This window comes from Gopherus flavomarginatus, chromosome 4 (genome assembly GCF_025201925.1).
Source record: "Gopherus flavomarginatus isolate rGopFla2 chromosome 4, rGopFla2.mat.asm, whole genome shotgun sequence".
NCBI classification, from domain to species: domain Eukaryota; kingdom Metazoa; phylum Chordata; order Testudines; family Testudinidae; genus Gopherus; species Gopherus flavomarginatus.
This window is the reverse complement of record NC_066620.1, coordinates 85241482-85385660: the sequence shown is the minus strand read 5'-3', so window position 1 is coordinate 85385660 and position 144179 is coordinate 85241482. Positions and strand designations below refer to the sequence as shown.

The 144179-nt window shown below is 45.4% G+C and overlaps 2 protein-coding genes across 7 annotated transcripts; one reads left to right on the top strand and one right to left on the bottom strand.

Moving 5' to 3' along the window:
- Positions 1 to 62388: 62388 nt before the first annotated feature.
- Positions 62389 to 97384, bottom strand: URB2 (URB2 ribosome biogenesis homolog). Of its 5 annotated transcripts, none has more exons than XM_050949025.1 (10): positions 97310 to 97384; positions 96218 to 96360; positions 94151 to 94327; positions 89752 to 93163; positions 81411 to 81571; positions 74133 to 74243; positions 72956 to 73198; positions 72121 to 72211; positions 70602 to 70741; positions 62389 to 63077 (listed from the first exon to the last, which is right to left on the bottom strand). In XM_050949025.1, exons 2-10 carry the CDS (start codon positions 96341 to 96343, stop codon positions 62883 to 62885), a joined length of 4656 nt encoding a protein of 1551 aa, XP_050804982.1. In that variant the 5' UTR covers positions 96344 to 96360; positions 97310 to 97384; the 3' UTR covers positions 62389 to 62882. The 5 variants fall into 5 exon arrangements, with proteins under 5 accessions (XP_050804982.1, XP_050804979.1, XP_050804980.1 ...); XM_050949022.1 differs by having other exon boundaries at positions 96218 to 96367; positions 97281 to 97356; XM_050949023.1 differs by having other exon boundaries at positions 97281 to 97356.
- Positions 97385 to 97490: 106 nt separating this feature from the next.
- TAF5L (TATA-box binding protein associated factor 5 like) lies at positions 97491 to 123544 on the top strand. Of its 2 annotated transcripts, XM_050949097.1 has the most exons (6): positions 97491 to 97708; positions 98838 to 98879; positions 104337 to 104481; positions 110334 to 110438; positions 113141 to 113865; positions 121589 to 123544. In XM_050949097.1, the coding sequence occupies exons 3-6, from the start codon at positions 104340 to 104342 to the stop codon at positions 122384 to 122386; spliced, it is 1770 nt and encodes a 589-aa protein (XP_050805054.1). In that variant the 5' UTR covers positions 97491 to 97708; positions 98838 to 98879; positions 104337 to 104339; the 3' UTR covers positions 122387 to 123544. The 2 variants fall into 2 exon arrangements, with proteins under 2 accessions (XP_050805054.1, XP_050805053.1); XM_050949096.1 differs by lacking the exon at positions 98838 to 98879 and having other exon boundaries at positions 97492 to 97708.
- The last annotated feature ends 20635 nt before the right edge of the window (positions 123545 to 144179 follow it).

Below are 144179 nucleotides of genomic sequence, written 5' to 3'. Positions count from 1 at the left end.
TACATTGCATCATACACTTCATGACTGGCTTGGTTACTCTTCAGGAACCAATCTCTGTGCAGCCTACTTGGTCCATGCATAATCTCACTTCTACCTTATCTACCTTTAGGCTTGCTTACTAATATCAGAATGTTCCTGCTTATTTTAACTAGCTACCCTGACTCTAGCATACTGCTTGTTATGACAACTTAACCTTTCACTCACCTTCCCAATCATGCCCACTGAGCAACTAGCCAAGTTACTTATGTCAAAGTTATTTAAATTAAGCCAGGGCTACAAGGGCTTGTGGAACCTATCCTACCTAGCTGGTATACCAGAGAGTCTGTTGTCTCCTTGAGGGAACTGGAGTAGGTATTGGGAAGGGGGAGGGGAGAAATTGGTGAATGGCCTTCCTGAAGGCTTCCAGGAGTTTCTCTTGGGCCACCGTCTGCTCTCTTGCAGACCTGTTCAGCAACTATATGGAACTTCCTGCTTTTAAGCCCTTATTCCACCCCTGACATAACTGACTTGGTGAGCGGGAAACAGCCAGCCTTGCCAATAGCTGCTCTTTAACCCCTTCATCACCATTTCTGGGTTTATACAGCCAATTACCCACTACTTCATTTCTTAGAATCCAGAACAATAACCTAGAAGAATGCAAAAACAGAGAGAGAAAAACCAGGCTGCTCCCTAAGGCAGCAAGGCACAACTTACCCCACCTTACTTTAAACTGGCTCTTTCCAGAATGACTCTGTTCTCATGCTTTGCTACAGCTCCAGCCTGCAAGGAGGACCAGGAAACGTCTCCCTCCCCCTGCTCTTAAAGTTATAGCTTGCAATTTCAACGCAGTTCTTAGTACACTACACTTACCATGACATTATTTCTCCGTCCCTACCCACAGTCTGGTTGTGACACCCACTCCCTCCCCACACATGATTGCAGCTTTGACCTCTTTCCGTCCCAGCTGCTGAGCCCCCCTGCAGAGAAATACTCCCATACAGGTGGGCATTCACTCTATGCTGGCACGCACTTTACCCTATCCTAATAAATAAATAATAATAATCCTGATCTACCACTGTTGCCATATTGTGGTGTTCACAGTTTGGTTCTCACCCCAGCAGTGACTGCATTGCACTGTAACTATACGATTGCATGGCTTTTTATAGATATAACAATGTCATTTCATGGACCTTGGCACTATTTTTCTGCTGAGTCAGCCCAAGATCAGCATTCCTAGCATGATTCCGCTTTGCCATGGCCTTGTCAAGAGGGAACCCGATCAGTGTTTATGCATGGAAAGAAGCCCCACTGCTTACATCTCACTTGAAATTATTTTGCAACAATGGACTCCCCGCATTCTTTCTTGCCTGATGTAGAAGGGTCTTTGTCTATCATGCTGCCACAGAATCTGTGATTTCGCCTGTTCAGAACAGCTGTTGATCAAACACCCTCGGCTGAGCAAATTAAGTGCCAAAGAGAGAGAAACAGAAACAGCTTACAGCAGGTACACGAGTAAGCTTTTCTCAATCATACGTTACAACGGAAATAGCACCTAGTAAGTGCATGTGCAATTGATTGCTGGGAGTGGCCTTTTAAAGTTCAACCCATGGGCAGAGCTGAGGAGGGGCCAAGGAATAAGAGAGACGGGTATGGCAAATTATCTCCATGCCAGTCTGTTGGGAGCCAAGCAGGGGCTCTCCCCTCATTGCTCCTTTAAGGAACCTCCTCTTTGCCATTTTCATTTGCTGTTTGCTCCCTCCCTTAACAGCCTGTTTTGATTTAACTCCTGGCAGCCAGGCAGCTTAATATCAAACAGTTGACCTGAGAAGCGTATGATACTTATTAAAAAATACTCCATATAACACCCTCATTCTCCACAGCATCCCTTCCAGATCCAGAAGCATAGCAAAGCACTATCTCTCTCAGGAGGAGAGAGAGTTCTGAATTGTACTCTACTACACTAGCTATAAAACTTTGGTTCTAATTTTATAGTTTTTTGGGTTTTGTTTTTTTTTAGGGATTGTAATTTTGTTTACTAGAAGATGTCAAGTACAACGATAGAATATAGGAATTGCCATACTCGATCAGACCAGTGATTCATTAGTCTGGTACCTTGTCTCTGACAGTGTCTGTCCAATACAAGCTGCTTTAGAGATTGGTGCAAGATACCTTGTGGAACAACATGTCCATGGAGGAGGTTTCTGCCTAAACTCCTCAGTTGTTGGGGACTTCAAGTTTTCATGCAGAAACATCAGCTACAAGCAATGAGCAATGAGAGGTAACATCTCAAATTATAAATATCTCATGCAAAGGAATATCTAATCAATAATCATCCTGAATGGTCCCAGAGTGCTGTACAACTCTGAAAAAACCTATAGCACCACTGAAACGTAGCCAAGTGCAGGCTAGAAGGCAGCAGCAGTAGTCACACAGTAAGTATGTCATGCAACACTTTGGAGGCGGGATTTGAGTCAAAAACAGGGGTGGCTAGCCTCTACTGTTATTGTCCTACACTACTCCTCACTGGTGAGACCTCAGTTGGAGTACTGCATCCAGTTCTGGGCACCACACTTTAGGAAAGATATGGACAAATGTGTCCAGAGGAGAGCAACAAAAAGAATCAAAGATTTAGAAAATCTGTCCTATGAGGAAAGGTTGAAAAACCTGGACATATTTCATCTTGAAAAAAGAAGACTGAAGGGGGACCTGATAAGAGTCTTCAAATATGTTCAGGGCTGTTATAAAGGGGGCAGTGATCACTTGTTCTCCACGTCCACTCACGGTAGGCCAAGCAGTAATGGACTTAATCTGCCACAAGGGAGATTTTGGTTTGATATTAGGAAAAACTTTCTAACTATAAAGGTAGTTAAGCCCTGGAACAGGCTTCCAAGGAAGATTTTGGAGATCCAGACTAACACGGCTACCCCTCTGATACATCACTGGAGATATTTAAGAACAGGTTGGACAAGCAGCCATCAGGGATGGCCTAGGTTTATTTGGCCCTGCCTCAATGTAGGGGGCTGGACTTGATGACCTCTTGAGGTCTCTTACAGGCATACACTATATTATTCTATTAGTATGCATGTCATTTGTAAAGCCTCATCACAGAGACATGCTGAAGTTCACAAAACTGAATCATGCTACATCAATGAGACAAAGAGATGAGTCAATTCTCCAGGATACGAGTGTAATGAATGCTCACACACAGACACTATTGTCAACTGTGGGGACTGAACCTGGGATCTTCAGATCCAAGAGCACAGACCTCTATCACTTAAACTAAAGAAGAGCTCCTTTAGGTGTCAGAAAGTTGTAGTTTATCAGCCTCCTGGACCAGATACAAGAGGAAGACATGATCATAAACATGAAGGCCCAGATCCTTCAACCAGCTCCACATAGGTAGGACCTTGATCCATGCCAGGCGCCATAATTTCAGTGCAATTCCATTTGGGAGTAAGTGTCTGTCCAGGCAGATCCAATTACAGGATCCGGGCCTAAGTCAGTGTTACTTATGATCTAAGAAGTGTAGATATTTCAAAACTTACTTATTATACTAAGCTATCATTCCAAATCCTATTATTAAAATAAAGACCACAATGAGTACAGATATCATGTTAAGCTATTTCAATGCGCTCTTACATTTTCAAAGCACTTTACAACCCCATAAATGAGGAAAGACGTCTTCACTGTGAAGCCCTTATCATTCCGTTGGTACCAGCATAGTAAGATTTCAGGCTAGTACTAATCCAGGGGATAGTAAATTTGATCCTATTTGCTGGAGAGGCAGAAACATACACATGATGAGAAATCCAAGTGTGGGCTCCCAGAACACTGAATCTACAGAATTCAGATTCCTTGACGTACAAGGAACAAAATAGAACCATCTTATTTAAAAGAGAGCCATCCCATTTATCATTCAAAATCCGACTGAAAAACCATCATTTATTGGATTAAAGAAATCTATTTTGTCTTTTTTAATTTTTTTCTTTTTTTTTTTTTTTACTATGGAGTGCTTAATAGTCAGCATTTTACTCATCAAGGGTGACATTCATCTCTATGCAAGGAGCCACCTCAAGGCCTAGGCACTGGGATGAAATTCACCCCAAGAGAATAGCAAGTTGAGGGAAACCCATGAGGCTACACCACAATCAACTGAAATATCTTTGGAACAATACAATGTTGTGGTGTTGTTTTACATTTACATTTACCAGCCCAGGTAGGTTGTGACTGTTCAGTGGTTTCCATAAAATGTGTCTGGTGGACTCAGTCAAGATCCTAATGAAAAGTCCACATCCAAATCCCCATCAGCACCGCCAGTCCCCAGTCATTAATTTGTTCCATCAACTCTCATTTCAGCAAAGGATTAAATGGGCCTGGAGATTGACCTTTTCTCCCCTCCTAAACTTTGTCCCACCAGGTTTGAGCTACATTGGCAGGGCAGTGTGAGAAAGCCATGCTTGTTCTGAAGAGATAGGACTTCAGTCTCCAAGGCTGTGAATCCAGCAGTCTTCATAAGCACTAAAAAGAAAAAAAATCTATCAATCAAAAAAAGGAGGGGGAGGAAAGATATGAGGTCTCTAAGGGCATAATAGACAGTTAAGATTTAATATATTCTTTTAAAGATGGGCATGAGTAGGAGCAAGGTAGGATGGATTAATGACTAATTTGGCCACACGCTAGAATAAGCACAAAATAACCAGATACCTCCAAAATCAATTATAAAAGGACAGGCAGCTGGAATGAACCTACTGAGATAAAAAATCAACCATAAATTTCAATGCTAAATTGAAAAAGTCTAAGCTAACAAACATTAAACTCATAATTGAAATCCACAAAAGCAAATTAGGAAATTCAGTGGCAAAGCTCCCTCAGAAAACCTTAACTCTTCATGTGAGCACACAGCATGCATTGCAATAGGGCCTTTCATTACATGATCACATAACACTGGGCAATGTGACAGTGAAGGAAAATATTTATTTTACAAATACGGGTTAACTACTGTAATTGGAGGCTCAGAAATATTTCAAACACTAATTGCAGTAAATTATCAGATTACACAGGAAAGCGGACATATGTGACTTTCTCAGAGCACTGGGAAGTGAGCCATATCACTAAAATACTTTTTTTCAAACACATATATCAAAGAAAGAGACTGAATGCATTTATCACACAAGCATTAACTCCTCATAGATCTCATAAATAATAGCACTGGGCTGATTCGGAGAGATACTGCATACCCACACCCTCTTTAGCATCAACAGGAGTTGCAGGTGACCAGCAGCAATCAGGTCTGATTCTGGTGGGTTAAGGGCCAGATTCTAAAGGTATTCAACTGCCTAAAAATGATTTCAATAGGAGTTGGCTCCTACATCTTTTTGGAAATCTCAATAGATGCCTATCTGCATCTCTACGCCCGCGGTGCTGGAACAATTTTTATAGTGGGGGTGCTGAGCTGGGGCGGCTCTATGATTTTTGCCACCCCAAGCACGGCAGTCAGGCAGCTTTTGGCGGCACGCCTGCGGGCAGTCTGCTGGTCATGCAGAATCAGCGGCATGCCTGCGGTAGGTCTGCTGGTGCCGCATCTTCAGTCTCCCCACTGTCAGACTGGCGGACCTCCTGCAGGCATGCCACCGAATGCAGCCTGACTGTCACCCTCATGGCGACCGACAGGCTGCCCCCTGCAGCACGCCCCAGGCACACGCTTGCTGCACCAATGCCTGGAGCCGCCCTTGGTGTTGAGAGCCATTAAATCAAACTGTATATCCTATATATAATGGAAACCGCTTCAAGCCCAGGAGAAAGCTGGGCCTTCTTGGCATCAACAGTTCATGTACCGCTTGTTATCCTTTTTTGCATTTGAGATGGTTCTTAAGCTTCTCCTACATGTGGTGAAGCTGTTGGATTCAATCAGCAACTGCTGGGTTTGAGGAGGCCACCAATAAGGCCAAATGGAATCAAGGGTGGACCCCATAATTTGTGAAAAAAGGGACTCTGCCCCATGGAGGTGTGGTCAGAATTGTTGTACGAGAACTCAGTGTGAGGCAGGAGGGAGGACCATTTATCTTGGTGATAGCTGACAAAACACCTTAACTATTGCTCTAGTATTTGGTTCTCCCTCTTCATCTGCCCATGTGTGTGGAGGTGGTACATGGAAAAGATAAAAGCAAGAATATGCAGTAACTGAATCATTTTGTGCCCAAAGTACGAGACAAACTGTGGGCCTCAGCCTGAGATGATATGATCTGGAAGCCCTCTGGAGATAGATAACATGCACCACCAGGATCTAGGCCATTGTTTCAAGAGAGGGCAGGCCAGCACAGGAGAGGCAGTGCACCATTTTGGTCAGTTTGTCTACAATGGCCAAGACCATCATGTGGTCATCAGAGTCAAGGAGTTCCACTATGAAGTCCGGAGGATTGAGGCCCAGGATCTATCTGAGATCTCCAGGGGTATTAAAGAGCTCTGGGGTTTAGTGTGGGGCATCCTGGTGTTCACACCCATTACAGGTATCAGTGTCATCCTGGACTTTGGCTCGCATATGGGGTTGCAAGAATGATAGGACTGGAAGAGACCTCAAGAGGTCATCTAGTCCAGTCCCCTTCATTCAAGGCAGGACTAAGTATTATCTAGACCATCCCTGACAGGTGTTTGTCCAACTTGCTCTTAAAATCGCCAGTGATGGAGATACCACCTCCTCCCTAGGCAATTTATTCCAGTGCTTAATCACTCTGACAGTTAGGAAGTTTTTCCTAATGTCCAACCTAAACCGCCCCTGCTGCAAGAAGAAATGGGAAGCCATGCAGCAGGCATACCAACAGTGTATCATGGCAGAGGTGAATCACCTCCTTCTAGGGGCACCCTTGCAGAACATATATGTGACTGTCAACATATGTGACCCAGTCCTGTGTGAAGCACTGCATTTTGGTTCTGGTTCTTGTTTGCTCAGGGTGTTCCATCAGTTCCTGCGTAATGGGTTGTCCTGCAAGGTGAATCAGATTAGACCCATCAGGTCTTGGTGTACATTGGTGCTAAGGAAATTGCAAGGTTTTAGGAAATAGGATCATTCTTGGTCAGGCTCCTCACTCTCTAGGTAGTATTCCCCCTTTCAGGATAAAGTGTTGACATTCCCATTCCTGGGCAATAGATGATGATGAAGTCAAACTGAGAGAAAAATAATTCCCACCTGAGACGTCTTGGATTCAACACTTGAGCCTCCTGCAGATATTCTAGGTTCTTCTGGTCCGAACAGGCTTGCATCAGGTGTCAGGCTCCCTTGAGATGATGGCACCATTGTTTGAAAGCTTATTTAGTCAAGAGCAGTTGTTTATCTAGTATTTCATAATCTCATTCTGCAGGGGTGAGTTTTCAGGAGTCATATGAGAAGGGGAGAAGCAATTTCTGTGGCCCATACCTCAGAGAGTATTGCCCCAATGGCTACAGGGGATGCACTGACTTCCACTATGAATGTCTGGGCTGGGTCTGAGTGTGCCAGAATGGCAGCAGTGGTGAAAGTGGCCTTGGGCTGTTCAAAGGCATGGTGAGCTTCAAGTGTCCAAACAAATCTGACAGCCTTGCAGAGGGGGTTTGTCATGGGGCCCATTTGCCCTGAAAGCCCAGAATGAACTGTCAGTAAAAGTCTGCAAAGCCCAGGAAGTGTTGCAACTCCCAGGAGAACCTGGGCACAGCCCAACCGTGGATGGCCTCTAGCTTCTGGAGGTGTCTATCTTAATGCCCACTGGGGAGAGTATATAACCCGAAATTCTGTGGAGCATTGGTCAAAAGATACATTTCAGTAGTTTCAAATACAGGCTGTGCTCCCATAGTCTTTCCAGGACAGAATGGATGTGGTAACAATGCTGCTCGGTGTTCTCTGACAACATAAGTATGTCATCAAGATAGATAACTATATACTGGTCCAGGATGTCTTTAAAATATATCCTTCACAAAGTGTTGAAATGTCACAGGAGTTTTGGTCAGGCCAAATGGCATTACTAAGTATTTAAAGTACCCATAGTGGGTCTGGAAGGCAATCTTCCATTTGTGTCCTGACCTAATCTGCACTAGGATGTAAGCCTCCCAGAGGTCCAGTTTTGTGAAAATTCTGAAAGATGGCACACAATCTAGCAACCTCAAGATTAGGGGCAGGAATACTTGTTTCACACTGTCACTTGCTTTAGAGCCCAGTAGTCTAAACATAGGAACAGTAATACATTCTTCTTGATGAAAGGAATTGGAACTCCTGCTGGGGAGATGGAACAGATGGCCAGGTTTTCCTGGATATACACCTGAAGGGAGCCAGTTCGGGCTCTGACATTCCATAGATCCATCATAAGGGCCTTCGTTCTGAGTTGAAGGCCTATGGGGCTGTCATGGTCTCAGTTCAGAGGTAGCATGTCCACATTTTTCTATTCAAAATCTTCTGTACAATCCTGGTACTTTATCAAGAAGATGTGGATTTAGTTTTAGGAGCAGTTCATTCTGGCTAGCTGCTGCCATCTAGGATTCCCTATCTTTTGAAGGAGCCCAGCAGGGCCAGCCTTACATAGGGGCAAACTGGGAGAAATCCCAGGGTGCCGTTACAAATGGGGCACGTCCGGAGCAAGGATGCCCCTCCTCCTGCTGCTCCGCTGGCGTCTGCAGCCCCACGGCTCTGCCCCCTGCCTTGTAGCTGCCCCTAGCCAACTGATCCTGGGAGCTTCCTGTTAGTTGTACAGGCAGGGGTGGGGAGATGCTGATGTCAGGGTGTCCCCAGCTCCCCCCACCCAGAGCTGGGTTGAGGAGTGAGGACAGGGCTCACCAAGACAGGGACAGAGTTCTTGGTGGCTGCTGGAGCTATCCTTCAGGCTGGTGAGTGCCACTTTTTTAAAGGGCAGCATACTGTCTCTCACACACTCCCCCAGCTCACATAGTCCTTTCACGCTCGCTCCCCAACACATACTTATATTGTTGTTGTTGTTGTTACTTGTTTTTACTTCCTGCAAAGAATATATGTTCTCTCTCATTTTATTCTTTCAAAGTGCTGTTATTTTAGTTTTTTGACTGGTCTGTGCATTTCATAATTTTATTTCTCTCTCATGCTTACATTTAATTCTTTGAGTAGTTAGTTCTAAAATGCCTAACCTGTCCTGGCTGGAGTAATTATCATTATTACTTTTATTATCATATTGTGCTTTGTCATTCACTATTTAAACTGGTATAATCAAATAATAGTATCCTTCTAGAATGTAACTTTAGCTTGTACTAACCTTAGCAGTGCCCGTTTAAAAAACATTAGCTAAACACATAACTTTAGACACTGGGCAGATGAAGGTTGCTTATTTTCAAATTGTCTTTTTAGTTATATCGTAAAATAACTTAAAATTTGCATGATGTGACAAAGTTCCTCCTCTACCCTGGTGGGTCCTGCACTTATTGGCAGATTTGCTCACCTCAGTGATCTTCCTCACAGTCTTGGTCAACTTCTCCTGTGTCTGATCAGGAGTGGGGAGGTTTGGGGGGAACCCAGGCCCATGCTCTACCCTGGGTTCCAGCCCAGGGCCCTGTGGATTGCAGCTGTTTATAGTGCCTCCTGTAATAGCTGCATGACAGCTACAACTCCCTGGGATACTTCCCCATGGCCTCATCCAAACACTTTCTTTATCCTCACCACAGGACTTTCCTCCTGGTGTCTGATAACGCTTGTACTCCTCAATCCTCCAGCAGCACACCCTCTCAGTCTCACTCTCAGCTCCTTGCATCTTTTGCTCCCAGCTCCTCACACGCACTTCCTCTCCTCTGGCTCCCCCTCGCCTGATTGGACTGAGCTCCTTTTTAAACCCAGGTGCCCTGATTAGCCTGCCTTGATTGACTGCAGGTGTTCTAATCAGCCTGTCTGCCTTAATTGGTTCTAGCAGGTTCCTGATTACTCTAGTGCAGCCCCTGCTCAGGTCACTCAGGGAACAGAAAACTACTCATCTAGTGACCAGTATATTTGCCCTCTTCCAGACTCCTGTACCCTACTGAGTCTGTCACAATGAAAATAAATGCAGTTCCAACTATGATACCAATGGCAATGATGCAGTTAAATGACAGTGAGTCACATACACAATTGTGATCAGTAAACATAAATGCCAAAATAATTAGAAAAATAAATTTCCTTTCTGAATAAAAGGGAAAAAGAACCTTAATTGCATATGTTAAAATTATGTTTTTAGTGAAAAACAATTGACTAAAATAGAGTTTATTCTTTCTTTACACAAAAGTTAGATTCAGTGCTCCTGTCGGGTAATTCCTAAGTTATTATCTGCAAAAACCTTAGAGTTTTCAGGTGCCTAAGTAGTCCCTGGAATCATGAGTGAAGTTTCCTCTCACCCCCCAAAATCGGAAATGGTGCCCTGGGTGAGCCAGGAGGGCCATGGGCTCTGGCAAGATGCAGCCCCCATGTGACAGTTTGAAGCCTGCCTTGAGCCACATGCTGAGCATCAAGCACCACAAGCCACAGCAGCAGCACTGAAAGGTGGCAATACACCATATGTCAGGCCACCCTTACTTCCGTGCTGCTGATGGTGGTGGAGTTGCCTTCAGAGCTGGGTGCCTGGCCTACAGCCACCAGTATCAGGCCACACTGCCAGTGCTTAACTTGTGCCAGGGCTGAGCTCTAGCCTCTGGCATCTCTTTCCACACAAATTAAACACTGGGGGAGGCAGCGGGGCCCAGAGGTGATGGAGGGGCAGGAGTGATGGGGGGGCACCCAATTACAAGTTTGCCCAGGGTGCCATTTTCCCTAAGACCAGCCCTGGACCCCATGTCCAGCAGATTGTGGCTAGGAGAATGCAGGGAGACCCTTTAGTAATGTTGAGATGGGAAGCTGATCCTCTTCTCTCACTAGGGGATGCAAGGATTGTGCTGGTCCAGTCAGGTGATGCCAAGAACCAGGGAGAAGCATAGAGAATAAATCACATTGAATTGCAGTATGTCCTGATGTCACTGGAGTACAGCCTCTAGGGATACAGTTTCCTGGGTCATTCCTGTCTGCAGGGCCAGTAATGCGTCTATCCTCTCTACAAGAACTGTAGGACTTTGTAGGACTTTGTAGGACTTGAATAGCTTTGGTGTCTATGAAATTATTGGTGGTCCCAGAATTGATCAGGGCTTACTGAGGGGGAATCAACTATGTCCTGTCCACAGTAAGTAACTGCATCTGTAGTGTACTTGGAGGTGTAGGGAGGACCCAGGTTTTCATCAAGGACTGGGAGATAGTTCCAGAGTATAGTGCCTGACAGTGCCCAGGCCTCCCCTATAAGGCCTGGGCTTGCTTGTTTCCTGATTCTTTACTGGTCAAGGTCCATGATGGGCAAGAGGCAGAGCAAGTCCTGGCACTCTGAAATAAAAGTATAAGTTATTGTGCAATCACCATTCCTTCTCTTCCAGTGTCAAGCATCAGCAGACCAGATCACCCTGCACTGGTTCGTGATTGGGTCTGGGTTTTTTGGCATGGTGTGTGAGTGAGGTGGTGGCATGGTTCCCTTCTTTCGTTCACGCAGCCAACTGCTGACATGGAGACAGACATCAATAAAGGCATCCAAGCTGTTTGGTGTCTCCAGACACGCTAGTTCAGTCTTTATCTTCTCACTAAGTATGCATTGAAATCAGTGAAATTGGGCTGCCTTGTTCCATTTGACGTCAGCCACAAGTCGCTGGAACTGGGCAGCGTATGAAGGAGCTTCCACTGAACAAACACAATAAGGGTTATCAATAACTGCAGAAAATGCTTTCAGGGAGGTGTTCCAATTGGTTAACACTGCACTGTCCTGCTTCCCTATGGGGGAGGCCCAATCCAGTGCTTCTCCAGCTAGTAAGCTGGCATCAGTCCCACCCTGGGACTGGCTGGTGGGTTATATTTGACCGCAGAGTGGGAAAAGGTGATGGGTATCAGTTCAGAAAACCCCTGAACTTCAGGCAGTTCCCATCAAAACATTCAGGTGATGATACCATGGGATCCTGTTTGGAAGGCAGTGGCCCAACCTGAACCTGGCGCACAGCCCTTTCTTCCTGGGAGCATGCCAGCTGCTTGTGGAGTGTCTGATTTTCTGTTAGGAGCTGTGTCACTGGGGCCCACACCACATGGTTCTTGGTTCAGAGCTGGGCAATCTGCTCCTGCTCATCCGGTACCCCCTGGTGTCCCTTGGGTGGAGATAGACCGGCCCCTTATATAACCCTGCTAAGAGACTTCTGTGGAGGGGGTCGAAAGGGGTCTTGACAAACCTTAAGAGATCAAGGCATAGGCAATCTGGCCTAGGGGTCACTGCTGGGCTGGTGTTACAGTATCAAAGATAGCCATAAGGTGGTAGTCACAGAGCAAGGATCAGAGTAACTGCTAGGGCTGGGATCAGTAGGCAAGAGTCAAGGTCGCAGTCAAGCCAAGGTTGGAGACCGAAGAGCAGGAGTAGTTACTGGGCTAAAGTCAGAAGGTAAGAGGCAAGAGTCAGGGTCAGAGTCAGACCAAGGCTGGAGACTTAAAAGTGAGGCAAGGTCCGGAGCTGCAGCAAGCCAGAAGTCTGTGTGGTTGACCAGACAACTTTCTGGGACACCCTCAAGGGTTAAATAGTAAGTGTGAGCCAATCAGAGCGCTGCAGATGCTGTTATGCTGGCCCTTTTGGGTGGTACTTCCTGTGACACCTAATCTCCCTAGGGCAGTGGTCCCCAAAATGCCAGACAAAGGACCGTGGCAGCGGTCGAGCATCCACCGAAATGCCACTGAATTTCAGCGGCGATGCCTCTCGACGATGTCGCTTGTCAGCGGCAAGCAGTGTCATCGAGAGGCGTCACCGCCAAAATGCCACCAAATTTCGGCGGCTTTTCAGCAGATGCTCGACCGCTGGCCAGGATGCGGGCGCATTTAGATTCCCCCGCGGGCACCATGGTGCCTGCAGGCACTGCGTTGGGGACCCCTGCCCAAGGGCTCTTTGGCAGGGGCTCTGCATGGCCTCCCAGTGGCAATGAGCCAATGTCAGCTGCTCCCAGACATGGGTTTTAGTCCCGGCAATCCTTTAAATTTCTCTCTCTCTCTTTTTTTTTAGCCAGGTTGCTCCTTCTACTAAACCTTTGTTCCATCCCAGTGTGGAAGCATAAGGGCCGAGGCAAGGGGAAAGATTCCCAGAATAGATAAGTGTGACAATGTTACATATCATAAGGCTAGGAGCATGCTTACTAGTTAAAAAGGGAATTAAAGACATGGTATTTACCTGTGCCACAGGAAGACTCCATTTCAGTCAAGTATCCTGCTTCAAGGAAGTGTCTGTACACAAACAAAAGTATAACCCAAAGCAGGGCTTTGCAGGACAGTGCCAACTCCACCACATCAGGTGTATGGTCCAGCGGTTCTGGAACAATTTTCATAGTGAGAGTGCTGATGACAGAAATCATGGAAAACCATGGACATCATGTATTAGGTGTTTGTTGTGACTACTTCATGTCAGGGGGTGCAGCCACATCCCCAACAGCCTTCATTCAGGCACCACTGTGTATAGTTTATTTTTTCTCTAACTGAAGCAAAGTCTGATGGAAAAGGGGTGTGGTTAAGGGCTATAAAAGGTTGAACCAGAACTAAGATACTCAGTCCAGCTATGGCTAAGTAATGGAAAGATCTTTCTAGAGCCAAGCTCTGTTTGGTTTTCTCTCAAGTCTGTTGCATCTGCAAGTGTATACAAGGCCTAACTGCCTTCAACACTCTTTAGTTTGCCCTTGTTAGCTGTCCCAGTTCAGTTAAACTGATTGACAGCCATGCTCAGTAACTGTTTAATTCTGTAAGGTAGATAAAGCCACAGAGCTGAACTGAGAACAAGGAATTTCATCATATTTTGAAGACCTTAAGAGCTGAGTATTCTCTGAGTCCTTAGGTCCGATTCTCCATCATTGCCACTTTGTGTAGCAGCATGTACCGATGCAAAATGGGTGTGTTATGTTACAAGATCAGAATGCCAGCCTTTGACACCCACTGTGCACAAGTGCAAGTGAGTCTACAAGGTGTAAGGCTGTGAAGAATTAGATCCCTTGTCTCCTGAAAGAACATCAGCAAACCAGAAGGAATGCTGGGCTTGCATCAAAGAATAGTTCCTCTTTTGATTCTAAAATATCATGATCCTTACATTAAAACATAATTGCTATGCCATCTGTAGAAGTGAAAAGCTCTAGCTAAGGTTGTATCATTAAATATTCAAAATCACCTTCCATAGGAAATCATACCACATCATTAAATTGCCCTGGCACAAGTTAATGTATTTATTATAGTGATAAAAAAGTTCCATTTCAATGTGTTTTTGAGGCTGGGCAGCTCTAAACAGGACTTTGAGGAGGAAAAAGGCAGCAGTTAGCATTTAGAAGATAGCACTTTTTGAAAGTTCTTTACACACATTGTACAACACTGTGGTATAGGTAAGTAAATATTGTGATTCCCATTTTACAGATGGGAAAATCAAGGCACTTGTGTTAAGTAACTTGTCCAAAGTCACAGAAGATGTCAAAGTTACATGTCTCTCCTGGACCCCCATGCCCAGTCCACAGAGAGCCCTGAGACTGTTACAGCCTTCAGTTACAGATCCTGATTCTTTAACTCAAGCTGTAGACACTAATTATGTTGATAGCTCTAAAGTTTCCCAGATCAAGCCTCAGTGTGTTGCACAAGGTAGCAGACAGCACATAAGTAAGGGCTCATCCAGGTTTCAAACTCATATGAACCTCAGTTGCTCAGGAAGTTCCTGTCCAGAAGAAGTATGGAAGGAGTGTTAAGATGGCAGCCATCACACCTAACAGGCCATCAGGTTTGGGCTATTTCTGACCAAGATGGGGAGCAGCACTGTCCAGAGAACCTCCAGCCAGCAGCTGCTCTCTTTGAGTGAGGAGGATCCAACTCAGGTGCGGTTGTGGTCTTTAACTGTGCCTGTATGTCACAGGGAGAGGGACTGTCTTTCAGGTAGGCAGGATTTTAATAACATTTGAGAACGGTTTTAACCAGGGGATTAAGTAGAGCTGGACACAATCTCATTCTTGATGGCTCTGAAGCACTCCAAGGTGAAGCAATGAGAGGCCAGTGATGGCTACCGCTCCAGTAAGCAGGGAGAAGGAGAAAGTCTGTTATCTCAAGGCCATATGGTTCGAGCCACGGGGCTTGTCCATATACACTTGTATTAAATCTTTCTGGCAGATTTATGAAGAAAGTGTGATTTTAAAAAAGTGCTTGTGTTTTAAAAAAACTCATCAGAATAATGTTTCGTAACAGGCAGACAATAAATTAATGAAAGTAAATTATTGTCTTCAAATTGTCCCAGAGGGAAAAAAAAATTGCTGGGAGAATGGGGGAAAACACAAAAAAGCATCTTCACTTTCTGTAATCTCATGGCATTGTGCTATTTTCGCCTCTTGAAATCTAATTTCCATGAGACATTTCTGCAGAGTGCACATTTCCTGAATATGAATTTCTTAGTAGACTTGCTAATATGAACGCCATAATTCCCCAGTAAAGAGACAGTGCCCTGGCGGCCTTTGACTGAGATAGATTATATTTCAGAGGGACCTCCAGCTCATTCCAAGGTTTTGTGAATAACCACTGCACGAGATGGAGGCACATTGACAGAGGCAGTCGTAGACCCCATAAAGGTGCGTATATAATTTTCAGTGATATAGGTTTCATTCATGCCCAGAAATATAAACACATCTTCACTTTGATTTCGGTGTCCTCTGCAGACTAATGCAGGGACAGAATTCCAGTGTAAGGTTATTCACAGCAGCTGTTCATAGCCAGTTCCAGCTTGGTTACATTTACAGAGCTAATGGGGTTACTTGCACAATGTTACTGAAGAATGCATTTGCTTTGGGTTATGCATCCTAAATAATTTCACAGTCCTTGTCACATTTGCATTCCCATCTCCATCTCACTCTGCCTCCCGCCCCTCCTGATTGCTATTAAAACAACAGTTGCGCTGCTTCCCACCAGCCTCAGTTTTACAGAAGTATAAATAACTGTCCTTGGTTGTATATTTCAGATCGACAGACTGGGCCAAATGCATCCCTGGCTGAATCGGCCACCTGGCTAGAATGTAAACATTTCCGTTTATGTTACACCCAGACATGGACTCAGCAGGAAATTCTGCCATATGTAAAGGAGGCTCAAAATCCTCACAGCACCAGTTTGTAGTACCCAGTGCTGTTTGGCGGCTACAGCAGGGTATGGACAAGAGAAGTGATTGTGGCTCCCATTCCCTCACGTGCAGCTGTGGGCCAGTGAATCAGCACAGCTCATACGCAGCAGCCATGGCCCCAAATCATCCCTACCAACCTCCTGCTTTCACAAACAAAATAAACCTAAACTGTTACTAAAGTTACCTTTTCCAACAGAATAAAGAAAACTGTAGTGCCATCTAGTGATGTGGAAAGGCGCACATTAGAACCATGCTCCTGGTGTTTGCAAAGTTAACTCATGTTTATGTAGGGCCCTATTATGCCTTCTGCTTCCATGGACAGAAGGGACAAGAACCTAGCAAATCCAGGTGGGGGACACACACGGTGGGCAGAACTAGCCTCTGTGGGGGTTGGTGACTATACTTGGGAAGGGAAGAAATGTCTGCTCAATCTGGCATCATCCCTCACCCTTCAGAACTCTCAAGGCTTTTGTGTGTAAATGAGTAATGTCCCTGTCAGCCATAGCTTCTTCACTTGCCCCCCTCCCTGCAGAGGGAACAGCCCTTCCTGGAAAGCATGTTCCAGCAGGGGATGTGGCTGGTGGAGATTTCCTAGCAGCACAGCTCCCTGCTGGCAGGAGTTACACTTTCTGAGAGTTGGAGGAGGCAGGAGGCTAGCACATAGACACAGGGTTTCCACAAGGATGTTCCTGACCTCTGCAGATACATTAGTCATAAGGAGATGGGCCCCTTTGCCGTTTCCACAGCTGTGAACACTGTAGGAGCTTCCCGTCCCGTGTTATTACGATCTATTATTTGTACTGTGGTAGTCACTAGCAGCCCTCCTAGTCACAGACCAGGACCACACTGTGCTAGACTCTGCATGCACACAGAACAGGCAGCCCCTGTCCTAAAGAGCTTACCGTCTACTCCTGTGGGTAACCATATAAGGGACAATAGGACTCCTAATGCTCTCATAATGGTTCCTAAGCATTAGACTTTGCAGACCCAGGGATCACTCTGCCTTTTCTGGGGTAGAACACTTCAGCCTTCCTACACGTAACAGATTTTAGGAGGGGAAGTGGAGAATTTACCCATAATGTTTTTGGCACAGAACTGCCGCACAACAGGGCAGTTGCTTGTCATGAAGGCAGTTACATGTTCAGATTTGTGTCAACGAATGTGTCACATTAGAACAAACATCCTGCCACGCTGTGCCAGTTGCGTCCCACCCCACTTAAAATCAAACACTTTCAGAATGAGTAATCAGAACGCATGAATTGTCAGCTCTTTTTGCCATTAGAGAGAAAAGGTGGGTGAGGCCATATCAAGTTCTGTGGGGGAGAGACAGGAGCTTTTGAGCCACTCAGAGCTCTTCTTTAGGTCAGGGAAAGAAACTCCCAGCCCCACAGCAAAATGCAAAGTGGAAGAGATTATTTAGCATAAGTAGTTAGTGCATATTGTAAGGGACCATTCAAGGCAGAGTGGCTGCACGGCCAGCTCTAGGCACCAGCAAACCAAGCACGTGCTTGGGGCGGCACATTTCCAGGGGCAGCATTCCGGCCATCCTTTTTTTTTTTTCCTTTTGGCAGCAAAAGCCTAGAGCCAACCCTGGCAGCAGCAGCGCATCATGGGTGGGGGCACCCTGAGGTCCCTGCGGTTTGCGCCATGGGGGAGCAGCGCCCACACCTTGTGGCTGGGCTGGGCAGGCTCCAAGAGGGGGACTCTCAGGCTGGGGGCCACCCTGCGGGGCACACGGACCCACTTACAGGAGCCGCAGGGCGGCTGCCCCTCAGCGCCACAGCTGGGGCTGGGTGAAGCGGCCCGAGCCGTCCAGGGACTGTGGCAGGGCAGCCAGAAGCAGCAGCAGCGGGGCCATATAGGGCGGGGCGCTGCTGTGCAGGGCCCGCTGTCCCACTCTCCGGGGCTCCACTCCCTCTGGGGCTACCCTGCCCTGGCTCCTCAACCCCCTGCCGGGGCGGTCCCCTGGCTCTGCCCTCCCAGGTCCTGGCCGGTCCTGGAGGCGGGAGCCCTGGCTGGAGGGACCCTGAGCTGAGGCGTGGCCCAGGAGACCCGCTGCTTACCCCGACCCTGCCAGTGCCAGACTGGCTGGAGGTGAAGGAGGAGCTCAGGGCTGGGGCAGCAGGGGGTGCAGGTGGGATGGGGTGGGGGAGAGAGCCCAGCATTGGGGTGGTAGGGAGTGCGGGTGGGGTGGGCTGGGGCAGCAGCCCAGGGCTGGGGCAGCAGGGGGTGCGGGTGGGGGAGGGCACTGGTGGGGGTGAGAGACCAGGGCTAGAGTAGGGGGCAGCCAGAATGTTTTTTGCTTGGGGCGGCAAAAAACCTAGAGCCAGCCCTGGTGGCCTGTAAACACCTCTGCAGTCAGAAGGAAAAAAGAGGGGGTTAGTGGGTTACAGATTATTTTAATAAGCCCGTCTCTGTTCAGTCCATGATGTTTGATGTCTAGCAGAATGATGAATTTAAGCTCTCAACTACTGAAGGTGTCATGCAGGTTTTCTTTGAGGATGAGGACTGAGAGGTCCGACATAGAGTGATCGCTTTGTGACAAGTGTTCCCCTACAGGTGATAGGCTGTTTTTGTCTTCTATTGTTTTCCTGTGAGAGTTCATTTGAGAGCGTAGTGATTGTCTGGTTTCACCCACATAGTTGGTTTTGGGACATTTAGTGCACTGGATGAGGAACACATGTTGTGATAGGCACGTATAGCACCCACGGATCTTGAAAGGCATGTGGTGGGGGGTGTTGATCACTGTAGCAGTGGAGACATGTCTGCAGGTTTTGCATCTGTTGTTCTGGCAGGCTCTGGTGCCGCTGTGAGTTGGTGTGTTACTACATGAACATGCCATTTCCTCTGTGTGCGTAAATACTTTGTGTGCAGGGATTCAAAGACTCACCCTGGAAAGTGTTGGCAAATCTTCAACTCCTATTGTCTTCAGTGAGAACTGATGGGGTTCAGCACCTTGCAGGACTGGGTCCTTAGGGAGGGCAAAGGAAGCCAAACTGACAGCTAGAGCCATGTGAAGTATTCAAGGCAACATTTTTTACATCTCAAAATCTGATGTTTTCAGATTTAATTTCGGTTTCCTTCCAATTTGAGATAAAGGTTGCAAAATGTCAGGTTTTTGTTGGAAAACAGGATCATCTGAATTTCAGTGGACTTGTTTTAACTTTAAGCAGGCTTATTTTTGAAGCAAAAACTTGACATTTTTTAAATTGGAAATTTTGTTGGGATAAAGATGTGTTCACATCGCACCATGCAAAAAAGCAAGTTTTGGTGCAAGAAACCCCCAAACCAACCAAACAAACCTGATATTAAATTTTGTAGGTATCAAATCACCTGAAAGGAAATAACAACTCTCAAAAGTTCTAATTTTGTGCAGTCTTATTGACAGTACTGGACACCATACGTCTTTTCAGGGGTGAGAGGGCAGGTCAATATCCATATCCCTCCAATCCTGCTCCTGCTAAAACAGCCAGTTAGAGCCAGCTGTGCAGGTTGGATTTGAGATAGAGAGATCTGTCCATTGGAGAGGGCATAGAGCCCACCAACCTTATTTCACATAGGCCACTCACAAGCTTTCCGCTGAGTAAGACATTCACTACCAGCCCGGACTGGAGTTGAACTGGCAGCACAAAGGCTCTGTAGTCAGTCTCCTGAGCCACCCAGATTGCCCACTAAAGCATTCTGTATTTTCATTTTCCCCTTCACTCTCCTTTACTGTGGCTCTTTAATATTCTGATTGCACCTTCATTAGCATGTGAACTGGCCATGTTCCTTCTTGTAAATCTTTCTGCAGAAACAAAAGAAATACACCCACTGCAGGTAAATACAGAAGTGCAGGTGCTCCTTGCAAATTAGGTAACAAGGAAACTACAGACATTAATATCAAGTTCTGAATGTCACAGATGAATTTTTACTAGCTAAGCATCTCTCAAGCCCAGGGGCGGCTCTAGGGATTTTGCCACCCCAAGCATGGCAGGCAGGCTGCCTCCAGCGGTTTGCCTGTGGAGGGTCCGCTGGTCCTGCAGTGCCTGCAGGAGGTCCGCCGAAGCCGCGGGACAAGCGGACCCTCCGCAGGCAAGCTGCCGGAGGCAGCCTGCCTGCCGCCCTCGCGGAGCTGGCAGAGCGCCCCTTGCGGCTTGCCGCCCCAAGCACACGCTTGGCGTGCTGGTGCCTGGAGCTGCCCTGCTCAAGCCACCAGTACCACTACAGCAGGTAGTTCAAATCTGTCTTATTTCCAGTATACCAAGGTCCAGATACCAAGAGTTCTGTCAGTGTTGCAGCTATGCTGCTAAGTCCTGTCAGAGCTGAGCCCCTAGTATCTCTCTTGGCAGGAGGTGAAATTAAATTAAAGTTGGTACCCAATTTTGTTTTAGCAGCTGAATTCCAACATAGGCAAACGGACACTAGAGTAAACAGAATAATTTCGGGGGGGGGGGGAGGATCTAAAAATTATTGCTCTGAATCACTCAATACCTAAAACGAGTTAGTGATCCATGGCAACTAAACAGTCACCACAGTCATCAGCTAAATTATATGTGTCCAACATGGGGAATAGCACTTTTTCTTTGTACTTTTCTTTTTTTAAAGATGTGACAGAAGATCTATAAAACCACAATTTAGGGATCCATAAAACCACATTACTTAGCAATGTATACCATGCTTTAATAAAATAAGACATATGTATACCATGCATCGTAATATAAGACATGCCAGTCAGTACGTGTGATTATATATATGTAAACAAAACCAGCCTGAATCATGTAACAAACTTGAAATGTTATATTAGAGTTTGTTATAGCAAAATAAGCTAAGGAATTTTTTCATATATTTTCTGTTATAGAACTTGACTCCCCTTTCAATTTAGTATATTTAGCAACCCACCTCACAGTTATAAATAACTTTTAGTAACTTAATCTGACCCTGTCCAGAAAAGGGAAAGCTACGAAGTAACCTTGATCCTGTCCATACAAGGAGGTCCCTATGTATAAAGGACAGTGCCACTTGCTAGATAAAGAACTCAAGATAGGCTGTTTTACAGTGATTCCGTGTTAAGAATCAACCAGCCACATGAATATGTCATTTGATAGCTGGTTAGGAGAGACCAGACAGCACATCAAAAAGCCAGTAGAAAGCTTTCCTTTTGTAACACTGAGTGGCAAGTTGCTTAATCAATGTGGCAGGCAGTAGTCAGTGTGTTCCAGCGATGGGAAAGTCAGTGTCTCCTAGAAGAAATTATAATAAAAGCAAAAGCAAGGGCATCCTAAGGACTCAGGAGGATCTTTAGATCAACCAGGAAGTTTTTCAAGAGACCTCTTCAGTGCAGCTCCATGTGAAAAAATATTTAAATATTAATAAAATAACATTCATTTTATATTTATATTGCACCTTTCATCTGTTAGAATTTCAAAGCATTTTAGAACTATACACAGACACAAGGAAACCACCCAATCCACCACTGAATTGCAGCCATCTCTCTGTTGGAATATCGTAGCTATTTAATGGTTCACAACTCTATACAGTAAATTAGAACAGGATATGAAAAATGCTGTATCCAAGGGAATTTAAGCAAGCTCAATGGGCCTGCAAAGGTTCTATGACTATGGAAATTATACTAGCAGAAGGGTTTTTTTCTGTCAATGCATGAACACTTCCTCCCTGGAACAGAGTTAGCTACATTGACAGAAGCCCTCTTCTGTTGACACAGTATGTCCACACTAGATGTTTTTTCACGTAGTGAGTGGGTAGATGTACTCACGCTAAGTCTGATCGAGGTAGTGGGCTAAAAACAGAAGGGTAGCTGTGGTGGTGCGAAGGGTGGGAGGGGATAGCTGCCCCAAGTAAGTACCTTGTACTAGGGCTGCCAATTTGGGTTGGACGTATTCCTGGAGGTTTCATCACATGACATAGTCTTTAATTAAAGATTCGTCTTTAAGTCCTGGAGAATCCAGGACAATCCTTGAGCGTTGGCAACATTACTTCATATGTCTGTTTTTATCACACTAGCTTAATTAGAGCTAGCACAAGTATGTCTCCTTGAGCTGAAAATTACACCTCTGGCTCCAAGGGTAGACATACCCTGAGGTGAAGAAACTTTGTGTTGATTGGGGTTGGAGGGAGAGGGAAGCTGGAGGGCTGCTGAAGCAAACACCATTCAGCACAGGGCAGAGAAAGTCCAGTCAAAACAGTGGGAAGTTCTCTAAATCAGCGGCTCTCAACCTTTCCAGACTACTGTCCCCTTTTCAAGAGTGTGATTTATCTTGCCCACCCCCTGTGAAAGTAGAATGAATTATATTGTAAAAATAAGAATGGATTAAAGAAATGTGCATGTACCTTTAAGCAGAAATAAGAAATGTTGAAATACAGGTGCCAGGAAAAGAAACATTAGGCATAAACAAGGGTGCTAATGGCAAAATGTTAACAGAAGATCGGTAATAGTTAGTAAGGAAATAAGATATGCATGCCTAGCCCAGGTAAACTTATCAGATTCTGCTTCCTTTGTTATCTTGTTAAGTGCTCACCCTTTTATTTGTATAAATAAGATAGTTTGTGTCTTGCATGGTGCTCACATTATCTGGGTGTTATTAGCAGAGCACTGTGCTAATAAAACAGAGTGGTCTGACAAACTGTGAGTCCTGAGTCTAACTTTGACACCCCCAAGTTTCACTTCACTTAAAAACTACTTGCTTACAAAATCAGACATTAAAATACAAATGTGTCACAGCACACTGTTACTGAAAAATTGCTTACTTTCTCATTTTACCATATAATTATAAAATAAATCAATTGGAATATAAATATTTGTACTTACATTTCAGTGTATAGTATACAGAGCAGTATAAACAAGTTATTGTATGAAATTTTAGTTTATACTCACTTCACTAGTGCTTTTTATGTAGCCTGTTGTAAAACTAGGCAAATATCTAGATGAGTTGATGTACCCGCCCTGGAAGACCTCTGTGTACCTCTGTTTGAGAACCACTGCTCTAAATGTCTAAAGGCTCAGAAGCTTTGGCTGCTTCTACCCCAACCAGCTGGAGTCTCTCGCTGTCTCCCTTCTGCAGTTTTCCCCTTGTTTTATTCAGGCAAAGTCTCTTTGAAATGCTGTTTGCCTTACTCGCACAAGTAAACCAACAGGTCTACTTCACATCAAGTGAGCTTTGCTCTCGGTTGTCTACAAATCAGATCTTTGAGGAAGCTGTGTAGATGGGGGATGGTGGTGACTCACCAGAAACAAGACACATCAGAAACTAGGCCGGTCTGTTGCGAGCAGCAAGTCTTTATTACCATGAAAGAATTCAAATGATTAACCATAAGCCACAACAAACAGCCACAAAATGCATGGGGCTCATCCATTCCTCAAAACTTTGGTGTGGAGGCTTGCATCCCAAAGGCATTTCCCCACTCCCTAAGTCCCCAGCTGCCCCATTCCTGAGAAAGGGAGGAGGGAGAGGAAACCAGAGTTAACCTTTTGTTTACCATGCTCCTGCACCCTGGCACTGGACCATACATATTTTCAGTGTTTAATATTAAACTTATGACATGACTCAGTCAATTAAAGAATGAAAAAATGCATAAAGCAAAATCCTTGGCACCAAATTAAGTAATCACTAATAAAAGAATACCGTTGAAATATAGACTTTACATCAGATGTAGCACAGACTGTGATTAGCAGCATGCTCTATCCAAGTCTGGTCACTAAAACTTACTCAGATTAAAAATGTCTAAACTAGCACTTATGTCAGCAAAACGTTGTCGCTCGGGGGTGTGACAACACACGCCCCTGAGTGACACAAATTTTGCTGGCATAAGCGGTCGTGTGGGGAGATGCTTTCCCACCAACATAGCTACTGCCGCTCACTGAGGTGGTTTTATTATATCGACAGAAGAGCTCTCTTCCATCACCATAGCAGGGCTACACAAGCCATCTTACAGCAGCACAGCTGTATCAGTACCAGGCTGCATGCTGTAGACATGGCCTTAATAACGCATTCTTGGAACCAGACACAGCCTTAAATTTGATTTCTCTCTCACAATCCAAATTCAATAATTAAAAAGCATCTGCCCAGACTGCCTACATAAATCCCCAGCAAGCCTCTATGTTTTTGTTATATAAACTAAAACCAGATATAAACTCTTTTTACCCAGCTTGTAGGTTATAAAGGCAAAGGATGGGTTTTTGAAGTGTTTTGCAGAAGCAAGTAATTCCAAATGATTGGTATGACAAAATTAGAAATAAAGGGGAACTGGAAGAGGAGAAACAGTCCCATTTTAAGTTACAGAACTATTTGCTCTCTCTGTCAGTGTGATTTTTTAAAAAAAAGCTTTTGCCTACTAATAATGCCCAACCTGGTACAAAGGATGTTTGAAAATGTACATAGTGCAAACGCAGACATAAACTGGAGGAAACGTGTATGTTAAATGAGCATGAGGGATGTTGACTGGGGTGTGGTTATGAGTACAGAAATTTCTTGGATTTTTTGAAACATTCATGATAAGCTATATATGCAACTGGAGGGCCCTCATTTACATGTGTAGAATTTCACACAAATAAATAAGAATTCTTTCCAGATGAACTAGGTACTCCAGGTAACACAGTACCCTTCTACAGCACTTTTCATCAGGGGATCTCAAAGTCCTATAAAAAGGAGGGGAAGGTATTATAATCACTATTTTTACAGGTAAGGAGATGGAGACAGTGAGGCTAAGTGGCTTGATTAAGAACACACAGAAAGTCTTTGGCAGAGTTGGGTAGACTACCCTGGTTCTCCCAACTTCCAGCCCCCTGTTCGAACCACTAGAATACGCTGCATCTCATACTCCTGAAAATAGTTCCATTCTTATGCATGCGCCTATTTAGGTGCATATTTAACAATGGAAATCTATTCCTTATTATCTTCATGTACATTGTAGTGTAAATACTGTGTGAATGCTTGGAGATGACGGGGTTATGTCTAAGGTGAACAATTTTTAGAAGTCCAGAGTTTAGTTAGAAATATGTCAAATGAGCTTTCAAGGGTAAGAGGTTAACGCAATGCTTAAGTGGAACTATCCCATCAGTAGAGAGGGGATTCCAGCTCCAAAGAAATCAAAGCTCCCATCAAGATTAGGCAATACATCATGAGAACATGCTCTCACTGGTTGATCATACCCTGAAGACCTCAGACTGTTGCTAGCTGCTTCTAACGACAGGTGCCTTTATACAGATTACCATAAATGTGCACTCTAAGTCTTTTTCAAATAAGCTGGAAATTTTCAAGCTGTGTATTGTGTATTTTGGTCCTGGTCCTGTAAGCGCTTGTGAATAATGTTACTCACATGCAGGCTCAGCACTTTCATACTGTATTATCTAGGTGTTTACAACTGTCCCCATCTTCCTGGAATCTGAGTTACAGCTTTCATTTCAGACACTTGAAATATTTTAAAATCAGTCTAGTGCGATAATTTTCTCTGAACTTGTTGGCAGGGTATATGGTGCCACCTATCATGCTCACAATTATGATAGTAGACTCTAGCGTTACGAACAGAGGAACTCTTGGGATTTAAATTCTGCTCTGACACCGAACAGCTCTGTGACCTTGGGCAAACCATTCAACCTTTGCCTCTTTGTATCTAAACATTGACAATCTCCATGGCCTCAATTTCCTCATCTGTAAAATGAGGCTAGTAATATTTAGCCTAACTTGTGTATAGAGTAGTTAGGAGGTCTAATTAATATTCGTACAGAACTTTGCAGATGTTTAGGGTTAATGAGGGAGACATTTCTATATCCTGCAGTTTCACGGTCTGTATGAAATATAAAATGTAAAGCCCAAGATGAATAGTTATATAGTATATGAAATTTGATAGACAGATCTAACCATTCTCCTAAAGTCTCCACTGAGTATAGGTGTTCTCCTAAAACAGCTTCAGGCCAACATAGCGTCAGATGGAGATTTTGTGTTGTAACATGATGAAGCACCAAGAAGTCTTGATGCAAACATCATAACATGGTGATATGTTACTATGCCATTTCTTTAGAGACCTCTTAGCCACAGCACCATCACCTCCTCCCATTAAACTTGGCTGTTTCTGGGTCTGTCTGCTTAGTGCTCAAAGAGGGTGCAGGAGGCCCAGGTCATAAGAACATAAGAACTGCCATACTGGGTCAGACCAATGGTCCATGTAGCTCAGTATCCTGAATTCCGACTGTGGCTAGCACCAGATGCTTCAGAGGGAATGAACAGAACAGGGCAATTTATTGAGTGATACATCTCATCATCCAGCCCCAGCTTCTGGCAGTCAGAGGTCAGAATGGAGAAAGGGAAAGTTGACTAGAGGTTTGTGTCTGAGGACAGATCTCCCTCTCTGGCTGAGTGCAAATGGGCTTAGCCCAAATTGACACTACCTTGGAAAAAGTCACTGGGCTAGATTCTCTAGCTGAGTCACAAGTCCTTTGATGGACTGAGGTGGTTGTGCAAAGGGGCTGTAATCCAGGCACAGATAATTCTTCTCTCAGAGGGGCGCTGACTGCTAGCACTTTGCCCTGCTGTGGAGACCCCCATCTCTCAGAGTAGGGGGTGAGAGAGAGCAGGAAAGGGGCAGGGTAGAGTTCTGTTCCACTCCACCAACCCTCTACTGGCATATGAACCATTAAGGACCTTATATCAGGGGAACCACTAGAGCTGACTGACAGCAACATCTGACCATGAAGATCATGGAGCCATAACTGGCTCTAATCAACTTCTCGCTGTGTTTGTTTCCTTGTTGTTTAACCAGAATTAAACTCAAAAATAAAAACCATTAAGGGCAGCTCCAATGATTCCCCAGAGCTACCTGCTCTGGCTTCTGGTCAGCACAATAGCCCCTTGATCCCCTTATGTCTGAGAACACCACCCCTCCTTTGAGGCATTGAGCCTAAATATGCTCAACATCCACCTAATGTCTCTCAGCTGATAACAGTTCCTGGAGCTGCCCCTGAACCTTGCTAGAAAGTGGCCCATGGGACTCCAAATCATTATCTGGCCATTGGGATTTCCTCCAAGAGACACCACTGGAGCAGGGAGTGGCTGGGCTTCTGGATATCCTTTTGGGGGCACAAAAATATCTGTACACCCCACCACAAGGAGACATTCACAACATGTAAGCAGCATAATTCAAATGTATGGAGCAGTCCAGGAGAACATACTGTAAAACAGTAGCCAGCAATGAGAATTAGTCCAGTAAAGCCTTGAAAGGTATGTCTACATTACAATTAAAAACCCATGGAAGGCTCATGTCAGCTGGCTTAAGCTCACAGGTATTGAGCTAAGAGACTGTTTAATTGTGGTGTAGACACTGAGGCTTCGGATGGATCCCAGACCTTGGACTCCAGCCTGAGCCCGAATGTCTACACTGCAATTAGACAGCCCCTTAGCCCCAGCCCCACGAGCCTGAGTCAGCTGGTATGGGCCAGCTGCAGGTATACCCTAAGAGTATGTCTACATAGCACACTAAGCCTGGGCTCTGACTCAGGTTTGAGCCCAACCCCCCCTTCCATTCACACACAAATCAGTCTGACTCAGGTCAGCTGGCACTCAGGACCCAAGTCCTAAGACCTTGCCAGGGGCAGGTCAGAGCCTGAGTCCCACTACGATTTAGGTCCAAGTCCTGCCATTTTGCAGTGTGGAGGTAGCTCAAGCCACAGACCCAAGTCAGAAGGTCTGCGCAGTGCAGTATGGATGTATTAGCACAGCTGTGAGACCCGGGTCCAGCAGTTGTAAGCCCAGGTTTACAATGCAGTGTGGACATACCCAAAGTTAACTCTCTTTCTTCTGCATCCTTTCTGTGTAGTGTTCCTCTTGTTTTGTTTCCGTTTTTAAAATCATTGCATCATTTTTCTGTTTCCAAATATTTGTTTTCAATTCCATATCGGTGCAGGTACTGCCAGGGGAAGAACGTGCTAGAGCTTAGATCCTGCATACTTCAAGAGAGTTGTCCATGAAGACATGTTTCAGATGACCCAGGAACTCACATAAAGCAGCAGAACCCTTGAGCGTAATGCTTTTGTTAATAAGTGTGACCATCAAGACTCAAATTTCATTATGAATAATCAGGATTTTATTTATAGTGACAAGAAGAGCAGGTCCTTTATGCAATATTCACTAAGGTTACCCGGGTCAATGGCAACTTCATTGTACCATCTTACTCTGTGGGATTAAATATTTTATACACAGCACTGTTGTATTCTGTGTCAGCCTCACCTGCCAGTAACAGCTGCCATCTAATTTTTTCTTTCCCCTCCCCAAACAGACTAGAAAAGAATTCAACATATGCCATTTCCATTTATCTTATGGAAGACAAGAGTCAGCATGAGTCATGTCAAAGACATAACAGTGGAAGCATTTGCTAAAGCTTTCCTTTGAAATGGTTATTCCTACTTCATTTATACAAAAACTTATATATGTGGTAGGGCAGCACCAAGGATCTCCAAGGGGTCTACCAATATTCAGCTCCTGCAAGGTAGGTGTTGTTATTCCCCATTTTACAGAAAGATAAATGGAGGAACAGAGAGGTTAGGTGACGTCGAAGGTCATAAAGCAAGTGAACGGAAGAGCTGGGAACAGAATTTAGGAATCTTGACACTAAACCCCTGCCATAACAAGTAGACCACATTCTCTCCTGGTTTGTAACATATTAATACAGTTCAAATAGTTGGCGAGCAAGCAGACTCTTGTTAAACTCTTCTCTCTTCTTCTGGAATCAGAGAAGACCAGAACCAATGGGGTAGCTCTGCTCTTCAGAGAGAGGGACAGCTCCAGGAGGACTTACTTGTCACTGGTGCAAACCAAGGATTTGTGAGTGGGATCAGTGGATCCACCACTGTGTGGATTCACCAGTTATTTGCCCCACCCCAGCTGAGGAAAAAAGATGTAAATGGTAGAGGCTACTCCAAACCTCAGGCTGGAATAGCAGACACAGTACAGCTCCAGTTGTGTTGGAAGACTTTCTCTGCCTTATACCTGGAAGAACTCCCCAGAACACAGCACAGCTGTTATGTGCATTTGAGGAAGGATTTTGTCCTGTATGATCACAAAAAACCCATGATATGATATATGATATCATGTATGATAAAAGTATCTACAGTGAAAGCAATGCAATGCATGTGTGCATGTAAGCAGAGTCAGGATGAGCCTTACCCTGACATCTGGTGGTGAATTATGGGGAGTGTGGAAAGGAATTTGCACTGGCACACCCACCCCATCTAGCATAGCGCACGGCAGCCTGGGATGGTTATTTTGATAGCTCTGGGATCCCCAATTTCTTTGTTACTGAGGCAAGAGGAATAAAGTGTTGTCACCCGATTATGTGAATGAGGAACTACGAGACTGCTTTATGACAGAGATGTCTCAATATAAATTAAGTGATACTTGCTAGACAAGGGACATGGGTTCCAAAACCCAGTGAATGGAGAGAGGCTGGGGACTGGTGTGTGTACCTGATCGTATGGGCCCCTTTTGAGGGCCTGGAACGCCAATTACACATCCTCTTCTCTCCACTGTTAAAGAGTAGAGCTAGTTTTGATTCCATTAGGAGTCCATCTAAAGGCTGCTGAGCTGAATTCATGTTGGGCCAATGGTGCACCAGCACGGGGGCTCCTCTGCTATGAGCTGAAATTGCTAAGAGTTGAAATCACTAAAGAGCTGGAATTACTGAGCTGAGAGCACTGAGTGCTGTGCTAACTAGTGGGGGAGCCTGAAGACCTATCGCTAAGCGGCTGGCAGAACGGAGCAGTTTGCAGCATGTTGGAGCAGCCCACGGAACAGTGAGCGGAGTGGAGCGGTTTGCGGAGATGGCTGGAGTGGCTCGCGGGTTGGTTGGAGGAGTGGCACAGCTAGTGAAGTGGAGCTGGTCATGGTGAAGGCCGCAGCAGAACTCCACGGAGAGGCGGAGCAGTTGGCCTTGGCCCACGTAAGGTGCCCCTTACCACTCTGTGTGGGCCTCACCACCCTGTGTGCCCCCCCCCATTTCCACCCAGGCTGAAGGGGGGTAAAACTCTGCAGATAAACTTTTGAACTCTGGGGTGGCACTGACCAGAGACTTTTGGATTGCTGGACTTTGGGGTGATTGGACTTAAGACCCTAAGGGGGAAAGGACATTGCCAAACATACTTGGAGGTGGGTTTTTTGCTTATGGTTTGTGTTATAATCCTGTTTGTGGTGTTTCTCCAATGTGATGCCGCATTGTTTCCCTCCTTTATTAAAAGGATTTTGCTACACTCAGACTCCGTGCTTGTGAGAGGGAAAGTATTGCCTCCTAGAGGCGCCCGGGGGGGTGGTATGTAAGTGTCCCAGATCACTGGGTGGGGGCTCGAGCTGGTTATGCATTGTGTTATTGAAACAGAACCCATGGATACTGAACCCGGCCCTTGTTGCTGCCAACTCAGAGGGGCAGAAGGGTTACATTTATAACACAACCATAGTGGAAGCTACATCTTCTCAGACACATACTCGCAAAGGATAGAAGCACTGATGTGATCCCGTGAGATGAAAAAGGAGAAGGAAACAGAATAGAGACATATGAATCTTTGTCGAGAAAAACTGCCTTGTAGCAGAGAGCTCTGGGAGCATCCAAGCAGTGATTAACTTCCTAATTATGTATTTCATCACATACATTTTGGTTCTTATATAATACAGATACATAAATATACTGCAGATATTGTGGGCCTAATTATCCTCTCATTATTCTGTAAACTGGCAGTAATCCTGCGAAAGGCAATGGGAGTACACCGGCATAGGTGAGTGGAGAGTGAGTGTCAGACTTTGTTCAAATATTGATCAAACCATATGTTGCGTGCATACAGATGACATATTAGCACTGCAGGCACTGAGTCAGACATTTTGTTGGTTTATGTGTGAGTTGGGGAGAGATGTGTGCTCTACATTAGTTTTCTTAAAATTTCATTCTGAGTGCTTTCTGACCCCAAATTACATGCAAAGCTGTAACCATTTTACGACGGATATGCCAATGCAATTTTTAGTATATTTTTATCACCCTTTTTAAACTGACTGCAAAGAAAATGCATTGAGTAGGATGTTAAATTCTAATTATTAAGATTTTTCCAGAGTTACCTTTAAAACAATGGACATAATAAAATGATACTGTGTACCAGTCTTTTTAAGTAACAGCTGAGCATTTGTGGGAGTTGCTGATTTTTGGGACATTCACTTTTTGCTTTTTAATGAAAGATCAGCGTTTATCAGGTTGGTTTTCTGTAGCATCTTTCTTACTTGAGGTATCACAGAGCACTTTACATAGTCCCAAGTAAGGGCCTGATCCTACAGCCGCTTAATACCTATCATAATGCTTACTATCAGAAGTGGTCTCCATGGAAGAAATTCTGCTCATCTTCCCCAGGTATAAATCTGTGATCTTCAAGGGATCTACTCCAGACATACACTGGTATAAATGAGGGCAGAATTTGGCTCACTGAGACTATACATGGAAGTGAGCACTTCATCCAGTAGTAAGAGCTTACAGGATCAGGCCCTTAGCAGAGTATTGACTGTGTAGGTAAAGGAGAGGCCATTATGCATCGAGCAATAGCTCCCACAACAGCTTGGTCAATGGGGCTATTTATTTGGAAATTTGGGTAATCCCCTTCACTCTTCAGGGAAGGGCCATAGGCCACCTTAGCAGCCAACAGGGATGGGCAAGAGGGACTTCCATTTAATCAGGTATCCAAAGGCTGGCACCTCTGAAAGAGCAGCCACCCGTCCACCTGTCCTGGAGCGTCAGGCTTGGGTAGAGACCCAAATGCTAATGTTGGATCCTAATCTCAACCTTCTGGCCACCATGACAGCATGTACTCTTATGCAGAGCTTCATCCTGATTGCTACTGAGATGTAGAAAGCTGCTAGCTATCTTATAGTGATAGCATAAAACTTCTATCTGCTATATCGTGCTTGCTATTCAGCATATTGGGCCTGATTCTCATTTGCCATAAGGCTCTTTTACACTGCCCTGACATTGAAAAGAAGCCCTAAAGTGGGAGTAAATTACAGTTACACCCACTTTAAGACCCCCTTCACTCTGCCAGAGCAGTGAAAAGGAGTCATATTGCAAGTGGGAATTCAGGCCAGAAACTAGGATGCTCTCGATAATGAATTAAACATCTGTAGGTGCTGATGGTTCTCGGTGCTACTGAGATGCAAAGTTCATTAAAAGTCTGTGATAGATCCTTCATGCAACTGGTTTTTGTATAATTAGGTCTCCAGAGGGAAAAAAGCTTAATCACAGAAAAATATCAACAGCAATTAAAGGGGTGCTGCAATATGATATGGATTCAGCACTTCTGAACTGGCCCCCTGAGCTTTGATACTAGAGAGTCTAGATTTTAAATATAGAGTGGGGTGAGATTTGTATCTTGTCTAACTCACTGACTTCAAAAGGACTTATAAAAGGCAAGAATCTGTCTCCTGGAGTTTATCCCTTGTCTATATCATAAGCCCTACTGGGGATATATTGACATGACGTAGCACAGCTCAAGGCTTGTCCTGCTCTACACAGGCTAGAGAATATGTTCGAGTTTAGTGCTAATACATGTTTCTGATCCCACTATTCAAAACATCTCTGCCTCTTCCAGTTCTCCCATTACTGCAGATAGTCTCTAATAAGAACCAGCCTACACCATGTCACTGTCTCGTTTTAAACAACACTGGAACCCTGGCTCCTGCAGTTCCAGAAACACAGGCTGCTACCACTTAGGCAGTCTAGGAGCTGCAGATCCCTGACTGCAGTGGTCCCCAATCTTTTTACCTCATGCGCCTCCTTACCCCTGTCCATGCATCTTCCACCCCCCAGAACTAGGAGCAGGGCCGTGGCTCCCGGAGGGGGCAGATAGACAGGGGTAAGGGGACTGAGGCTGGGACCACAGCTGTGGACTGGGGTGGGGCCGGGTGCATGGCCGTGGGCATGGGGCTGGAAGTGGAGTTGGGTGATGCTCCCTCCCCACCCTCCATAGGGGATGGCCTAGGTCCCAGCTGTGCCCCTCGCCCCGAAATGTTCCTCCATGCCCCCTTAGGTGGGTGCACCCCACAGTTTGGGGACCTCTGTCTTACTGTCTGTGTGAGCCATTGTGACAGGGCACTGCACTATTAGCAGCACCCTGGTCACTGCAGTTGCTGCAGCCCTGGGAAGAGTGCAGGCTTAACTGAAGCCAATTAACCAGTCTGTGTTGGGAAATACTGACACTTGGTGGCAATTGCTGGGCTAACAAGACAATTGGCTGAGTAACTGGGAGGAAGAGGAAGCAGGTGAGAGTTCAGAGGATGAACCTAGGCTGAGGGAGAGAAGGCTGTGTGGCAATTTCCTGCTGTCAACCAGCAAATGTTCTGTTATACTAGCAAGTGAAGAATAAATACACACGTGGTGGTGTGTGTATGGTGGATGCGTGTTGGTGGTTAAGAGCTCAAGAAACAGGCCAGGCAATGTGGCACACTGGATACTGACAGAGCCACCCTGTGACAGCCCCCTTCAAGAGGCAACATCATCTATGCACATGAAGCCAGCCCAACAGGTTAAAATAGAGAAGGAATTCCATGTATATGGGACACCACGGCAGGAAGGCATGAAAAAGAGAAGATGAGTGAGAGAGGGGGATTATGAGTGATTTGATGACACCAAAGTGACCAATGGAGTTTTGCACAATATTGAAGGAAGTATACTTATATCATTCTGACATCAGAAAAAGAGAAACAGTAGAGGAATAAATCTTCCTAATCCCCATGAGATGTGCCAGCAGTATGTGTATGGGGAGGTTGATTTGTATTGATGGATGGCTAAACCTTGTGACTGTTCACTTAATCTGACAGGACTGAGATTCATCTATGGTAGAAATTCCTGCAGAAAACGAAGACTGTCATATGCTATTATAGTGTCACTGTTGATCTTAATAACAAGAGACTACAAACAGATTTTAGGGCATGGCTGCTTCAAGGGAAAAATGAAGGGAAGCCCAGAATCACTGTGCAAAGGAAGAAGTTTGAAACTCTCCGAAACTCATTCCACAGCATGGAAGGTGTTTCAGTATCAGAAGAAACAAGCGAAGGGCCACCCACCTATAATAGTCCAGCTTGGTTTTTCTTTCAACATCAATGGGTGATGTGCAAAGGGGGTACAGATTCAGATTTTTTCCCATTTATCATATCTTTCTGATGCATAAAGAAACATGGAAAGATGAATTGCTTCTTTTTTACATTAGCAATTAGATATTTAACCATGCTGGTGGCACCTATGCTAAGCAGGCCTGTGACATCTTGAGATTTTCTACCCCACCCCAGCACCATCCCTAGTTGTTTTGTTACCTGACGCTACAGAATGGCTGAATTGCTCATTAAACAATCATCCACTGAAGGGAAAGCCTACATCAGCAGGGGCTCCACTGAAGTGTTAACTCAGAAGGGCATCCTAATAATATAAAGCCCCTGCCCTAGACCCCAAGACGGGGTTCCAAGCCAGAAACAGAGAAAAGGCAGGCACACTACAGAGTTGGTCACCCTCCATTCTCCTGCACGCTGCACTACAGAAATAAAGACCCAAGGAAATGATCACTAGTGCTCTGGGGGTCCTCTGAATCTAGTGATACAAAAGAAGCCTGCAATGCCAGCTTGCAACTGGGAGATTCCCTCTTGGAATCATCTAGAGAGGCAGTGTTGCCTAGCAGATAGAGCATGGAACTGGAATTCAGGAAATCTGAATTCTATTCCTGGATCTGTGACTGACCTGCTGGATAACTTAGGACAAGTCACTTCCTGGCTCGGTGTCTCAGTTTCCCCAAGGTAGTTCAGGCCAGGACTCTTAAACTGAGAACTCTCTGAGAGCTGGAGTGTCTAAGCAAAGGCTGGGTTCTTGACAAGGCATAATTATTACCATTACACATCCATGTTTGAAAACTCAATCCTGGTAGTTTGGAAAAGCTCCCTTAATAAGATTGGAAAGTCATCTTTGCGATCACAAGGGCTACTGACGTCTCCATTTTGTTTTTTTTTTATTTAAAGTTTAGATTTGAGAGCAGAAGGTGGCAACAACTCCACAATAAATAAAATAAAAATCACCAGCTGAGTGATCCTGAAGTGATTCCATTTGCCCACAGTGCCTAGATTCTTGTTTGTTGTCTAGTTATTTGGAGAGCAGAGGAAGTGACCCAGATAGGAAATTCCCCACAATTCCACACTATCTTTTCGGTTAAAACAGTCCCATTCCTTATTTCTCAAGTACAAGTTAAAATTGGTCTGATCAACAGCAAGACGCTCTGATTCCAGTCCACCCCTACGACACCACCTCCTGTACCATATGTGTGCACGCACACACATACACATGCTTAGCTGGCCTGATTTCCCTAGCTAAGATACACCATTACAGGATTTTGACAGCCACACAGGCAGAGGCTGCGAGTTGAGAATGATTACGAGGTAAACATTTAGCTATAGTGGAGTAAGATAGAAGGCAAGGGAATTGGAACAACATAATGAAGAGAGAGGTAGCAAATGAAAAGATGAAGTGGATAAGTAAAGAAGAAAGATCCTTTAAGGAAAATGTACTACAAACAGAGAGAGGTGAGAGATTGTTTCTATGGCAATACAAGTCTGAGACTAAGACTGCAAAGCTGCTGGCAGCAAGCAAATGTATTTCAAATGAAACACGAGGTAACTGAGGTAACTGAACAGACCCCTCTGCCAATAATGGGGAAGTCACTAGGCAGTTTTGAGCCTCCAGTAACCCCCCACCCCTTATTCATCAGCTGCAGCACTACGATATCACACACACACACCCCAGAAACTATTATTGTCTTTGTTTTGGTCCTTAGGTAGTAATTGTGTTTCCCGCATACAGACATATAGGATCACAGCTGTTATAAATTGAAGAGACCTTGCAGAGCATTATGTCCTTTCCATACCAGCAAGAGATATAATGCACCATTGGTGCTTCACACTCACACAGCATAACAATTTCCTAACTTAGGAACATATTACATGCTATTTTGCTTCTGTAGGACCATAGGTGCTGGATAGAAGAGTGCTTGGGGTGCTGCCGCATCCCCATGTTTAAAGTGGTTTCCATCCTATCCAGAGTTTACAGTTTGGTTCAATGGCTCTAAGCACCCTACTACACAAATTGTTCCAGCACCCCTGTAAAGGGCCCAAGCCTGCAAAATTCACCTTTGGCAAGTGTAGCAGGGTGGTCTGGTCCTTTAAGGGAGCTGGGCTTAGCATCTCTGGGTGTAGAAAATGAGCTGGAGAAAAGTGAGGCCCTACAGTGGCTCAGAGAGGCTATTAAATGGGGTACACATTAGGGCAGCCTTTCTGGTTGCTCTGGTCTGTGCCAGGAGCTGACCCAGTCCTTGAACAGGGGAGATACAAGCCACCTTTCTCTGCCCTTGCACCAGTGCAAAGGTCAGTCTGTCCTTTAGTCTGTCTTGTCAGCTTTGCGCTAAAGATGCTAAGGCCTTACAGCGATGTGGAAAGATCTGGAGGTTGTCACTTTGTATGTGATAAACAGAGATTTATTTTTTAGATTGAGTGGGCAGAAATAAGGCAAAGAAGAGGGAAATAAAATTAATTTAAACACAGGTACATAGAGATGAACATGTTCTCAGTCTGCTGTAGGCCTATGATCTTAACAGAAACAGAGGTTACCAAAAAAAAAAGGAAAAGAAATCAAATCAAACTTGGGTTTTCCTCTACATGACTCCTATAGCGCCAGTCTGACTGGGCCTGACAGCTTTCTCTAACTCAGAAGGTCTCTCTCTTTCATTCAAACTATGCCGTGGAAGTGTGTGCCCAGCTCCCAACAATTTCAAACAATTTTGGTCCCTGTAGTAGAAGGTCTCTAGATGCCATGATGTGGAATCTTAGAAGCAATGGGTCGAAGTCACAGGTAGCAGGTAAGGTGAGGTGAGTTACATGTTGGCAAGTTGTTTTACATGAATGTAAGTGAGTGTATAGTGGTCTAACTTACAGAGCAGAGGGGTTGTAGGAAAGCGCAAAATGATGTAAGTTACAGTAGGGTGGAGAGTACTTCAATTTACACCCTTCAGTTATCTGCTCTTCCTGTTACACCCCTCTCCTCCAGCCCTTTGGCATTTGAATTACACCCACTTAGGCTCCCTTATTCCTATGTATACCACTTACAGAGGGGTAAGAAGGATGGTTTACCAGGTCAGGCACTGGAAGGGGACTCTGGAGATTTGGGTTTGGTTTTCAGCTCACAATTTCCCTCTGTGACCTTGGACAAGTCACTTCATCTACCCTGTGCCTCAGCTCCCCATCTGCAAAATGGGGTCATTCTTCCATACCATAGAGAAAAATCTATTAATGGTGCTCAGATACTAAGGTGATGGGGATCATGTCAGTACGTAGGTGTATCACTTACACATCACCTCCAAATGTAACCCAATGTCCTTTCATCAAAAAATAGCCAACAAATTGGTTTGTTAGACAATGCCTATGACCATTCAATTCCTAATCTTTTTCAACCAGAATGAGTTAAGTTGTTTTCACTAAATAAAAATGTTCAACCAAAGAGCCTAATTCCCCACTATGTTACTCCAGTTTTACCCCAGTGTAACTGAATTAGCATGCCTGGAATTCCACTGATGTAAAACTGAAGTAAAGTAGTGGTGAATCAGGCTCCATGTCTTTAATCAAGCCACCTCTGTTCCCAGAATATACTCTACTTGGATAGGGATTTTACTGGATTAACCGAGTCATGTATCAGCCTCCTCCAATGGCCGTCCTCTCTCTTTGAAATTTTGTCTGGGCATCTGTCATAAACAGATAAGTAAGAGTTAATAGAACAGAAGTACTTCATCTCTCTTTTGCCTGTAAAGGGTTAACAAGTTCAGTGAGCCCGGCTGTCATCTGACCAGAGGACCAATCAGGGGACAGGATACTTTCAAATCTTGAGGGAGGGAAGTTTGTGTGTGTGCTGTTAGTTTTGGTTGTTGTTCACTCTGGGGGCTCAGAGGGACCGGACGTGCAACCAGGTTTCTCTCCAATCTCTCCAATACAGGCTCTTATACGTTTAGAACAGTGAGTACTAAATAGATAAGGCGAGTTAAGCTTATGTTTGTTTTTTTTAATTTGCAAATTTGTATTTGGCTGGGAGGAGTTCAAATTTATATTTTGCTGAAAGGATTTTAATTTGTACTTGTATACTTAGGCTGGGAGGGTATTCCCAGTGTCTATAGCTGAAAGACCCTGTAACATATTCCATCTTAAATTTACAAAGATAATTTTTACCTTTGTTCTTTCTTTAATTAAAAGTTTTTCTTGTTTAAGAACCTGATTGTTTTTTTATTCTGGTATGAGACCCCAGGGGACGGGGTGTGGATTCACCAGGGAATTGGTGGGGAGAAAGGAGGGAAGGGGGAGAGAGAGGCTAATTTCTGTTTGTGTTAGGATTACTGTCTCTCTCAGGGAGAGTCTGGGAAGGGGAGAGAGAAGGAGGGGAGAAGGTGCATTTTCCTTTCTGTTTTAAGATTCAAGGAGTTTGAATCACAGTGATCTTCCAGGGTAACCCAGGGAAGGGAAGCCTGGGAGAGGCAACAGGGGGAAAGGGTTTACTTTCCTTGTGTTAAGATCCAGAGGGTCTGGGTCTTGGGGGTCCCTGGGCAAGGTTTTGGGGGGACCAGAGTGTACCAGGCACTGGAATTCCTGGTTGGTGGCAGCGCTACAGGTTCTAAGCTGGTAATTGAGCTTAGAGGAATTCATGCTGGTACCCCATCTTTTGGACGCTAAGGTTCAGAGTGGGGAATTATACCATGACAGCATCAGTCATCATTTCACACCTGATGCCCACATCCATTACAGAGGCCTACCTGTTTCCAGAAAGCAACTAATTATAGTAAAGGAAGGAATCCAAGTGTGTTGATATTTGTGCCTGAGCACTCTGAAGTTGGATTACCCTGCTGCTTTATACTATATTTCATTTTTCACCATTTTATTCCTTTGTAGCCAGCACTGCCCTCCGTGCTTGGCCTGTGGTGGGGAAGGCGGACAGATTCGGAGCTTGTAGAGAAATAATCTGCCAGAAGGTGCTGAATGTTACACCCTTCTCACCTCCCCACAAAACAAAAACTGAATAATACAACATGCCATGTGTACAACCAACCTTAAGGTCTCTCCTTTTCTAACCCTTAACATTTTCTTTGTGTTAGTTTAGCACTCATGTATGCAGCCACCTTGACAGCCTTGTTGGGTAAAAATCCGTTGTTCAGCCACAAAACAGATATAGCATATGCAGCATAAGCCTCCTCATGCCTCATCACCTATGTGCTGTTGGCTGTTTTGAAGGTGCATCTCTGGGATGAAAGCATAGTTCTGCCTCTAAACTCTATTCACTCCTTGGTGTCTTTGCTGAAACTAACAGCAAGTGAGCCATTTGTCATGCTGGGAGCTGAGTGAATAATTCATGGCAGATAATTTATTTTCATGATTTTTAGCCTCTTTTTCTGTTTGCAAGTAGCTTATGAATGTCTCAAATTTATCTGAGACTTACAATTAATCCCTGAGTACTTACTGCAAATAATTCCCAGCCTGCAGATTGTTCATGAGCAGTTCAGTGCAAGTTTTTGAAACTGCAGATTCTGACTACTGATCACTTGTGCCAGACTCTGATCTCAGTTACACAGGTGTAAATCAAAAGTAACTTCAGCGGCATGACTCTCATATTACACTGGTGTTACTAAGATCAGAGTCTGCCCGTAATACATTTCTGTTCTCAAACTAGAGGAGGAACATTTGGGATCAGGCTTCCAGGGCAGGTATTCACAACATTTTCAAGTTCAAAATTTGCTTCCTTGAACATAAAGTGTGTTGTTTCTGTGAGCATTCCTATCTGTCAACTCCTTTGGTTTGTTTTAAACCTGCTGCCTATTAATTTCATTTGGTGATCCCTAGTTCTTGTGTCATGAGAAGGAGTAAATAACACTTCCTTATCTACTTTCTCTGTACTAGTCATGATTTTATAGACCTCAGTCATATCTCCCCTTAATTGTCTCTTTTCCAAGCTGAAAAGACAGTCTTATTAATCCCTCCTCAGACAAAAGCTGTTCCATACCTCTAATCATTTTTGTTGCCCTTTTCTGAATCTTTTCCAATTCCAATATATCTTTTTTGAGATGGGGCGACCACCTCTCCATACAGTATTCAAGATATGGGTGTACCATGGGTTTATATAGAGGTAATATGATATTTTCTGTCTTATCTGTTCCTTTCTTAATGATGCCCAACATTCTGTTTGCTTTTTTGACTGCCACTGCACATTGAGTGGATGTTTTCAGAGAACTATCCACAATGACTCCAAGATCTTTCTTGAGTGGTAACAGCCAATATAGACCCCATCATTTTATATGTATAGTTGGGATTATGTTTGGGCTGACGGTTGGATCAGGTGATCAGGCATCGTATGATGGTAGGCTATTGGGCTATAAGTAAGGCTAAGATTTAGTCATGGATATTTTTAGTAAAAGTCATGGACAGGTCACGGGCAATAAAGAAAAATTCAGGGAAGCCATGACCTGTCTGAGACTTTTACTAAAAATACTTGTGATCAAATGGGGATCTACGGGCCCCCACACTGCCTACAGCGGGACAGCTGTGCAGCGACTAGGAGCTCCGGGGGGGGGCCCACCGCGGGTTGGGTGTCAGATCTCCAGGGTCCCCTGCTGCCTGCAGCAGCTGGGGGCTGCAGGTATCTCTCCTGCCTGCAGCTCCAAGAGTACCCACACCACCTGTGGGGGACAGGAGCTGTGGGGTGCCCCTGCTACCTACAGAGCCGGGAGCTGCAGGGTACGCCCTCCATCTGCAGTCTGGCGGCCCACAGTGGCCAGGAATTGTGGGGTGCCCCCAACATCTGCAGGGGCCCACAGTGGCCGGGAGCTGGAGCTGCAGGTTTCCCCTGCTGCCCACAGCCCAAGCAGCCCTGCCACCTGCAGCAGCCAGGAGTTCCAGGGGCACCTGAGACAGCGGGGGTACCCTGCAGCTCCCAGCCATCACAAGCTGAAGTCACGGAGGTCACTGGAAGTCATGGATTCTTCCACAATCTCTGTGCCTAAATCATAGCCTTGGCTATAAGCCAGTGCCTGCTCCACGAGAGAGAGAAAGACCAGGGGAGGTATCTTCAGAGAAGTCAAGAGTGAGCCTGGCAGAGCTCATCTTCTCAGGGTGACTTGGGAGAATAAACAATGGCTGGAGCCTGAGGTTCCTGATACATAGATAACTGGGGAGAAAAACCTGCAGGGATTCCATAGGGGATCCAAGGCCAGTAAGGACCAGGAAAGGAGCTCTCCACACCAGCCAGATGAAAAGGCCTGGCAGGAGCAAGCTCTCTCCATGCCAGCCACATGGCAAGGTCTGGCTTAAGAGTAAGGAACTGCGGAAACTCCAGGCAGCAGGATGTGACTTTTGGAAAGAAATGTTACGCCCAGCTAGGGACTGAAGAGACTGATGTGGAGGACAGACTTGTTTTGATTTAAATTGGCATTTGAATTATGAGGATGTTTTAATAAACCAGACCCCAAGAAAGGGTTTCTCAGGTTTCAGCAAGGCAGGAACTACTGTAAAGTTAAACAAACAGGTACAAACAGTCAAACAAAGTTAAGTTTGGGTGTGGCGTAAGGACTTGTTTTGGTTCTTGTTTTATCCAAATCGCCCAGAATGCAAACAGCCTGACCAGTGCTGCAGCACAAATCAGGAAACACCAGGATGTTTGCTGACAATGAAGAGTCCCCGATACAAGCTTCACCCTTGTGCACCACTGTCCCAGCAATGGCCTCATTTTTATTTGCTGTCGATGCATTTTGTCAAGTTTGTAGAATCACTTTTGTCCAGATCTTTTACTTTCCAGCCCTGAGAAGGAGGTGGTATTTATATTGCAAGTGGTGAACGTGTATGCTATGCACTGGAACGATACTATGGAGGCATGGGGGGAGAGGAGATGTATTTGCTTGTGTCTGTATATAAATTGTACAGATCTGCTTGCCAATCCCAGGTTTGTTTGAATCTTACTTGGATATAGTTTTTAAGCCTGTCAGTGCTGAAGTCTTTTTGGCAGCCAAGTCTTAAATACAAACTCTAATCACAACTGCACATGTTCTACAATCAGCCTAAAAACTGATTAACTTTTATATAAGCTTATGTTCAAGGGGCAAGTCAAGATGTTGAGTTGGCACCAGTTCAGTGTCTGAGTTTGCGTCTCTTTCCCATGCATGCAATAAAAATGTATACCATATGCTTAAAAGAGAGAAGCAAATTATATATAATGGGAGATTAAGAGGAATGACCCATGGAATTGCCATCATAAATTAGATGGGCCATTTGGATATAATATGATGGAATGAGCTGCTGGGAAAATACTTATTTTACTGAACATACTTAGTCTTCATATATTTGTTTTGGTTGGTGGGTTTCATTGAGGCTGGGGTTTTCATTTCATTTTTAGAAAAATGGAGGAGGGAAACAAATCCTCTGGCTCATACTGTTTCTGTAGGAAAGGATATGGGGGGAGAGAGAGCGAGCAAATTTAAAGATATTTAGTAGCATACTTTTCCAAATTCATCTCTAGTATAAATGCCATTAGCATCACGATAGTTACCCCTCAGATTAATTAGGCCCTACACATTCAGTAGAAAGGCATTCTAATATAGATCTGTAGCACAGCTAAAGTCACAAGGGAGAGAAATCATGCTTCAGACCATAAATTAATCACCAGTTGGAATAAGGCAAAAAAATTTCCCTCTGGAATAATACTGCAGTTAGGTAGATTGGAGAGGGATTTGTACCTTTATTTCAAACATCCAAAACTCACCACTATTGGAGACAGGATATTCGACTAAATGGCCCATCATTCTGGTCTGGTAGAGTATGAGCTATGAGTTCCTAGCTTCCTTTACAAATCAGACATTATTTTCTATTCAGCTGCACAAAACTGGTGTCCACCTGCACAAAACTGATCTTTGTAACAGTATTTAGCCCCCTGTGGTCATATTTCCTACACAGACTCACCAATGTTCTCCATCTTCAATGGGTTTGCAGAAAGAATGAGTTGTGTAGCAGCTAGTACATGAACAGCTGCCAGGAAGTGCTCCTAATCAGTGGACTACTGGCTTTCTTTCCCAGGCAGTGGGTGCTTCATCTTTAAATTCAATCTGACTTGCTGGCACAAACCCAGGAAGTGTTAGTCCATCTGCCAACTGAATGTCCCAGTTAGTCTGCAGAGGTTTGCCGTCAGCTGTACAAGACTCCCCCCTCCCCTCCTTTCAGGAATTTCTTTTTTTGGACAGACTCAGACAGGATCCTGATAATCTGAACCATACTTTCCCTCTCCTAATAAGCCTCCACCAAGCCCAGTAAAGAAGTTTAGGAGCACACAGTGCAATTACTACCACCTCTAATCCAGCTGGTGTGGTGACTGGGTAACACAGGGTAAGTGAGCCTGGAGAAGTTCAGGTTTTATCAACAATGTTTGGCAAAGCTGAACCAAGAATCAAACATTATTTCTCACAGGTTGGGGGAATGGGATCCAGGAGCATGGCGTGTTTCTACTACATAGCTATCCCGGGGTACAATGGGGTGTGCAAATCCCACACTGGGGAACGGAGGGTTAAGGAATGCTCTGGTAACAGGAGGCCCTGCCCAGCTGAACCTGCTGGGTCTGCTGTCACTGGAGGTGGAGCTGAAAAGGGTGCAGCTCAGCTCACTCAGGGCAGTCAGTGAAAGGGAGCAAGCCTGCACTGATATCTCCTGCAGGACTCCAGTGGGAGCTGCACACCACCCTGATGCTCACCTCAACTGATAGTGGCTAGCAGCTCTGAGAAGAGATACAAAACATTTGTTCGTGAGTGGGGAAGGGAACCCTCTGATCCACTTCTGAGGGGATGCATTGTAGGCTATTGGCCAGGCCTTCATCATGCCTCTGGAGAGGCAGGGAAGTGTTAGGAAGTAACCCAGAGGGTAAGCTGGATGGTATCCTGGCCCAGAGTGCATGTGCCTGCCCCTGGGCTGGAACCTGGAGGAGCGGGAGGGCCCAGGTTTCCCTATTGCCAATCCCTGGATTTGAGCCACTAGGTGGTATGGCTAACCACCAGTGCTCTGACCACCTGGGGACGTGGTCTGGGGAGACATCCATATCACAGATTCTGACCTTGGAATCGAGATCATCCTACTGTAGTTAGAGATGAAGAACCCTACCACTCACCACGAGAAATGTTGGCCCTCAGTGAAGTTCCTTGTAGATTGATGTCCATGTCACAAATCCAACCACCATAACTGGCAGAGAAGTCTAGGAATGACTGAGAAGGGAGACAGGACACCCACCTATAAGGTGGGTGCATAACTGGCTGGATAACCGTACTCAGAGAGTAGTTGTTAATGGCTCCCAATCCTGCTGGAAAGGTATAACAAGTGGGGTTCCGCAGGGGTCTGTTTTGGGACCGGCTCTGTTCAATATCTTCATCAACGATTTAGATGTTGGCATAGAAAGTACGCTTATTAAGTTTGCGGACGATACCAAACTGGGAGGGATTGCAACTGCTTTGGAGGACAGGGTCAAAATTCAAAATGATCTGGACAAATTGGAGAAATGGTCTGAGGTAAACAGGATGAAGTTCAATAAAGATAAATGCAAAGTGCTCCACCTAGGAAGGAACAATCAGTTTCACACATACAGAATGGGAAGAGACTGTCTAGGAAGGAGTATGGCAGAAAGAGATCTAGGGGTCATAGTAGACCACAAGCTTAATATGAGTCAACAGTGTGATACTGTTGCAAAAAAAGCAAACGTGATTCTGGGATGCATTAACAGGTGTGTTGTAAACAAGACACGAGAAGTCATTCTTCCGCTTTACTCTGCACTGGTTAGGCCTCAACTGGAGTATTGTGTCCAGTTCTGGGCACCGCATTTCAAGAAAGATGTGAAGAAATTGGAGAGGGTCCAGAGAAGAGCAACAAGAATGATTAAAGGTCTTGAGAACATGACCTATGAAGGAAGGCTGAAGGAATTGGGTTTGTTTAGTTTGGAAAAGAGAAGACTGAGAGGGGACATCATAGCAGTTTTCAGGTATCTAAAAGGGTGTCATCAGGAGGAGGGAGAAAACTTGTTCACCTTAGCTTCCAATGATAGAACAAAAAGCAATGGGCTTAAACTGCAGCAAGAGAGATTTAGGTTGGACATTAGGAAAAAGTTCCTAACTGTCAGGGTAGTTAAACACTGGAATAGATTGCCTAGGGAAGTTGTGGAATCTCCATCTCTGGAGATATTTAAGAGTAGGTTAGATAAATGTCTATCAGGGATGGTCTAGACAGTATTTGGTCCTGCCATGAGGGCAGGGGATTGGACTCGATGACCTCTCAAGGTCTCTTCCAGTCCTAGAGTCTATGAGGACACTCCCATGATCTTTAGAAATGCTCAGTGATGACTTGCCCTAACTCAGTCACTTAGGGAAGCTTACACTGTTGCTGCCGGGGCTGTAACTGTTCTGTGGCTAAGCAGCGGACTTCAGTCTCCAAAGCCATCAGTGTGGTACTTTTCACAATCACTTCTGTTGCACATCTGGCATGACTGGCCTCCAGCTGACACTGACTCCTTTACCTTCCAACTGTGGGAGGCTACACTGAGTCATGCCTGGATGGACAGCATCTATATGTCCTTCTTTAGCATGCTGGTACATTTCACAGTGCCAGAGTCACACACAATACCTAACAATTATGCACTCGACTTCCAGAGCCCCTTCTAAGCAAGCATCTCAATGTTCAGAAAACTTTTTAAGTCAGTGCTCACCCTCTTCCAGTGCAGTAGCTAAGTATTATCTCCATTTTTACAACAGGACTAAAACTGAGGCACAGAGACGTTGTTTGCCTATCCCCAGGGCCCAAAAGAACTCTGAACCAGAGTCTAGACCAATCCTCTCACTCCTGACTCCCAAGTGTGTGTTTGAATAGGTTTCTCTCTAAAACAAATTACCCCGACATTTTCCAGGTCATCTGCCTGCCTTTACCCCTCTGAAAAGCAGCCTAGTAAAGGCTGTGCATTAGTCAACATGTGTTAAACTTCTCCCTCATACTGTTCGCAGGGACTGACTTTATTTTGTGTCTTAGCACAACATTAGCACTTAAGTTATAAGGAATCCTCAATTCTCCCACCAAAATATAATTTGTCCTGTTCCATATTAGTGCCCATCACTGCTGGATGCTGTCAGCAATGTTGTTTATTATTTGTTGCAACTTGTAGGAGGGAGCCAAGTGAGAGAAGAGTTTCTTCAAATGCTTCCATTGTGGGTGTAGGGTGGGACCCCTAAAGAAGCGAGGGTTTGGCCCTGCAGAACTCTGGGATCCACTGGAGGAATGGGGCCATGTACTTCTCTCCCAGCTCCATAGCAGTGACTAGAACCCCCATGAAATGGGAGTCTCCTGCAATATTAAGGGAGACCCTACAAAAGATAATACACCCTGGGTCTGTATTAGCTCTTGTGCAGATTCACTGCTGGCTGCTAAGACTGTGAAGTACAGCGCACTGGCCAGCAGGCCCTGCTCCTAGCCTGCCCAATATGCAGGCCTTGTACATTGGTGGGAAAGCACCATTGATATGGCTGCCTCCCACTTCCATGCAGGACAGAGGAGACTCTTAACACAGGGATCCCTCCACACGAGTAATTTTTGCATGGAGTCTAATAGGACCGGCTTTATGAACTGCAGGGTCCGATTTGAATACCCGTCAGCAGTCCGGGGCTTTGGCGGCGGGGGTCCACTCCGGGTCTTCCACAGCACCGAAGGACCCCCTCCTGCCGAAATGCCACTGAAGACTCCTGGAGCGGACCCCCTGCCGCCAAAATGCCACCGAAGACCCCCGGAGTGGCCCCCCCCATTGCCGAAATGCCAAAAATGCCTGGAGTGGACCCCCCGCTGCCAAAATGCCGCCGAAGACCCCTAGAGTGGACCCCCCCGCCACCAAAATGCCACCGAAGACTGCTGCCAGGTGAGTAAAAAAAATTTTTAAAGGCACCTAAGGCGCGGAGCCCGATTCTGGGGAATCGGCCTAAAGCCAGCCCTTTCTATGCCAGGGTTTGCTGGCAAGCTCTCCCTTGCTCCCCAGGAATAAGGGGCTTTTCCAGTGTCCTTGATCTCCTACCTCAGGAGGCCTGGAGTCCAAATGTAGCACTTGTCTAATATCTCATCTAATCTCACTCCCTCTCATTCTATTACTGATGCTTTCTGCCACAGCTCTTCTGTCTTGATTTGCAGTAACCCTGCTGCTCCGGCACAGCTCCTCCCCTAAACAAAGGCAGCTATTCAGTGCCACGAGTGTAGTATTTTATGATATAGACAAATGGCCACCATTGTCACCCATACCATAGCCCAGAGACATTACAAGCAAAATGTCTTTATTTCAGAACACCAATCTCTGTTCCTTCATCAGCAGGATGAAGAGCCCATGTACATGGCTAAAGCAGAGTTGGGCCTGTCCACCAGCTTGGGGAGAAAACAGTGAGCCATGCCCCACTTTTACACAGGCTCTCTTGTTCTTCCACCACACAAGACAGATAAGAAAGTAACAAGGATAGACTTGACTTGACCTGGACTGATACTGCAGGGTCCTCCACTCCCCAATAGCTAGAGGGTCACAGCCTTCCCTTAGCCTTCAGGTGGATCACAGGGTCTGCCTCCTTAGTTGCAGCCTTCTGCTACTGCTCCTCAGGGAATTGTTTATCTGTCTGCCCTGTCTGGCCACCACTCCCCCCCCTTACAGACCCCCTTCCCCCACTTCTCTCTCCTAGCTGGGAGTAAGCACAATCACTGGCAGCTGCTTACCTGGATCAGCTGGTTCTTAACACCTGCATGCTGGGCTTCTCCTTAGGCCAGGGCTTGCTGCTCAGACACTTAAAGGGGAAGACCACTACTACAGTGCCCCACTGAAATCACTGGGATCCACACAAGTGTAACTACACTTCTGTACCTCACCCGTGCTCTGTACGGCACTCTGGCCTCAGGCACTGGGCCACACGTAAAAGTTGTGGAGCCTGCTACAGCGGCATATTGACAAAGAGGTGTTTTAGCTCAGGCAGTAGTTCCTAGTGCTTTTAGATCCAGAGGTGACAAGCCCTGCTGCCGATGAGCCACATGGGAGTGTGGTGTTACACAATCACAGGAGTCCACCTGCATGAAGCTCACTGCAGGACCAAGGCCTATGCTTTTATACCAGACCCATTACTATGGTAGCTGACCACCTCAATTCAGTACCAGCCGTCAAGTGGGGCATCATAAAATGATAACAGTCATGTTTCTAACTACCTTATAGGTGGGACACTGAGGCAGGTATCTGATCTCTGACAGTTGCATTTCCAATTGGCTGAGGACACAAAATGAACAGCTTTCCTAAAAATAGCCAAATAAATCTGTTTCCGCCTATAAATCTCTCTGATCTGCATATTATTATACTAGTCTCAGCAAAGATCTACAGACATCAAGAGACAATTGACACGGGACACAGTGGCTTCTCAAGTGTAGGTCATTTTCCATTAGTGAGTCACTGGGACGGCGGGAGCAGAGTGTTATGCAATAGAATTGCCACAGCAGCCGGGAATGGATTAACACTAAGTGGGACCTAGATCAGCCACAAGTGCATGGCATCAAAACGACTCACTTGTTTCTGGGAGGTTCAGGTCGGTCTCTGCAGAAATTCTGGCGTCTCCTTTGGCTCCCAGGACTCAGCTCCGGCCATCTGCTTGATCCTGCCAAACCTGCTACTAACCACATTGCAGGAGAAATGTCATACAAAGCTCAGTGCAGCAGCATGGCTGCAGGCAGATGGTGCGTAAAAGAAAAGCAGTGATCAGACTGATGTTGCAGGATTTCTGATTTTCTTGCAGTCGTGGGAGACCCCAGGAAACGCTGTCAGTGGAATGAGACAGTGAAGTGAATTCAGAAGAAGATTGTTGAAAGAGAGGGTAAAAAGCCTAGGAACACTTAGAGCAGGCTAAATTGCTCAATACTCTGTGTCTCCAAGAGAAAGATGTGATGGCTGGGTTCCCCTCCTATGGTGTTATACACTGCACTAATTCACAGAACTGATGAACGTCTAAACGGGTACAATTACAGCCCATTATACGGGGAATATTTAAATAGTCATATTGACCTGAGGCTTTGCTTGTCATTTGCAATGATGATGATAACTTGCATTTCTCTAGCATTTTTCATCCCCCCAAAGGTCCTAAAGAACATTACAGAAATCCTACTAAACAGAAATCACTTCTCTCACCATTAAACAAACAAACACAGCTGCCATGTTTTGGGGCAGAACGTGGCAGATGTTGAACAGCAAAGTTTAGGACAGCAAGTGAAAGATACTATATCCAATAAAAACTCAAGGTGCCATGGGGAAGGTCGAATGTAACTATTCATGGTGCCAAACATGACATGCGACCTTCAGGACCTGAGTGCTGAGCACCCCTCACTTCCAGGTGATGTTACTGTGAGCTGCAACTTTAAAATGAAACAGCACTATGTTAAAGCAGAGTCTGCATGGACCAATTAATGCACAATATGTTAGTGTGCTCTACACATCACATCCCTGGAGTGCACATTACCACACCATGTGGACAAGTCCCTAGAGTGCTTCCTTTTCTTAATATTGTAGAGGAGCAATATTTCCAGTTCAGCCCCTGAAATGACTTGGTGGATATGTATTGTCACATCTTAAAAGCACCACTCTGGGTGACTGGAGTGTGGAGAAAGGGTTATGGAGTCTTGCATCCCTAGATCCTCATTTGACTCCAAGCCAGAGACCCTTTTGTCCTGCTGCAGGATCTAAGTATCCTGTGCAGGGGTGAAATCCACACTTGTGCAGAGACCAGCACATGCCCTTAAGGCCCAAGTGTGATTTAAGGGATGCAAAGGCCTCTGGCTGGCCCCTCTGCACAGGGTGGATTTCACCCTGGAAAAATAGGGCTCTGCATAATTAGTAACTGAAAGTAGCTATCATCAATGGTTTCTTATTGGCCCATTCAGATTGCAGTTGATGAACCATGTCCAGTTCTCAGTGCACAAGCATTTACATCTCTTCCCTCCACAGTAACACACACACACACTCCCCAATCTACAGCTACTCAGTGGCTGCCTCTGCACAGACAAAGGAGACAATGTGTATGGAGAGACAATTACTCCCTCAGTCCTAGAGATTGACCCTCCAGGTCAGGGTTGTTTGACAAGTGGATTTTATTTTTCTACTGGAAATTTTGAATTTTTTTACGGTTTTCCCCCAAGATGTCCCATAATTTCCCCCCTCCCCCTCCCCCTCCCAAAAAATCGTAGGTGAAAACTGAAGTATTGGATTTTGGTTTTGGGGGTTTTTTTTGTTTTGTTTTGATTTTGTGGGTTTTTTGTGAAGGGGGTTTAGTTGAAAAAACAAGACATTTCAAATGCAATCAACATGTTCTCACAGAAATATTCGCTTCCCTCAAAAAAGCCATTTTCCATTAAAAAAATAGAAAATTTTCTATCAGTCTTAATTGTGGCAGAGCTAGATGAATCACATACTCTTGTAGATGAAACCTGAACTTTGGATCTGGACTTCACAGATAAATGCAGGGGGACTGAAGTTCAACCATGGTGTTTAAGAATGTTTTCATTTCATAGATTCATAGAAATTAGGGCACCTAGTCTGACCTCCTGTATATCACAGGCCATTGAATTTCACCCAGCTACCCCTATATTGAGTCCTATAACTAGTGTCTGCATAAAGAATAAGGCATGACTCTGTTCTCCCTCCCTTGTCAAGGTCATATGGGACCAAGAGGTTTTTTCTGCATGTGTTTGTGCGTGTAGGGGAGAAGGGAAGGGGGAACAAGTAAAGGATGCAAAGCCACCAGATGGACGCAACAGAGGATGATTACAGGATTAAGTGGAGGGAAATTGGCCCAGTGACTTTTGTGCTCCTCTTTTCTCAGCAAAGTTTTATTTGCTTTCCCCTCTCCCTGTCAGTCCCTGTGCCTTTTCAGGTCTTCACTATTAAACTTAGCAGGAAAATTATTAATTTGACTGCTCATAAGAGTTGCCCAAAGATAAATACATGCAGCTTAATAAACCTTGTTAGCAGGAAGGAAGGGAGAGAACATTTAATTCATAGGGGGGAGGGATAGCTCAGTGGTTTGAGCATTGGCCTGCTAAACTCAGGGTTATGAGTTCAATCCTTGAGGGGGCCACTTAGGGATCTGGGGCAAAAATTGGTCCTGCTAGTGAAGGTAGGGGGCTGGACTCAATGACCTTTCAAGGTCCCTTCCAGTTCTAGGAGATTGGTATATCTCCAATTATTATTGTAGAAATGGTTGCAAAGCACTTTTGAAGATGAAGAGTGCCATGACTAGGATGCTGCCCTCAGAAGTCATGCACACATATCTGATGGCAGAAGATAGCTCTAAATATTAGTACAGTCTTTCAAGGAATAAGTAGCACATGTAATGACTACTCTTGGCTGCATGTAGGAGTGAGGGAGCTCACAGATACTCTACCCCTTTGCATCCTGGCAGTGATGTTGTCACAGAAGGTGCAGGGAAATGGGACTTGTGAACTCTTTGCCTCGTATGGGCTGGCTCACAAGGCCGCTGGTGGTAAAATTATTGAGCCATCGGTCTAGGCTTGTGTGACTGTCTTGCCTGTGGAATTTTCTCTTCAGGGCAGGTATATATATTCCCAACAAATGGAGAGTGGGCTTGGAGTCCTTTAGAGCGTGTAAGGATTCATCTGACTTCTGGTTACAAAGATAAGTTTTAACAAAGGGCAGGACCTCCCTGGAAAACACCACAGTGGGAAACCATGATTCATGGCACATTGTAACAGCAGTACCTATTGCCCTTGAAGATGTATCTGCTGCATCTACTGCTGATCGAAGAGTGGTTCTGGCAACCAGATTGCCTCCCTCAATGACAGCCTAAAACTGAGCTCTGTCCTGTTGCGGAAACTTGTTGAAGTCTTATTAATTTATAATAGTTCATACTTAGCCATCAGTGTTTGGTAATTGGCTATTCTGAACCGAAGGCAATAGAAGTGAAGACCTTCCTTCCCAATAAAGTGAGTCATTTACCCCTTTATTGACCAGACTGGATCTAGGTTGTTGCTGTCCAGATGTCTCCATGGCAGCTTGGACAACCAAGGAGTTAGGAACAGGATGAGAAAAGAGAACTTATGCCCCTTTGGCTGGGACAAAATAGCATTTTTCTGCCCTCTTGGGGTAGGGGCACAGGTCTTGGAGATATACGAGACTATTCTAGCTGGTTCCAGAATGGCTTCATTAACAGGATGTGCTATTCGGCTGGATCCAGAGGGTGTCCAGGAGTTTATGCCGAGAATCCTGAACTTCTCCCCAAGGAAGATCTGTAACACCTCTGAAACCATGTGTAACCATTTCTGGAATTGTTTATGGTCACTGGGGAGAATGGGTATACTGGAGCAATTGCTTCATTCAGGGATGAGGACAGTCTCATTGGTACCAGCGGACCTGCCAGATCTGGTTCATAATTCTCCTTTTTCATGGGGCCAGGAGGAAGCTCTGCCTGTCCTCTCACAGGGGAAAGGTGGACTAACTCCCTAGTCAATCATGTTGTCCCTGCAGGGTGGTATGGGTCCTACAGTCCCCACTATGGTGAAAGGGTGATTGTGGAGGTCCCCATGGCATGGGATGCCAACCGTTCCAAGGCAGGTCTCAGGCAGAGATTGGTTCCAGACTGACCCAGGTCCCCTGTCCGGGAAGGAACGCCCCATAGGAAGAGACACTGGTTCCACAGGTGGTTCAGAGGCTCCAAGAAAGAAAATGCTGATTCTGGATCCATCAGCAGTACCAACAGTTCTGCTAGACAGAAACCATGGCTGGATGCTGGAATAGGAAACAGACTCCGCCCATAAATTTCATCCTGGTGGAGTTAGGACCTCCCTGGAGAGTGAATGGCCTGATAGTGATGGAGACTGAGGATCCAGCAGAGCAAAAATGTCCTGGGGTGGGGCATAGGACTCTACTCTTCATAGAATATGAGGGGTCCTGTCAAAGCTGGAGCAGTTACAGTTTGTGCCCCTGTCAGGCGAGGCAGAGCCAGTATTATCGGTGGTTGAGGCTCCCAATGGTTTCATTTTGTTGGTGCAGTCAGTTCCCAGAGCTGAGGTTTAGTTGGTCCCAGAGGCATTGCTGCCACTAGAGCGCAGTCTGGTACTGATGCTGCCCTGGATTTGTGGGCTTTCTTGTCACGACCCTGTGATTTAGGACACTCTAAGTCCGCATGGGCTGAGCAGGAAGACTTCTCAGCTTAGGCGGGGCTATATCGGACTTCTTTGAAGCAGATTTAGAGCATTTATGAGAACACTCCCTGCCCTCCCAACAAGACCCCAATGAGGGATCTGTGGGGATAAATTCCCTTGCTCCTAAGTTGGGTCTCACAGCAGCAGCTGCTGTCCTTGCTGAGTCAGGCCAATATAGAGACTGGGGTCTCCTGGCCTGGGTCTGACTGTAGCCTCATGGTCATCTCCATTAGGTGCTTCTTAAGGAGAAGATCCTGCCCTTCATGGGTATGACTGGGGAACGAGTAGCAGATACTGCACCTGGCCAAAACATGAGCTTCCCCGAGGCAGCACAGGCAGCATTCATATTTGTTGCTGACTGAGAAGGAGCATGGACAAGAAGCACAGATTTTGAAAACGGGGGTTCTGGGCATAGTCCAGTACCCATAACAGGGCAGGGAGTAGGGAAATTCCCCAGGATAGGGAGTCTAACTAACTACCAAACTTAGCTAAGAACTATCGGATAAAATTCTTTAACTATTTACAAAAAATATCTACTTATGTATTTACAGATTGAAGAATAAAGGAAGACGAAGCTTTGGACAGTGGAGGTTTTGACCCAGGCCACGCAGTTGTAGGAAAGAACTGGAGAGGCAGTCAGTCCACTCTGCCTGTAGTCTTACTGAAAACCTGGGGGGCAGGCAGGCACAAGCCTGCCCACTTCTAAAAGCCTCTCCCCCAGCCTAGCAGGAAGGACCACTGGACCCAGGGACCAAATAAGCATGGTGGACAACAAATGAAAAAAACAGGGATCAAGGTGAAGGTCATAGGTTCAAAACGAGGGTACCGGATGGGGACACCAAGCAGAGAACCCCGGACAGTGCCCACTGCTCCTCAAAGGTGTTGAGGGCGCCAGCAGACACTGCCCAGTGGAACTCTGACCGGATGTATGAAACTAGCGAGGAATGGACTCTGCCTATAGGGGGACGGCTGCCCCACTCCAGGAGAAAATGGGATAAAGTAGGCCAGAAAGGCTGTGCAGATGGGCAGCCAATCAGGGCCAGGCTGAGCTCTATATAAAGGCTGCAGCACAAAGGCAAGATCAGTCTTCCCCTGACCAGCAAGCGAGGAGGACTGGCTCCTGGTAGAAGGAGCAGCACCCTGGACAGAGCAGTGTTGGGCAGGGTAGCAAGGCAGTGGGAGCTCTTGTTGACCCTGCCAGACTGCAGGCCTTGAAACAAGGGATGAGTGGGTGCATTGGACTACAGGGAAGTGGTCCAGGGAAGGCAGGCAGTGATGGGGAGTGGAGGAAGGCAGCAAGTGACTGTGGTTCAAGGGTCCCTGGGCTGGGGCCCAGAGTAGTGGGCAGGCCTGGGTCCCCCCCCCACCTTGCACTGCACCTTGCCACAAGGGAGGGTGGCCCATGGACTGCACCTTGTCCTGGAGGTAAGGGACTAAACTTTGGGATGGCAGGTGGCAATGAAGGCAAGTGTGGACTAGGACTGCTGATATACCCCTGGAAGGGGGGGAGACTGGAGTAGTGGGCACTGCTGGAGGGCAGTGTCCTGAAGAGGACATCGTGGTCCAGAGAAGGATGCATGTCCTGGTGGTGGAGACAACATGGCCGAGCAGATAATGGGAAAGACATCACCTGCAGAGGGCACTCCACAGCTGAATGAGCTAATTCCCAGAGCAAGCCAGCAGGAGGCACAGTGGTGGTGAGTCAGCACTGCATTACACTGCCCTTTATCTCCTTGGTTGGAGGCATGCGGAGAGCAAAGGTAAACATATAGCCCAACAGATGTGGCTTTCAAGAAATTTCCAGTTCTGGGTGCATGGTGTGCACATGTACCCCCAGTGGAATACACACAGGCACCAGCACTCAAAGAAGGAAAATCACCAGAGAGACTTTCAGAATTGCTCAGCAGTCAGCGCTCAGCAGCTTCCCTTGTTCTTCCACTGAGCTGCTGGATGCTGAGCACTTTTCAAAAATCTGGTCCTTTTTGTTGTTGGGATAAACTCAGAGTTAGGATGCCGTGCTCCAGTGTCGCATACAATGCTGCACTGGCATGTTGCAATGCAACCAGGGCTAAATCTTGTTACAAAGTCATGAGTATGTGAATGTCATGTCGGGATCTACTAACATCTCCCTGAGCTGGAGGCCTGATCCTGAAAACTCTTACTCATGCAATTAGCCTTCACGCACATTAGCAGACTCGTTGAGGTCAATGGCGCTATACATGAGTGAAGCTTGAAGCTCTGAGGTAGAGTGTTTATAGTTTAAAAGAACAAACAAACAAACCTGGAACAAATAAGAAAGGAGACCAGATCCTGAGGAAACAATAGTACTGCTGAATGTAGTAGTTCTGGTTATGTCCTGGTTTGTGCCCCACTTCTCGCTCTTCCTTTTTCCCCCCCAGACCTCACCTCTCCATCAGTGGACCAAGGGAAAGACTCCTGTCTCCCCTGATGCACTTTCAGCCCCTCCCCACAACCAAAGACTGCCATGCTGGGACAAGATGGCCCAGGACTTGAAAGATGTTCCATCCGAGGGTGAGAGCGCACTAGAGTTTTTCCCCAATGAAAAAAGGTTAGTATGTGTGGGAAGAGGAGAAATCAAAGGGAGAACTCAAACAAATTCCAACTTCTGTTGCAAAATTGGTTACTTTAGGGTTGTAGCAGTTTATCTCTGCCAAATTTAAAAGGCAAGCTCCAGAAAGGCATGCTGGGGGAAAACTTCCTATACAAGGGCAACCTTGAAGCAGGGAATTAGTAAGGACTAGGAAACCACTAGTGATAGGGTTGTAGCAGTTCTGTACCTATTATTACACTATCACTTCTGTTTTGTTTCCTTGTTAGGAACATAGCACTGGAAGGGACCTCCTGAGTCCTGGAGTCCAGTCTCTGCTATTGCAGACAACTTCATCATATAATCCTGTTTATAAATGTATCATGTTCCTTCTTAAAACCAGTCAGGTTTTTTGCCCCCAGGGCTGTTCCAAAACCTCCCTACTCTAATGGTTAGAAACCTTCTAATTTGTAGCCTAAATTTATTCATAGCCATTTTATACCCATTTGTTCTTGTGCCAGTGCTATCCTATAAAATTAAATAGTTCTTCCTCTCCCTGGTGTTTACTTCCCTGATGTATTTATTATCCTCAAAAGTATACAGAAAGAAAGGAGTCCTTTTTGAGGAAGAAGGAGATAAGGTGTTGAGGATGTTTTGTTAATCTTGCATGTATAAGGAATATCTAGTACAGGGGTGGCCAACCTGTGGCTCCACAACCACATGCAGCTCTTCAGAAATTAACATGCGTCTCCTTGTATAGGCACCGACTCCAGGGCTGGAGCTATAGGCGCCAACTTTCCAATGTGCTGGGGGGTGCTCACTGCTCAACCCTGGGCTCTGCCACAGGCCCTGCTCCTACTCCACCCCTTCCCGCCCCCTCCCCTGAGCCTGCTGTGCCTTTATTCCTCCCCCAGCCTCCTGTCTGCCACGAAACAGCTGATTGGCAGGGCTGCTGGTAGGTGGGAGGCAGTGAGGTGTTGGGGGGTGGAGCTGATGAGGGGCTGCCAACCTATTACTGTGGCTCTTTAGCAATGTACACTGGTGAATTCTGGCTCCTTCTCAGGCTCAGGTTGGCCACCCCGCTCTAGTACGTTGTTCCTGGTTTTTCCTGAAGAACTCTTAAGGACTCTCATGGACTGCGAGCTTTCTCAGTCTTTCATTAAAAGGCAGGATTCTCTTTAACAAAGCTGTACTGTCCTGCAGAGTTTCTCAGATTTTTAAAGGTTTTTAAAAACCCTGAAGTTTTAAACCATCTGAATACAGATCACTGCCCCTTTACAGTTAATTAGGTTTCAATTGCGTGGTGTGTCTAACGCAGATCTACTACACCAGGCGCAGTTACAAGAATTTCTTCCATGTTGAAAGGTTGTGCTAGTTTGAGAGATTCCCTGTATGCACAATGGGGAACACCAGCACTGGCAGAAATTTTGTAATATTAGTTCTTTAATCCTTCAGTAATCCACAGAATCTTTTTAAAAAATGGAGATCTGAATTTCTAAAATAAAAAGGGAAGTAGTAAACTTTTCAAGTCGTCTTAACACATGTGCAGTTCCCACTCTGAACAAAATATATTCCAAATACTGGGGCCCTTATTGCATCGCTTGCATTAAACTTTCCCCAACAAGTGAAATGAAGAATATTCAAAGATTAAACAGGCCCAGTACAGCCATCATCACATCAGCCATTTAATGGTTCAGTAATAATGATGCAAGAGTGTCTCAATGTCCCTTTCTTTATAGTATAGTACTTTAACTCATAAGGAAAGCTCTGAAGGAGCCCTTTATTTTCTCTGGCATCCATAGCCCCCATACACGAGTATGAAGCTAGGGTACCAATTTGATAGTCAGGGATCTAAATGATTAGTGCATTGTCTTCTCTTTGCCACTAAGAAAAAACATCTTTGTCAGCAGGCAAAATACTACTATACAACTGCAGAGTGTCATCTTTGTAAGGGTCTCTAACCACTTTAAACATTGATTAATAATTCTGGGAGGTAGCTGGAAAAGTACTGTTATCTCCATGTTACAGAAGACAGTTGCTTAAAAAAATACCCTAACATGATGTTTGCCCACCATGACAGCTTATATGTTGCATCCTTTTTTTCCCCAGCCTTTGCCCATTTAGCTTGTAAGTTCTTTAGGGGCAAGGAATATCTCACTACATATTTGCACAATACAGCCACTATTTTGATTGGAGCCTTTATGTGCTTCTCTAATAGGAACAGAAAACAATGAAGGTCACCGAACAAGTCTGTGGCAGAGTCAGGAGCACAACCTGGAACTCTTGACACTTGAGTCTTATCTATACAAGGGTTTTAAGCCACTGATGTAGCAGCAATGCAACCCCTTGTGCAGATGCACTGCACCAGTAACCAAGCTAAGGTACAGCACTGCAAAAGTCATATTAGAAGTTTGCACTGCATTGGTACAGCTATACACTAGTGACTAAAAGTGCCAATATAGACACAGCCTCAATCCTGTTCCTTAATTACAAGCTTGTGCTGCCTACAAACTCTTTGCCTTCCAGTGACAAGTGCTCCAGCTGGAATACCCTAGCACAGGGGTAGGCAACCTATAGCACCCGTGCCGAAGGCGGCACGTGAGCTGATTTTCAGTGGCACTCGCACTGCCCAGGTCCTGGGCACCAGTCCAGGGGCCTCTGCATTTTAATTTAATTTTAAATGAAGCTTCTTAAACATTTAAAAAACTTTATTTATTTTACTTAAAACAATAGTTTAGTTCTACATTATAGACTTACAGAAAGACCTTCTAAAAACGTTAAAATGTATTACTGGCACACAAAACCTTAAATTAGAGTGAATAAATGAAGACTCAGCACACCACTTCTGAAAGGCTGCCGACCCCTGTCCTAGCATATAAAGAAAAAACCATGACTTCATAGATTGCCTTTGTGACTTTGCAGGATGGCTCCATCCTGTGATGAAAGACTGCACTGCATCCAAACATGAATTGCTTTAACAGGAGAAATTCAACTTTTTTCACCCAGATTGGTTACACCAGCACCTTAATGATTTATTCTAGCTCAGGGGTTCTCAAATTGGGGGTCATGACCCCCTGAGGTTATCATCTGGGGGGCTGCAAGCTGTCAGGCTCCACCCCAAACCCTGCTTCACCTCCAGTATTTATAATGGTGTTAAATATAAAAAATGTTTTTAATGTATAAGGCAGGGGTCACACTCAGAGGCTTGCTGTGTGAAAGGGGTCACTAGTACAAAAGTTTGAGAACCACTGCTCTAGCTAAAGAACCTAAGAAAATTCTCAGGCAAAAATCTACGATTATCAAGTTAGAATAGTGCCCTCGTGGTGAAGGCTTAAAGCAGAGACTTTCATCCTTATTTTTAACCTAAACTTCTCAAAACGAATAGATAAATCCTCCTCTTTGTCTTACAGTCCCCATGCTTCGTCTGAAGACTGAGGAGGCCTTTCGGGGTATGTGCCAACTGGGTAGAAAGTTTGGAATCCTTTTCACCATTCAAAAACTATTATAAAAAGGCCAAACTTGTTGTTCCCATTAGTCCTCAGTGAGAACTCTTGCATAGGATCAATTTGACACTTACTTACCAAGCTGAATAGTAATTCAAGGTTAAAATGGTTACTGCTGGATCATTTCTCAAATTCCCCTCCCTTAGTTCCTCTTGCAAGATGACTGGCAAAGATGTTATCCACTCCACTATCTACGTTCAGCACAGCTTTGCCAGTGGCGGTTTTGACTACAGCTGAGTGGGGAAAAAAACAATTTCTTAGTTCCAGGTCAAACACTTCAGCAAATCAGAAGAGGAAGGAAAAAATTAGTTTCAGGTCCAACAAAATATTTTTTTTTGGTATTTTTAATAAAAGCAAAGGAAATGAAGGGCTAGATTCACAATAGCAGAGGAGAAGGTGGTAGGCAGTGGTTAACCAATGGTAAGGGTATTCACCTGGGCTATAGAAGACCCAGCTTCAAATCCCTGCTCTGGTCCAGTGATTATTCAAATATTTTACAGAAAGTGGAACAATTGTAAAGACTGAAGGCAGGTCGACACTTAAAATGCTGCATCGGCACAGATCTACCACTGTAGCACTTTAATGAAGAGGCTCTAAGCCAACAGGAGAGAGCTGCTCCTGTCGGCTTTGTTAATCCACTTCTACTCCACCTAACTTAACTACCATCTCTCACAGATCTCCCACAAAATAGTGCTGTCTAGACCAGCACTTAGGTCGGCAGAACTACATTGCTCAGTGGTGTGGATTATTTACATCTGAGTGACATAACACAGAAGTAATTCTGTAGTGTAAACCAGGGCTTAGACAGCCTCCCCAGCATACCCTATAGCCAGGTGACTAGAAAGAAAACCAGCGTTCAAGTCCCTTTTTGCTGCCTAAATCACCTTGATTTTTCACGTTTTGATTCCCAAGATGTTTTGTTGCACAAACGATTAAATGAACCATTTTGACATTTCCAAAGTTTTTCTTTTTGACAGAAACTTGCCAAAACTTAACACAAATTCACCCAATGTTTCAGTCAATCCAAGTCTGCATTTTTCAGTGAGGAAAAAAGTTTAGTTTGAAAAATTTCACTTAGCTTTAGTTGTAACTCATACCTTACCCTCCACAAGCAAGTCAGAACCACTAAGCTGTTGGGGGCCAAGGAGCTCACTGTACTGGTTCATCCCCACACCCCCTGAGTCAGAAACCTCACCCTTCTTCCCAGGGCCTCTGCCAATGCTCACAGCCCTCCAGCTCATACTGGACTAATGACTGCCAGGGAGCCCCTCTCTGTTTGCTACCCCCCTTTACTGGGCCACAGGCTGTTCTTTTGCCTCCAGCCGGCCTGCTCGTCCTTTGTCACCCATCTGCTCCAGCTGGGGAGGTAAGCAAGTCTGGTACAGGTGCACCTGAGCTCTAACACTCCTAACCTCTTAAAAGCAGAGATCATACTGGGAAAGCCCCAAGCACTTGGTGCACTGCACTAATGATCCTTCATGTTCCTGGAATCTCAGGGAGCAGCAGTGGACAGTACTATCTTTTCAACTACAGCTGTCCAAGAGGTCATGTGACTTTTCTACTTCATTTAAAGGATCAGCGTAAGCCAAATTCTAGCCATTCCCACCACCCCCTTAAGGATTTAAGATGTAATATTTTTCTTCTTCCATTAGCAAATAAAAGTAAATTGGAGCAGTGTGTTATTTTGGGCAAAGCTGTCCCAGAATTGTTCAGATCAGATGGTTTTAACAATGGTCAGATTTTTTTAAAATCATTATTCACAAGTTTTAGTCGCTATCATTTTCAGCTTTGCTTAAAGGGATAACATCTACACCAGTGGTTCTCAAACTTCTCTAGTAGTGACTCTTTTCACACAGCAAGCCTCTGAGTATGACCCCTCCCTTATAAGTTAAACACTTTTTTTTTAAAATACGTAACACTATTTATTAAATGCTGGAGGTGAAGCAGGGTGTGTGTGACAGCTTGCAACCTCCCACATAACCTTGCAACCACCTGACAGGTCTCAACCCCTAGTTTGAGAAGCCCTGGTCTACGTAATCAGGCTGAAGATATGAGTTAAAGGTTGTTTCAGAAACAAAAAAGACTGAGCTCCCCTGCCAATTTTGGGGTGTTTGTAAATCCAAGTTTCCTGTACTCTAAGATATTCTTTTCTCTCCCCTGTTGCTGGGTGAAAGCTCCACACAAACAAAAAGGGGAACTTACTAACTATGCCTCCACTCCTGCAAACTGCTTCATGCAGGCACTGGAGTCAATGGGGTTCCACTGTCTGCCTGCCTGGAGCAGTTTGCAGGAGCAAGGACCTAAGCTGGGGTGCAGAATTGCCCCCTGGAGAGGACACTGAACTCAAAGACAGGTGACTTGGCTTCTGGCTCATCTCAACACCGACTTGCTGTGTGACCTTTGGCAAGTCATTTCATCTGTCTGGGCCTGTTTCCCTTCCCCACCCTTTTGTCTATTAGATGGTAAGCATTTGGTGGCAAGGACTGTCTCACTGTATTTGTACAGTGCTTAGCATTGGACATTACTGTAATACAAATAATAAATGGTTAATGATGTGGGGAAGGCTGAAACTGACTATACATAAAGCCAACAAAATAAAAGCAAAAGCTTTTCCCCCACTCTAATCTTTCACTTATGGAAAGCTTAAACAGTACTTGTAAAGATACCAAAGAGTATTCAGGCAGAATGATTTACTCCGGTTACATATTTGTGCAAATTAGGCATGTGCGATTTCATGAAACAGTCACAGGAGGGCAGCAACAGATAAACAAATTGTTTTGGTTTTGATGGAAAGGAGATATGATAAAGCCTTCTAGCAGGCCAGAATTTATGACAATACTTTGTAAGACACATTAGAAAAAACTTACTAGCCAAACAGATACAAATACCACTTCAGGTTTTCTAAAAATCTATATTTACACAATTCTGTAACAGAAGCTGACTGAATATTTTACAATTGCACACAAATGTATTTGGCATGAATGTAAAAATGTATGGCATGGGGCACTCTACCATTATTTAGCGCTGCTCCCCATTGTAAATGACAGCAGGGCAGTTGCATAATCATGAAGGTTTTCACTCAGTACAGTCTTTGCTTGCACAGGAAAACTGCATAAGGCCCCAGATAGCACATATACAGGCTGCAGAGATTTCAATGGGGCTCTGCACAATTGCAGCAGGGCCAAGGTCTAAGCATGTGTCTTTTTCCTACCATAGATGTAGAGGCCAGTTATAGAGGGACACATCATTCAATATTTCACTTTTAACAAAACAACTGAGGGCACAATCCTGCAATGTGTTGATTATCCTGAACTCAGAGCTGAGGTTTCTCAGCTCCACACAAGATCAAGTCCTTACTGATTATGCCAATGTTGGGAAGGATACATCATGCAGTGTACTTTTCCTCCCCATGTTTAGTTTTGTGGTAGTGGGTATAATCATTGTACAATTCCTTAAAGACTTCTCTTACGCCCATCTGTAGCGATGCATTTAAGAACTTGATGTCCCGTTCAATGCAGAGGTCGAGGATGTGATATATTCCCTCAGTTAGATGTTTCTTTACAGATGGATATAAGGTCACCTAGGAGATGAACAAAATCCCATGAAACTTTTTACTTTTCATCGTTAGGATACATCAAATGACTGGAAATAAAAGTACTGACAAGACACAATCCAAGGTATCAGCCCATCTAGACGGTGTAAAATATTAGATAATAAATTAGGTTCCCGATTCTGTAAACCTGATTTAAAACACAGCAGTAATGTATAATCCTGTATATTATGATTTGCACTGGTGCTGAGTGTTCAGGTATAGCCTCTGTTATACTTGGGACAATTTGAAATCATCCCAACAAAAAAAAAAAACCTACAGTAAAATATTCTAAGATACCTATCCTGGAATTGGTTTTTCAGTAGCTTTTTGTATATGTTTCATATTCAGGAGATAGAACAACAGCCAACATATTAGCTGCTTGCTGCACACTGAAATCTGTTAGGGACAAGTCCTTCTGTGAGCCTACATCTAAAATGGAGAGTTTGTTTTGCCTCTTCCACTTTAATAAATGCATTTATCTAGCAACTTTTATCCCAGAATTTCAATTTGCTTTACAAGCATTAATTACGGAAGCCTTAAAGAACATCCTGTGGTGTGGGTGAGGTGGGGGTTTATTTGACCCATTTTAATCCTGCAGAACCCCAGGCACAGAGAAATTAAAGACTTGCCTAAAATCATACAGCAAGCTAATGGCAGAGCTGGGAATACAACCTACAACTGCTAACTCAGTCCCTTGCTGATCACTAGACATGCTGTCTGCCCACAACTGCCATAATCCCCATAACAAAGCTCATCAAGGTTGACTCTGAAGTGTTTTGGGGCTCTAGGCAAACTGGAACACAGCCTGTGATCATAACCCACTCACTGAACATTTTACTGCCTTAGGTTCAGGTGGCCTCTGAAGCTGATCATGCTGTTCTTGCCACAGAAACAGGTCTTTTCTCTGCTGAATACCAAAATTAACTTGGTGCTCTAGATCTGTGCTTCTGTACTCCAAGCATAATGAAAACTGCATGAGAGGCTCTCATTAAAACTCAGAATTTTCCTCTCTTTCTCAGGCAAGTAATAAACTCTTCACTATGGAAGTGAACTTCTAATCACTTTGTCAGATCTAAGCTCTCTTTCTGCCCTGAGGACACAGAGCAGTGAAGGGGCAGGTGCTGCCTTCTAAGAGGATGAAGAGTCAGTTGATAGCTGCATAGAAGGAACAGTATAAAATGCCACTATAATCGAGAAGTTGGGTCGAGTTCATACCTGGTGCAAGGAGATGCATCTGCAGTGGAGTTACACCACATCTGAATTTGGCCCCAAACCTTCTTGACTGTCTACTTTACAATGCAGTTCCCACTCATCACTGTCTAAAAGTTATGAGATTTAAACAGCTGCCACTGTGGGCTGGCAGTTAATTTGACCTATAAACATTTTATGGTCTATATAGTTAGCAAGACCAACTTGCATTACAGAACTCTTGATGGGGGATGGCTAAGTGTGTGAAGAGTTATTCCACCATTGCTGAATTATGCTACAGCTCAGAGATAACGCGTGAAAGTTGAGATCAAGCATATGGAAGAGGCTGCAGGTGTACCCAGGGCCAACGATGGCGTTTTCTAGGTTTATTTCAGAACAATTAATAAGGGTCTACATTTGTTGTGATAAATATTGATAAACTAAATTTTTCATCAGGGGAAACTGCCCTTTATGACTGAGAGAGTAAAACTATGTGCAGCCTTTGTAAAAATCTACCGCAAAAAGGGGTTTCTTCTCTGTTCTTTCAGAGCAGCATAAGAGAGGTCACAAGTGCTTTCTAGCACGTATAGGCCCAACCTCTTTCCCCTTTGAAACAGATCCTCTAAACACAAACCTCCATGTCACCAATTCAGTAAGTGTCCCACCAATTCATTAACTCTCCTCCTCCTGCTCCTCATGCTCAATTATTCTATTAACATATGAATCCCCAAACCAAAATTCATTTGTGCAGTTAATCATCATAATAAACAAACTAGTTAGACATATGGTTACACTGCCCACTTTAGCAAAAGTCTCAAGAGGCCTTACACTCTAACACAGAATCAAATAATTTGAAAATGTCCGTATGTGAAAATTAAAACAGATGCCACTTTCTGAACAGTCAATGCTTCTCTAATTACCAAGCACAGCTACTGAGCAGGTTTTAAAGAGTGAGGCTTAGAAACAGTTAAACTGCATGTTCAAACCAAAGAGATTCAAAGTTAATATTGGACTGTTATTTGCAGACTTATGCTCTATATATGAAAGACTCTGTTCTGAAACACTGGGGGCTTATCTAAATGTAGGGTTACCATATTTGAACATTCAAAAAGAGGACAGTCCATGGGGGTGTTGGCCCCACCCACAGTCCTCCCACGCTCTGCCCCCACGTCCTCGCCACCGCACCTCTCCTCATCCCCTGACCCACTGCTGGCTTGCTGCGAGCCTCCTCAGTCCCCAACTCACTGCTCACTTCCTCCCACCTGCCACTCACCTCCTCACTCCTCTGCCAGAAACCCCCATGCCCGCCCCGAGAACCCCCACCTGCCACTGGCTCGTTGCTTGCCTACTCACCCCCACCCACCCACCCGCCCACCTGCCACTGGCTCCCTCACCGCTTGCCTCTTCAACCCCGCTGCCCTTTTCACCTTCCCGCTCACCTACTCAACCCCCATTGCCCACTGCTCACCTCTTCACCCTGCCCCACTCACCTACTCACCCCTCCTGCCGCAGGTCCTTCTGCCTCCTAGGATCAGGGGCAGCTGAGGGGTCTCCATGTGCTGCACCCGCCACAAGCATGAGCTCCATGGCTCCCACTGGCCGGGAAAAGCGCCAATGGGAGCTGCCAAGCGAGGCTTGCAGATGCCAGCAGCACACAGAGAACCGTCTTCCCCCCACCCTCCCAACCCTAAGAACCAGAGGGACCTGCCAGGGGGTTAGGTGGGGAGTCCCAGCAGTGCTTATCTGGGGTAGCTCCCAGGAAGCATCCGGCAGGTCCCTCTGGCTCCTAGGATAGGGTCGGGTTGGAGGGCTCTCTGCCCACTGCCAATGCCTGCAAGCCCCACCCCTGCAGCTCTGATTGGGCAGGAGGGAGCCAGTGCAGCACACAGAGACCTCCTCCGCCTCTTTGCCTAGGGGCCACCCATATTGCAAGCTGCTACTGGCAGGCGGGCGCCAGGAGCTGCCCCAGGAAGCACTGACAGCCCTGGGAATTTGGACTTAGGGTTACCATACATCCATATTTTCCCAGACGTTTTTAGCTATTTAAAAATTCTTCTCAGATGGTGATTTAAGAACTAAAAAGCTGGACATGTCTGGGAAAATATGGATGTATGGTAACCCTACTAAATGAAGAGTTAGTTCCTCACAGTAGCCTGCCGTGCACTAACTCTGTGTGGACCCTGCTGCCACGCACTAACATCTCCATAGTGTGCTCTGATCTACCTTGTTTTGAAATAGGGGTAGATCAAAGCTCACTAGGGACTTTTACTGCACAGCAGCATGGTCCACGTGGACAGTTAGCATGTGGCATGCTAGTGTGGGGTAGATTTTACACCCTAGCAAAGTTTAAGATCAAGTGATGCAACCACTTTTAAAAATTTTGGCCATACGTACTCTCTTACAGGGAGAAGCTGCTCTTATTCAGAAACCACTGACTAGTGGGTTTTTCTGTTTGTTTTATGGGTTGCCCCTCCAAATGCTCTAGTAATATCTTCTGAGCAATGTTTGTTTATAGTTTTAACTCCTCTAATGGGGGGGAGGGGCTTGGTAAAAGCACCTTGCATTTACACTGACTTTGAATATTTCCCCCCACCCCTTTTCTTCACCCCTTCCTCACTTGGAGGTCCCACAGCTGCAACTGATAGCGAAGCAGGGTTAACCTGGTCTTGGGGTGGGGGGTGCAGTTTGTGGAAAAGAAAAGGAAAGGTACAAACATGAAAATTATTACAAAGAGTGAGAAAGTAGAAGCTGGCAGCTTCTGCTGAGGATGTGGAAACAGGTAGAGCAGATACCAGAGAGAGCACTGCTGTGAATGAGCTGCTGAACATTGCCAGAAAAACAGGTAGGGCCGGCATGCCACAAAAAAGTACACAGACAGAACTCTGAACAGCATGTGAGCAAGTTGCAGAAGGACCTGGCAGCAACAACAGCTAGTCCTACTGGGGGAAAAAAGACAAGACAGGAGCAGCTGGATTTGTTAACACTAAAGTTATGCCCTTTGGGAGTTCCCTATGGCACTACTTCCAGTAACTCCTGTACTTCACCCAGATCCAACTTATTGCTGGGAAGGGCTCTGGCTGCAGAAGCTTGAGGAAACTGATCATACTGAACATTACTTGAAAGGGTGGCCAAATTATATGGGTAGCTAAGGACAAAATAGTCTGTTCAGCCAACTGAAGGTTCAGGCAGCACAGGTGGCAGTCTCAGTAGCTGATACTCAAAGATTATTATCGTGTTAAAATGCAGCAGTACTTTGCAAGTATGATGTCAGTCTAGAGACAGCCTGAAGTTCTGCTCATGTGAGATGCAGCCCAGTGAGGCACCCAGTAAGCTGTACCGAAGTGGATTAAGCCAGACAACAACTGTGGAGATTTTTGATCCTACAGCAGTTGCTCCAGATGGCTGATAGGATTTGGATATTTGAACAGCAGCCAAGGACAGCAAGATAAACCCGCCTGGCTGGACGAGTGCAGAAAGGTACCTGAATATCAATGGATCAGGCCCAGAGAAGCTAGTACACAATGCAGTCCTTGTAAAGACTTCGCTGCAAAGCAGCCCTTAGCACTAGTACTCTCTAGAGCCTTAGCTGGGGCAATTTCAATAACCAGAACATCAGTAATTAGGGTAAGTAGGCAAGATATGGAGCAGCTGTGTGACCAACACAGAAAGGAAAAAGGCCCAGATGAGGTTTTAACCTAGGACAGGGAGACATGTAAAACCCGATCATTAGCACAAATTAATTACCAGAGGATTTTGCAGGCTTTGATGGACACAGGCAGTGTTCCAGGTTAGCCAATTTGGATTGCATTGAACAAATTAGTAATTCAGAAATTAAGTCTGGCTGTAAGGCGCTACTCCATTGTAGATGTCTTTCTGACTCTGCAAGAGCAAGAATATTTGCTTTCAGTCAGAACTGGGGAATGACCTTCCATATGATTTGGTGTTGGGTGAGGGGGCCAATAGAGTGGGGTTGACTTTTCAGCTATCTTGGAGAGCAATCACTCGAAGGAAGTATTGCTATTTGAAGATTTGTTACCCAGGGACACAGAGCCCAAAACACAGGTGAAGGAAATGTTTGACAGCAGTGTTACTGAAGCTGGTGGTCATACCTGACAGGGAGCTTCCCTGTGGTCTGGCAGAGTTGCAGATTGTAAACAATATTCTTAAAGGTCTGTATGAGAAACTGGCTTTTATTTACGGGGAAATAAGCGAACAACCTCCTTGTGGAGCATTGTTTTTCAATCTGATCAGATTGGCAAACATTTATTCTAAGTCAAACTTCTTTGACACCCGTGATTTTAAATTTACTACAAGAGTAAAAGAAAAAAAAAGTATCAATAGTAATAATGATAGGCTTACACAATTTGTGTGTGTCTGTCTGACAAGGAATACTTGACCTTCAAGATTAAGGGCGTACAGGGAACAACAGAGTGAGATTGTTTGATTTAGATTGTAATAAAATTTTAACATCCCCCTCCCGCCACCAAATTGCCTTTCATGACCCCTCCCTCCCCCCTCCCATCGCTGTAATCTACGTCAAACATTACGGGGTTACACTGGCACAGCTACAGCGCTGTAGTGATGCTGCTATAGTTCCCACAGTGCAGACATGGTCTATGTGCATGCAACAGACTAAGCATGTGTGTTCTCAGCATCTCACCCCATCCTGGTACAGTGTGCCTGTGCCAGGCACTGAACATGTTCATTCCCAGCTCCCCACTCTGGTTTCAGCACTGTGGGGGCAAGTTTTGAAGAGAGGTGTGCATGCAGGGAATTTAGGGGGAGGCAAATTTGAAGCCTCCCCTACTGCACAGCTTGGACCCCTCCCCACCCTCTCCAATTTCCCCTTTTCCCCTAGCAGCACCGCATTTGTGGTGTGGTGGTGGGGGGAGCTTCAGGACCCTTCCCCACTGTTGGAGGCAACATGGGGAAGGAGGGATGCTCTGGATTCCTTCCTCTGACTGTGGAGCAGTGGAAGGAAGGGGAACCCCAGAGTCTGTGAGGGACTCACAGGAAGAACTGAGAGGGATAGAGGAACTTGAAAGGGGTGGGAGAAGAGCAAAGATGGCTCCATTTCCCTTCTCCCCAAGCATGTCCCTGGAGGGGAAGGTACCCAGTTTTCCCCCTTTCTGGTTCTGCTCTGTCTGCACTTCTGAGCCCCTAGAGAACAAAAGTCTCTTTTGAGGACGATCCCTTGTTCACTGAGGTATTATAGAAAAGCTACTTTTTTTAGAAACTCAGTTCTTAGTCAAAGATCTAGTCATCAAACTGGGCTTTCAAACAGTGTTTGGCTGATCCCTTCCAATAATAATGAATATCATCTGGGAGTGTGCTGGACCCTCAGGAGCTATAGTGCACAGCTCTAAGGGGTGAAGGCTGGCAAAGCAGAGAGCAGGGAAGCTGCAGATCAGGAACCCCGTGATCAAATGACCTTTAACGCCTGCTCTCCTTTGTACACACTCAATTCCATTGTTCAGGAAATGGTTGAGGAGGATGTAACCATCCTAACTGCTTATTGGACTCTTTCCTCTGTTTAATTAATGTCAAATTCTTGGCAGTACTTCTAAAGATTAGAGACTGGTTATAGATTTTAGAACACTAACTTATCGCTCTCAAACCAGAAGTTTTAGTCTGAGAGTAAAACGTGCAAGAGAAACTGATACAGAATGCAGGCAGACAGCAAGGCATAAGATGTGCAAACACAGTCTCGGATAACTGCCAAGAGCAGGGCTCAAACTCAGCGCATAGGTGTCCTCAGGTTTAATGACCACAGCATGTCACCTTTCACCACTCACCTTCTGTGAGAACAGGCTGCCTACAAACTCTGACTTCAACAGAGCCCTAGTCTTGCTGCCCATGTGGCTATCACTCTCTCTTTGGTTCATCAGAAAGCTCAACCTGACCTGAAGTAGTAAACTTTACACTCTAACTTTTTCAATACCACTTCCCCAAAGGGGCAGTGGTGTCATGTACTAGCCAAGATAATTCCAAGCACCTGAGATCAAGCTGTGGAGAATTAGAATCATGGTTTGAGCCCCAGGAGCAAAACAAAACCAAAAAAAACAAAAAACCACCACACCAGAAGAACCAGGTGATTTTGTAAAAACAATTTTTAAAGGGGTACATCATCTCAGGAACCTTTGCTCAAATGACCACAAATCTGGACCACTAGCCCTACCCTAGCTGAACCTCATAGGGATGTAAGTTCAAGACATCCAAGTCAGCATGTGGATTTTAGAAAATTGACAATAGTTGTCTTTTAAACAGTAAGCGACTCTCAATCTGAACCTTATAATGACTTTAAGGTGGATGACTGTGTATTACCTTCTGCAGTTCAATCACGTATTGGGCCACTATGAAGACAGAAAACACTGTGAACTCCTCTGTTTTTGCAGCAATGTGACTATACATCCTTTCTATCAAGTGTGCACATTTCAATACAACTCCAAAATCATCCGTGTTCCCTAAAACAGAGATCAAAGTGTGGTTCAAAATTAGAGATTAAAAAAATTGCTATACAAAAAACAAACTTCAAATAAGACCAACAACTAGCCAGCCACGGATTCATATTTTGGATTTGCCAAAATGCAATTGGCTGTCTAGTTGTTGGTTTAAAAGCAACTGTGCCCTTATGAAAATGAACACTCCCATACAACACTTTATAGATTCTCTTTCAAGGGCAATGGTAAGAATAAAAAGGCATAAGGCTGTTTATACTAGGATGCAGCCAACTTTTGTTACATGAATTGAAGCAGAGAGAAAGGCGGGGAAGGTACCTCATGTTCCAGCCCTCTGCCCACTTAACGGGAAAAAGAGCAAAAACATCGGAATTTTTTTTTAAGTGCCACTTACAGAATACTTTAAAAACTAGATGGGACCGAGGACTTGAATTTTAAGGAACAATCCTTCACTGACAGGCATGAGATAACAGAAATTAGGGAGGAAAGTGGGGGGAAATCTAGGCATGCATCTTGTTTTTTATTATTACAATAATTCTGCAGGGATAGACCAAGTGAATCTAAATCACAGGATTTCCTGAATCTGTGGCTTTCCACTGATTCTTCTCCTTGGAAAATGTGGATATTACTGAAACGTATAAGCTCAGCTTTTATGCCATGGGTTCACCAATGTAACATTCCTCTCTCCCCTTTGGAATATTTTAGTGTACACTTGCCTCACACACACACACACACACTGCGGTAAATTTCAAAGCAGCGAACTTGGTTTTAGCCACGTGAATTAATGGAGTCAAATAAGTAAATCCCAAGTAACACTTTAAATATTTACAAGATTCTGGTTTTGTATCTAACACACAGCAATGAACATGTAGTCTGGAGCATAGCTAACATCTGCAACACAGAGCTTTGTTTAGTAGCACATCTATAAAGCCCTCTCCCAAGTGCGCTAGTGTAAATCAGCAGCATTTGGAGCCATTATACCAGAAAAAACATGCTTTTCCTAACACCATCACTGACCTTATACAATGAGGCTACTGTGGTTGTTTCTGAGTGAGAATGCAAAGGTGAGGGAGAAGAACTGAAATACGGTACAAGGAGCCTTGCCCTTGGCTGTGTTGTGTCAGTCAAGGTCACAGTTCGGAATGGAAGCACTACGCTAGTCTCCCAGGATGAAGCCTGGAAAGAACCTTTCAAAGAGTGTCAGAGCGCAGATTGCTACATGGCTCATCCTCACTTCTGCCTATGTGAGCTTTTGAGTCATGATCTGGCCCTGGGACTTTGTTTCAACTTCTAACGTTACACACTGCCTGCCCTGTCCTGCACATTCTTCTGTGCATTGCACCCAATCAGAATCGGGTATGTTAACGAAAATGATGACACAGCACCTCTGTCTCCTTTCTGTCGCCCCTCGTGCATAACAGAAACAACCAGCCTATTGAAGCTGTTCAGGAAAGATGGAGCTGCTTTTAGCATCACCTGCAAGAACATCAAATGAAAGAGGATCAGATAATACCTAATGCAGTACAGAAAAAGGTTTTGAGGATGGTTCCTTTATTAAAGCAGCACATGCAACATGACATGCAACACCCCAAAATAAGAGTGGATTTCTGTGCATTAAAGGAAGGTACATTGACTGTAAGCACTACAGGGAAGGGACTGTCTTTTTGTTCAGTTTGTACCGCTGCTGGCACAATGGGGTCCTGGTACCTGATTAGGGCTGGTAGGTGCTATGGTTAATACAAATAATTATAATCATCTCAAAGTAACCCCACATCTACAAAGCAGAATTTGAAAGTTATGCTAGTTTAATGCCCTGGGGCATTTACTGTCATCTGTATGGAACCAGTGCTTGCCAAAGGGACCAGAGATTTAAGGATTTAAGTACTTATTTATCTGAAAATGGTTTAGAAAAATCAGCTTTCAGCTGACATAGGCACTAGAGGGAAAATTTTCAAAAGTGACTTACACAGCCAGGTGCTTAAGTCCTATTGATCTACAAAGAGACTTAGGCGAAGTGCCTATATCATTTTTTTAAATATGGAACTTAGGCACTTTTGAAAACTTTGCCTTAATCTAACTTTAGAGGTTTTGTGATAATCTGCTTCCAAATATTGGTTATAATTTCAGAACCTCTACATGTTTTCAACCTATGGTCACAGGTCAGGGATTAGCTTCTTAAGATTTCTGATTACCGGCCCTTCCCCGCCCTTCTCCCTTCACCTTAGGGTGACACTGCAGTATGGAAAACAGCACTTCATGAATTCCCAGGAAGATGCTCCCATACTCCTCCATCTTCAAATGATCCAGAGGGACAGTCAGAAGAATGCTGAATGCCAGTGTCACATGATGGGGATTGGAGAGATTCTCTTCTCCTTGCCTCAGCAGCACTGCTACCGTCTCCAGTATAGGAACAACAATGGTGGAAATCAGCAACTGGTCCCGACAAACCTCTTTGGTTTGTATCTGCATGTGAAAGTGAAGACAACAACAAAGAATGTGGCTGTCTACAAACACCCCCTTCTTCCACACTAGAGAACTGTACTTTTGAATTTGAACCAGCAGGAGTACAGTAGCGCAAACTGCAACTGCATAAAGCCTCATCCATACTAATCAATCTGTTTTAGGCGCATGCCATGCACCATATCCACACACAGCATTCTCTGAAAGCACTGCAGGGCCTGTGCATTGTCGCATCTATCCCACAATCCCACAGAGAAGATGCATACAGAATATGGTAGACAGGGTCTATTTGCACCTGTTCATGTTTTTATACTGTTCCAGTGGATATTTCTGTCCTTCACAAGCATTGATTCACCTACCACAAAGAGCAGGAGAAATGCTCTCACAGGCATTGTAGATGCCATGGCAGGGGATTCCCAGCCACCCCAAGCCACTGCCAGACAATCTCTGGTCCCAGAGGGTCAGACATTGTGATGGCAAACAGCAACACCACTACATTTGGGTGCAGCACAACACATTCACTTATTCAATCATTTTTATAAGCTCTTTTTATTTGTTGGCTTTTTGCTTTGCTGTAAGGCCAAACGAACAGTTTTTTCCTCCTCTGGATCAGAACAAGCATTGCCCAGGCCTGAGGAGAGGCAACTCTCTAAGCCTCTCCATGTAACCTAGCAAGACGCTCTCAACTCCTACACAATGCAGTGCAGCCCCAAAGTGACGGTGATGTTAATGAATGAGCATTTGTGCCATGCCAATATACAGGGATATACTTGGGGAAATTTGAGCCAAACAGCATAAGTGGATTCTAGCCAAACTGATGTCAAATGCAGATTTATTTATTTTTTTTAAATATATTTCTGTGTATGTTTCAGACACAATAACTACAGGCTCTGTCAAACAAAAGTGATAGGTAACTTATACTGTGGGAGTTACTTACAACTAGAGCTGTGATTATCTGTGGGCTGGTAAACCAGAAAGCTCTCTCTTTCTCTCCAGTTAATGGGCAGCTGAGCAGCACTTTGATTAGCGTAACAGCTGACAATACTTCCTGCAAAAAATGAACAAACTATCACTGCAAAAAGATAAATGCACTCACTTGAAATACGGCATCTCTCAGTAGAAACATTATCAGCAGCTCAACAGAATGTGTGCTGAGCAATAATAGCATTCTGTAGAGTCTATTTTAAAAGCAAATCATGACATTAAAAAATGATAAAATAAAGGCAGATCAACTCATGTAGCAGCCATTATAGATAATGGAGGGAAGTGGTGTGAACATAGCTTGAGCCTGCCATATAACCAGCATAATGTTTTATAAGCCAATACGTGATGACATTAGCTGATAAGAACTAAGATGAAAACATAGAACATGAATGTATTTCAGCCTCACAGCAGGGCCATCCCAGGGGGGAGGGGGGTAAGGGAATGGGGCGATTTGCCCCAGGCCACGGGCCCCACAGGGGCCCCCACGAGAATATAGTATATTCTATAATATTGCATGAATGAAGTTCATGCACTGAACCAGCTTCCTGGTAAGCACCTACATAATTAAGGCAATTTGTTCTGGGTGCTGAGTCTCGAGGACTCTACTGGATAACACAATAGGAAACAAAATTAAAGCTTTTATTTGGCCAGCTTGTCATGTTAGAATTAACACATAGGCGTCGACTTTGAGCATTGTCTACAGGAACTCACTGATGTGAGACTCCTGTTCTTCTTCGAGTGATTGCTCATATGCATTCCAGTTAGGTGTGTGCGCGCCGCGTGCACATTCATCGGAGAAACTTTTACCCTAGCAACACTCAGCAGGTCGGCTGGGCACCCCCTGGAGTGGAGCCGCTATGGCGCCGAATATATACCCAGCCGACCCGGCCACCCCTCAGTTCCTTCTTACCGCCCGTGTCAGTCGTTGGAACAGAGGAGTGCGGCTTAGCTGACCTCCACCTTCCCTAGCTACTCGTAGTCTCTTCTAGTTATATTCGTAGTATAGTTAACTGTTATTGTATAAATATAGATATAGTTCATTAGTTAGTTATAGTTCATAGTTATAGTTCATAGTTATAGTTGTTAATTCGTAAGTGTTGCGGGGTTCGGGGGATAGCCCCTTCCCCGCACCCGGTGCCGGAGCTCATGCCTGGCTCACCGGGTTTCAAGCAGTGCTCGGCCTGTCATAGGCCGATGCCAACAGGAGATCCCCATGACTCCTGTTTTAAGTGCCTAGGGGAATCGCACTTATCGGCTAAGTGCCCAATTTGCAAGGCTTTTAAGCCAAGAACAAAAAAGGAGCGGGACATTAGATTGAAGCAGCTCCTAATGGAAGTGGCCCTGACACCGTCGCCCTCGGCACCGAGCACGAGCCAGTCGGTGAGCAGAGGCACCCCTACGGCACCGGGCGTTGCCGGTACGCCTAAGGATTCCCAGCACCGGCGGCACCGAAATCGACTCCGCACCACTCCCTCTCCCCAAGGTTGAAGACGGCAAAGGGTCAGACGGCAACACCAGTGTTGCAGCCAGAGACTGCACCTAAGGCTGACCGCCCGGCACCAACACCTGCCGCGGCACAGCCAAAACCGGTGCCGTCGACTCCAGCCCCACGAGGGCAGTTGAGTCCGGCACCTGACAGCTCCCCGGCACTGGCTGTGGTAGAGCTCACTTTACCATTTACCCCGGAGATTTTCTCCGCGGCGAGGGACTTGATCGCCATCACCGAAGCGGCACCGCCCCTACCCCCGGCACCGCCGGTGCGGGTATTGCAGTCCCTGGACAAGCCGACCCTGACCAGACCGCTGTCGGTCAGCGTAGCGGACCGGCACCGATCAAGATCACGGTCCCGCCACCGCTCTGAGTCGAGACGTCGCTCCCGATCTTGACGTCGCTCTTGGTCCCGGCACCGGTCCTTGCCACGGCACCGGTCGGACTCTCGGCACCGGTTGGACTCTCACTCTCCAATCCACTACTCGCGGTACTGCTCCAGCTCCCGGCACCGTACCTCCTGGAGCAGATCAGGGCGTAGAGACTCGAGATCCCGGTCGACCTCCCGGCACCGGGCCGGTCGCAGGTCCCGGTCTCGCTCTCGGTACCGCTATGCGTACCAGCACCAGTTTCCACGATCGAGGGGTGCGAGATCAGTCGGGACTTCGGCTCCAGGCTTTTCTGCTCCACCTTGGCCGTCCAGACACACGTCCGCATCCTCCCAGGCAGACAGCTATTACGACCGGGACCGGGATACAGACATACCTGCGGGGGTTTTCCAGGACTCTCGGCCGCAGGACATAGGACCTCAGCAGTGGTCCTTCTGGACACCCTGGGCGTACCACCAAGCCCAGGGTGCCCCTCTGGTCCAGACCCGCTCTGCTGCCTCAGAACATTGGGCACCAGAGGCCACCATTTCCCGCCCCCCTGCAGTTGAGTCGGAAGAGCACGTAACACATCTCCGGACTCCCCGGGGCAGCTGGAGCAGGAACCGTCCCAGGAGCAGGAGGCCGTCCAGGACCCCCTCATTCCCGGGGTATCCTCCTCCTCCTCCTCACCGGATGAGGCTGTGGCAGGGACCTCATCATCAGGGCCCTCACCGACAGACCTCAGGGCCCATCAGGACCTCCTGTGCAGAGTGGCCCTCAACATCAACCTCCCAGTGGAGGAGGTCCCGGAAGTCGAGGACCCCGTAGTGAGCATCCTCACTGCTGATGCTCCCACCCGGGTCACGCTGCCATTCATTAAGACCATCCAGGCCACTGCCGACACCTTCTGGCAGTCTCCAGCCTCCATTCCACCGACGGCAAAGGGAGTTGAGAAAAAGTACACGGTACCCTCTCGGGGGTATGAGTACTTGTATGTTCATCCTCCTCCCTCCTCCTTAGTTGTCCAGTCGGTCAACGAAAGGGAACGACATGGCCAGCAGGCGCCGGCCCCAAAGTCCAAAGAGGCCAGACGGATGGATCTCCTGGGTCGTAAGGTGTACTCAGTGGGGGCCCTACAGCTCCGTGTGGCCAACCAACAGGCTCTACTGAGCCGATACAATTACAACACTTGGGCAGAGGCGGGTAGGTTCTCCGAGCTGCTACCCCCAGACTCACACCAGGAGTTCAACGCGTTCCTGGAGGAGGGGAAGAAAGTGGCCAGGATCTCTCTCCAGGCCTCCCTAGACGCGGCCGACTCAGCAGCCAGAACCTTGGCCTCGGGGATTACCATGAGGTGCATTTCCTGGCTCCAGGTCTCTAACCTACCTCCAGAGCTGCAGTACACCATCCAGGACTTACTCTTTGATGGCAAGAGTTTGTTCTCGGAGAAGACTGATCCCAGGCTGCAGAGCCTGAAGGATAATAGAGTCATCATGCGCTCGTTGGGGATGCATACCCCCGTAACCCAGCGTAGACCCTCAGGCCCCAAGCACACCACCCGTATTTTACACCTCGCCAGAGGCAGGACCTCAGTAGAAGGCGCGGGCGGGGGGGTCGCAGACGCCAGTCCGGTTCCCAAGGGGGCCAAAACCATAGGCCCTCTAAGGCACCACAGGGCCCCAAGTCCAACTTTTGAAGGTGTGCCCGGGGACGGCGTACCAGCCTCAGGACAGGATCCTTTCCCTCCCTTCTCCAACCGCCTCTCCCACTTCCTCCCAGCATGGTTCCAAGTGACATCGGATCTTTGGGTTCTGCGCACAGTGAAGCAAGGATACCACCTCCAATTTGCTTCATCACCACCCTCCTGCCACCCTTCCCGGTCCCTCTTCAGGGACCCCTCTCACAAGCAAGCCCTCCTACAGGAGGTCCAATCTCTCCTCGCTGCAGGAGCTATAGAGGAGGTACCTTTAGACGAGAGGGGAAAGGGGTTTTACTCCCGATATTTTCTGATTCCCAAGTCCAAGGGAGGCCTCAGACCTATCCTAGACCTGCGCGGACTCAACAAATGGATGCTCAAGTTGAAGTTCTGCATGGTCTCCCTGGGAACGATTATCCCATCCCTGGATCCTGGAGACTGGTATGCCGCCCTCGACATGAAGGATGCGTACTTCCATATTGCCATCTTTCCACCGCACAGGAAGTACCTTCGCTTTATGACCAACCAACAGCACTTCCAATTCACAGTCCTCCCCTTCGGCCTCTCCACGCCCCCGAGGGTGTTCACAAAGTGCATGACCGTCGTTGCTGCCCACCTCCGCCGGCAACAGATACATGTGTTCCCATATCTGGACGACTGGCTCCTCAAGAGGTCCTCTCAGTCTCAGGTACGGCAGTATGTCACTATAGTTACGGACCTATTCTCCTGGTTGGGACTACTCCTCAACACCGAGATGTCCACCCTGGTCCCCACGCAGAGGCTGGACTTCATAGGGGCAACACTGGACTCCACTCAAGCCAGGGCCTACTTGGCCTCAGCCCTGCTTCCAAGCGATCGTATCGATCATACGAAGCTTACAGGCCTCCCCGATCACCTCAGCTCGCACTTGTCTCGGACTCCTGGGGCATATGGCCGCATGTACTTATGTGACAAAGTATGCCAGGCTCCGCATAAGACCCTTCCAAACGTGGCTCCATTTGGTCTTCCGCCCGGGCAGGAACCCTATAGACGTCCTGATGACAGTTCCCCCCAGCCCCCTCTGCTCCCTCGATTGGTGGCTAACTCCATCCCTGGTATGCACAGGGATGCCGTTCCATCCACAGCCACCGTCGATGACCTTAACGACGGATGCATCATCCCTCGGTTGGGGGGCCCACCTAGGTCACCTGCGTACCCAGGGCCTTTGGTCGTCACAGGAGCTGACACTCCATATAAACATCCAGGAGTTGAGGGCAGTCCGCCTTGCCTGCCAGGCGTTCCAACAACACCTGCACGGCCGTTGTGTTTCGGTGTTCATGGACAACACAACGGCCATGTACTACATCAACAAACAAGGAGGGACCCACTTGTCTCCCCTGTGTCAGGAGGCCATTCGACTCTGGGACTTCTTTATAGCCCAGTCGATAGATCTAGTGGCGTCCTTTCTTCTGGGGGTCCGGAACGCTCTGGCAGATCGGCTCAGCTGGTCCTTTCTATGTCACGAGTGGTCAATAAGACCGGACGTCATCCATTCACTCTTCCGGAGGTGGGGATTTCCCCGCATAGACCTGTTCGCCTCCCGCTCGAACAGGAAGTGCCAAGAGTTCTGCTCTTTTCAGGGTCTCTCCTCGGGGTCGATCACGGACGCATTCTTCCTGTCGTGGAGGCACCACCTGTTGTATGCCTTCCCTCCGTTTCCCCTGGTGCACAAGGTCCTGTTAAAGCTCCGCAGGGACAAAGCGCATCTGATCCTGATCGCACCTGTGTGGCCCAGACAGCACTGGTTCACCACCCTGCTAGATCTGTCCGTGGACACCCCCATTCCCCTTCCTCTCCTCCCAGACCTGATCAAACAAAACCACGGCAGGCTTCGTCACCCAGACCTGCGAGCCCTCCACCTCACGGCATGGCTCCTGCATGGCTAAACGCGGTGGAGTTGAGCTGTTCCGCTCCGGTTCAGCATGTTCTCCTCAGCAGCAGGAAGCCTTCCACCCGCTTCACGTACTTGGCAAAGTGGAAACGCTTCTCTTGCTGGTGTGCAACTCAGGGAGTTACCCCTTCGGAGGCCTCGATCCCCACGGTCCTAGACTACCTCTGGTACCTCAAGCAACAGGGCCTGGCGACATCCTCTCTGAAGGTGCACTTAGCGGCCATATCCACTTTCCGACCAGGCGAGGGCGGCCACTCCATGTTCTCCCACCCCTTGGTCTCTCGGTTCATTAAGGGCCTAGAGCGTCTCTATCCCCCCGTACGTCGCCCTGCCCCTACTTGGGATCTTAACTTGGTCCTAACCAGGCTCATGCTCCCGCCATTTGAGCCGCTAGCGACTTGCTCGCTCCTGTACCTATCATGGAAAACAGTCTTCCTGGTGGCTATTACATCGGCCAGGCGGGTCTCCGAGCTGAGAGCTCTCACGGTGGACCCGCCATACACTCTTTTCCATAAAGACAAGGTACAGCTGCGCCCTCATCCGGCGTTCCTCCCTAAGGTTGTGTCTGCCTTCTATACCAACCAGGACATCTTCCTCCCGGTCTTCTTTCCAAAGCCCCACTCTTCTCGGTGGGAGCAGCAGCTACACTCCTTAGATGTATGCAGGGCACTCGCCTTCTACATTGAGCGAACAAAGCCGTTCTGAAAGTCTCCCCAACTGTTTGTGGCGGTCACGGAACGGATGAAAGGTCTGCCAATCTTCTCCCAGAGGATCTCCTCCTGGGTGACTGCATGCATCCGCGCATGCTATGACCTAGCTCATGTCCCTTCGGGCCACCTTATAGCGCACTCTACTAGAGCTCAAGCGTCATCAGCCGCCTTCCTGGCGCGCGTGCCTATCCAGGAGATATACCGTGCAGCAACCTGGTCATCGGTTCACACCTTCACCTTGCACTACGCGCTGGTCCAGCAATCTAGAGATGATGCAGCCTTTGGCGCAGCAGTTCTGCATACTGCCACATCTCACTCCGACCCCTCCGCCTTGGTAAGGCTTGGGAATCACCTAACTGGAATGCATATGAGTAATCACTCGAAGAAGAAAAGACGGTTACTCACCTTTGTAACTGTTGTTCTTCGAGATGTATTGCTTATATCCATTCCAAACCCACCCTCCTTCCCCACTGTTGGAGTAGCCAGCAAGAAGGAACTGAGGGGTGGCCGGGTCGGCTGGGGTATATATTCGGCGCCATAGCGGCGCCACTCCAGGGGGCGCCTAGCCGACCCACCGAGTGTTGCTAGGGTAAAAGTTTTTTTCCGACGAACGTGCATGCGGCGCGCGCACACCTAACTGGAATGGATATGAGCAACACATCTCAAAGAACAACAGTTACAAAGGTGAGTAACCGTCTTTTATTGGGAATTAGAGTGCTAAATGTCTGGGGATCCTACTGAAAGCTTTCTTCATAGGTAGCAAGTTTCTCTCTTTTTCACAGTGGATTCTATCGATCTCAGGTATTTCTAGGGCACTCTTCATCACAGTATCTAAGCACCAGTTTTATTGCCACGTAAGCTACCATGAGTGTGCAGCATAACACAGAAACACATTTGAAGCCAAACTCCTATTTCTTCCTCATTTCAGTCTTTCTTCCTGCCAATTTTATCAGATACCATCCATGTTCTATTACAGTTCTTCAAGCCATGGAGAGACAACTAAAGAAAATAAATAAGAAATAAACCAAAAGTTCCCTACTTTAGGATTTTGTTTCCAAATATTGCTAACTTCAAGTCCTTGGAGCACCAGCCTTATCATGACACAGAACTCTTCAGTAGTGCAGCTCTCCACCAGCTGGGTCATCAATTCTGTCAGCTGCATTTCTAGATCTTGAATCACCTGGACTGTGGTGCCAGGGCCTGCATATTCAAGAGACACAAACAAATCTGAATTGCTTATCCACATTGGACACGACCGCAAAAAAAACCCTTTCAAAAATCAAGCCTTGAAAAGGAGCTCTCTGTGTGTGTCTTTTTAATGTTCACCCGCACAGAACTGCTTTCTCCCATCTACCACAGCAGCAGTTTCATTCAGAACATTCCCATCCTACTGTTTATCCTGCAGTCATTATCTTGATTAAATGCCTTCACTCTGTGAAAACACTAATGAGGCTTGTTCACGAACTAGGAGAACAAGCTGATCACAAGCTGCAGAATATTAGGGTATTGGGAGGAGAGCCACACAAGACATGAACATTACTTGACAAAGCTTAGATCTCTGTTAAGCAGTGACCATGTCTCCTACATATTAAGTCAAAGATTATATTATTTATGACTAGTTTAAATTTTAGTTTACTTTGCAAGCATATTTATCTGCTCCACAAACACCCCAAATGTAGCAGTAACTCCTGGGATTTGTGGCAAGATTTTCTGAGGAGAAAATTTTAATCTGTTTAAAGCCTGGCACTTCTACAGCACATTTCATCTGAGAATCTCAAAACATTTTATCACCATTAATTATGCCTCTGCACTAAATAAATAGGATACCAGCTTTGTACAGGAGTAGAGTGCAGTACAGAGATGTTAAGAGGGAGTCAGCAGAAGAGCCAGGGTCAGAATTTGGTAATCCTGACTTCTTCTTCGAGTGATTGCTCACATCCATTCCAGTTAGGTGTGCGCGCCGCGCGTGCACGTTCGTCGGAAACTTTTTACCCTAGCAACTCCAGTGGGCCGGCAGGTCGCCCCCTGGAGTGGCGCCGCTATGGCGCCCAATATATATCCCTGCCGGCCCACCCGCTCCTCAGTTCCTTCTTACCGCCGTGTCGGTCGTTGGAACTGTGGAGCGCGGCATAGCTGTCCTCCACGTCCCTAGCTCTCCTTGTTTTTCTATCGTTATCTCTATTGTAGTTGTTAATTAGACTGTTAGTTAGATAGTAGTAGTTAAGTGTTAAGTAGTTGTAAATAGTTTTTCGCCGGGGGCTTAGCCCTTCCCGGCACCCGGCACCGGGCTCATGCCTGGTTCGCCGGGCTTCAAGCAGTGTGCGGCCTGCAAGAAGCCTATGCCCACGAGCGACCCCCACGACGCGTGCCTGAAGTGCCTGGGGGAATCGCATAGATCCGACAAGTGCCGCATCTGCAAGGCTTTTAAGCCAAGGACTAAGAAGGAGAGGGATCAAAGGCTCCGGACTCTCCTCATGGAGGCGGCACTTGACCCGGCGGCTTCGCAGGCCGTGATGTCGGCGCCGGCACCGGATCGCACCGGCACCGAGAAGACTCCCCGGCACCGACCTTCTCCGGCACCGGGGACAGAGCCTAGGCCGTCGAAGTCCACTACTCCGGCCAGGCACACCCGAGTGGAGCGCCCGGCCTCAGTATCGGCCGCGGCGCCGCCGGCACCGTCGACTCCGGGCCCGGCGGGTCCGTCGAGTCCGGTGCCGCCAAGCTCCCCCATGACATCTGGGGTTGAGATAGTGGTGCCATCTACACCAGAGGCCTTCGCCTCGGCACGGGACCTCATAGCCCTGACCGAGCCCACGCAGCTACCACCCCCGGTACCTCCGGTGCGGGTTGTGTCCAGAGGCAAGCCTATGATGTCGGCACCGTCCCGGGACTCTCGTTCTCGCTCCAGGTCCCGACGTCAAGGTCGCTCCAGATCCCGCCGCCGCTCGCAGTCCCGGCACCGCTCCCCTCAGCGGTACCGGTCGCACTCGCGGCGCCGGTCGACACCGAGACGATCGCGGTCGGACTCCAGCCGCCGTTACCGGCACCGCGAGTCCAGGAGCCGATCCAGACGTTCGCCGCACCGGTCGACCTCCCGGCGCCGAGCTGGTGGCAGGTCCCGGTCCCGGTCGACCTCCCGGTACCGAACCGGTGGCAGGTCCCGATCCCGGCACCGAAGCGGCGCCCGGTACCGATCCAGATCCCGGCACCGTGGCAGAACTCGGTCCCGCTCCCGGCACCGTTACGACTCCCGGCACCGGTCCCCGGCACCGAGACGATCGCCCGTGCCGGCCCGCGCGGACCATTACCATCCAGGGTCCGCTCCGCCATGGCCCTCGAGGCAGCCGTCCGTGTCTTCGCTGGCGGACAGTGGCTACGCGCTGGGCACCGACCAGCAGGCGGCGCTGTTCAGCGAGCCTCCACAGCAGGACGCAGCCCCACAGCAATGGGGTTTCTGGACACCCTGGGCGTATCATCAGGCCCAGGGCCCCCAACAGCTCCCTGCTAGGCCGCCGACTGCAGAGCGCAGGGCACCTGAGGCCTCGTTGTCTCGCCCCCCTCCCTCCCCGGATGGGGAGGAAGGATCCAAGCAACAGGACTCCACTTTGGCTCCTGAGGCAGAGGCGAGGGCCGAGGGAGACCCCCCTTTAGACACCCTCTTGCCGGGGGTCTCCTCATCTTCTTCCCCTGATGAAGCGGTGGCTGGGACCTCCTCCAACAGCCCCCACCCGCTGGACCTCAGGGCGCACCAGGACCTCCTCCGGCGAGTAGCCCAAAACCTGAGTCTACAAGCCGAGGAGGTCTCGGAGGTAGAGGACCCTATTGTCACCATCCTCTCCGCAGACGCTCCCACCAGGGTCGCCCTGCCGTTCATACGGACCATCCAGGCCAACGCCACCACCATCTGGCAGTCCCCGGCCTCCATTCCTCCCACTGCGAAGGGCGTCGAAAGGAAGTACATGGCTCCTTCTAAGGGCTACGAGTACCTCCACGTACACCCGACTCCGTGTTCCCTGGTGGTCCAATCTGTCAATGATAAGGAGCGTCATGGCCAGGAGGCTCCAGCCCCCAAATCCAGGGAGGCTAGGCGGATGGACCTCCTCGGCCGTAAGGTGTACTCGGCGGGGGCGCTGCAACTCAGGGTCTCCAACCAACAGGCCCTGTTAAGTAGATACGCCTTTAACTCCTGGGTGGCAGCAGACAAATTCAAGGAGCTGTTGCCACAAGACGCTCGTCAGGAGTTTGCGGCCATTTTAGAGGAAGGCAAGAGGGTCGCACGCACGTCCTTGCAAGCCTCTCTGGACGCTGCGGATTCGGCTGCCCGTACCCTCGCGTCGGGTGTAACAATGCGTCGCCTCTCCTGGCTGCAGGTTTCCGGCCTTCCGCCGGAGCTCCAGCACACAATACAGGACCTTCCTTTTGAAGGCCAAGGGCTGTTTTCGGATAAGACAGACCCTAGACTAAAGAATCTAAAAGACAACCGCGTCATCATGAGGTCACTGGGGATGCACACTCCAGTGACGCAGCGCAGACCCTTCCGGCCGCAGCAACAGCAACAACAGCGCAGGCCGTATCTCCAGTTCCGCCAGCGGCAGGACCTTAACAGGCGCCGCGGCAGGAACGGAAGGCGCAGGCATTCGGGGAACCAAGGGGGCCAAAACCAAGGCTCCTCTAAGCCCCCGCCTGGTCCCAAGCCTTCATTTTGAAGGTGCGCCCGAGGGCGCAGTAACAGTTTCCCCATTGGATCCTTTCCCCCCGTTTTCCAACCGCCTTTCTTTTTTCCTCCCGGCGTGGTCCCTAATAACATCAGACCGCTGGGTTTTACGCACGGTGCAGTCGGGATACCGCCTGCAGTTTGTTTCATTTCCTCCTCCCCGCCCCCCTTCCTCGTCCCTCTTCAGGGACCCCTCTCACGAGCAATTCCTTCGGCAGGAGGTGCAGACGCTCCTCCGCAAAGGGGCTATAGAGGCGGTGCCGGAGAACGAGAAAGGCAAGGGGTTTTATTCCCGCTACTTTCTGATCCCCAAGGCCAAGGGAGGCCTCAGGCCCATCCTCGACCTGCGAGAGCTCAACAAGTACCTGGTGAAATTGAAGTTCCGCATGGTTTCCTTGGGGACCATTATCCCATCCCTGGATCCGGGAGACTGGTACGCCGCCCTCGACATGCAGGACGCGTATTTCCACATTGCTATCTGGCCACCCCACAGACGTTTCCTTCGCTTCCTTGTGGGGTCTCTGCATTACCAATTTGCAGTCCTCCCATTTGGCTTGTCCACGGCCCCGAGAGTGTTTACAAAATGCATGGCAGTTGTTGTGGCGCAGCTTCGGCGCAGTCGTATCCACGTGTTCCCGTATCTAGACGATTGGTTGATTCGGGGCACGTCGGAACAACAAGTCTGCAACCATGTCCGTGTGATCACCGACATGTTCGCCACTCTGGGCCTCTTGGTGAACACAGACAAGTCCACCCTGGCCCCCACACAAAGGGTGGAATTCATCGGGGCCGTCCTGGACGCCACTGTGGGCAGGGCCTTGCTGCCATTGCAGCGGTTCCAGGCCTTGTCGGCAATCGTGCAACGACTACAGACAGCCCCCCTGACGTCAGTGAGGACGTGTCTAACCCTGTTAGGCCACATGGCGGCCTGTACTTTCGTGACCAATTACGCTCGGCTCCGCATGAGGCCACTCCAGTTGTGGCTCATCAGTCATTACAGGCCGACAAGACAGCCACTAGATATGTTAATCACGATCCCCCAGAGGGTCTTAGATTCTCTCGGCTGGTGGCTAGACCAGTCAGTGTTGTGTGCGGGTCTCCCCTTCCACCCATCTCAGCCCTCGGTGTCCCTAACAACAGATGCCTCAGATCTCGGCTGGGGGGCCCACGCAGGGACCCTGAGGACGCAGGGCCTGTGGTCCCAGGAGGAGGTGGGGCTACACATCAACATGCGGGAGTTGAGAGCGGTCCGTCTTGCTTGTCAAACGTTCTGTCATCAGCTCCAGGGTCGTTGTGTCGCGGTGTTCACCGACAACACGACGACCATGTATTATATCAACAAGCAGGGCGGCACCAGATCCTCCTCCCTGTGCCACGAGGCGATACGACTCTGGGACTTTTGTGTAGCCCACTCCATTCACCTCATGGCTTCCTTCCTCCCCGGAGTACGGAACACGCTGGCGGATCGATTGAGCAGATCCTTCCTGTCACACGAGTGGTCCCTTCGCCCGGACGTCGCCCTCTCCATCTTCTGGAGGTGGGGTTATCCCCGGGTGGACCTCTTCGCGGCCAAGGGGAACAGGAAGTGCCAAGCGTTCTGCTCCTTTCAGGGCAGGGAACCCGGGTCGATAGCGGATGCCTTCCTCATCCAGTGGTCGACCCACCTGTACTATGCATTTCCCCCATTCCCGTTGGTCCACAGGGTCCTTCTGAAGGTGCGCAGGGACAGGGCTCATGTGATCATGGTAGCCCCGGCGTGGCCCAGACAGCACTGGTACCCCATGCTGCTGGACCTGGCCATAGCCGACCCAGTTCCCCTGCCCCTTCATCCGGACCTGATTACCCAGGAGCACGGGACCTTCTGTCACCCGGACCTGCAGTCGCTGCACCTAGCGGCGTGGCTCCTGCGTGGCTGACTGGCTCTGAGCTGCGCTGTTCCACGCCGGTGAGGGAGGTGCTCTTGGGCAGCAGAAAGCCGTCCACAAGGGCGACATATTTGGCCAAATGGAAGCGATTCTCCTATTGGTGCGTGGAGAGAAATCTCCGCCCTATGGAAGTTTCAGTAGCCAACATCTTAGACTACATTTGGTCCCTCAAAGGGCAAGGTCTGGCCATATCGTCGTTACGAGTCCACCTAGCGGCTATCTCCACCTTTCACCCGGGTGCGGATGGTCACTCTGTTTTTTCCCACCCGACGGTGTCTAGATTCCTTAAGGGGCTGGAACGTTTATACCCTAACGTCCGTCCCCCTGCTCCAACCTGGGATCTTAACCTGGTGTTGTCCCGACTCATGGGGGCCCCCTTTGAGCCGTTAGCTACTTGCTCCCTGCTTTATCTCTCTTGGAAGACGGCCTTTCTAGTAGCTATCACCTCAGCTAGACGGGTGTCGGAACTCCGGGCTCTTGTGGTAGACCCCCCATACACGGTCTTCCACAAGGACAAGGTGCAGCTGAGACCACACCCTGCTTTTCTCCCCAAGGTGGTCTCAGCCTTCCACGTCAACCAAGAGATATTCCTCCCGGTTTTTTTTCCCGAAACCTCACTCCTCAGGCAGGGAGCAGCAGCTCCACTCGCTTGATGTCCGTAGGGCTCTCGCGTTCTACGTGGAGAGGACCAAGCCCTTCCGCAAATCCCCCCAGCTTTTCGTGGCAGTAGCGGACCGCATGAAAGGGCTTCCTATCTCCTCCCAGAGGTTATCCTCTTGGGTAACGTCCTGCATCAGGACCTGCTATGACTTGGCCCACGTCCCTACGGGCCGTGTGACTGCGCATTCTACCAGGGCGCAGGCGTCGTCGCTGGCTTTCCTCGCCCGTGTGCCCATCCAGGAAATCTGTCGGGCAGCGACCTGGTCATCGGTCCACACCTTCGCGTCCCACTACGCCCTGGTCCAGCAGTCTAGAGAGGATGCGGCCTTCGGATCTGCTGTGCTCCATGCCGCGACTTCTCACTCCGACCCCACCGCCTAGGTATGGCTTGGGATTCACCTAACTGGAATGGATGTGAGCAATCACTCGAAGAAGAAAAGACGGTTACTCACCTTTGTAACTGTTGTTCTTCGAGATGTGTTGCTCACATCCATTCCACACCCGCCCTCCTTCCCCACTGTCGGAGTCGCCGGCAAGAAGGAACTGAGGAGCGGGTGGGCCGGCAGGGATATATATTGGGCGCCATAGCGGCGCCACTCCAGGGGGCGACCTGCCGGCCCACTGGAGTTGCTAGGGTAAAAAGTTTCCGACGAACGTGCACGCGCGGCGCGCACACCTAACTGGAATGGATGTGAGCAACACATCTCGAAGAACAACAGTTACAAAGGTGAGTAACCGTCTTTTCCAGTCCTGTTTTAACACTTACATCATACTGCCTCCTATGGTGAATTCTGTAACTGGAAAGAATTGAGATACACAGCATACAAGAGACAGACTATAAGAAATATTATACATAGACACTATATAAAAATCTATTTGCAACTCAACTAGCAAGAGCTTCAGCCAGGTCACAAACAGATTTACAAAAAGGCTTCTCCATACAGAATTGTTCTACAATTACTCTGTTAGGGATTAAGTACATTTGTGATTTCCTAACAACTAGGGAGTAATATAAATTTGTATGATCACTGTAGTAGCAAACTAGACTAAATCAAACCTTTCAGGCATCAAAGACAAAAATAATATTGCCAGGGTTTTTTTGGTACTACTACACTGCACATGTGCAATGTCAATATAGGTTATATTTTAAATGAGGGAACATGGCATAGTTGTTAGACCATATTGGCAGTCAGAAGACCAGGCTCCCCTAATCCCAATTCTGTCACTGGCTCACTGTGTGCAAGTGACAAAGTGTCTGGTTTTCAGAGAGGAGCTGAGTACCCACAGCGACCAAGGACTTTGCCTGGAGTATATTGTGTTCAGCACCTCTGAAAACCAGGCCAGTAGTCTTTCTGTTCCTCAATTTCCTCACCTTTAAATGGAGATGATACTTATCTACCTCTGTAAGGCCCTCTGAGATCTTCAGATGAAAAGCGCTGAGTTAGTTAACTAAGCCAATCCATTAACTCCTTCGGTGCTAGCTGCTATACCAGATACATAAAAGACCAAAAAATGCATCTTCAGAGCAGCCCCCAAAAGTTTGACCACATTTGGTGAAATGGTCCTAATCAGAATATTTTTACAAGGGTGTTTCTCAATGCCTTGGGCCATCATTTATAGAACACTGTAGTATCATTTTTAAAAGGACTTAGGGCTACATTTTCAAACCTTGATGGATTTGTGTCACAAAATATACACATGCACACACAAAACATGTATTAGCATATGCAAAATACATATTTTTGCATAAAAACAGAGCACTTAGGCATATGAGTAACTATTTCTGTGAAAACAAGGAGACCAAAATAACTACGTGGCTGACATCCACAAAGACTTCCAGAGGAGACCACTATCAAGACAGGTCAACATTGCATCCCAGTCATGACAACAGTTTCCCTCTAAAAGCTTCCTTTTTTCCCCCTCCCCTTCTTTTTTTTAATTAAAGATAGAACCCATTTGCTGATGGGCTAGCATAAGTGGATATCTCATGACTTTCTCAAGAACTTCTTGGATGCTTTTACCCACCCCCGTATTCCAAAATTAACAGAGGAGCTGAAGAAAAAAAAAAAAAAGCTCTGTACCAGCAAGTAGTTTTTTTACAGCATGAAACACAGTGAGCGCAGTCTCTTCTCCAGGATACAGATCTGTTACTGAGCAAAAAACAGTTAAAAACTGCAAGGCAGAGTGAAGGAACTGGAGATGGCCTCCTGCAGAGGTCAGCTCTCTCAGTATCTGAATGTAAAACTTTTGGTACAGTTCAGTGTGAGAATACTCCCGATATTTTCCTGGGTCTTTAGGATTCTCTTGCTCGCCTTCCATTTTCATAAAGCCGCCCATGGACATGTAGCTCAGATCTGCTTTCAGTAGGGTTGTGACAGATGGGATGAATGCCAAAGGCAAAGGCTGGTCTTTGGTGAGGTTTCTAAGGCAGAGTTGAATGGCTGTTCCTGTCTGGAGGACAGTTGGCTCCAACAAAACAGACAGCATTTCTGTAAATTTCTGTTTCTTCTCTGACTGCTGCTGGAGGTACAGAGTCAGAACATGGCAGAGTGTGGTTAGTGGCACTAGGAGCAGCTGACTGACTGCAGGGTTCCAGGGCTTGCCTCTGTCTGCATCAGCATATGGTTTGCAGCTCGCTAGGAAAAAAGTGAACTTTTCCAAATTGAGTTTCAGGCTCTGACTCTTTTCAACTATCATCTGAAGAAAACCTTCCAAAAAGGTTTGGATTACCTGGAGAAATTCTGCCCAGTTGGGAGTGGTCAAAACATCAGCAAAGCACTTGCTGGCTGCAAACAGGGCAGTCATGAGAGCCTCAAGGGCATCACTGGCATGAAAAACTTTAAAGATGGAATTGACACTTCTGCCAGTCTGTAGGCATGTCAGGAGGTGGAAGCAGGTGATTAGAAACTTCAGTGATAGCAACTTACTGCAAGAGACGTTAGCTCTGGTATTGGCTACCAAGGATAGCAGCAAGAGAAAACAACGGGCATGGTCTGAAGGAAAAAGACTGTCAAGTTTCAAGGCAGAAATAATCTCTAGCAAATGCAAAAAGCTTTCTATCTGATCTTCCTCCAAAGTAATGGGGGAACCAGCCCTTGTTAACAATAATATATGTTGAGCAATTTTTTCCATTGTTGTCCAGCAATGGAAGGCTTCATCCTTTGATTGATTGTTTTTTGACTGTGCTTCCACCATGTCAACCATTTTGCAAGATGAGAGAACTTCCTCATGCCATGGTATATTATCTGCAGACAGCTGTTGAATAGGCAGATCTGCGACGCCCTGAGTAGCAGAACACAGCACACTAGCGCACTGCTGAATAACACAGCTTATAAAAGCACAGTGCAGCACCTTAATTTCTGGAAGAAAAGTACTATGCAGCAAAGCCTTAGAAACCTTTTCAGCTGTGATGAAGGAATCCTGATCTGCAGAAACTCCCAGAGCTTTAGTTGATGATAAAATCTTCAGAAGCACATCAGCAACATACTCTACATCTTTCAGAGAAAGATGAGGAATCAGGATTGTTAGATTTGAGACTACAAGGTACCAGTGTGCAGCTGGGTAGGTGAGAGCATTTATTGCACTAATGTTGCCATTCCAAGGTTCTGACTCTTCCATGCTCATGCTTGATCTTCCAGAATGAAGGATGAAAGCTGCGGCATGCTGCAAGGTGTGAAGATCAGCTTCAGTCTGAAAACTGGTTTGCATTAAGATCTTTTTTATTTTCTGAAGCATGAGCAATTCTAAGCAATATTTACTAGCTGAACAGAAACTACTTGAGAGTCTCACTACCCTCTTCCAACACTGTCTATCCACGCCAGGGAGAAGGGCTGAGAAGTCCCAGCTCTCTGCAGCACACTCAGTAACACCACCAGCTGCTTCAGCCAGCCGAGACACATATTTGCTGCAGTTTATACTAAGCAGAGTATCAAGCTCCACCCATGTGTAGACAAGGAGGAGTGCAGAGTCACTGACCTTCTCTAGCCAAAGCCCTGGTTTATTTTCCTCTGCCCAGTGATCCTTCAATAGGTCCAGCAATGGCTGGATTACCTCTCTCTGCATCTTGTTCAACAGACTCTGAGTGCGAAGGACAACAGGTAATGGGGTGACGTTATCCAAACTCTTCATGTTGAAGAGAAAAGTGTGCAGTACTGAGCTCACAGACAACAGCTTCAGTGCCATGTCAGAGTCATCTTTAACATCAGGAATTATTAGAGTCTGACACTTCTCCAGTATGAGGAACAAAATATCCAGAATCTGGTTGGGTGGCAGCTCAAGGAGGCATTCACGAAGTTTTTCTGTCAGCCCAGCAGACAAGACTGGCAGCCTTAACTCATCAGCAGCTGGACGGCAGATCACAGACAGAACCTCTTCAAAGAGTTTAGGGAACTGTCGCAGCTTTGTGTAAGTCTGAAACATGGCACTTATGAGAGTTTCCTGGGGCTTCTTTGTACGTGGCTCAGAGACCTCTGCATCAATCCAAGCTGAGGCCACTAGGTCATCCAGATCAGGCTCGACAATTAAATGATTTAACGAAATCAAGGCCTTGAGACACCTAAACCAAGCTGGGATGGAAGCCTGTGAGTGATTCACCAACATTTCTGCCAGTTTGCGGTAAAACTGGAATTGGGTCTCTTTGTGCCTGATCCGGTCAGCAGCAACATTATAGATATCGTTGCTGAGCACCAAGTTCAGGAGCTGTTCCACAGCAAGCAGTTCTGTGCTCCAGTCTACTGGCGAGAGCGTCTCCTGCCATAGATCCTCCTGCAGGTGAGAAATCCTTAAACACCCAAAAAGCCTGGTGAACATGTGGAAACAGACCATGTGGTTTTCTGCCTTGCAGTAAGAGTCCAAAAAGAGCTTATAAAGCAGAGGTACTGAATTTGCTACTATGATCACCTGGAGTGTTGGTTCACAAAAGCTAGCATCACAGAGCTTGGACAGCACTGTATTCACAGGCAGCAGAATAGTTTTAAGAGCCCTTTTCTTTTTCTCTTGTGGTTGCCTTTCTGACAGGAGCTCCTCTCTGTAAGAGGACAAGAGCTCGGGCTGGAAAATCCCAGCCTGCAGCACAGCCTCTACTTGGTTTCGGATTTCCCTGCTCAGATGCTGACGTACACGGCCGTCATCGGCTGGTGTCCACACTCTGGCCATAAGCAAATGCCTCAGGAGCAGACATGGTTGAAACAAGTGACTGGTCACTTGCCCAAACACACGATTTGGGTTGATCTGCTGCCTCTGAATCAGGAGGTACTGAGCAAAGGTCAGCTGTAGGACATCAAACAACTGGGAGGTCACAGCATCTTCTGAGGTCAGCAACTGACAGGCCAGCCAGCAGAGCTTGCTTAGGAGATTCACCATCAGCTCACATTTTGCTGTATAAATGATGGCGAGAGGCGGAGTGGAAAGGATGCCCCTGCAGCAACTCAGCACTGTGCCAACATTTCCATGGGATTTTTGAACACAGGTCTCAGATATCCTTTCATTTATGACCTGAGGATTTAAAATAAATAAATAAATATATAAATATATAAACCAACACCCCATCACTATCAATCTCGCACACAGAAACAAAGGTCATTGGAGAACAGACAACATAATCTTCTATGTGCTGGACAACTCTGGCTGGACACATCAACAGCACTTAAACAATCATAAGTAACAGAAGACATAGGAGGACATAGACTCACCAGTGGTCATTCCTTACCCCAAGCATAGACAACTGATCATATTCAGACTGTCAATTCTTCAGGGTAGGGACCGTGTCTTTGCATGTGTTTGCACAGCATACGACATGAGGCCCCAATCCTGATTGCCTACTGTAATAGGAATAACAACAGCAGCAATAATGATGCATGATAGTCCACCTCATTCTAACAGTGAGGAAACTTACTTAGTGCTGCAGAGAAAAGAAAGGCAAGATGCTCTCCCCATCCCAACAAGGCCCCTGCCAACAGGGGGCAAATTCCTTCCTTATCCCAAATTGGACAACCTATTTAGCAAGGATCTCCATTAGTAAGCAAATAATTCCACTTATGGCTGTTTTACAGTACATGATCTCCCAGAGTTCCCTGTATTAATATACATTTGCAAGACTTTAACTCTCTCTCACATGAGTAGTCTGAATGAAGTCATCTAGGCTACTTGTGAGAAGAGGAATTGCCTGACTGGGTCTTTACTTACTAACCAAAACATTTAATCCTGTTCCATCCCTGATGGTTTGGGGAGGGGAAAACCTATGAGAGAACATCCGAGTATGAGGTTATTGGGAAGTGTTGTTGCTTTCACTCTTTGTTCTCCACCAATATCAGCTGTCTTGCAACAGAGGGGATAGAAGAGAAAATAAATACAATGGCCTAAAAATGTAAGCTAATTATCCATAAGTATTTCATACTATACCTCACTCTAAAAGGAAGAATCATATTGTATCACATACTGCACTGGAATTTATCACCTAACAAAGAGTATGGTTCGAGTTACCTGTGCAGTCAAAAAGCTGAGGTTGATTGTCTTTCCATCCTTTAAGAGATTCTGTAGTTTTCTGCTATGGAGAATGTTATCCAGGTATGTCCAAAGTTTCTCAACAATTTCATCCTCCAGTTCAAGTTTCTTGTTGTAATATGAAACCAATGCATGGCTCACCCAATCAAGTAATACCTGTGTTATTTAAACAAACAAACAAACAAAAATATACAGCTGTGGGTGATCATCTTTACCTCTATGGGAAAACATTAAAGAACTCTAGTAGCCACTTCACACCTGAGAACTGTGTGGACAGATGCCTATGAAGAATGAACTCGATGGGGATGCAAAAGTCTGTCTATGCAGTTCTCCAAACAGGATCAGGGTTTAAATTTGTAAGTTTCTAAACTCAATTTTGGCCCCCTTAGCGCTCTAACCTTCAGAGTAAAGCTAATTTCAAGAGTGAAAATGCTGGGTTCCTTTCAGCTTCTCGTAAACCAGCAGAGAAAATTTCTCACATGCATTTTTTATATCAGTGAGGACATTTTTGAGTGAGGGAACTTATGAAAAGAATTGGTGGATTTTCACTTCAAAAAAATTGTTCTAATTTCCAAAATGCAAAAACAGCTTGTCCTAAAGATTGCAAGTTTATTTAAAATCTTGATCCCCAAATAGAACAATTGCACAGGCCTGATTTAACTTGTTTGGAATTCCTATTTTTTCAGTGTCTCTCACTCTCTGTATATATGTATATTGTAAGCCTTCGAAGCTTTGCAATTAGTAGAGCTTACAAAATCCTTGGGCAGTGCCTGCTTTGTGCATACTGTAAACCAGTAAGCCAAATAGCTCTCAATCAAGGAAACAATCTCTCTTAGCAAAGACAATGGAGTTTTTAAATTCTGTGAGACGATTAATAAGAGAATTTTAAAAATTATTAAAGCCACTGAAGCCAAGTCTCCCAGAGGAGTAAAGAGGAAGCCTTCAACTTCTGCTTCATTTTTGTACATAGATGTGAATTAAATAAGATTTTTCTTAATTTGTTTCCAAGTTCTTAAAGAAGATACTTTGAAATAACATTTTAAAAGTTTCAGTTTTCTTTAAAAAGAAAAAGGAAATTTAGACAAAAATCATTAAAATACAATTAAATTGTATAATGTTGCTCACTTAACTGTTCCATTAAAGGTTAATTTCATGTTTTAAAGTGATTCACATAGCAATTTTAAAAAACACTTTTACAGAACCTTCTTGTGCTCAGTTCTCAACTAAAATGCTAGCTGGTTTGATAGCTGGATCAACAGACAAAGGCCACCAAACTATGTAAGGTTTGCCCCTTTCAGGTGAAACAGGCCACAAGTCCCAGAAATCAGCTATTTGCAAGGAACAAAAAAACAGGTCACAGGGTCAAAACATGGTATCAAGAAAGGAATACCGCACAGAGAACGTGCTGGACAATACCCACTACTCCAAGGTCATGCTGCCCAGAATCACACAGATAATGTGCCGGGAAACAGGTCTCTCAGCCACAGAGAACTCTCCACCACCAGCCCAATTTCCCCCTACTGGACTGGTGGATGGTCATTTTAGCTAATATCAGGAGAAGGCTGGCAAGACTTTGCAAGGCCATGTAGGAGATGTGATGAAAGATGCTAGCCTTACAACTCTGGAGACAGGTCTTCAGTTTATCTACAGAACAAGTATAGCAAGGGCACTGCAGCTCTCCCCACTCTGCCCCATGAGCATGTCCCAATCCTGAATTGGAAAGACCATCTTTAGATGTGAGACGGTAGTTCATTCTTTAGCCCATTCTATACTTGGCCTTTCTGCTGAAGCCACCACACAAAACTTCCATATAACTGCCACTTCAGTGTGATGGAGATTAAAACCTATTAGGAAAGGGACTGGGCTACTTCACAACCAACAGCAACAACTTTCAGTTAGTCCCTATTACAGCTGTATTTGCACCAGTGCCTAGAGGTGAAAGGCTATCCAATGCATCATTCAGCCTCTGAATCAGCTTGGTCTCCACAGCAATGGATTGGTACATTTTTCTGTATTTGACAATTAAAATATTTTTTTAAAACATACTTGTTCTTTATTTGGAAGAAAGCACTGATGGGAAATCCATGCAAAGTGAGCTAATTTGATCTTGTCTTCCCAAGAGGTTTTTGCACTTTTCAGCTTCAGGTGAATTCCAGAGTAAATTGCAGCCATAGAGACTACTACTGTATCTGAAACCTCAAATATTCATAAAAATTAGATGCATTTGAAACAAACATTAACCAGAAGAATTTAAGAATACTAGAATTAACAGTTACTTCTCTCTATTAAAGTAGACTCTTATTTGGGCTAGCCCTGTGTTCATTCAGCTTTACAATATGAGAGACCTGGGTTTGAGTTTGATACCCAGGTCTGGTCACTGAGGATCCAATCCACTGAAATCAGTGGAAACAGCACTGGATACCAGAAAAACAAGAGCTGGGAAAACTTTGAAGACACCACCACAAACTGGGCCTTTTTATGAGAGGGGCTGAATTACACACCATTCTTCTGTAAACCACAGGAAGCTGCACATACCCAGCACTTCTCAGGATCAAACCCTACATCCAATGCCTAATATGTCCTAAGGTTTGCATGGGCTGAGCCCCAGCACCTCTAGGCTTGGCAGTACATAGCCCCTGCACCTCTGGGCTTACTGCATCAGATATGAACGTACAAAAGTTGCTTGAGCCCCAGCAGCTCCTCCATTACAAAGTCAGCACTGCCAATGTCTACATCTGAATCGCACCCACCCCTCCAAAGGTGAACCAGGGGTGGGTGGACCAGATTCAGTTATGTCCAACCTCCCACACGGGGCAAGTGCCAGCTGCTGCTGCCGCCGCCGCCGCCACACACCAGACCCACCCAAGAGTCACCTGAGACCACAGACCCCACCCCAGGCCCGCAACAAGCCTCGGCTCGGGCCAGTGTGAGCTCGCCCCGCTCTGAGACACTATGTCCAGGCCCGGCGATGCAGCCACACGCCGGGGGACCCTACCCGGGCTGGGGCTCACACCGCTCCGAGCACGCCGCGCCCCGAACAGCCGAGCCCGTTCCCGGCTCCTCCACCCCAGCGCGGCCGCCCCGGGCTCCGCGCGCTCACGCCTCTCACCCCCCACCTCGCGCGGGTTCCGTCCTCACCCGGCCGCGGCTCCCCGACTCCCCGCTCACACGTGCTTCCGCCCCGGTCGCCCCGTGGCCTTTGCCCTTCGCCCGCTCAAGGCGCCAGGCAGCGCTAGCCGAGCGCCGCGGCGAAGGCCTCCCATTGGTGGTGGGGGTGAACGCTCCACGCATGCGCTGTGGCGCCGCCCCAGCCCTCCTCGCTTTAGCTCGCTCTCTCTGTGTCAGTCAGTCATGGAGCGGCTGCCTCGAGCCGCGGCGGAGACTGAGGCAGCAGCAGCTGCAGCCAAGGAAGGCGGCGCGGGCTGCGCGCGCGCTGCGGGGAGCGGCGTCTCGCGCCGGCGGGCGCAGTGACAGCGCGAGCCCAGGATTCCACCTTGTGCCCGCAGCAGGAGCCGCCGCCGCCGCCTGCGATGCTCAGTGAGTGGCCCCAGGCTGCCCCGTGCAACGCGCCCGGCAGCCGTCCCGGGCCCTGGGAGGGAGAGGGCGAGGGAGGCAGGCCTGGGCTGGGGGGGCGGCACACACCGCGCCGGAGATGCAGCTGTGCCCGCCTGCACGGGGACGGGAACCAGCTGCCTGGCCTCCCCTCCCCGCAGCGGTGCAGCCCCAGCAACAGGGAGCGGGATGAGGATCCTCCCTGACACTGCCTTCTCGTCCGCTTCTCCTTCGCTCCCTCTTGCTTTTTATCTCCTTCCTACCCAGCTTCCTGATTCCCCCTGGCGGCTGCTGCCTTCTCTGCCCGTGGTTTCCCCCCTCTGTGCTCTGCACTGATTTTATTAGCCTGGGAGGGGGGACTATGGAACGGATTCTGCCCCAAAAAGTGACCCTCTAAAAATGGCTCCGTGGGACTCCTTGATTATTGTGTCTCATTGATTCTAGGTCACAAGAGCTCAGCTTACATGTAGGAAAACCATAACTTTTGTAACTGCTACCCCTACAACCAGAGTCTGGGATCTGAAGATCAAGCTGGGGCTTTCCTGTTAATTTCATCAGAGCCAGCACTAAAGGACCTGCAGGTCCAGTTCTGCCCTCAGCGACACCTGTGCAGCCCCACTGATGGCTAATCAGGTTGTCCAGGTGGCACTGCAGGGAAAAGCTGGTCTACAGAATCTCCTGTTGTCGATGGTGCACAAGCATGAAAACCCCCCGCTTCGTTCCCAAGTTATAGGGCTGGGAGTTATGAATGACTTTCTACTGAGCACATTTGATTTGGGCTCAGTGAGAAATAGGGAACCACAAATTCCCACTCTTGCAGAGTTGCCTTCCAAAAGACAACTGCGGTGTAAAACTCAAGCTTTTCTTATGTGTTACAAATAAATCCTGAAAGTGTTAAAAATTCAGGATTTAACAACATTCTTTTTATGTTTATGCAAATGAAAAATTGATTTTTCACTTTCTGGTCTTCATGTGCTTGCTCAATGGTGTTTTGTTTGGGTTACAAACATTGTAAAGAAAATTTTTATTATTTAAAAATACTGTTTGAGTTGGGAGGGGGGAAATTCATGGAAATGGGTCTGTTGCTCTAACTGTGTCTTTTTATAAAATCTAGGTCTGAAGTAAGATTTGACCCCACAGCTTCACTTTAAGGAAGGTAGGGATGTATTAGAATTTGAAAGGAGAGGGTGATCTGTTGTGGGTGGAAATAAAATAGATCAAGCTCATGTGGAACACAGGAAATAAGGCAGACAAAGCTTGCTATTGAATCTCATTCTTGAAACTTCCTTCATGGGGTTGGTCAATCTTATTCTATGGACTGTGCCCAAAATGCAGGTATGGTGTAAATGGACACAACTCCACTAAAACCACTGTTAAACAGCTGTCTTCTCTATTTCTGAACCCAAACTCCACTGTTGGGTAAGGGTATAATCTACTGCAGGTAGTTTAAATTATTTTTTGTCAAGATCCAGATTTCTTGCTCAAGGTCCAGACTCCAGAGAAACACTTTTCAAACCTCAATAGTAATAATGATAATAAATAAATAAAAAGATTTAACAGTGTGTTTAAAAGCATCTGGTGATCTGGATTTGGCCCACAGTCTGCCTGCTGACTACCCCTGCTTACTGTTTCTACCATCTGGAATGCTTCTTCTATTTTGCTGCACCTCGTTAATCTCCATTTCAGTTTACAATGTATCTTGTCTCACTTACCTGGACCTCTATTTCTGTTACTATATATGGGGGCACTTAAGTAAAATTTGAGCAAAAATTTAGAATTTGTAAAAACAAGTTTTTGAGGAACCCTAAGACTAGTAGAAGTAATGCCATGAATTTATTTTTTTTAATTCAACTGGAAGCAGTAGCTTTTAAGCAATTAAACATTTCCCTACATTATTTGTGACCCAAACATTGAAGTACTGAGAAGTTGAGAGAGAACAAGAGTAAACAAAAGTGGAATTGCTAAACAGCATAAGTAATTAATTAGATTCTTTAAGTTCAGTTCTCAGTTGTCAGTGACACAGGCAAAAATATTGGAAATAATGATTTTTTTTTTTTAGCTTAGTCCATTTACTTCTATAAAGTGTTCTGGGATTACAGTTTATATGAAAGGCCCCATACAAAAATGAAGTTTTGCTATACTGCACATGGACTCCAATTTTGGTGCCCCTCAGTAACAGAACATTGACCTGAAAGTGAACGCTCAATTTGGGGATAAAAGGCAATGATACTCTGGCTACAAGTCAATGCCTGACACTCACCATAGAATCTGCAGATGTTCAAAATATGATCATAAGTGCTCCGCTGAACTAATCAGGTTTGAGTCTTCATATGGAGGCTTGGATATACAGTTCTCAACACAGGCAGAGGCCCCAGCTCCTGCAGTCATGTGATGAGTTCAAAATCTAAGCTGGCTTCTGAAAAGTTGTTACTAGCCCATTTGTATGCAAAGAAAAGCTTGAAAACATGGACGGAGCATAACTGCATTAGGGTCTGCCTGAGTCTGCAGGCAGCTTCTGGTAGGAGAAGCAACAACCATTGTAGCCAGGGAAGGTGCCCTTGGCCCCACACTAACCACAAAATCAGACTAGGTTCCTGTTGCTCTGAGGAAGGGGAGCTTGGCTTGGGTTTTATGGGATTGGCTCCCCCTTTGGGGCTGAGGTATCCTCTGGGCTCCTGACATTTTTTTGGGGGGGGAGGGGGTTGGGAGGGGAGGGGAAGCAAGTGTCGTTTTTCCACCTTCCACCCTCTCATGACACCAAATCAAGATGATTTAATTTTGTGTAGACTGTGCAGCGTTTCATAACATGATCTGTCCTCTTTTCTTTCTTATTTTGATCAGCAGTAGATGAGTTAATATGTCAATATTGTTATCATTCCTGGGCACTTAAGTTGATGCCCCATTAAGAAGAATAAGGTAGCTCAGACCTCTGAGTGATTTTCAGGCTTTGTGCAGACTCAGGCATTTCACATTTTAAAAGCTTTCATCACAATCAGGAGAGCAAAAGACTGTAAGTGAAAGTTGAGATTTTAGAGAACAAGATGGCAGGGGAATCTAGATCTCTGACCTGGTGTGATCTGGCCTAATTTGAACCCTGCTGACAGCGTTCTGAAGGGCTGATTTCATATGCTTATTTTTATATATTCTCTGCAGTGGCCATCAAAATCACAGTATCTTTAGGAATATTGGTTTTGGTGCTTTGGGGCTTTTCTTCCTGTGTCTTTTACTGCAGATAATTTCCCTGCTTCCATTATAACACTCCCTTTAGTACTGAGGAGTCAGGTCCGATAGCCAGTGGAAGAGCTGAGCTGCAGATAGCTGGAGCAAAAATAGCTTTCCAGGAGAGAGGCCTTATTGGACCACCACAGCACCTGTATCAGTAATGTCATGCATTTCCAATGTTTTAGGGGTTTTGCTCAATAGTAAACTATCTAAGCAGTTCCTGTTGGGTGACAAGAATTAAACAAAAGTGGAATTGCTAAGCAGCATAAGTAGTTAATTAGATTCTTTAAGTTCAGTTCTCAGTTGCCTGTGTTACCTATTCGGTAACTTTAAACCGTCCTTTATCTACAGGGGGAAAAAAATCTTCTTAGGAGATGGCATTCCTAGTGTCAGTCCCAGTCCTGTTGCATGCAAGGGAGAAAGTGAAGGGGAGTAAGTGTTTTCCTGCAAATGTATAAAGCCCTGCAAATTCAGAGAGATCCACTTTATATTCACAGCTATTCGTGGATCATTTTTGCAGATCGGATGTGGATACAAATTTTGTAACCATGCAGGGTTCTACAAATGTAAAAAGCTAGATTTCCCTGTTACCCCCAAAGCTCTGAAAAGCCCAAGCCTGAATGAGCTTCCAGTAACTGATCTGTATTGCAAGTCCTAATCTAATTGGTCTAACACAGGGTTTCTCAAACAGGGGTTGCCACTTGTGTAGGGAAAACCCTTGGTGGGCTGGGCCGGTGTGTTTACCTGCAGCAGCTCCCATTGGCCCAGAGCAGCGATCCGCGACCAGTGGGAGCTGTGATCCGCAGGACCTGCAGACAGGGCAGATAAACACACCGGCTGGGCCCACCAGGCACTTTCCCTACACAAGCAGTGACCCCTGTTTGAGAATCCCTGATCTAACATCCCTAAAATGCCCAATCCCTGTATATGAGGATTTGAGAGCCCTATTTAAACTCTTGTCTTTCTCCCTTGCTTCAAACTTACCCTCTTCTCCATTAGTCACCTGCTTGATTCAGCAATTGCTGGCAAAGACTGAGCTCTGTTCCCCTCCAGCCCTTATGGTATTACCATTTTATAGGATCTGCTGGAGTTCAACACCCCTATGCCTCAATGTAATGAGTGATTCCTCTCGCTCGTTACAGGCTTATTATGAGTCAGCTGTGTAAGGGAGCTGTGCCCTAATGTGTGAGCATCTCTCCTTGATGCAGCTTCATGTTAGTTTTAGTAATGAATAAGGCTGTGATTATATTGAACCATTGGTGTGAGGCTGATATACACACAGTTTGTGCAATGATTTAACTAAATCAGTTAGAAACATATGTAATTAAATCAGTGCAATGCCCTTTTGTAGATGCACATGTTTTGGATTAAGAGTGGTATTGTGATTTAGTTTAGGTTGGCTAAAAAAACATAAAATAACTCAGTTTAAGGTATTCCATAATCTGAAATAAGAGCCTTTACAAGAGGGGGTTTCACAGATTTAATTAAATCTGTTTCTAAACTGATTTAGTTAAATTTGTGCACAGAGTATGCATCAATAAGGCCTTAGTGTGAGCTTGGGTGAGTCACTTATACATCAGTTATACTAGCTGCAGTATTGGATAAAATACGAGACTGCATCAACAAAGATTCTGAATCTGATTTAAACATCTCTGGGTGGGAGTTAGGGTTTGGAGTTCTCTGCATTCACTTTTTTGTTGACTTGAATAGAATCCTATTATACCTCTCCCTTCTGCAGAGAAGTGTTAAAGATATCAGCAGAATTTACATTGTTTTTATATGATTTTATTAGCTCTTTTGAGTGGAGGAAGCCGTGGTTGAATCATACAATTTCTTCATTTTTCTTTAATTGAAAAATGCATTTGTTTGTGGCCCCTCACAATTGCCTCACTTAGGTGAACAGATGGAAAACTTTTTAAACTTGTCCCCAGAGCAAATATGGCTTTGCAATAGCACAGGTCTCTTAAAATTCCACTATTGCTAAAATTTCATATCCACACCCACTTGGTACTTCAAGAAGACCTAATTGTGTTAACTGCTCCTGTAAACTGTAAAATGTGTGTGAGTAGTAACAAAAGCTAAGCAACTGTCATGCTCTTTAAAAAGCTGTTAAAATCCTCTTGTTCTGTTTTTGGAGAGGACATCCTTAAAACTAATGTTGTTTGTCTGAGAACTGATGTACCTCATAAAACATAGTTGCTCAAACCAGAAAACATTAGTATTTATGGTAAATAAATGCAGGTCTTTTTGTAGTGGGAATGGGGACATAGGATAGAGAGGTAGGAAGCAGACTTAATATTTAAGTTCTTTAGCTCGTTCTTCCAATAAAAGAAAATTGGCACTAATCCATATTTAATAAACCATATGTCCATGTTTGGTGTTTATTTCACTTAAAACTCTTAATTTCCCTAATCCCTAAATTTCTGAATAGTCTATGGCTTTTTGACTAAGTGTCATTAGTGGGCAAGGCGGATTCAAGTAACATCTGACCAATGTTCCGTTTGTCACAAACTATAGGCTGATGCAAGCAGACTCATTCTTTTATGGAGCTATGACACTTTTAGAAAATGTTTGCAAAATTCACTGATATTACAGTACTGCAAATAATTTCTAATCAACTTGTATTACTTCTTTTTGTATAAGGATTGCCCCAAAAGATGTGTGGGAAAGGGGTGACTGGATATGGGGAAGGCAAGGGAGAGAGAAGGGTGCAGGGAGTTCTGCTTCTTACCTTTGAAGTAATAGGAATGTTAACTGTGGTCTTCCCGGGTTTTGCTGGAGGACCTCCTGGAAGTCCCAGAAGTTGTATAATGTTAGCTCTTGCCTCTTAAACTTCCTTTTAAAAAAAGGTTTTAGTTGTATGATTAAAAATCTGTTCCCTTCTTTGCTGATCAACCTTCATTCATGTGATGATGTAATTTCACTGGTTTTACAGTCATCAGTCTTTTAAGGCTAAACAGGACTTGAATTTCTAATGTGAAAAAGCAAGTAGGAGAAACATGCCTTTCAGGCCCTCCCTATACATCAAAATGAAAAAGCAGGTGAGGGAAAGGCACAAGCCAATTTAAAAAACAAACTTTGCAAGTTACTTTTCCTACCTTATAATGGATGTTCTTTTAGCTAAGTAAAATCTTTTGGCTAACCGCTACCGTTTTCTCTTACTCTTTCAGTGTCTAGTTATGCTGAGGTATTCGGAGATGAGCACTTAAGGGTATCTCTCATACTTCAATATCTAAAGAATCTGCCTTTGTGGTTCCTAGTATAATGGAAGTGTTGAACCATTTGTTTTCAGTCAGGTTTAATGCAGATACTATGTTTGTGGAAAAAGATACATAACCCACCTGTAAACCATATTTTTATGCACCATCTTTTTTTTTTTTTTTCTTTTGAGGTCATGAAACGTGTACGCACAGAACAGATTCAGATGGCAGTGTCCTGCTACCTCAAGCGCCGTCAGTATGTGGACTCGGAAGGTCCCCTAAAACAAGGGCTGAGGCTGTGTCAGACTGCTGAAGAGATGGCAGCTAATCTCACAGGTAAATTTTTCATGCATACTTATGGGAGGAGTAGTGGAAAATACGTAGTTTCTATATAGTAACTTTTATTTTCAGAGGGAATTTTTGAAATACTAAATTGGGAGGAGTTACAAACAGTAGTGGGGAAGATAAAATGTAAAGGGTCCTAGACCAGAAACATGGTCAGAAGAATAAGAAGATTAATGACAGAGGAAAAAGGTTAGCTAATTAATCTGGGCAAATATTCTGAAACGCCCATGTATGCTCTGTGGGAAGGAGAAACCTGGTGAGTACTGACAGTGAAAAAACCTAAGGGTGAAATTGCATATGAATAGGAAAAGCCAGTACAACTTTGTGTTACAGAAGCACAGAATCATATGAAATAAAAATAATAGGAACTGTTTCTTTCTCTGGCTTGTAGTTGTCATGTAGTTTTGAAAGACCCTTCCACATCCCTCAAGAGAACCCCGTAATGGCTGGAATGGAAAGTGTTTACATGCACTCTCTCTCTCTTTCCCTTCTAAGAGCTCCTGGATCTCTGCTACACTGTCTACTCCACCCGCAACATATCCCCCTCCGCCCCAGGAACATATCTGTTTGTTTTTCAAACCATGTTTATGGCACTCTTCGCTGTAAAACTTGAAGGGGAGGGACACAGCAGTCCACAAATATTGCAAGAATGTAAACACCAAAGGGTGGGGTGGGGGTTATAATGAAGGATGAAACTCATGTTTAAAGGTAAAAAAATACAGGTTGAATGTTTGGTGGGAGGAGGAGTTTTCTGTTGGTGAGTTCTCAGCCTGTGGCAGCCTCCCAAGGGGAGTGGTACACACTCTGTTTCTTGTGATACATACAGCTTGCCTGGACAAAATACTAGTTACTGCACAATCCTGCATTGGCAGGGAGATAGACTAGAAGATGATAAAATAGATCTTTTCCATTTCTAGAATAGACCTACCACAATACCGAAGCAGAGTGTAACAAGCTATGGGTAAATGGCAGGTTCAACTCTTTATAGACCTAAGAGAAATGATAATTGGTGCTTCTTTACAGCTTTTCATTTTCAAACCATTTTCAGACAATAGCTATAGCAGGGTTATAGTGGATCACAAATTGAGTATGAGTCAACAATGTGATGCAGTTGCAAAAAGGGCTAATATGATTCTGTGTATATTAACAAGAGTATTGTATGTAAGATGCAGGGTGGTAATTGTCCCGCTTTGCTCAGCGCTGGTAAGGCTTCAGCTGGTGTACTGTGTCCAGTTCTGGGCACCACATTTTAGGAAAGATGTGGAGAAACTAGGGAAAGTCCAGAAAAGAGCAACAAAAATGATAAAAGATTTTGAAAACCTAGCCTATGAGGAAAGGTTAAAAAACCTGGTCATGTTTAGTCTTGAGAAAAGAAGACCAAGGGTTGATAAGTCTTCAGTTATGTTAAGGACTGTTAAAAGAGGTTGGTGATTGATTGATCTCCATGGCTTCTGAAGATAGATTAAGCTCATTACTTCTTATCCTGCAACAAGGGAGATTTGGGTTAGAGGTTAGGAAAGACTTTATAACTATAAGGATAGTTAAGATCTAGAAAAGGCTTCCAAGGAATCCCCATCATTGGAGGTTTTTAAGAACAGATTGGACAAACACCTGTCAGGGATGGTCTAGGTTTACTTGATCCTGCTTCAGTACTGGGGGCTGGATTTGATGACATCTCAAGGTCTCTTTCAGTCCTCCATTTCTATGATTCCATGTAATCTTCACAACAAACCTGTGAAGAAGTATTCTCATTTTAAATGGGATGCAACTGAAGTAAAAAGGTGAAGTGATTTTGCTGAAGGCTACAGTGGGAAAGAAGAAGGCAGTGTAACAATGGGATTAGGACTCAGGAGCCATAATCTCAGTGGCATGTAGTCTGACAGTAAATGCTGGTGGGATTATGTTGGTGTTTGCAAATCTTACTATTTTGCATACAGATAAAAACCTAATTTAGATAAGAGAGTATGAATACCTGTATGTTTAACTGACCACCAAACACTGTAAATACATTTCTGTTCATTAGTGTGTATCCTCCTGCCAGTTCAAGGATTTTGTTGCTGGTGATCCAGAACGCAGTGATCAGTTTTCATTAGATCCCAAACTCTGGGCAGTCAGCGGTCATTTGTTGAGGTGGTCACTATTAGTTCATTTCAGACATGTTCAGTGGGAGCACAATGTGCATAAGTTACAGTTCTCCAGATGAGAGCGAACCTCTGGAAAGTTCTTTTTTCGTGACTTAAAACAAATATAAAAATGGAAACTGGGCTGATCCAGACTGTGGAGGTTGGATGGTCTTCCTGCAACATATCCTGACTATGGAGATTGCCTTGGTCTTGAAGACTGATAATTAGACTAACATCTAACTACAATAAAAAAGCCTGTGTTGAAATACTCTTGGAATAACTATTTTCATCACTTTTCCTAAAAATCTCTTGCTGACTCCCTCACAAAACCCACCCTTGCTTTTCCTGTTCAGTTGTTTCCCTGATTGTTTTCGCCATATTGTTTTCTAAACAGTCCTTCCATTTAATTCTCTGGGTCATTTACTTCCTATTCTTGCCTATCTCCTGTACTGTAGTTTCTGTTCTTTCTAGATATATTTCATACTCCTTACTTGATTTATATACTTTTTCCTTTTCTTTCCTATACTGGCACTTACTTTTTCCTCCTTCCTTCAGAATTGCTTTACCTCAGCCCATCCCAAATGTTTGATATGGTCGCTATATCTCTCTAGCTATTTTGTCTGTTTTAGGGCCTTCACTGCAGCGTACAAACTGGGGAGCAGAGCTTCCTCCCAGCTCATCTTCTGCCCTTTATGGGACCAGAAGCACAATGCACCAGTAGCGCAAGTGAACCTGCAGCAGGTTTTTCTAATACAGGTATATACATATACCTGTGGGTGAGGTAAATTGATAACTTTCTAACAGACAAATAAAACTGTGAGAGTAGCCATCCTGTGTGTATCAGCTGAAGAGAACACTTTTGTTAGCCAAAATAGAACACTACAAGGGAGATCATCATTTCAGCTAGGATAGTTCCTTTCAATCTATTGGCACGTCACATAACTGGCTCCATTTACAAGAACTGAAATCAGAAAACTGATGTTATCAATAGATGCTCTCATGGCCAATGGAGAGGGTGGGAGGGAAACTGTCCATGGTAGAACTGAAAGAAATGTGTATATACACCCAAAATCAATCAATCTCTCTCTCTCTCTCTGAAAATACACCTGAAAACAGCTCTCCCTGCTCCACAGGAGTTTTTAGGGAGTGATTGAGTTCTTGATTCCTGTGTAAAATGTCAGAAGGGAAAGAGCTAGAATTCTAACTACTTGTAATTGGCTCATATGTAGTATCTGGTTACTGTTTGCATGATGACAATGAGCATTGGAAGCATTGTTGAAAGCGCAAATTGCAACAACATAACTGCGCAATTAGCCTTCTCCCGAGTTAATTACTCAAAAGTAACACCCTTCTGTCTTACACATGTAAGGTGATCTTCTTGGTTTTAAAAACTAAGTCAGTTGCACAGGGCTAAGCAGAGATTTAGTGGTACTCAGTAGAGTGCACCTGTATGGTATGGGCAGAGTGGCAGATCACTCCCATTACCTATGGCAATGTCAAAATCAGGACCTATTGCCAAGGGTAGTGCTGGGGAAACTGGAACATCCTAAAGAGCTGACGCTAAATCTTTTCTTTAACCCTGCACAGAGATTTTATAACGGAATAGCCATATTTGCGTAAATGGGTGAGTCACATAAAAGGCAAGCTCTTGTAATTAGGCTGCTACTGTTTGGGCTGTTCAGATGACTGATGTAGCTGACTTTGTAAACTGCTGTGCAACACTTTTTTTTTTAGGTTAACCTGAGCAAAGTTTGTATATTATAGTTCTAATAGAGAATGTTGACTTTGTTGAGCCATAAGTCCAGGCTCTAACAGAGAATCTGAACTGTAGCCATTAAGTGAGCCTAAAAATCTTTGTCTTTTAGAAGTAGAAAAACAAATTTGAAGTCATTCAATAAATATATAGGTTTTTTCCTTTTTACATCACTAAGATTTTATGCAACACAGCATGCCTTCAGAACCTAACTGTTTGCTTCTGCATGGAATTCCTACCAATTCTGAATTTCCAAAGTAGCTGGGTTATGGGAAAACAATCTTCCAACAGGGTTTAGACGTGTGTATTTAGGAAATAGGGGATTTGGGAGGGGTGGGATATTGTTATCCATGTAACTTCACTAGCACTGAGTTTGTTCACAGCAGGGGCTGCAGTTTTGCGGCTATCTTTATGCTCCTGCACTTGAATTGAGCTCAGCCCTGGGAACCTGTAAACATGACCACTGCATGTCCCTACGCTGATGAAAGATATGCCCATTTGTTATAAAGCAGGGGTGAGGTTAATGCTGGGGCACATGTGAATTTTGGCTCAATGCTACCTTCATTTCTTTCCAGTGGGACATAACAGGGGTAAGATGGACACTGGCCTTTCTCTCTTCAGCATGTGGAAACTGGCAACTTTGTTTATAGGCTTCCAGGCCTGTAATAACTGAGTTTTGTGAATGCTAGAGAGCAAGACGGGGACCAGGATGAGGATTAGGAATAAAGAGACTGAGGAAGAAATTGAGGGGTTTGGATTGAGAACATATGGGAAGAAGGAGAGGATGTAGGAGAGTATAAACATGCATAAAAGAAGGGGGAGTGAAGGAAAGAGGGAATGATAAAATTCATAAGAAAGAAAAAGTAAAGTAAAAAGAGAAAAACAGGTGAGAAGGAAAAGCAAAAGAATCAAGACATTATTACAAATTTTAAAATTTACATTTTGACATTCAAAATTTAATAGTATACAGATGTAATCTGCTTAGAGTGTCACAGAGAGTTGTGGATAAGTGTAGGAGGTGGATGATTTTGGTTTTCCTTCCTCTGATGGGGATCCCTTTTTTGAATACTTCAAAGCTATCTTTACCAGAGTTAATATTGATCTTTCTGAAAAACAATGTAATCCCTATATTTTTGGCCATGGCATGTATTTGTCAAAACAAAACTCCCTTGGAAAGGTAGTCACAAGGACCACTACAAGGTCTTTTTCTTCCCTCCTGAAAATTACTCGGTATTTTGTACATGTAGGCTGGTCGAAAGTTACAGCTCAGATCAGTTGGTGGATACAGCTTTTCTATAACATGCTCTCATGTTGCTGTGGACTGCATAAGGATACATTTTGATAAAAACTAGGTGTTTGAAAAAGTAAAGGTATGAATTTGTGGGCACTGATTCTTTAGTGGGATTTCTAGACACTGCTGCAATACAGATACGTAGTAATTGGTGAGCAGTCCCTATATTCAAGAAATCTGATAATCTGATTTAATATCTCCAATTGTAGAATTCAGATTCTCTGGGAATTCCTCACTTCATGTAATAGATTCATTTGAGAGAGAAACACAAGTTTGCTTCAATAAGAATGATTTATTTTAGCACACACAGGGTTGTAGGACTGTACTGAATTATCTAGTGGCAATCTAAAGGGATCTGTAACAATATTTTGAGACCAAGAACTTTGTGCTTTATTTGAAAGTTAAATGGTGGGTAACTATTGATTCTTGTCAAGCTTTCAGTACAGTACTTAATATATGCAACCTTTGTCCTTTTTCCATTTTCCCTAATTTATGTAATTTTGGATTAATAGTTTGTCAAATGCCCTATGAGACAGTATCTAATGCTTTGCAGTACCTGGCCCACATTCATCCTGAAATGTCTCTTCGGTTGCATTTTGTTCAATTTTATGTTGTGAATTTTGACACTTTCAGATACAAATACCCTTGGATTCTAATTCTTTTTTTATTCTCCTAGTCCAATCTGAATCTGGTTGTGCCAACGTAGTGTCTGCAGCTCCCTGCCTGGCAGAGCCACAGCAATATGAAGTGCAGTTTGGACGATTACGCAGTTTTCTCACAGGTAAGCAGCTGTGGGAGGAGGATAGCAGATTCTAGACAGGCAGTATACATTTTTAATTTTGTATAGTATACAGTATTAGCTCAAAGTCTTTAAAATTCTTTTTTGAATGGGTGACTCTGTCCAAGAGACCTAAATCTGAATTCCTGTAGCTTCAGTGAGTAAAGGGACTCCACCACTTACCTTTAAAAATAGGTAAAACAAATTAACATTTAAGATTACTGCAACTGAAAGGTTAGAGAAAGGAAATATTTATCTTTTTCAGTATGTTTACTTTGTGCATAGTCAGTTTTGCTGTTTCCCTTCTCAGTCGGTCAGTTTACCATTCATGTTTGCGTGGATCTTCCATACAGCAACAGGAGAGTGGGAAAGATGTATTATTTTTTTTAAGAAATGAAAAAAGGAAGGTGTGATTGTAAAACATTAAAATTGGCAGATCATTTTAGAGGTAGATGTAGTGCTATTCTATTTCTGTTCTCGTTAGCTTTTCAGACATTATGGTATCTGAATGCCTGAAGCTATTTTTAACTCACTTTTTCATTGTCTAGATCTTGAGGGGAACTGTGTTCCTTTAAATTTACCGGAGCATTGCTCCAAAGTTTTTTTGGAACTAGAGGATGTGGGGAAGAAACGAACAATGTTGTCACTGTGTGCCCCCAAAATGAAAGAAAACTTGATCTTTCTAGAAAGGAAAAGACCCTTGGGGGAGGGTAGGTGGCAGTAAAAAGTGGGAGGGGCTTCTGGGGATAGAAGTACAGAAGTAGCCAGTCAAAGTGTTGTGTGTGACTGCCAGCCTTTACGGCTATGGGGAGAGCTCTATTGATTACAGTTATATTTAAGTTAGGATTAATATTCCTGCTGGAGTTGAGGAGGGTTAGTTGGGAAGATTTCCCATCACAGTATATAATGTAGCTGGTCTGTAGACTTATCGTGACCATCAGTAATGCAATGGTGCCAAACTGCTGCATGCTTTTATGATTTGGCGGGTGGAGATAGTTTTGAAAAGTGTGGACATGCTGTTCAGGATTGCAGGTGAACCTCATGTATTAGATGCGGGGTGCAGTTTTCTTAGCATCTTCTTGCTTGAGGCTCACAGGTGCCCTTTAAGACAGCCTTCAAGGCTCCAATTGTCAGCTGCTTTCCCCTTTCCTATCCCCTTCTGTTTTTGGTTTTGATCTTACCTGCTTGATCCCTTTCTGACTTGAACTTTAACCTACTTTCGTATCTGCATCTATGATGTGTAACCTGCAGCCAGACAGCCAAATGAAGCTCACCAAGGGCTTGCTGCCTGCCGTCTCTGTCTCCACTGGCACTGAAAAGCTGCTGTTGCACATTTCTCAGCAGTGCATTCCTGTAGGGCTCCTGCAGGTCCCATTCTCTCTCACTCCCATTCCTGCCAACTTGTAGCCTCTTCTCCAGTGAGGTCTTCCTCCTCTCAGCACTTCTGAGGCATGGGAATGGAACAGAGCACCATCTGTCAGCTTGGGAGTTCAGAGTGTGCAAAGCACTAATTGGTTGTGTATGACCTGGGAGAGAAGGGAGAAAGAATGCAGAGGGGGGAGAGGTTTACAAAAGGAGACAGAGAGGGGCAAAATGGCAGGATGGAAGGGAAAAAGTGTTGGAAGAATACTTAGGTTCTTCTCCATTGTCTTTTCTCATTGATTTGAAAGGAAAAAGAGAAAATGATGTCTGGGAAGGCAAGAGGCAGAGAGAAATGGGAATAAAGAAATAAAAAGGGATGAAAAAGACCCACCTTTAAGGCTTTTAAACTATATTTTGTTTCATTCATCTGAATGCATCATACACAAATGTTGAGGCTTGAGCTGCTGGTAAGTTTCTGTTGTGGCCCTGTATGCTGCCACGGCGTGTGTGGCACTGCTCGGCATGCCACAGCTCCCTGCAGCCACTTGAACCTGCAAGGAAAACAGCCCCAAGAAGCTGCCTTAAAAAGGGGTGGAGTTGTTACACAGATATAGTCTCTTCAAGGTACAGTGTATCCCAATTAGGTGTACATTACACTGTGTTCCAGAAATTACTGGTGGGATTTGTTTTGGCTAAAGAGAGAGAGCAGAGACAGAAATAAAACTGTGAAGCACAATGTGCTGCAGGACGTTTTCAAAATAAACAGAGAGTATGTTTCTCTTCCTCCATTTGTGAATCAATTCCATGCATTTAAAAGCACCACATGCAAGTTGTTCTGGAGCTGGGAAAACCACTCAGTACAGGCCCAAATTAAAGTAGGTAAATAATTCTGTGTTAAACATTACAGAGGTCTGGTGTACAATTTTTAACATACCTAATTTTAAAGTGCAATTACTTCAGTACATAGAACATTTAAAATAGGAAAACTTTCTTCTAAATTCATAAAAGAAATTCCAGCGGTCATGTTGTTTATGGTGTGTATTTTAATAAATGTGCCTTAATTTAAAGTGCTGTTAGTAACAGAAGTAAGCTATTTCAAAGTGAATTTTATGTTGACAGTCTCCCTCTTGCTGAACTAAAAATGTTTTTTAAATCAGAGATGCAATAGATTCTCTATTTTCCCTTTAGGGACACCAAGTATTTATTTAGAAACACCAACAGAAGGCTAGACATTTGTCCTCTAATGCCATTGAAAGCAGCTTGAATAAATTTTTGATTTATGTTTCTAGCAGAAAATAGATTGAGAGAAACCAAAATGCTGCTTGTTGTTGTTTTTGATTTAGATTCAGATTCCCAGCACAGCCATGAAGTGATGCCTCTTCTGTATCCCCTTTTTGTCTACCTCCATCTTAACATGGTCCAAAATGGCCTAAAGAGCACAGTGGACAGTTTCTACAGTCGCTTCCATGGGATGTTCATGCAGAATGCCAGCCAGAAGGATATCATTGAGCAGTTGCAGACTACCCTGACTATTCAAGACATCCTGTCCAACTTCAAGCTCCGGGCATTTCTGGACAACAAGTATGTTATCCGCCTTCAAGAAGACAGCTACAACTACCTTCTCCGCTACCTCCAAAGTGACAACAACAATGCTCTTTGCAAGGTTCTCACCTTGCACATTCACCTGGATGTGCAGCCTGCCAAGAGGACAGACTACCAGCTGTATGCCAGTGGCAGCTCTTCAAGGAACGAGAGCAATGGCCTGGAAACAACAGACATGCCTGCTTCCATACTGCAGAATGAGGCAGCGCTGGATTTACTGCAGGACAGCATTAAACGAGTCAAGGACGGGCCTCCTTCACTAACCACCATTTGTTTCTATGCCTTCTATAACACAGAGCAGTTGCTGAACACAGCTGAGATCTCACCGGATAGCAAGCTGCTTGCTGCTGGATTTGATAATTCTTGTGTAAAGCTGTGGAGCTTGCGATCCAGGAAGTTAAAATCTGAGCCCCATCTTGTAGACGTGTCCAGAATCCGCCTGGCTTGTGACATCGTGGATGAGGAGGTCTGAATATCCTTATTTTTCACCCTATACATTTTGGAATGTGTGTAAACTATTTATATAAGAGAGGCTAAAAGAAATGTTTTGTAACTTGGATGTGGAGATAGGGCTTCATGGAACGGGAGAGGAACTGTGAGGGCATTGAAAAGCTGAATGACCTTGAATCTGCTCCACCCCAATATGAAAGTCTTATGAGCTACTGCTATCCCTCTCTTCTCCTGCAGCAGCCCTTAATGCAGACAGCTGTGGGAGGATTTTATGTGGACAAGCTCAGGCAGCAGCCTGCCAGTCCTAGCTGCTTTTTTCCTGATTCCTCTGTACTTGTCTCAGCCCTAGAACAGGGGTGAGCAAACTTTTTGGCGCGAGAGGCACATCTGGGTGGGGAAATTGCATGCAGGGCCAGGGGTGCAGTGTGCAGGAAGGGGCTCAGGGCAAGGTGTTGGGGTGGAGGAGGGGACTCGGGGGTGGGGGTGCAGAGTGTGAGAGGAGGCTCGGGGCAGGGGGTTGAGGTGCAGGAGGGGTACAGCAGGGGTCTCAGGGCAGGGGTTGGGGTGCAGAAGGGGTGCGGGCTCCAGCCCGGCGCTGCTTACCTGGAGCGGCTGTGGGGTGGCGCACACCAGGGCCAGGGCAGTCTCCCCGCCTGCCCTGACCCCGCGCTGCTCTGGCACCACATCCCTGCAGGGGGTGGGCAGAGGGCTCTGCGTACTGTCTTTGCCTGCGGGTACTTCCCTTGAACTCCCATTGGCCATGGTTTCCCATTCTCGGCCGATGGGAGCTGCAGGGGACGATGCCTGCAGGCGAGGGCAGTGCACAGAGCCCTCTGCCCCACTTCCCCCAGGGGCCGCAGGGACGTGGTGCCGGCCTCTTCTGGGAGCAGTGAAGGGCCCGCGGTGCCCTGGGAGTGGCAATCCCACGAGCCGGATCCAAAGCCCTGATGGGCTGGATCTGGCCATGGGCCATAGTTTGTCCACCCCTGCACTAGAACATATGCAACCTGGTATCATTGAACCATTAGTGGAGGCCCAGCCCCAGAAGCACATAGCCATCCTGTGAGTGAGAGAGTGAGGCTGGACGGATACCAGGAGTGAAACAAGAACAGTGACTAAGACAATACAAAGCAAAAGTAACAGAGAAAAGAAGACAAGAAGGGGGAAAAAGGAGCCGACAGAAGAGGGTAGAAGATAGAAAATGGACAGAAAAAGAAGAGAGCAGAAGGGAGATGGGCCTGGTGTGAGGAGTCATGGAAGTGGGAGCCATGCCCATTTCCCAAACTGTCTCAAGGGAGGCTCCATAAAGGTTGAGAACCTGTGATTTAACTGATCAGTGGGTAAATGTTTAGTATAGAGAAATTATGCAGAACTGTCTATATTAAGGAAACTGCACTGTAGAAATGTAAGACACTCTCCAGTCTATCTTTGTAATGTTTGAGAGGAGAATTATGCGTATGCCTTTGCATACTTGGTCTTCACCTCAGGGCTTTGCTAGATAGCATCATCTAGTTTATTCCACATCGCTTTTAGTTAGTGCCAATTTTCCCATTTCTGCCCTCCGATTGCAGCCACCCACGTGGCACCTTGCATCTGATTAGGAGATCAGGACTGTGACTCTGACTTTCTTTAATCATCCTTCCAAGCAAGACGTCCCTTACTCTTGTGCTCAGCAGCTTGCTGTGAGAACATCCTCTTGCTGATGCTTCGCCATTTTGTGTTGCTCTTTAAAGAAAACCCAGTAGCATCTAGATCAGGGGTTGTCAATGTGAGCTGAATTTTGATGGCACGCGGTAGCAGGCTGAGTCGCTTAGCCTGCTGCTGCTCTGAGGTTTCTGCCTCCAGCTCCTGCCAGCCAGGGTCCCACTGCCCGTCCCACTCAGCGCCCGCTGCTGGCCGGGGTGAAGGAACCCCAGGCTGGCAGCAGGCTGAGATCCCGGCTGGCAGGAGCCAGTGGCCAGAACCCCAGAGTGGCGGCGGGCTGAGCTGCTCAGTCGCTGCTCTGGGATTCTGCCTGCTGACCCCTTGCCAGCCAGGGTCCCCGCCGCAGCCCCACTCACCTTGCTTCCAGTTGGAGTTCCAGCACAGGCCCCCGGGCAGACATGGTCCAGGCCTCCGGCCTTGCTCAGCCCTACCAGCGGCCAGCTCCACTCACCTCAGCTGCCGATCTGGGGTTTCAGCCGCTGACCTCCTGCCAGCCGGTTAACAACTGATCGCTCAAAAGCCTGTGTGCAGCTTAAAGTATCCAAATACGTGCCAGACATTGGAAAACTCGGCAAGGAAAAGCAAGGGCAAAGATCACACTAAACTGATAAGATCTGCATTTTAATTTAAATAAAGCTTCTGAAACATTTTGAAAACCTTGTTTACGCTACATATAACAGTAGTTTGGTTATATAATATATAGATTTACAGAGAGACCTTCTAAAAACCGGTAAAATGTATTACTGGCACGCGAAGCCTTAAATTAGAGTTTATAAATGAAGACTCGGCGCACAACCCTGATCTAGATAGTGAGGGACTGTTTGCTTCGACATAGTAAAGAGAACTCCGAGCCCTATTTATGAGGAGTAGGGATTGTTTTGTTAGTCATCTTGGGGCAGGCTTCCAGGCTTAGTAGCAATGTGGCTCAATACTCAGTACTACTAGAACTAACCATTTCAGATGGGTGTACAAATTGGTAGCTTAGGCTCTCCCAAGATCAGGCTATGAACTACTTTCATCATAAGCTTCTGGGAGTTCATAGGACTTATCACTTTGAATCAGTGCTGTGACAAATATGCAGGTCACCTCAGATTGCCTCTTAGCTTCAGGTTTCCCTATGCTATATACATTCCCTTGTTTACATATCTAACTTCTGAATAGCAAAACACTGCCAAATTATTTGGAGTATATATTCTTGCTAGCAAGTGTTTACATACCTTTTATATGTGTTCTGAAATGGCTTTGGAAGTCTGACGCCAATGGCTCTTGCTGATTATTTAACATTTGTGTCCATTGTCATATCTGTATACAAATTTAAAACAATATCTTGTCAAAAATTAGCGCACATCCAAGCAATTTCTGGCCCACCACCTTCACCCACTGACCAAAAAAACCCCAACCATCCTGGCAGCAGGACCAAATGTAGGGAAAAACCTAGATGAACACACTTCTTACAACATGTCCTAATATTGCCAAATTCTGGGCTAGAAAGAGAAAAAAATATAGAATGGAGAGCCCACCAATGAGAATATGCTGCCACAGGCCTCCAGGAGTTCAGACTTGACAACAGGCATTCAGATACAATTGGGATGGAGGCCATAAATACCTAAATAGGCGGAGCAAGAGCATTCTGGCTGGTCACAGGTGCCATGATGTGTGATAGTGAAAGGAAAGGCTATATCTGGGAGAGCTGTTCATGTATAAATGATCAGTATTGTGGAAAATTATACAATACACAGGATAACTTAGATAAAAAGCACCTGGATGTTACAGCCATGGGTGCTGTAGAACAGCCTTTGATGCCTCATTTTGGAGATACAGGGTTTCTATATTGTCTTGTTTCTCTCCTTCCCCCACCCCCACCCGCCCCACTCACTCCAGATACTTTTGGTTTTGGGGAGATTATTGCATATCCTTAGTGCCTGAAGTAATTTTCCTTCAACTTTGTTTCTAATTTGCAGTAAACTAAATTCAGTTTCTCATGATGTAAGATTGCACCAATGCTCAATAGATCATTTGCCGTAACTGCACTGGTGACACTATCGGGTTTTTTTATACATTTCTGTGTATGAACAAAAAGAGAGATTCAGATGTTAAAATAATTCCCAGAGCATGAGTGTTACAGAAGTGCAGTTGCTTCTAGTTGGCACAACGTCCTGAAATTATTAGGGTCAAAAGGCTTTTAGCAGGTCTAATTTACAGGGCTGAAAACAAGTTCCTTATTCAGTGTAATGCCCCAACATGCTGGTGATGTCTCATCTCTGAAGAGCGCTGGAGGCTTGAGCCTGCCCTTTGGGATAAGGCAAGTCCATTGTCTTTATAATCCCATGTGCTATAGGCTTTATATTAATATTCTCTCATTTAACTGTATACTCACAGTCCAATTTAATTTGATTTTGCAGCTGTGCAAACAGCCTCATAATTGTCTTCTTTGCAAGGTTGCCATGTAAGTGTCTAGGACATAAATCAACAGCAAAAATGCTGCATTTTGTTCCAAGCTGTAGGAGTGGCTGCTCCTAAACTCTGATGTGAAGTCAGACGCAGCTCTACTTAAATTCTGCTCTTAAGATACTGAGTGGCAGGGTGCATATGAGTGGAAGAGAGGGGTTAGGGTACCAGGCAGGAGGAATACTGGAGGAAGCAGCCTGAAGACTGTCCTTCAGAGCCTCTTCTCTAGTAGAGGGTAGGGGCTCTTCTAAGCAAGCACCTTCACCTGCTGTGCAGCTGTATGCAGGAATTGGGCTTCCGGCTTGAAAACCTTAGATGCTCTGCAGGACAAGAGAGAGATTGTAGGTGTCTAGGATAATCTGCTGATGCAGGGATGGGGGTGGAAGAATGAAATGCTGCCTGGGCCCAGCATTGTTCCCACTAAAGATCTTGAGGCCTGGCTCACTTCCTAACTGTTGCTAGGCAGAAGAGTATAGGGCTGGGTTTGGCCCTTTTTCCCAACATGTGACTGGGATGAAAGGGTTTTGAGGATGAAATTTTTGTCATTTTAAAAGAGTAACTTCAGTGACTTTATATAAATGTTCCCAAAATTAATAAAAACAGATTGGATCAAGGGACAATACTAAAAATAAAAAATTGCTCTGTGGGAGATAATAGTTCTTTACGGTCTCTGTGTGTGCGCGCACACACATACATACATACATAATCACCTCCTGTTTAGTTTCAGGCAATATACCACAGCCTTAATTGTTTTCTTCCCCAAGTATTGGTTGCTGTTGCTCTCTGTGTGCATGTACGTCTGCAGGGAACCAAGAGTCTCTGCTATTCTGCCTGTCCTTCAGCCTGCTTTTTGGATCCTTCTCAAGTACCTGCATCTTCTGCTCATAGCTTTTCCAAGTAGTGGCAGAGTGAAATTAAATCACCATGATTCTTCTTTGTTTAACTACTTCCCACAGAGGTATAAACAGCAGCAGTGAAATTTACCAGGGTTAAATTGTCACACAGCAGCTGTTGTAAGAGAGAGATTTGAGCATCAGCAGGGGCACATTAAGCTCTCTGTAGACTCAGGAAGTTGACATTGCACTGGTTCACATTTGAAAGGTAATCTTTGCAACCAAAAGGGCTTTAGAAATAAAAACACTTCAGTTCTGTAGAACTTTACTTGTCTGGGATTTTTTTTTTCCCCTAAGATCTCGTACCAGAGATTGACATTTGGAAAGTTCTTTTAATACTTTCTATAAAAAAAAATTTTTTCCAGCCCATATTGTACAAATAATAAAATACAATTGTTAATGCATGTTGTTGGCTTGTAAAGGGGTAGTGTTTTACATATTGAAATATAGAGGAAACAAATTATTCACACTGCTCTAACCTGCAGTAGTAACTGCTTTGGAAGGGATGATTGATATTCTTAGTAATGCTCAATGCTATCATATATCCAAGAAAAGTATGTATTATCACATTTCATGCCTGGAACAGTAATTCTGAAAAATTACTAAAGGAGAATGGATTCTCCTCTTCCCCCCCTCCAGTTGATGATAGCACAGTCCTAATTCTGTTACTGTTCTAACTGCTACAAAGAGTCAAGAGAAGAGCACCAAAAAAAAAAAAAAAAAAAGTTTAGAAAACGAGGAAAGGTTGAAAAAACTGGGCATATTTAGTCTTGAGGAAAGAAGACCGAGGGGCAACCTGATAAGTCTTCCAATATGTTAAGGACTGTTACACAGAGGATGGTGACCAATTGATCTCCATGTCCACTGAAGGTAGGATGAGAAGTAATAGGCTTAATCTGCAGCAAGGAGATTTAAATTTAGATATTAGGAAAAACTTTCTAACTATAAGAGAAGTTAAGCTCTGGAACAGGCTTCCAGGGGAAAGTTGGAAGCATTTAAAAACAAGTTGGACAAACGCCTGTCAGAGATGGTTTAGGTTTACTTGGTCCTGCCACAGTGCAGGAGGCTGGACTTGAGAACTTCTTGAGGTCCCTTTCAACCATAAATTTCTATAATTCTGTGAAATAACTCAACTAAAATACAAAATGGAGTGTAGAATGTTCTTTGTGGTTAGCATTTCCTGTGTGACACTGGAAACAAAGGAATGGAACTCAGTCCTCAACCAACGAAAGATTTGTGGTCTGTGAATATCTGGGTGCATTTTTTTTTGAGTACAAAAGAAGGTTACTGGAATACGAGACTGCTTCTGAGCAGAAGTTACACATGCTAGCTGACTGTCTAGAAATCATAATTCATTGGGAGGGCATAAAACTAAAATTCTGGATTTACGTAAATTACTACAACTGCACTGTAAAATAGGGAACCTCAGTAAGCTTTTATTGGCAACTTTGTCAGGAATCGTAGGTCAACAACTGATTAACCTAACATGCTGCAGATTGCAAGCCCTCACCTTTAATATATGGAGAAGTGGCTTACAGACAGTGCAGGCTCCAGCAAGCAATGCTACATCCAGGACAGAGGTGGACAGTTGGCTAAAAATGGAGCTTTACGTGTTAGAACCTGTAGTCTCTGTGCTACACCCCCATAGTAGAGATTTAGTTGCTATAAACCATATCATGAAATCCCCTTGGGTACTGCTTTGATGAAGGAAAGATTTGTGACTTTATTATATTTCTATTCACATCTGGGAGAGGAGGAAATGCATAATAGCATTGCTTTCAATTGCCCTTCATTTCTTTTAATCTGCTGCATCTTTTTTCTGCTAGAAGTCTGGGTTTCTGTTATCCAGAAGGACATTCATTTCCAATAATGAGTACACCAAAGCACTGGGTGCCAAAATCTGTTTCCACACTACTGCCAAGAGTTTAGTAGAGAGTGAATAGGAAGTTACCAAATGAGTTTAGCAAGTGTGCCAAAGGAGGAGACATTTGAAAAAGAATACATCTTAAAATAGCCTGTCTTGTCTATTTTAATATAATCTCAGGTCCTGTCTACACAGGGCACTCAGGAAAATTAAACCAAATTAAAAAAAGATGTGACTTTAGAGTGGATAACTAAACCACATTAAATTCTTGTGTGGAATTCTTATTCAGAATTGAAGTGACCTTAACTTGGTTTATGCAGTGTTGTTGTGGCCATGTTGGTCCCCAATAAAGACATTACCTCACACACCTTGTCTCTTTAATTCGTTTTAGTTTAATTCACTTTGGAAGTGGACTAAGATAAACCAAATTAAGGCCACTTTGATTCTGAATAAGAGTATCCCTACAGTGTTTTTAGTGTGGTTTAACTAATCCACTTTATAAATTAATTTGGATTAACTTTCCTGTGTCTCCCCATGTAGACAAACCCTGAATTTAAGGTTCCTTCAGAGATGGGAATGGGGGTATGGAAAGTGAAGATAAAACCAAAACTCTTTCAGCATGTCTGCATAAGATCTAGCATGGAGTAAACATGCTTGAGAAGTGAACATTACTACGTTACACAGAACGGACATTTATAACTCTACCACTAGTTCTCCCATTTTTGACGGTGGCAAGGGAGAGGATCCTCTGAGATCACTCCAGCCTGGTTCTCACTTGTTGCTTCTTGTTGAACAAATAAATATGCTCTTTTGTTTTCTGCACTGTCCAGGAGGAAGATGATGACAATGTAGGCACAGAAATGAAGGTACTGAGAGGACATTGTGGACCGGTGTATAGCACGAGGTTCCTGTCAGACAGTTCGGGACTCTTATCTTGTTCTGAGGACATGTCCATCAGATACTGGGACCTTGGAAGTTTTACAAACACTGTGTTGTACCAAGGGCATGCCTACCCTGTCTGGGATTTGGACATAAGTCCTTGGAGCCTGTACTTTGCCAGTGGTTCCCATGACCGCACAGCAAGACTCTGGTCATTCGATCGGACATACCCACTGCGAATATACGCGGGCCACTTAGCAGATGTGGACTGTGTAAAATTTCACCCTAATTCCAACTACTTGGCTACAGGATCCACAGACAAAACTGTGCGCTTATGGAGTACTCAACAGGGGAACTCTGTGCGCCTCTTCACAGGTCACCGTGGCCCTGTGCTAGCACTTGCATTTTCTCCCAATGGTAAGTATCTGGCTTCAGCAGGAGAAGACCAGCGGTTAAAGCTGTGGGACTTGGCATCTGGCACTCTTTACAAAGAACTGAGGGGGCACACGGACAATATAACCAGCCTTACTTTTAGCCCCGACAGTAGTTTGATTGCCTCTGCATCGATGGACAATTCTATTCGGGTTTGGGACATTCGGAACACATACTGCAATGCCCCTGCAGATGGTTCTTCCAATGAACTGGTTGGTGTATATACCGGACAGATGAATAGTGTACTGAGTGTACAATTTATGGCTTGTAACCTTCTTCTGGTGACTGGAATTGCACAAGAAAATCAGGAACATTAATTTTTTAGGGAGGTGGGTGGGTGTATTGAATGCCAGAGTCCATTACCAGCTGAGATTAAATTACTGACTGTGAAACACTTTCTTCCTCTCTCCCATTAGCAGACATGTTCAAAATGTTGCAAATATTTTCAAATGGCTTTCCCATAAAAGGACCTATACTGTTGAACAGAGAGAGAGGAAGAGGGAATGGCAGAAAACTTTAACCTAGTCTGATACTGGTAGGGCAGAGGAAGAGGGGAAGAGAGAGCCTGTTGTTCAGTAGCTTGGGACAGCCAAAAGCCTAGTCCAGACAAGTGAAGTTATCAACTGGACAAGCTGCTGACCTGCATTTAAATACTCTGCATTGACTGATGGGCATATCCTACCTGTTATTAGTGGAGGCGTGAGTGCGCTCGCATATGTGTAACTACTGGCCCAGTTGGCTTTTCTCTTTTTCTGGTATTGCAGAGAACCAGAATTTAAGACCCTTACATTAAAAGAAAATGGCTATTTACAGTAATGGTCCCAATCACTACAGCTCACAATAGCACTACTGAAGTGTTTTGGACTAATAATGTAAAAAAAAATCGCCTTTTTTAGTAAGGGGAAGGAAATCTGATGTAACAGCCCATCTCTGCATTATCATTTGGCTTAAATTCTTGGCACTTCCTATGAGATTTGTAACTCTTCCTGGTCCAGGAATTTGGGATTTTCCAAATCTTGTTGCACTGTGTTTTGGAGGTGGAGGGAGTAGGCGAGAGTGGTGATTTGGGGGTGATTAATGACTCACCCTGGCTGGAGAAGAGTATGAGAGCCTGATGAAACTTGGCCTTGTCATAGGAAAGGGTCATGTCTGCACCTCACCAAAAATATTTCAGCAAATGGAAGTTGGCAGTCTTTGGAGGATGGGAAGGGGACACGTGAAATGGAAAATAGTATTACTAAATTATTGTGCATACACAGAGGCAGCTTTGCCAGCATTGGATTTTTCTCAAAATGTTGCAATATCAATTATATAAACGTTGTGAAACAAATAGTCAGCATTTAAAATCAGGATCTGAGGAGAATGCAAGTCCTAGTTTGTCATTTTGAAGAGAAGATTAAATACTTCTGCTTTCTGGAAAGAGTTATTTTGTATTTTGTTTTCTATTAAAAGCATTTAGTTTAAAAAAAAAAAAAGCATAAGTCTCTTTGTGGGGAATTTAGGGTGGCGCTGATTTGTGTGGAAGATGAAGGCAGGTTCATTGGTTGGGTTACATCTCAATACACTTTGCAGCAAGGAGAGTTGATGCTTGTTGGTTATGCTATACTAGTGCCCCCATAACAGAACTAACCTTGATGGCAAGTAATGGAGTAGAACTGCCGCTAAAGGAACTCGAGTGCGGAATACCATAATTTTTCTCCTGAGATGTCTTGTCTTACACATCTCACATCCCCCTCAGTTTAAATTACCTGAAACTTAAATGTTTATAATTATTTTACATGTTTTTTGAGCAGCAAAATAAGGGCATGACCAAAATGTCTTTGGAGAAAATGCTGTCACTATTAAAATGCTGATTGTCTCTGATATACCCCTAAATGTTATGGACTGTGAGTGGGATTCCCCCTTTCAGATCAAAAACAATCTGAGGATTGAATGAATGGCTCATGGGACAGGTAATGGAATATACAGCCCTTCGCTTTTGTCACTATTTCAAATCCAGCTCAGATTGGTAGCAGGGTGGGTTTGATTTAAATCACTAATCAGACTCAATTTAATCATGGTTTTCTACATAAAGTGCATTCTTGTTGGTTGTTATAACCTTAATACATATTCTTCACAACTCAGAGATAGATGTAGGTTTCATTTTTAGAAGGTACACACGATACATTTTTAAACAGTGATTTATTTTGAAAACTTTTCAGATGAGTTTTACAGCTATATCAGAAAATGAATGATTGTTTGGTTATTTCATTGACCAAAGGTAAATTGGGAGGTGAACTATCTCCAATTCAACAGGTTAATCATTAATATTTGGAGGATTTTCTTGCCATGCTATATTAGGAGAACATCACCAGACAGACATTTACCTTGTTCAACTAAAACAACAACATTAAGTATTCTGGATTTTTTTTCTTCAACAGCAGACATATAATATTTTAACAAAACAAGCATATGTCCCTCACTTCTCACATTTATCTCCAGACTTCTCCTCCTTGTCCAGATCTATTCGGCCCCCAACAATCTTCTGTTGAACTTTTTGAAACTTTGCATTTTTAGAGAGAGGTAAGGGATTGACTCTGTGTACACAAATTTGCAGAGGGACAGTAGAGTTGAGGTCTGTTGTTTCTCACCTCTATGTATTTATTTATTTTTATTTTAAAACATTTTTGTTGTTAACAAGCATGTTACCTTTGGAGATAAACATCCACAATTTGAGAACTGCAAAACTAAGTGTCTCTAATGGTATCTTCTAGACTGAGCACTGAGTCCCATTGGGTAGATAGAAAGATTAACCTATATCTATACAGAAGCCCCTGGAACCTCATGAGATTGGGTCCCTAATCCTTGAACTATTTGGAACTCCTTTACAAAACTTTTTCTTAAACATTACATGAATATATTGTCTCATACTATAGAATTAGAATTTATAATCCCTATTCCATGATGAGACATCTTTGAGCTATAATGTATCTTAATTAAAACTATCTTTAGATAACATGTTTTTTGAGGAAAAAACCTGTTATCAAAAAAACTGATTTTTATCCACCCTAGTTGGTAGTGACCAAAAGTTGTTACAATCTGAAAGTTGCGTGGTGCTCTATGTGAAATTGGTAGGTTGTTTCAGTCCTTGAGTCACAGAAACTACCACTGCACCACAGACTGCAGTTGATTGGAATTGGTAACCTTGTGGCAGAGAGACCAAATACTGAGTTAACATGGAGACTGACTGATCTATTACCCCAGAGTTATTTCCAGTTCATGGTGGAGGCACACTACAAGAGCGTATGGAAGGGGTATTCCGCTGTTACTACTTGTACTGTACTTGATCTCTGGAAAGAGTACTTCACCTCCAGAGCTGTCTATCTGATACTGCCCACCAGCACCCAGTGCACTTTTATTCTTGACCTAAGAACAATTTAGTTTCCTGCTAGATGTTGTAGAAAGATCATTTAAAGAAAATAATCAGTGGTCCAAAGATCTTGGCATAACAATTCTTACAGAATAACTCCAGACAAGGCACACATGAGATTGCTCAGGAACTGTTTACTTAACCTAGTTAGGATGTGCTTATCTGGCTTTCTGGGGAACCTGGTACTTGCTACTCACATGAAAACTTATATGTTACTCACCTGTTAAAACACTAACAAAGTAATTCCTTCAGGGATCATTCTAGGTTGTGAGGTCTCTCAAGCAGAACAGAAATGGGAGGTAAGAATCAAACCCTGCAATATGATGCATGAGTGAATCCTCTTCACAACTTCCAGGTTTCAATAATGGGTAGAATTTGGCTTTAATAAGGTATTCTAAAGGATTTTCCAATAAGGAGCTACATAGTAATAGTGAAGGGAATATGAAGGCAGTGTGTTTATGTATGGCATACATAAATAATTAGAGCTCTAAGGAAAATACTGATACCACCAATGAGCTTCTTACAACTTATGTATGTGCAGTGTAGAAATTTTTATTGCAGTACTTATGGTATGTAAATGTTTATCTCCTGGTGTCCTGCCTTCAATTTGAACTGTTAGAAATGCTAAGACTTCGAGAACAGCCTGGATTCCAAAGGAGCAGTAGTAGTCAATGAGAGAGGGAGGAATAAATATTAGAAGAAGCCTGACAAAACTCAGACAAGTCTCTAAATTATTCTGTATTTCAGGAAACAATCTGCACTTGTACATCTCTCCCCTTTAGCACTCTAAATATTGCATACCACAAAAAGTTAAGAACATTAAGGTTGCATAGTGTAGCTCAGCACTCTGATGTCAGGAAATGCCAAAGCTAAGGTTGATTGAGCAACTCTTCCTGCCCCGGTGAGTATGTATTCTAACCGTTCTTAATTATATATACTCACATACTATTTTTTTTTTACACAGGATCTAGTCTCATTTCACATGCAGGCTGGATGATGCACAGTGGATGAGGCAGCTGTTCAGTACTTATTTTTATCTTCACAATTCAAAGAGGGTATCCTGACCTTACATTCACCATCTCTTCCATCTTCTCCAAATCAGTTTCACCAGTGTAAAATTCAGATTTCCACCATGGTAATTGCACTAGATTATGAACAAAATTAAGGCACAAATCCAGGGGATTAGTGAATAGGCCACAGAGAAGTGACGTGCACTAAATGAGTCAGGGCTCTTGCAAAAAAATAGCATGTGATCTAGTAATTAGTGTAATGCATACTCACAAGAACAGACTTAAGGTTGCCCTGCACAACATTAGTATTTCCTGACTCCTGTGCTGCCCTATACAGCCTCAGTGTTTTAATGTTCCTAATGGCTTTGCTAAAAAAGCAAAACGATAAAACAAATTCCATCCCATGTTACAATTTGGTAGACTAGAGTAAAATTCAGCATCCTGCATGAGCCGTAAGAGACAAGTTGTCCTCCCTTCAAGTAAAGGCTGAGAGCTCCCAATGCATAGCTGTGGCATCTACATCCTCGGGCAAAACCAAGTAACAATACGCTTGTCATTCCTGATCTTTTTAAGTCAAGTTTTTAATTTTTCTCTCCATTCAAAACCATTTTTAAATACCTTTTCCTACCAGTGTCTTCAAGTCTGAGATAAAATTCTGCAGAACTGAGTTCTCCATTATATTCTTTATGATTCTCCAGGAAAAGAAAAGGACTTCAAGACAATTTTTCTAATCCCTTTCCAACTGTTTCTGCCTGATAGCTTTGTGGACTCAGTAGGTTCTTCAAAAGAAAGTCCTGAAATGGCCTTCATTATGAAGGTGTCTTATTGCTTGTGGTGAGACAGGATCTAAAACTGTATCATTACAAGCACCTATATGACAGTTTAATTAACGACATGAATATGCCCTGCCAAAGTCTAACCCATCATGCTACACGTTAGCTCTGATTTATTATTTTTTTTAACATATTGGAGAGGAGCCAAGATTGACTGACTGACTGACTGAAATAACTCATCTTGCTCACCAGGTTCAGTTTGCTTTAGTTAAAGAAGCTATAGCAAAATTTGTCAGAGGGCTAGTGTTTTTACAACTACAAGAAGTTATAAATATGCATAACTTTATTCCATTTCTTGATCATAAATATGCAACAATCTTTCATAGGAGGTGTAAAGATAAGATTCCTTCTGTGTAGGCATCTACTTTACAAAACAATACATTATGTGCTGTGGCCTCATCCAGTAGAAACAGTGTCTCTCAAGCCTGTAACATTCTTGGACAATTCAGCTGTGAAAGATATTTCTATAACTGTTTCATAAGTGTTATTTTGTGATTGGAAGATATGACTTCTATTTTCAAACAGTGAAAGTAATAATGCATATTATATTCAGGCCTACAGCAAGTATAATTCAGGCACATTTCCTTGGCCAATAGCTTTGCATTACCTTTGCTGGTTTCAAATATTTGTTTTTGACGTTTTTTTAAATGTTGCCTCCTCTCTGCTTGGCTTCTTGTTCTGCTGTCTGCAGTGAATTTATGATTCTCTGCTTATGCCATCAAGCTTGTTGTCATAGCAATGTCACACATTCAACAACAAGACTTTAATAGAAGGAAAAGAGGGACTTGAGGAGCTTCAGTAAAAGCCTCATCTGCAATCAAATAGCTGTGATAATTAGCAGAGCTGGTTGACTTATTTGGTGAAACAATGTCTGTTGGATTTCCTGTTCACAAATTGCCTGTAAACATCATGGGTTTGTTTTTTACAGATGTCTGGTTTTCAAAATAGTTCAACAAATATTTTGTGCACAGATTGAGGAAGGAATGGCTGGAAAAAATCATTACTGATCTCCTCCCATCCCAGTTTTCTGAAGGCACCAACCTGTCTGATGAATGTCTGACTAGATTCCACTTAAATTGTGAAGGGGTAATAAGCAGGTAATCCAAAAAAGATAAAGGGTGCGATACTACTCCCATGGAATTTGATGCCTAAATTGTCATAGACTTCAGTGGAGGAAGCAGGAGCATGCCCTGTATAATAAATACTTCCAAAGTGCAGCTTGTAACAGTGCTATAGAAGCTCAAAAATGTCTTTTGTGTGAGACTAAGGAGTAGAAGGAAAGGAAGGTGGGCATTTAGGACAATTCATCACCTAAATAACAAAAATTAAACTTATCAGAGAGAGCCTTTGCTCCCACACCCACTTGGAGGACCAAAAAATGTAAAGGAGGAGAATCTCACTTAAAAAGTCTACCCTTTATTGTGAAGGACCTTGAAAACATAAATTGATATAAGGCAATTGCTGGATTTGAAAAGAACAAGCAGCTGGGCTCAACTTCTGAGGAATTGGGTGGGTGGGTGGAGGGGGGGAATAGAGATTTTCCATCCCTCCCCATGCTCACACACCTTATTTAAAATGAGTTAGCTCTGTTTCAGAATCATCTCCCTGACATTCCTCAAATTCCTTATAGCAGTCCTGGACACAATGAAGGCATAATTGACTTGAACGAGCTTTTTGTGGGAAGGGGGAAAGTGGCAAACTTTTTCACATGCCTGTCCAAATTACTAAAGGTCACCTTTGTCTCCATCTTTGGGTATGTCTGCACTGGCAGAGTTACATCGCCAGCAGTTACATCACTGCTCAGAGAGTGCTGAAGGGAAACGGTTGTTGTATGTTCACACTGTCAGCTGCCTGCACAATAGTGTGTTCACACTTGCGGCACTTGCATCAGTATTCGGAGCGGTGCACTCTGGGCTGCTGTCCCACAGAGCATCTCTTCCTCTTCTGCCGCTAAGAGTTGTGGGAAGGCGGAGGGGGTTGTAGGGCATCCTGGATCCTGTCCTAATGACCCGTGATGCATTACTTCACATTCCAGCAACCCCTGTGCTTCTGTCTGCATTTGGTGCCATCTTTCAAAGGTTTGTGTACTGCACACCCTGCCTCTTTGGTTTGCAGGAATGGATCCCACACTGTTGACTAATATGCTGCTCGCTCTCACTAACACATCATGAGTGGCAGTGGAGTTATTCCTTAAACTACAAAGGCAAGAGGAATGTGACCTTGATCTTACCACGTGTAGTAGCTATGACACAAGATTGCTTGTGGCATTCATAGAGGTGCTGACCACAGTGGAACGCCGCTTTTGGGCTTGGGAAACAAGCACTGAATGGTGGGAATACATCGTCATGCAGGTCTGGGATGATGAACAGTGGCTGCAGAACTTTCAGCTGAGGAAAGCTACATTCGTTAGAGTGTGATGAGCTTGCTCCAGCCCTGCGGTGCAAGGACACGAGAATGAGAGCTGTCCTGTTGGAGAACTGGGTGGTGATTGCACTTTGGAAGCTGGCTACTCCAGACTGCTACCGATTGGTGACTAACCAGTTTGGAGTGGGAAAGTCAACAGTCGGACTTGTGTTGATGGAAATGTGCAGGGCCATTAATCACATTCTGCTCTGAAAGACCGTGATTCTGGGCAATGTGCATGACATTGTGGATGGCTTTGCACAAATGGGCTTCCCTAACTGTGGAGGGGTGATAGATGGAACATATTCCAATTCTGGCATCAGATCACCTAGCCACCAAGTACATTAATTGGAAGGGGTATTGCTCAATGGTTCTCCAGGTGCTGGTGGATCACCATGGGCATTTCACAGAGATTAACTCAGACTGGTCCAGAAAGGTGCATGATGCACACATCTTTCAGAACACTGGCCTGTTCAGGAAGCTGCAAGCAGGGACTTTCTTCCCGGATCAGAAAATCACCGTAGGGGGAGTCAAAATGCTCATTCTGATCCTAGGAGACCCTGCTTACCCCTTAATGCTGTGACTTATGAAGCCATACATGGGCAACCTTGACAGCAGCAAGGAGCGGTTCAACAACAGGCTGAGCAAGTGCAGAATGACTGTTGAGTGTGCTTTTTGGATGTTTAAAGGCCTGCTGGTGCTGCCTATATGGGAGGCTGAACCTGGCCAATGACAGTATTCCTATGCTTATAGCCAAGTGCTATACGCTCCATAATATTTGTGAAGGGAAGGGTGAAAGCTTCACTCAGGCCTGGAGGCTAATTTGAACAGCCAAAGGCCAGGGCTATTAGAGAGGCGCAGCATGGGGCCATAAGGATCAGGGATGCCTTGAGGGAGCAATTTGAAGCTGAAAGCCACTAATATTTTTTGCTATGCTCGGGAACGCAGTGCTTGTAATGCTTGGAGTTGATTGTGCACCTCGAACGTGTCTGCTTGGTGCTCCATAACGTTTAAGAGCCGCTCCGTGGCTTTGTTCTGGCATGTCACGTTCTCCTTTTGGTCCCTCTTCTCGCCGTCCCAACGTTCCTTCAATTCTTGTTTTTCAGCCGTTGAGTGCATCATGACATCACACAGAAAGTCCTCTTTCGTTTTTCGTGGCTGCTTTCTAATTCTGCACAGCTGATTAGTGGTTGATAATAAAGAGGGAGGCTGGCCTCCCAAGGTCATATATGTGAAGCCAAAATGCAACATTTTACAGAAGCAGTATTGTTTGCAACACACAGACCACTGATTCAGTGATTTAAAACAGTCTCTATTCACATCCTGTCACTAATTGGATGACTCCAGGCAAGCACACATGAGCCACAAGGCTCCCAAAATGGTGAGCAACCATAGGGGCTGGGGAAATCAGTGTCCTAGGATCCTACTGTACACTGGGCACATGGCTCTTGGGCACAGCCAGCACTTTGGGGGGGTGCTTATCATTACTGTCCCCACATTTTCCACAGGCTGTGTTCATTATGGAAGATATCTCACAGCAGAGTTCAAACTGATGACCAGAGAGGCAAGAACAGGCATTGTGGGATACCTCCCGGAGGCCAATCACAGCGCTGTAATCGACCAGGGTATCTACACTGGCACCGCAGCGCTGTAGCCCTGGCACAGAAAGCTGTACACCTCTCGTTGGGGTGGTATTTTTACAGTGCTGCAATAGTTTGCGCGCACTGAGTGGCTTGGGAGTGTGTACATCTCAGGAATTACACTGCTTTATTGCACAGAAACTTGCCAGTGTAGACATGGCCTTTGTACAACAACTCCAGACAAATTGTGACCATGTGACATTTATATTACACTTTTTAATTAGTCCTTTAGGATTATCTTGTATCTTTCTTGTGTCTTATGTAGCTTGAACAACTGGTAACTTTATTGCATCTTTTAAAATATGAAACAGTCCAGAATTTATGGGAGACTGAACCTAGTAATGCACTGGTTTCAGCCAGTAGACAGCATTCTGATTTTTATGTTACTTGAATCAGAAATTGTTTGCTCATCCAATTCTAGTAGTTTTAGCTTAAGTGATATTTTGCTAACTGGTGGAGTTTACGACAACTAATTTTTCACAGCAATCAAGGTACAGTTTTTAGGGCGAGCAGTTTAGCTGGAGATTTTTGCACTAGGATTACCTGTGTTAACCTGTGCTAGTGTTGCTTTTGCTGCCTTATCCATCCTTGCTCAAAGCAATAGTATGATCTATATGCATACTGTAAAGAAATGCAGACTAGGATAAAAGAGACAGGATTTTTAGCCATTCATTTCTCTCCTACGAATGATCTATTGCATTCTTGGGCCTGGTCTACACTACGCGTTTAAATTGATTTTAGCAGCGTTAAACCGATTTAATGCTGTACCCGTCCACACAATGAGGCCCTTTATATCGATATAAAGGGCTCTTTAAATCGGTTTCTGTACTCTTCCTCAACGAGAGGAGTAGCGCTAAAATTGGTATTACCATATCGGAGTAGGGTTAGTGTGGCCGCAAATTGACGGTATTGGCCTCTGGGCGGTATCCCACAGTGCACCACTGTGACCGCTCTGGAAAGCAATCTGAACTCGGATGCACTGGCCAGGTAGACAGGAAAAGCCCTGCGAACTTTTGAATTTCATTTCCTGTTTGCCCAGCGTGGAGCTCTGATCAGCACGGGTGGCAATGCAGTCCCAAATCCAAAAAGAGCTCTAGCATGGACCGTACGGGAGATACTGAATCTGATCACTGTATAGGAAGACAAATCTGTTCTATCAGAGCTCCGTTACAGAAGACGAAATGCCACAGCATTTGAAAAAAATCTCCAGGCTATGATACGGAGTCCACAGCACAGTGCTGTGTGACAAGCGTAACGGAAAGCCAAAGAATCAAATGGACACTCATGAAGGGAGGGAGGGGGTACTGAGGACTCCAGCTATCCCACAGTCCCCAGCAGTCTCCGAAAAGTGTTTGCATTCTTGGCTGAGCTCCCAATGCTTGTAGGGTCAAACACATTGTCCGGGGTGGTTCAGGGTATAGCTCATCAATTTACCCCCTCCCCTCCCATGAAAGAAAAGGAAAAAAAATAGTTTCTTGACTTTTTTCAGTGTCACCATATGTCTACTGAATGCTGCTGGTAGACACGATGCTGCAGCCGTAAAGAGCAGTATCCACTCCTCTTCCCTTCCTGGTGACAGACAGTACAATATGCTTGCTATCTGCTGAGTGCTCCTGGCTGGCCTCAAGTGAGGCCGGCTGGGGGCGCCTGGGTAAAAATAGGAATGACTCCCGGTCATTCCCAGTAGGTAGTACAGAACGGCTGGTAACCGTCTTCATCATAGCAACTGGGGCCTGAGCTCCATCAGCGCCCTCCCTTTCATGTGTAAAGAAAAGATTCTGTACTGCCTGGACTATCATAGCAGTGGGATGCTGGGCTCCTCTCCCCTACATGCTTAATGTCTTGCCTGGACTAATTGCAGTTGGAGGCTGCCTCCCCCTCATTTATCTCACTAACAAGTCAGTGATTCTTATTCCTGCATTCTTTATTACTTCATCACACAAATGGGGGGGGACACTGCCACGGTAGCCCAGGAAGGTTGGGGGAGGAGGGAAGCAACGGATGGGGTTGTTGCAGGGGCACCCCTTGTGAATGGCATGCAGCTCATCATTTCTGCGGGATCTGACACGGAGCAGCTGTGCTCTCTGGTTCTCTGATACACTGCTTCTCTAGTACACTTGCCCCATATTCTAGGCAGGACTGACTTTATTTTTAGATACCATAAAGGAGGGATTGACTCGGGGAGTTATTCCCATTTTTGTCTTTGCGCCCCTGGCCGACCTCAGCCAGGGGCACCCATGACAGCAGCAGACGCTACAGAACAACAGATAACCGTCATCTCAAATGGCACAGCAGACGGTACAGAATGACTGATAACCGTCTCTGCTGTCATGCAAAGGCAAATGAATGCTGCTACGTAGCCATGCAGTATCGCCTCTGTCAGCGGCATCCAGTACACATACGGTGACAGTAAAAAAAAAAGCTGAACGGGCTCCATGGTTGCCGTGCTATGCCGTCTGCCAGGGCAATCCAGGGAAAAAGGGCTCAAAATGATTGTCTGCCGTTGCTTTCACGGAGGAAGAAATGACTGACGACATTTACCCAGAACCACCCACAACAATTATTTTTGCCCCATCAGGCACTGGGATCTCAACCCAGAATTCCAAGAGGCGAGGGAGACGGCAGGAACTATGGGATAGCTACGGAATAGCTACCCGCAGTGCAACGGTCCAGAAATCGACGCTAGCCTCGGACCATGGACGGACACCGCCGAATTAGTGTGCTTAGTGTGGCTGCGTGCACTCAACTTTATACAATCTGTTTTACAAAACCAGTTTATGTAAAATCGGAATAATCTCGTAGTGTAGACAATACCCTTGTTGTCCAAATGTTTGTTTCTTAACCATTTGGGATCTAGGGTGGTTGTGCATAGATGCAGAATCTCCAAAAAGCTAACTTAGCCCACTTTGAAAACCAAGTCCTTAAGTAGAAAGCATGGAGTGCTATTTCAAATAAGATTTGTGCCAGCTTCTGAGCTGCTTATGCATTTTTACTACTTCAGATAAAAAAAAGTTAATTACCCCTCTTCAACGTTCCCTCAAGGAAGAGACATGCAAATTTATAATTTTCCAGCACAGAGTTTGCTGCAGCAAATTCAGGAGATGTGAGAGTAAAGAGCACCCTACTTATCTGAAACTCTCTGTTCATAGCGATTGAGTTCTATTGCTAATAGGGATCAAATTACATACTCAACAGAGGACATGACATTATTTACTGACAAAGTATTATCAAGATATCAAATCACACATTTTCAGAGGAAGTTGCATGCATCAATGCCTGAATTGCGTGAAAAGCATTTCTCCTATATGCTTCACTGATCAAGCTGCATGCACTTGTTCAGCTATTGTACACTATGCACCTTGCGGTGAAAGTTTCATTCTTTAGTAAAGGTTTATTTTTTAGCTAAGTGGGTTTAAATTACTGTGTATCAGATCACATACTGTGCCATTTGTGTGCTTTGTTTTATTTTTGTACTGCTTATTTTACTCTCTATATACTAACTTCTCATGCAGCTCCACATCCTGGCGTATACCTCCTGCCAGAGATAATACATGCCACTAAACATTTTAAAATTTACTTGCTTGGTTCCAGTTTGTTTGGATTTTTACAAGCCCCCAAAGAGCTCCCATCCAGTGTTTGGGGCACTCTTAACAATTTTTAAATATATTAAATACATAAGTCCATTAATATCCCTAGATCAGGTCAAAATAAACAGCAACAACATAAATAGAATAATAGTTCATAGTAGTTAAAATCCTTCTTGAATAGACCTATGGATGGAATACATCTATTTAAAGATAGCAGTAAGTATGCAATTGTTACCATATTCCTTCAGCAGTCTCACTTGCATGCCCCCTCATACTTTTTAATCTCTTCTGCATTACGCAGCTTGTTCATTTTCATATCCTCTTCAGAGAGCTCCACATTGATATGTGAGTGGCTCGGTTCAGACTTTGTTACAAGCAAACTCAGTTCTTGCAGCACTCTTTACCCCTTCCAGTTACTGCTAAACATCCTTTCAGCAGCTCATGTGAGACTGGATTCTGGGCCTTAATATTCAAAAGCTGTGAAGGCCCTCAGAATGTGAACAAATGAATTCTGCCTGTTGGGCTCTTTCCTAAAGATAGCATGGGCAAGCACCAGTCTGTTTCTCTGAGCTTCTAGTACTCTACATCCCAGTCGTGTCTTTGGGGTCTCCTTATTTCCTATTAGACCTGATCTCTAGATTCTGAACAGGTGCTTCTAGGGCTTTCTGACACACTGCACCTCATCAGAAGCTCTATCCCTCTGGTTACTCAGAGAAACACTGGTGGGTTGTATTCTTGCTTCAGCAATATTTGAACACAGCCTGGTCTAGAGATTCTTATTGCTCTTTTACTGTTAAATCTTATACATACTGAAATGAAGTCCCAAGTACACTAGAACTCCATGCAGAGTGCAAGGCTGCCATAAATCATATGGTGAACCTGACATTGTATGCCAGTTATCTTTCTCTTTGTATACACCATTACTTAGGCACATGACCAGGTTCCTGAAAAGGCAGCCCCATGAGCCACAGGGAGCATGCAGAGAGATTCTTGACATAGCAGAACATGCGAGGGGTGTGCAAGAAGTCAGAGCGGTATGAGTGAGGGAGCAGGCTGGAGGCCCTGCCATTGGAGAAGACTATGAACCGGGCCCTACTGGACTCGCATGAACTGACTACAGAGAATTACCTCCAGCTGTGTGATTTCCTGGAGTTTAAATGCCTGGATGAGCAAGTGAAGGCCAGCAAGTAGTAGGGAGATTACTTCAGGAAGCTGAAGCACCTGGGAGTGTCCCAGGATGGCATGGGGGAGTACCTGTTTGACAAGCACATCTGAACTAGACCCTGAAGGCTCTGTGTCAATGATCATCTAAAAGCTGGGAATATATATAGATATAAAAAAAATTAACTCGGAAGCTTTCTTCATGTTTTTTAAAAGTCAAGTTGGGGTCATGGGATTAGTCTTTCACATCTAGGTCACTGATTCAAGAGTCTCAATGTGGTAAACACTGAAAGCTGCTTGTCTGATGGCCTATTTAAATGAGTTGATTACTTCAGTCCAGACCTTAGAGGAAAAGTCTCCACATAACCAAAATCACTGTCAGAACTGACAACCTTCTCCGCAGAATGAGGAGAAAAGCCAAGCACTGAGTGAGGAAAGTGATGGTCCCTAAGGGTTAGGCTTGAGGCATAATGGCAGAGCAGGGCAGAGTAGAGAAACTTTTACTGCTGCTGCCTATTCTGTCCCTGTTCTCTAAATTAAGGTGGGCTTAGTCAGAGTTATCAATGGGGCTTCTTTCACAAACTCTAAATTCTCTTTAAAAAGTAATTTGAATTGTCTTTTTTTTTTTAAGTATGGTGTTTTATCTATTCTGAGAAGTTTGAAAGGGTAGGAATATTGTTCTCCGAACCACTTGGGAAACATGCAGTGTTCCCTGTTAGGAAGGGTTAGGGTTAGGATTAGCTTTTGCTCCTGTTAATGGAGCAGAAGCTAACCTAATTCTGTGCATATGTCCCTGTATATTGATGGCATCAGGAACATGCCCAGCTTTAGGAGTCATGGGTTACTTGTCTTCTTCATTGTTTTCAGTATCTCATCCATGCCTTTAACCGTGGTCACCATAATTTCATTTCCTTAAAGCTCTTTATTTCTTGTAAATTATCCCCATTTCTCTTCTTAAAAAATAAACATATACACTTGATTTTTGCTGCACTTGCCAGCTACCATTCTTTCTCTAACTTATTACTGAGCAGAGTACAAAGTTTTGATAACATCCTAAATGTGGATGACTTAAACTGATGAGTAAGAATTAGAGCTAAATTAAAAAATTATTTCATAGAAATATTTGAAATTTTTGAAGCTGCTTACATTTTGCAGGATTTGACTGTCTCCTTTTCTAGTTTTTTCAAATTTCTCCATATTTTTTACAAAAAATTGTATTTTTTCCATATTTTTAAAATAATTTAACATTTTTCCAACAACTGTATTTTCTTACTGAAAATTAGGTTTTTGAAAAATGAAAAACTTCAAAAATTATTTTGGGAAAAAATTCAGTACAGTGAAAATCACTATTTCTTGAAAATGTTAATAATACTGGCAATTTTTATATTAAAAATATATTTTTAAAAAGCCATGTGGGAGGAAAGGGACTTTTTAAGCACAGAATTTCAATCCCACTCTAGTACAAATGCCTCATGAAAACAAGCATACACAAATATCATCCTTCTTCCAAAGGAGAGAGTAACACACAGCACAATTTATCTCCATCCCCATGAAAGGACAGACTGTAAAATATTGTTGCCAAATTAATTCCCAGTGAGGGAGTCTGCTTTGACCCCTAAGGAAGCAATAAGAATTAGGGCAGGTCTGGATAATGCCTTGCAGTTTACATTATTCCAGTTAAAGATTTTTCATTACCTTCTCCCTGCTGCTAGCTAATGTTTTGGGAAACACACTTGGAAAACAACTGCTAGAAATAGAGGAAGAGAGCTGGTTACAAGGCATTATTCAAGGAGAGATACAAACCATACTCTCAGTTCTGTTCATTTAAATGCAACGGGGACAGAAGCACTAACTTCTGTTCATCTTTCGCCCAGGAATAGGTTGCTCCTCATCGGATCAATTGGTTGCATCTCTGGCCTGATCTACACTACGCATTTATACCGATTTTAGCAGAGTTAAACCGATTTAATGCTGCACCCATCCACACAAGGAGGCCCTTTAAATCGATATAAAGGGCTCTTTAAACCAGTTTCTGTACTCCTCCCCGACAAGAGGAGTAGTGCTGAAATCGGTATTACCATATCAGATTAGGGTTAGTGTGGCTGCAAATTGACAGTATTGGCCTCCGGGTGGTATCCCACAGAGCACCACTGTGACCGCTCTGGACAGCAACCTGAACTCGGATGCATCGGCCAGGTAGACAGGAAAAGCCCCTCGAACTTTTGAATTTCATTTCCTGTTTGGCCAGCATGGAGAGCTGATCAGCACAGGTGACCACGCAGAGCTCATCAGCACAGGTAGCAATGCAGTCTCCTGAGAATCGAAAAAGAGCTCCAGCATGGACCGCACTGGATCTGATCACTATATGGGGAGAGGATTCTGTGCTAACAGAACTCTGTTCCAAAAGACGAAATGAAAAAACATTTGAAAAAATTTCCAAGGCTATGATGGAGAAAGGCCACACCAGGGACTCAGTGCAGTGCAGAGTGAAAGTTAAGGAGCTCAGACAAGCCTACCAGAAAACCAAAGAAGCAAATGGAAGGTCTGAGGCAGGGAAAAAAACATGCAGCTTCTACGCTGAGCTACATGCAATTCTAGGGGGGTCCGCCACCACTACCCCACCCCTGTCCATGGATTCCAAGGTGGGGGTGATAATCTCACCCATGGCTGAGGATTCTGCGGACAGGGAAGATGAGGAGGAGGAAGAGGAGGACGAGCTTGCAGAGAGCACACAGCACTCCGTTCTCCCCAACAGCCAGGAGCTTTTTCTCACTCAGATGGAATTACCCTCCCAGCCCTCCCAAGCCAGTAGCCCAGACAATGAAGCCATGGAAGCGACCTCTGGTGAGTGTACCTTTGTAAATATAAAACATGGTTTAAAAGCAAGCGTTTTTTAATGATTGATTTGCCCTGAGGACTTGGGATGCATTCGCGGCCAGTACAGTTATTGGAAAAGTTTGTTAACATGTCTGGGGATGGAGCGGAAATCCTCCAGGGACATCTCCATGAAGCTCTCCTGGAGGTACTCCAAAAGCCTTTGCAGAAGGTTTCTGGGCAAGGCAGCCTTATTCCGTTCACCATGGTAGGACACTTGACCACGCCATGCATGTAGCAAGTAATCTGGTATCATTGCATGACAAAGCCTAGCTGCATATAGTCCTGGTGATTGCTGGCATTCAAGCAACATCTGTTCTTTATCTCGCTGTGTTATCCTCAGGAGAGTGATATCATTCATGGTAACCTGGTTGAAATTCAGGAATTTAATTAAGGAGACAGAGATGGCCATTCCTACTGGCTTGTTTGCCTGTTGCTTAAAAGAAATCTTTCCTTGCAGGTAGCCAAGTGGGGGGAGTGGACGGGGGGGATGTAATGGCGCTGAGCTTTTTCGCGTTTGGCTAGCAGGGATCTTCCCTGCTACCAGCCATGCGGTGGGGGAGGAAGGGGGGGGTGATTAGCAGTGATCTTCCATGATACCAGCCACGCGGTGGGGGAAGGAGTAAAGCGATCATCCCAGAGAATTGGATGGGGGGGTGCTTTCTGCTGCTGCATGTTAATAGGAAAGAAGCAGCACTGAACAGGCTTTGTTTGGTATTTGGGAAAGGAGGGCGCTGTGTATATGAAGGCTGCAGAAGCCGAAAGACAGTGGCTTACCATGGCCGCATGCAAGCTGAATTCTGATGCCCGGACCTGCGTCTGTGAGATCTCTAACACCAGAGCCGCAGGCACTCAATATTAAGATGCAAAATGCGACCTTGTAGTGAAATCACATGTGCTATGTAAGGTGAATAGTGTTGTTCATTGTGAAAGAGTATAACCATTGTTCTGTAAAATGTATCTTTTGAAATACTTCTCTCCCTTTTTTACCTCCCTCATGCAGCTGCAAATTTTTCAAGCCTCCCTACTCCATTCCGAAGGCTATCTCAGATAAGGCAGAGGAAAAAAAAGACGTGAGACGAAATGTTCTCGGAAATCATGGAAGTAACCCGCAATGAAAGAGCTCATCTGAATGAGTGGAAGGACGTGGTATCAAATTACAGGAAAGATGCCAGTGAACGTGAGGACAGGAGGGACGCTCGAGATGAGAGGTGGCGCCAGGAAGATCAGAGGTGTAGGCAGGAAGATATGCAGTGGCGGGATGCAACGCTGGGGCTGCTGCATGATCAAACTGACATCCTCTGACGTCTGGTGGAGCTTCAGGAACAGCAGCAGGGTCACAGAGTGCCGCTGCAGCCCCTGTGTAACCACCCTCACCACTCACCATGTTCCATATCTTCCTCACCCAGACGTGTAAGAACGCATGGAGGAAGGCTTTGTGCACCTGCCCATGCCACCCCCGTGGACAGCCCAACCAAAAGGCTGTCATTACTTTTCCTTCCCTCCTATCCTCCTCCCAAACCACACCCAGGATACTTTGTCAGTTCTCTCCCTTTTTTTATAATGACTTTTTAGTAAAGAATACATGATTTTTAAACAATAGTGACTTTATTTCCTTAAGCAAGCTGTAATTGAAGGGGGAGGGTGGGTTGCTTACAGGGAATGAGTCAATCAAGGAGGGATTCATCAAGGGGAAACAAACACAACAGTCACATCGTACCCTGGCCTGTGATGAAACTCATTTTCAAAGCTTCTCTGATGCGCATCGCTTCGTGGTGTGCTCTTCTAATCACCCTGGTGTCGTGCTGCGCGTAATCAGCGGCCAGGTGATTTGCCTCAGCCGCCCACCCTGCCATAAAGGTCTCCCCCTTACTCTCACGCAGATTGTAGAGCACACAGCAAGCAGCAATAACAGTGGGGACATTGGTTTGGCTGAGGTCTGAGTGAGTCAGTAATGTGCGCCAGCACGCCTTTAAATGGCCAAATGCACATTCTACCACCATTCTGCACTTGCTCAGCCTGTAGTTGAACAGCTCCTGACTACTGTCCAGGCTGCCTGTGTATGGCTTCATGAGCCATGGCATCAAGGGGTAGGCTGGGTCACCCAGGATAACTACAGGCATTTCAACATCCCCAACTGTTATTTTCTGGTCTGGGAAGTAATTCCCTTGGTGCAGCCGTTTAAACAGAGTAGTGTTCCTGAAGACGTGAGCGTCATGAACCCTTCCTGGCCATCCCATGTGGATGTTGGTGAAACATCCCTTGTGATCCACCAGTGCTTGCAGCACCATTGAAAAGTACCCCTTGCGGTTTACAGACTGGGTGCCCTGGTGCTCCGGTGCCAAGATAGGGATATGGGTTCCATCTATCACCCTCCACAGTTAGGGAATCCCATTGCAGCAAAGCCATCCACTATGACCTGCACATTTCCCAGAGTCACCACTTTTCGTAGCAGCAGCTTAATGATTGCTTTGGCTACTTGCATCACAGCAGCCCCCACAGCAGATTTTCCCACTCCAAATTGATTCCTGACTGACCAATAGCTGTCTGGCGTTGCAAGCTTCCAGAGGGCTATCGCCACTCGCTTCTCAACTGTGAGGGCTGCTCTCATCTTGGTATTATGGCATTTCAGGGCAGGGGAAAGCAAGTCACAAAGTTCCATGAAAGTGCCCTTATGCATGCTAAAGTTTCGCAGCCACTGCAAATCGTCCCACACCTGAAAAACTATATGGTCCCCCCAGTCTGTGCTTGTTTCCCGGGCCCAAAATCAGCGTTCAATAGCTAGAACCTGCCCCATTACCAGCAGGATCTCCAAAGCGCAGGGACCCGCGGTTTGAGATAATTCTGTGTCCATGTCCTCATCACTCTCGTCGCCGCTCTGCCGTAGCCGCCTCCTCCTCACCTGGCTTTGCAGGTCCCAGTTCAGCATAGACTGCACAAGAATGCGTGAGGTGTTTACAACGTCCACGATTGCGGTATTGATCAGAGCAGGTTTCATGCTTGCTGGGCTATGGCGTTGCACAGTTCACCCAGGAAAAAAGGCGCGAAACGGTTGTCTGCTGCTTTCACGGAGGGAGGGGTGAGGCTGTACCCAGAACCACTCGCGACAATGTTTTTTGCCCCATCAGGCACTGGGATCTCAACTCAGAATTCCAAGGGGCAGCGGAGACTGCGGGAACTATGGGATAGCTACGGGATAGCTACCCACAGTGCAATGCTCTGGAAATCGACACTAGCCTTGGTACATGGACGCACACCACTGAATTAATGTGCTTAGTGTGGCAGCATGCACTCGACTTTATGCAATATGTTTTACAAAACCAGTTTATGTAAAATTGGAATAATCCCGTAGTGTAGACATACCCTTAGTGGCATCCCTGGCAAGGAGGAGCATGAGAAATATCCCAGTGACACTCTTAACCAGAGAGTGATGTGAAATTTGTCTCATATGTCTCTACTGCACATGTGCACAACTCTCAGGTAGGTTCTGCCCCATTCTGTCCTGGTATGAAAAGAAAACTGTCAGGTAATTTAGACCCCAGACCTAGCTTGTTTAAAAAAACAAACAAACAAGAACTTAGTACTAACAAGTATTTGAGTATTTGGTTTTAGATCTCATCTGTAAAAAACAAGGAGTTGCCTACAAGAAGTGGGCTGAACCTCTCTTCCTCTCACACACACTCACTCTACATAAGAACAATCTGTGGTAGTAGTAAAAATTTATGCTATGGCAGCATCCAATGGCATAATTTGTGATTGAGGACCCCTTGTGCTTGAAGTTGTACAAACGCAGCTGGGAGACAACCCCTGGATACTTTACTAAGAGAACCATAAAGGTGTGCATATCTAAATTTAGAAACTGCCCCATGTCATTATCCCCCCTCATCTTTGTTACCCTCACTATATGCCATTCTAAAATTAGATTTTAAGCTCCTTGAATCAGGGAGTTTGTTTTCTACTTGTTCTATAAAGTGTCTAGAACACTTTTGGGTGCTGCGAAAATAATTACAATCCCAGGATTTTGTTTGGATGTAATATTTTCCAGGCTGTTTTTGCAACCTAAAGATTTCAGCTGGAGGAACCTGAACTTGGCCTGAAAAGCACTTAGAACTACGTACCTAAACTCTCAGAAGTCATTTAGAGTTTTGAGTATGTAAGGAATACAAGACCAGAAATGTAGATAGTACAGTAGTAAGCACTTGTGGTTCTCTGTTTCACTCTTTGGACCAGTGTAGAATACTGATCTCTACACAAACCTCCCAATTTGCCAGTACAGCTTAGTTCTCAAAACATTTTGTGGGCCACCAAAGAGGATGCAGTGGATCAGAGGTGTTTTCCAGGCCACTGTTCAAGAACTGCTGTTACACGCTTCCATATGTTTTAAAGCAAATCTCATTCACTGATTTTAGCAGGGAATTTATTTGACTTAAACACTCATGCCAGTTTATGGCCTTTGAGTCTGATCCTGGAGCCTTTACTGATACTAGCAGTCAAGGCTACTGGAGCGGGGAACTAAAACGTCTATGTTTGATTGCCTGCTCTGCCGCTGATTTACTATGCAACCCCGAGAAAGATGATTCTTCTCACTGTGCCTTAGTTTTCCATCTTGAAAATGGGGATAATAACCCATAGCTACTTTTGGAATGTGATTTGAGGTCTGAGGATGGCAAGTGCCATGTAAGTGTTAAGTGCCGTTTATTATTATTATTATTATTATTATGTATGTAGTCTGAGTGAGGTGCCAGGAAGATGGTGGAACTTAAGTTGTCAGCTCTTCAGGCCACAGACCTCTCCTCAACAAGGCTGAGATTACAAATTCTGCCCATGTGAACTGTCACAACGAGACTCGGCTCACAGTAGACTGGGCAGATAATCAAAACATGAGGGTGAGTTCCAACGCTGCTGGGCTTCCTCCTGGGGACCCGAACGTGCCCGTGGGCTCTGCTGGCTCCTCCGCGACTGGAGCAAAGAAGGAAGTGTCGGTAACCTGTATCTCCAGCTGCGACGCCAAAATGAGTCGTGCCCCGCGGTGCATGCTGCTGATCCGTGACCTTCCCTCTCCTTTCTCACCCAGGAAGGCAGCTGGCTGGAAGGCTCGATAATGAGCCCGTGAAAAGTGATGCGCCGCTGAGAGAAGATAAGAGAATAAGGGCCAGGACGGAGCAGGCGGCGCAGTAACCCACCCGGTACGGG

What these genes read in the sequence shown, in the direction of transcription:
- URB2 (XM_050949025.1), bottom strand. Translation starts at nt 96,343, where the DNA reads ATGGCTGCAATTTACTCTGGAATTCACCTGAAGCTGAAAAGTGCAAAA. An exon ending in TTCTTCCAAATAAAGAACAA is followed by an intron (nt 94,328 to 96,217) that starts GTATGTTTTAAA and finishes TAAATAACACAG; the next exon opens with GTATTACTTGATTGGGTGAG. An exon ending in AGATAATCACAGCTCTAGTT is followed by an intron (nt 73,199 to 74,132) that starts GTAAGTAACTCC and finishes TTTCACATGCAG; the next exon opens with ATACAAACCAAAGAGGTTTG.
- TAF5L (XM_050949097.1), top strand. Translation starts at nt 104,340, where the DNA reads ATGAAACGTGTACGCACAGAACAGATTCAGATGGCAGTGTCCTGCTAC. An exon ending in GATGGCAGCTAATCTCACAG is followed by an intron (nt 104,482 to 110,333) that starts GTAAATTTTTCA and finishes TTATTCTCCTAG; the next exon opens with TCCAATCTGAATCTGGTTGT. An exon ending in ATTACGCAGTTTTCTCACAG is followed by an intron (nt 110,439 to 113,140) that starts GTAAGCAGCTGT and finishes TTTTTGATTTAG; the next exon opens with ATTCAGATTCCCAGCACAGC.